General features: G+C 43.9%; 1 protein-coding gene across 1 annotated transcript; it reads right to left on the minus strand.

Moving 5' to 3' along the window:
• Positions 1-8,947: 8,947 nt before the first annotated feature.
• LOC134582596 (serine protease inhibitor A6-like) lies at positions 8,948-106,258 on the minus strand. The gene is made up of 5 exons (XM_063439265.1): positions 106,197-106,258; positions 79,301-79,936; positions 43,676-43,946; positions 18,717-18,864; positions 8,948-9,195 (listed from the first exon to the last, which is right to left on the minus strand). The coding sequence occupies exons 2-5, from the start codon at positions 79,917-79,919 to the stop codon at positions 9,004-9,006; spliced, it is 1,230 nt and encodes a 409-aa protein (XP_063295335.1). The 5' UTR covers positions 79,920-79,936; positions 106,197-106,258; the 3' UTR covers positions 8,948-9,003.
• Between the last annotated feature and the right edge of the window lie 37,921 nt (positions 106,259-144,179).

The raw sequence follows: 144,179 nt of genomic DNA on the forward strand, positions 1-144,179 counted from the left end.
ATTCTTTCTAACATAGAGACATTCTTCACATAAAAGCAGTATTAAAAGAAATGACAGACCTCGAAGTCTGAGTTTAGTCCATGAGGTATGAGAGTATTAAAATTATAAATAAATTTAATTTCTTCTATTCCGATTTTTTTGTTAAAATCACCTCCTCTCCAGTCTTTTTCTACAAGTTTGAGTGGGCAAAAAAATAGGTTATCAGCCTCCTGGTTATGGTGGGTTTTAAAGTGCTTGGATAAACTGTGTGTCTCTAGACCCTTTTTAATGTTACGTACATGTTCAGAAATTCTTATGTGCAGGCATCTTATGGTTCTGCCTACAGACCACAGGGACATTTTAACACATAGATGACTCCTTTTGAAAAACACGTAAGTTGTTCCTTAATGGTAAATTCCTTATTAATGTAATCTTTAATATCAATTAGGTGTCTTTTTTTTACTTTTGGTTGTCCTGCACGCCAGGCAGGTCCCGCAACCAAAGAAACCCTTATTATGATTTAGAAAATGTTTTGTTTTAACTGGGCCTTCACTACTTCGAACTAGGTTTTTTTTAATGTTGGTAGCGCCTCTATAAATTATACGTGGTTGAATCGGTAAAATATTTTTTAAAACTGGATCTTCTTGTAAAATATACCAGTATTTCTTGATGGCTCTATTTATTTTTTTATGGTTGCCGTTAAAATTACAAATAAAAGGAATATCTTGAGTATAAGTTTGTTGTATGGTTTTTGGTTTGTAGGTTAGTAAATCTCTCCTTGATGTGTTTTTCACTTCTTCCATAGCCATATTTAATTCAGTTTCTTCATATCCTTTTTCTTTGAACTGTTCTCTTATCCTCCCCGCTTGCGCTGTATAGTCCTCGTCATTGGTGCAGTTTCGCCTTATCCTCAAAAATTGTCCTTTTGGTGCGTTGCGTTCCATACGTGCGATAGCCGGAACCCGGAAGTAAAAGTCACAAGGAGATTAAGAAGACGCCGAACAGAGAACGAAGCCCATATACCGATTGAAAAAGACCCTGGTACGGGGCGAAACGCGTTTCGGACACTTTGGACACTTTAAGTCATATTGATATAGTAATATCATTTTTATTTTGTTCTTATCTGCACTTTATTTTTTATCAATTCTACTCCACATTGGGGAGCAATAAAGTTTTCTCCTGATAGATCTAATTCAAGTTGTGGAACCTGGATTTGCACTCAACCGGAGCAACCAAAAGGTGATCTGGGAATAGGAGAGGGACATCCTAAAAAGTCCCACAGCGCCATCCATGAGAGCCATATGTTGAAATTTGGCTGTAGGCTTGTGAGTACCTGACTCTCATCTTGATTTATACAATTGTATTGACATATTACACTATATTATTTTTTATATATTACAGATTTACTCTAGAAGTGTAATCCACCTACTACATTGTATGTATTTTATGTTCATATAAAATATTCGACTATTACACGTGCAACTCTGATTATGTGGTTTATATTTTGAAATGTCCATGTGGGTTACTCTACGTTGGAGAGACAATTAGACCAGTCAATGAGCGTATTGGAGAACACAAAAGGGATATAAGAGCAGCCCTACAGAAAGGGACATGTGAGAAACCAGTACCAAGACATTTTTTGCAACAGGGCCATAATGTCAATCAATTACGCTTTCAAGCAATTCATAGTATCAAACCCCTACGAAGAGGGGGAGATAGGCAAAAGGCACTCTTACGAAAAGAGACAAAGTGGATTAGCACTTTGGAAACTCTACACCCGGATGGTTTAAACGAGGACTATGACCTAAAACATTTTCTATAAAACTAACCCCGGGAGTTGCAGATATTTACCTAGGGAGTACTTTTACTTGTCCCCTACGACTAATTTTTTCACTTTATATTTACAGTGTATTATTTGGTCCATTTTTGGTACGTCTATCTCTGCTACCCCTTTAACAAATTACTAAGGAAGTTGGCCAATCTTTGGTCCGTAACCCGAACGACAGCGGGGTCCAACTTAAGAGAACCCATGGGCATCTTTCACACATTACACTGCTGGTGAGTATGCCTCTACTCTTCTTTTCCTCGTTATATTAGTTAAATCTTGGGAGGAGTGGGGCGGAGCCTGACTGGCTTCCTGAGTAGACGCATGATTGCTGAGCTCCTGCAGCCAAAACTGAAAAATCGCCCAAAACTCGATGTTAAAAGCTCGCACCTACATGAGCTTGCCATACCTGGCATCAGTAAGCCTCACTGAACCTCTCGATACCACTCGTCTGAGAACCGGTGTACAGCAACCCGAGATGTTTAACCGCGGCCTGTGGGCACTGGATCTGGGGAGAGACGGCCGCTTTCCCCGTCCTCTCGCTGGTGGCCCGGGAGACACGATACTCCCCCCCCCCCCCCGGACCGGTGGGGGTTATCCCGGTCCAACCATGGGAGAAAGCCCGGCCATACTGCGGACAGCCAACTGGACCACGCAGTCAGCCCGCGACAACTGAGCAAACTATAATGGCGGACGCCACGTGGATAACAAGCCACGGCACAGAGGAGCCTGATATCCTGAAGCGGATAGAGCGTACCTTTGCAGCCTTTTGGGACAAACTGGCTGACAAATTGGAACAGGAACAGCCCTGCAAGCCAAAAGTCGCCTTGCCCGACGTACCATCACCCAGCTCCCGCCATCGACAAGCTATCCTCAAGCGGCAAAGATTGGGAAAATGGCGCCAGAGACGACGACTCCCCCAGCCTGCTCGCATCCCTGCTCACAACCACAGAGCAAAAGGCGGGAACCCTCCTGAGAGACCGCCGCGACATCGGTGGGGATACAACAGCAGGCACATCACTAAGAAGGCATCAGGTGGAACCCTTCCACCAACAGCACCCACCTGCCGATCCACTGTGGGCCGGGTAAGCCTGCGGCAAGCAACATGGCAGCAGGACACTGCACACCCACAGGCAGGCATCGGGTAAAGAGTCTGAACCGTACAAATTCAATGGCCACCCACGATGATTACGGACTTTGGCATACATTCCCACAAAAACGAATGCTATACTTGTTTTCTTCCTGAGTTAGAAACTGCTAATACTGCTTACGATGCCTAAAATTATAGCCTTACCAACATATATATGCTCCACTTGTGCCTATTATGCCCTAGCTAACATGTGGACCCACTAGCGAAATGCATAGAAACCTATGACCTGGGACTTAATCCCGTGTAACTTCACCGTGTCAAATAGAGTGCTAGTCATTATTTTATGCAGGTCACGTCTATCACCCCTCTTCCTTGTAAAACGCTGATTGCTATACACTGACGAGACCTGCAGCAAACGTGATATAACAACTTGTTTATCTTTTAAAAAAAACAACATAAAAAATGAGGCATCGCGGGGGGGCGGGGCCGGACCGCCGAGCGGAGCGGTCGCAGGGAAGATCAGCTCCCGCACACAATGACCCTATAAAGCCCACTACTACCGATTAAAACTCATCCAACTTACCCATCACTGCGACCCTCGATGGATGGGGGTCACCGGACCGGGGAGAGGCTTGCCTGATGGGTTTTAGTCCCCCGGAGGGGAGTTCTCTGCCGCAACGGGCGGGAGCTCTCTGGGCGGTGAGTGGAGTGGACGGCCGCCGCTCCACTATCCTGCCACCCGGAACCTGATAGCCACGCTGCACCGGAACGGACCTGGCCCTGATCCCCCCCCCCATGGACCGGGGGGGTAATCCCGGTCCGCACCCCGTGGCCGCACTCGGAGACCTCGCGGAGACGGCCTAAATCTAAGATGGCGGAGGCCGCGTGTGACAACATCGCCTCATGGCGCCTGACACAGACCGCTGATCCCCGCAGAACAGACATGAGCACCTCACAGTGAGTAGGCAGAGCGGGGCCCCTAAGAGACACCTACCCCCAGTGGCAGATGGGAGAAGGAGGGGGGAGATGCACAGCGAAAAGCGGCACCATAGATACTGCCACCTGCGCCATGCGCAGAGTTACTTCCCCTCTGCCAGAACCGAGGGCCGGGGCCCTAAACACAACGCTGCATTCCCCCCCAATCAATCATCCCACCAAACAGCATCCCATATCCAGCAGCAGCCCAAGACCAGCAACAAGCCACGGACACGCAGCAGGATGGGGAAAGGCCCATGGAGGGAGAACAACAAGCTACAGACCAAGGGGACTATGGGCGAATATGCCTCACGTGAGCAACCTAATGTCACCTCATGATGATACAATAGAGCACTGTATAACACATGCGTACCAACCGCACGGAGCATGCCTTCACGGGGATAACATACCGGGCCCACATTTAAGGACTTCCACATGCCAAGCCGAGGCCGTATATACCGGCACCAACCATCATGGACAGGTTCAGAGACGCCAACTGCTGAGTATCCACTACAGTATCTATGCCTCCCATACCATATGGGGACCACAGAGTGCTTGAGGACTGATATTGCATGTCACTGATGACCTCTTCCTTACCCTCATGACAGCAGACATGTCTCCTCATATGTACACAGCCTGGGGGAACGCGCTCACACCAAACGCTTACACAAGGCCGTATCCATGCATACAACACAGCACTATACTCGACCACTTATTGCTATGCACACATGGGAGTACCAGTCTCTGATGGCCCGGGGTGACTGATTTCAAGCGCTGACTCACTCTATACACTTACACCAAGTTCACACAAGCGACACATACTCGACTATATATCGTGACAATATAAAAAATGTGCACAGTAACTCTATGCTATGCCTCTTAACTTAACAACCTATGTATAACAATGAGTGTATGCCGTTGGGGCACTGCAAATGTAATCGCATCTGCTTATCTCTTGCACGCCAAAATAAAGAATTAAAAAAAAAAAAAAAAAAAAAATGAGGCATCGCAATTTAGGAATGTAACTTGATTTTGTTGACTGTTGTATCTACCCTATACTGTAAATCACTCGTACATTTCCTCCAATTTCTCTTCTGTACCCCATCTTATATGCCTTTAATAAAAATAAGATTGACAAAAAAAAAAAAAAAAAAAATCTTGGGAGGAGTAAAGTACTCACCCCTGGTTATCTGTTGCAAACACTATCCTTTTGAATAAACTAATTCATAATAAACGACTAGAGTCATGTAACAATGAGAGGATATTTAATAAAAATGGATAGATTATTGAAACATTTATTATTCACCCATAAAATTTCCCTTTTTCTTGTCTTGAAACATTATTCTTCGATGGAAACATTATGATATTTTATCTTACCTCTAAGATTCTCTGTACCTCAGACTTATTAGAGATGGTAAAGGGGATAGATCCCAAATATCCCACAATACCCATCTGTATTCCCTACAGTAATTTGTAGGTTATTTCATGTACAATTGTTTTTATAAGTATTTTGTATTTTTTGGTGTTTTCCCTTAACATAGACTTTTTTGGTGTTTTGCCTCCATATAGATGTTGTTGTCAGTAATTAAACTACATTTTTCTATTTAAGATTGGGGCATATGGCAACTGCTTTCTCACATACCGTATAGGACATAGATTACATAAACCTGTACGAAAATTTTTGCCATATGGGTATCCAATACAACGCAATGGGTCACGCATGCGCACAGAAGACATGGAGGCGCATGCGCACTTTGTGGAACGAATATGCGGACTTGGGAGCTTTCCGCATGCGCACATTGGAGCAGCACGTCAATGACGTCAGGAGCGGCATGACGTCATTCGGGCGCGACCCGCGCGAACAAGCGGGCGCGACGGACTCCAAATAAATACGGATACATAACACTATTTTATTTGCACAGGGCCATCGAAGGAACAGGAAGGTTCCGAGCGTGCAGCCCGCCCAACACTTCAAGAGCCAGCACTCTTTCCATACATTTGACAAGGACGTGGAGCTTCCCTCAAAATAGGAAGGAACTATTTAGACCATATTTTGGACAGTTACAACATGGATGCTTCATTGGGAATTGGACATTTCCTCTACAGGATACATTGGTGAGATCCACCCAGAATACAATAGAGTGTGCACACTGGACTGTATATAAATTTTTTCCTTTTTTTTTTTTTTTTTTTTACCCTTTTTTCCTTTTTTTCAGTTTTTTTCTATTTTTTCCATTTTTTTTCTTCAATTTTTATGTGTACACATTGTTTCATTATGGTATATAATTCCCTGTCAACATTTTGTCAAATATTCCACATGTGGAATTTTCTCATGATACTACAGAATTGAGTCACCCACACTCACAATCACTCACTAACCCTCACTCACTCGCCAACCCACACTCAGTCACTAACACACACTCACCTCCACTCAAATCACTCAGTCACAATCACTCACTCACTAACCCTCAGTCACCAGCCAACACTCACAATCACTCAGTCACTCGCCAACCCACACTCACAATCAGTCACCCGCCCACACTCACAATCACTCACTCACCAGCCCACACCTAGTCACCTGCCCACACTCAGTCACCCGCCCACACTCACAATCACTCACTCATCAGCCCACACCTAGTCACCTGCCCACACTCAGTCACCCGCCCACACCCACAATCACTCACTCATCAGCCCACACTCAGTCACCCCCACTCACAATTACTCACTCACCTGCCCACACTCACACTCACTCACTAACCCTCAGTCACACACCCACACTCACAATCACTCACCAACCCACACACTCACTCAATCCCCAGCCCACACTTACACACTCAGTCGCTAACCCTCACTCACAGTCTCACCCTCACTTGCAGTCTCTCACACTGACAATCTCTCACACACATTCAGTCTGTCTCTCACACACTCAGTCTCTCTCTCTCACTCACACACCTTCTCACACTCAATCTAAAGTTTTAAAATAAGTGTACTTACAGTTTGAAGTCAGGAGATCTCTGCCGTCTGCCTTCAGCCTGTCAGCTCCAGCCCCCACGCTGCGGACAGGCTCAGGCCCTGGGGAGATAGCGCAGCTAAGCGGACAAGGGCACATGTAGGAGTGTGGGGATAGATGCGTAGGAGTGGTTTAGGAAGAATGTGTGGGTGGGATTATGTTCTATATGAGTTAGTGGGAGGGTGGTCTTACCTCAGTGCCACTTGGGATTCGGGCCAGCAAACAGCTTCCCGCCCTCCCCTTTAGTATAGTTAGTCACAGCTAGCCGGGGGTATGTCCTTTCCAATTAAGTTTGAGGGGTTATGTTTATGGATGGAGTGAGTTTAATAAGTTGGCAGGTCTCAACCTCCCCTGCTTCAAACGGTTAACATTAGGTTGCCTGAGGTTTCGTGCCCATCGAGCATGGATAAGGTTGGCTGATGGCGGGCATTGGAAAGATATGATTTATGACGAGGGGAGAGGTGAGAGCAAGTGGTGATTAGGAACCACTGTATGTTTAGTTATATATGTGTTATATATGTGTTGAGTTATATATGTTAATTTATGCTTATTTATGTCTAACAATTTTGGTTACAGAAAAGAAGAGATTTAATAAATAAAGTAATGGATGTGTTATGCAGTAATTTATTTATGTTATAATAAATGCTGTGGCCTGTTTCATCCATACTAAGTTGTCTGTCGATATTGGGGGGGAGGGGGTTTGAATGGGGTTAGTTTTGTATTAGGCTGCATCGAAATTCCCCACTACGTACATACATGTGCTCATGCACAGTGCTGCATAGAGCTGCCCTGTGTTCTGTTGACAGCAGATCTGAGTGGATGGGGGCGTTTTATGCCTCCATCAACTCAGAAGTCCCTCTGGTGGCAGTCTGAGTGACTGCAACTGGAGGTGTCCCTAGCTTTGAATGTAAACACTGTATTTTCTCAGAAAATACAGTGTTTACATGGGAAAGGCTGCAGGGAGCTATAGATTTCACCTGAACAACCTCATTAAGCTGAAGTTGTTCAGGTGACTATAGTGTCCCTTTAAGTTTATAATACAAATTTAAACCAAAGAGAAGCATCTCATTAAAAAAGTTTAACTATCCCAAGTTCTAGGTTATTTTCAATTTTTTATTATATTAAGAAACTTCATACACGTTTTTTATTTTATATATATATATATATATATATATATATATTGACAATAAAAAAGCAAATTAAGAAATATTATAAATTCAATAAGAGTAAAAAGTAAAAAAGTATGCACATTTTTTCAGATATAGGCCATGATACATTGAAACAAAAATAGCAAATATAAGAACAAGGCAAAAGCTTAGAGAAACCTCAGTAGCGGAGATATATTAAATACAGGATTGCAAACCATGGGAGCAAAATATTCTTTGGTGTACACTCCTTCAGTGTAAAGTGGGGAGTGTGAGTAACTTGTAAGTCACCAAAGATTTGGGTTGGTCATTTTACTTAGGGCCAGGGCTGGAAAGTCAAGGATGCAGTTAACTCAGTTATAACTTTTAATATGTTATTAAACATGTTGTGTGATGTTTGTCTTTGTTTAAATATACTGTTTTGAATATGTTCTGTCACTTCCCCTCTCTTTGCCATCTATTCTAAATAAAGCTAGAACCTGTTTAATCTATACAGTGTATAAGTATCCTTTACTTGTATGCTGTTCTGCCTCAAGCCCTTATAGTGATATTATTTCAGTACCATGGGTCATAATTTGTTTTTTTTTTTGGCACCATCTAATCTAAAGCTTCAGTTTCTAAATTTTGTTCTGTATTTTCTTCAGATTGTTCCCCACGTTGTCTGTTCCTTCGCAGAGGAACATGATTTCTGTAGTATTGACAGATAAAAGAGTGTGCATCTCCATGTTCCTCTGTTCCAGATTAATGGGAATCCAAAATCCTTGATAGGAATATTTTCAATCTGTAAACTTGTTTAAATATTTTAATAGTTTCCCAAGTAATCACTCAAACTCAAAAGTGCTATTAAACCACATATTTTAATGCAGCCAATTTACCAGCATTTCTTTTTACACATAACTTGTTACAGAATTATACAATGATTAGTGCAGTTTAGTAAAGACCCTGATAAATTTTTAAAGTTACATGTCACTTTATTTAATTAATTTCTTCTTGGATCCATAACTCTCCCCATGAACAGAATGCTGTTAGTTTTGTCATCATGGATGAACAAGAGAAATGCTCTGTTGACTTTAAATGATGCCGCCGTAGACCTAGCGTTTACTTCAATAGCTGTGGCCCCGCTTGCTTCTGTTCCAAATTCATTAACTTTTAATGCAGCCCGATGGAAAGCCTTAAAACAATGACAAGAAAAATAATCAGTTTTTATGTACCATATGTTTTGAAATATATTATGTATGTTTCATTTTCATGCTTACAAGCATCTATTAAGCATTGTTAAAGAGACACTCTGGACCCCTAGAGCACTTTAGTATGACTTAATTGAGTAATTAAACAATGTATGGCATATGAGAATCTATGAGTTATCGGGACAATTCCCCCCTAATCCAGATTTTACCACATGACAGGAGGCTTCGTATTTTGCATATCTCTCTTTACTAACTCCATACAGCACACACATAGAAAAAAGAACCAATCACAGGAGAGCTCTTTCTTTACTGCTCCATCAAGCAGACAGGTCAGAGTATTACTCTCCTCCATTACTTTATGTTTCTATTGCCTCTTTGAGGTTGTTTCTGTATTATATATTTTTATATACTTTGCTGTATGTTCTTGCTGTGCTTCTGTACTATGTGCAGCTGTGTAGATGTTAATGTTATACTTATTTCATAACCTTTAGTTGTGATTAATATCACTTGTAATTTATCAGTTTTATAGGCATTTCATCCTTTGTTTTGAGAAGTATTATATGTACTTTATATGTATTTAATAGATGTCATATGTATTTTATAACATGGATTTAATAGGTGTTAGTTTTAAATTTTATTATTGACTTGACAGGTTTTATGTGTAGTTATGGTAGATGTACTTTATACCATATGTATCATGACTTTTCTGGCGATTTTCCTGGCCTTCTATACTTGGAGCATCTGGGGACCCTCTTTTTCCGCTTTCCTCCTTCCCCCCAGGGTCTCATGGGGATTCTGGGTCTGGCTGGGGCTTAACCCTTTCCCTCCCGCGGTTCCCGTCGGCTCCCACTGGCTCCTGGGCATTAACCCCTTCTTCCGGCCTATCCGTTCGACCCCTTCCTCCTACAACCCTCAGGGGGACGGCCGGACTCACTGCCCTCGCTCTCTCAGGCTGCCCCATACAGTGCACCCGGTAATGTGCTGGATACTTTCCAACATCCACTACCTTGGTGCAGGGCAGTCTGTGGGGCGACCGAGCATGACGCGGTGGCCATCTTTGATCCTGCGTCTACCAGGGACCATGTTCCCCCTCCTTTACCCTTGGCGGCCATCTTTAATCTTGCGTCTCGCGAGATTATGAGCGGCCGTTTTTCTACTATCGCCCACCACGATTTCGGCGCTCGAGCGTAACATATACCTGGGCTGTCAGTTAGCCTTGCTGCTCTCGTGGCTCACGATTCTCTAACACAGACATTGCACCCCAGGGTCCCAAGTTCGAATGCAGGCAAAGGTAAGTATTCTAACTGGCCTATTATTTACAGATTTGAGTCATACCCATGTATAGTGGTTTGGGGTACTGGAACCTTTAAGGGATATCACCCCAAAAAAATCCCTTAAAGGGATAGTACCCTCAAATTCCTTAAAGATACCATTCTTGGACCCTTAGAGGGAACTCCTTAAAAGGATACCACTCTGGAACTACTTAAAAGGGATACCAAATCCTTAAAGGGATATCACCCTTGAATTCCTTAAAGGGATAGCACACTTGGACACGGAGTATCAAGATAGTACTGTATAAATACATATCAGTGATGGGATATTTGAAGGGATATCACCTGGATCAGTGTTAAGGAATCTACAGCAAGACTCTATGCCTGGTAATGGATGCTCAAAGGGATGACCCCTATCACTTAAGACTACCTGTCAGAACACGACGGAGCTTAGAGCTTGTGTTATATCCTATTATCCCTCAGAGGTCAGTCACTTTTGTCTCATTACTGCCATATGAGGCACTAAAGGGCTTATTACCCTGTGCCTGCCTGGGGTGCTGCCCCTATTACCGAGCTGCTTTTTGGAGGTCACCCTGTGGCCACCTCTGAGATCCTGGGTGAGGCCCAGTTATACAAATCCCAATATTGTGGTTTGCCCTGCTGGGACAATTTGACAACACTAAGTGACAGATACAGAATACCCTGCCGGGGTTATTGCACCTTACTGTCATTTATACAGACCCTGCTGGGGTCCACTGAAATTATTTACACTACAACAGATACCCTGTTGGGGTACCCCATATCACACACCCTGCTGGGGTTGTTTTGATACTTTGAGAAAATAAATTGCACACAATAAATTGCACACTACTACACCCTGCTGGGGTCTGCATGGTGCATTGCACACAATGAAACGGATTGTGCTCTCATCCAGTCTGTTTTATTTGGCCGCGTCCCACACTGGACGGGTACATACCCTGCGCACCTGAGGTGATCTCTGACTAGGTATAAGCAAATCTATTCGGCAAAAAAGGGGACAGAGTCGCAAGCTTCAGTGCAGAATATCCCCCATGGCGGTGCATTAATTATTGATAGAGCTGTAGGACACTCTCTATCAGGCTGATGGCCAGCACTGATGGGTTCATACCCTGTGCAACCGGGGTGAGCCCCCTACAGCACTGCTGCTTCTACTCCTACCCCTCTCAAGAGCGATTTCGAGGATTGAAAATCCGAACTTCGGATCTGGGACCAGCACTTACAGGTTCAGACCCGGTGCCCGACCGAAGGATGTCTTACGGCAACAGCCTCTACCTACAGCTGAAGGAATACCTCCATTGATAATGAATCATGGTACGGTACGGGTTTATGCCCTGTACCTATTCTGCGGCCTGCAGTTAAAGGCCCACAGGCCCGAGTAGGCATGCACTGCACTAAAATGCCGAACAGAGGCATGCGGTTACAACCGCTGAACAGGAGTTCCGAGCCGCCTACTTAACGATATATATTCCCCTTGAGGTGAATTTAATAATGGAAGTGGTGACTGACACTCTCTATCAGGGCGATGGCCAGCACGTAAGGGTTCATACCCTGTGCACCCGGGGTGAGCCCCCGCTATACGTGCGCTGCACGGTGCTGCTGAGCGGAGGCAATGCTATGGCAACCTCTATGTACTGGGTGAGCCCCAGTCTGTTTTATTTGTTCCGTGAACACTGCCTACTGTCATAGCAGACTGATCTGTTTGCCCTGCATCCTGTGCCTGAATACTGGTTTGTGCCTTACACAAGGGTATCCCTTACTACGATAAACCTACTTGACAACGTTATGCACTCGTGGCTTTGCAGCCTCTTGCTTAGAATGTCCATATCCGCTGACGGTCGGACAAACCCATGCCCTTCCATGCCGGTCAGAACGGCTCAGACGACTATAGTGACCAACGGAGGAGGTCTTTCAGGATTCACGACCTTACCATGGGCGATGCTGGACGCCGCCAAACATCGTCCAGGAACGGACATACAACTTGGGTATATCGACTGAAAAAACTGTTTCTGCTCTTCGCAGGAAACCCCAGTGTTGGCCTCTCCCATAGGATGCCCATAGCAGCACTCCTCCGCACTGACGGATGGTTGGCGGTACTGGGCGCCAAGATAGTCGGAACCCCAGGCACAAGGCACAAAGTTCCGAAGGGAACTTATTAGACATGCAAGGGTCCCACGGCTTTCATAAGGGCCCAAACCCCTAGGAGGTGTTATGCGATTACCTTTACAAGGGATTCTTTGGAACCGGTTGGCAACAGAGCCGGTCGTCGACCACTTTGGGACATCTGACCCGAGATCCGCTACCGCTAGCTCTATTACCCATATAGAGCGAGAGTCAACCAACGGTGCTCCAGATAAGCGGCAAAGAACACGGTACACACAGATACCATCAATATACCTCCTACTACATCCACAGGGGATTTCACCACATCTAGGTGAAAGGCACTCAATCCTGGGGAAGACCACTTTCACGTAGTCAACCAACTTGCCTTCAGGACCAACAGACACGCCAGGACGGTCTTCTTGCTTCCCGCTCGACCACCTTACCCAGTTTTCAGGGGACATCCTCTCCTTCCCGATCCAGTAGCTCGGAGCCTGGTGGGCCCTGATAAACTACCGAAAGAAGTAATGAATACAGGCGGGGAAGACGAGACACTCTCTTCCGGGAGAACCTCATTCAGATCACTCCAGGGAACTGAAAACTCGTCAACACCCACGTTCATCCGAGAACCAGCTGGAACCTCTTGTAGAAGACTATTCGCTCAGAGGATTTGTAGACTATTCCACAACTTGGGAATATTCGTACGACTCTCCGCGGCACCACCGTGACCCTGTACGTTGTATACCTAGACCTCTTGGTCCTATACTTCACAATACATGAATTGATAAAGAATTACTAGATCGGCTGCACCCTACTGCAGGTAACCACAGATTAAGCGGTCAGGTTTTACATCCACAGGGATGGACCAACTCATGTTTATCAGACAACATGTAGGCTCCTTCGATCCCCGTCTTCTTCACAGAAGATCAACCCGTCTCCCGGGGGAGACACATCTCATAGGGGCCGACTGATTTGGATATTACCACTCGTCATAGTATAAGTCGAGGCACGATGGTGATCGCGCTCAGTCCGACCTGACCTCCCTGGAGGACTTATGCTTCTCATGCTTAAAAGGTCTACAGTAATTCTCGAGCAAGCGAGGATCTTCTTCTGCTACATTAATGGCAAACAATTCCTCACGGAGCCGTAGGGTACTCACATCTTCTATCCCAGCAGGGTCGGCTACCTGGGGACCTGGACCCACTTTGGGGGTTTCTTGGCAGGTCAGCGGACGATCTCAGGCTGCCGGGGACCTCTTGGGAATCTGGGAACCCAGGGATGCGACGACCCTACCCCTACATCTGGACATTCACAGCCTGTCTGGTTCGGTCCTGCACCTTGATCCCTTATGTGAGGATGGAGACGGAACTGCAGCCCGTATCACTACCTGAGGATGCCCAAAGGACTAGGATCCTCTAGGATACCAACTACCCAATGTCATACATCTCCAGCTTATGAGTTGTGGAGGTCGTTCTCCTTTCACTCTATGGGACTGAACATCCTGCTGACAAACGGTCAGACTTGGTCTTGTATAATTTCCCGTTAGATGGTGTATACGTGGGCGCTCAACGGGGAAGACCTCCCCACAACGCCGAATACTGGGTCTCTCGGCACACCATAGGACTCTTATTTAGTTCTATACTCTTTTCTCAGCGTTAAAAATGCAATTACTAAAATATTTTTGGTTAGAAAATAGTTCCTCTGACACATCTCCAGCAAACAACTGGTGTACACATAAATCAGTCATGCAAGGCTATTTAATTAAATTAGCCCATATAATGAGGACTAAAAATGGTAAGACTTTAACAGATCTGTATATTGAGTTCTATAATCTATCTAAATTAAATAAACAGAATCCTTCTGCAGAAACAAAAACTAATTTAAATGCTTTACAAAAACAAATTAATTTAAAAGTTGAACAAAAAACTAAATTAAACATTCATAAATTAAAATTAAATAACTACTACACTGGAAATAGAGCAAATAAAAATCTGTCTAAAAGATTGCAAAAACAACATGCAAAAAATAGAGTGGAACAATTGATTGATTGTCAAAAGGTCTATTCGACACCTTCTTCAATTGGGGAGATATTTAATCAATTCTATGAAGATTTATACAATCTTAAATTGTCTCCCAATTTAAATGATATTCAAAACTATTTAGCTGATACTCTGATTCCAAAAGTCACATCTCAAGGTCTATTAACTCTAAATAAAAGCATTTCGGTGGACGAAGTTCAATTTCAAATAAATAGACTGCCTATTAATAAAACTCCGGGCCCTGACGGCTTTTCGAATTTATATTACAAACATATGCAGTCTCTATTAATAAATCCTCTAACAGAAATGTTTAATCAAATAGCCCTAAATGATTCTTTTCCAACCGAATTACTACAGGCAAATATTGTTCCAATACTGAAACACAATAAAATCAGTTCTGATCCCAGCAACTACAGACCTATAGCGTTAATTAACGTGGATATGAAGATAAAGATATATGCGGCCATTATTGCTGACAGAATTAAGACTATTATCACGACTCTTATTCATCCTGATCAGATTGGGTTTGTCCCGGGTAGGCTAGCGTCCAATAATACTAGGAGAATAATTGATATAGTAGATCTGGCCAATAGAGATTGGTTTCCCCTTCTGGCCCTGTCATTAGATGCCGAAAAAGCATTTGACAGGGTCGGGTGGAGTTATCTGAGTGAAGTCCTTACTGCTTTTGGGCTTACAGGTTGGATACACAATGCTATAATGGCTTTGTATTCCTCTCCCTCAACTGTGAGTCCTAACATTACAGCAGGGTGGTTTCCACTTAAAAATGGTATGCGCCAAGGGTGCCCTCTTTCTCCCTTGTTGTATATTTTGTCTATCGAGCCTTTGGCTATTAATATAAGGAGCAATCCACTGATTAAAGGTGTTCAAATGAATTTGCTGGATGTCAAAATATCACTCTACGCGGATGATGCGTTACTTACTCTTTCATCTCCAGAGTTTTCTTTAAAATCTTTAATGTTTGAAATTGACAGATATTCCAGTATTTCGAATTTCAAGTTAAATATAAATAAATCTACAGTAATGTTCTTGAACATGAATAATGATCAGGTAAATAGCCTATCCCACATTTACAAATTTATATGGACAGACTCAGAAATAAATTATCTAGGACTATTTATAACCGCTAAAGTGGCTGGAATAATGAAGAGGAACATTTGGATTCTTATGAGAAACATGAATCTTAAACTCAGAAAATGGAGAAATCTAGAAACTTCTTGGCAAGGCAAAATTAATATTATCAATTCATATATTTTGCCCAAATGGCTATATTTGTTCTCCATGATTCCACTTAAAGTCCCTAGACCTTGGTTAGCAATGATCCAATCAAGCATTAATAACTTTATTTGGAATAATAAAAAACCTAGAATTACTCAAAAGATTCTAACTAAAAAATTGTCTAATGGTGGTCTAAATTTTCCTAGTATTGTTTATAGCTACCATGCAAATATCATTAGGCATATATATCTTCTCCAGGATCCCAAACAGGTCTGCGAACCATGGTATATTATAGAGTCTGAAGTGGCTCATACAGACAAATTACAACACTCTATGTGGACAGTCACAAAGAACACTTTAATGAACTCGTCCTTAACTAGTTCGATGATATTATCTCAAACTCTGGAAGAGTGGTTAGAAATCAAGAAAAAATTACGCTTAAATAATGTTATACCTAAGTCATGTACACTTGATATATTGGAAATACTGATAAAAGACTTCTCGCTAAAGTATTGGGTTAATGCCGACAAACTAAAGATTGCAGATATTATGCAGGGAGACAATATTCTGTCTTTCCAGAGCATCATTGATATTCTTCATATCCCACGAAAATACATTTTTACCTATCTTCATATAAAACATTTTATCCACAAAAATGTTATTAAATCATCATCTATATTCGCCAAAAAATTTGAATTCATATTGGCTAAGCAACCTATTAAACAGATCACGTCTGTTGCTGCATCAATGTTGGAAGCTCTTAAGGAGTCTCCCAACAAACTGATCAAGACGTGGGAACAAGAACTGGAACTTTTGGATGACTTTGGATGACTGGAACTCCTCTTTAAGTCTGGTAAATAAACATATTCATTGTTTGAACTTGTCTGAATGCCACTTTAAAGTTCTTTATAGATGGCACTATACTCCTGCTAGACTAGCCAGAATGTATGATTCTTCTGATCCAACTTGTTGGAGATGTGGCAGTTATCCAGGTACTTATATACATATTTGGTGGACATGCCCGGCTGTTAAACATCTATGGTCTTGGGCCTTTAATATTTTTACATCTATGACTACAAACAGAATTATGGAGAATGCTGCCTCTGCTCTTTTACATCTTAATTTGTCACTCGAATCACAAAATGATATCTGTTTTGCCACTCATTGTTTAGTCGCTGTTAAAATTATTATTGCGAGACATTGGAAATCATCAAAGCCATTTAATAAACGACTACTGATTGATCAGGTCATGTTTCAAATATCGATGGAATATGAGCTGATCAATAATGTGATTTTTATCTCGAGAAAAAACAATGGTATTGGGACTGGTTAAAAAAATATAAGGGATTATTTGGACAATTCTCTCCTTAGATAGATTCTCTTATTTGAATCAATATTGGATATATTTGTTGATACACAAAAAGGGAAAAATTAAAGAAAGAGAAAACAGAAGTGAAGAAATATAGTTCAGCGATAAAGGAAAACAATTGATCTTGTGCTCTAAATTTGGTGTTGGGTTTTGTTTTTTGTTTTTTTTTCTCTTTTGTATGTTGTGTTTGTATGTTATATTATACGCTGGTCTATAACCGATCATGATACAAATATTTATGATGCTGTATAATGCAACAAAATGTGTAACAAGCTATGTAATTATTTATTTGTCTGCTATATAATATACGATTTCGATTTTTAGCTCCAATACATTTGTTGTATATTGAAAAAAATGCTTTAATAAAAATTAAAAAATAAATAAAAAAAATTGCAAAATACGAAGCCTCCTGTCATGTGGTAAAATTGAAGATTATGCTAGCTTTAGTGTACTAATAATCTTAATTTTAATAATGACAGGAGGCGAGTATTTCCCCCCCCCCCCCCCCCCGCTTCGCTGCCCACCCTTTCTATTCGTTTGCTTTGCAGATATCAGGTGCTAAGGTAGGTTTGCCTCTCACATTGGTGCTTATATGATATGTCCGTACTTCCATTATTATGGAATCCTCATTAGAGTTCTCATTACAATTACTCAGTTATCAGATTATAGTTACTATATTCTCCAATGGGATGTTAGGTGGTACTTTAATTGGAGTCACATGTTCGTGACTATGTCTAAACCTGTCACACATTCTCTTTTCAGTATGATTCGTCTTTGAAGATAATTGGCAGTTCACGTGAAACTATTGGAGATTTTATCCTTCGGATTTGTCTCAACCCTGAACTCTTTTTCGTTGTTCGAATAGAATTCTTTGAAAGTTTGCTCCTTCGCACATGGGAACTTGGAGTTGTTATTCGTTTTATTGTTTGCTATATATTTACTTCTGCTTGTTGTCGCTTTATGAAAGAGGAAATGATAAGGTCACATTGCCTTGTGTACATCCTGCTCTCCTGTGATTGGTTCTTTTTTCTATGTGTTTCTTTACTGCTGTATGGAGTTAGTAAAGAGAGATATGCAAAATACTCGCCTCCTGTCATTATTAAAATTAAGATTATTAGTACACTAAAGCTAGAATAATCTTCAATTGTATTTGACCTCGATAAGTATACGCTAAGTGTCTACTCCATTGTAACTTTGTTTGTATTTGTCTATATTGGTCTTTAAGAAAACCCTGTAATAAAATCATTGTGTGTGCCTTCATTCTATGTTGGTATTCTATGTGATCAGCTGAAATACCTTTTTAAATACTAAGAGCTAACGTAGTCCCACATACTTACGAGTTTAATATTTTTGCATACAATATTTTTCATATTAAACTATAATATTTTAACATTCATATTTCATACAGGAAGTATACTATTTATGATCTGTGACAAAAAAGATAAACTACTTACTTTGGAGACGTAAAGATTATCAGTACCAGAAATTCCAGACAAATTGGCTTTCGGAGTGAAAACATCTTTCATTCCCATGATTTGAAGGATCTCTTTAAGAAGGATTTCTGAGCTGAAGTCAAGCTTGGGTAAATATAGCTCCACAAGGCTTTAGAAGACAAAAGATAACATGAGCAGAAGCCTTCCTGGACCACTCAGGAATGTAGAAAAAAACAAAACACTTACTTATATAATAGTAATAATAAAAAAATAAAAAAAAAAGTAAAAGTGAATCTTACTGGCAGAAGATGTTTCGTATTAATTTTTATCAGTAAGTTATGTGGTAAGGAGTCAAATCTATTGTGTCCATGCTACCTCTTATTTCATATGCATTCTTTTTCTACTCAACAGTAATAGTGGAATTTAAACTAAGAAACTATGTAACTGTTCCATGTAGAATATACATAAAGTATACAATACATGCACTTTTTTTCTTGAGATGTCACCCTAACTTTGATAGTCACAGCTGTCTCATTTATGCACGTAAAGCATTGTTAAAAGACCTGGTGAGTGGTTATTGATATTAATTGTCTTAATTGTTTTATTGTATGTATCGGATCGACGGGCACCCCGACTGGGTACCTCAGTTGAAGGATGCTCCTAGCGCTTCCTGAGGACTCCAAGCACTGCAGCATACACCATAACATCCGTAGACTCCTCCAGAGAGAAAGGCAGGAACAAGCTCTTACAGGAGCTTAGTAGTGATTTAGCAAGGGAGTATGAATAGCATAGCAATCCCTTGTAGCAGATTTCCCCAATAAGAGACGGCACTCCAAATTGAGGGTGAGGTAGAACTCCTTTACTTGGCACCAAAGGGCCTTCTTTTATGCAGGTTTTACAGATACAGTACCGCCCACAGGGTTTTGTAAAATAACCAACAAAGCACCTAACATACAGTAAACCCACACCCATTCACTCCAACAAAATCCTCCCCTCTGCCTGTGATATAATTACTGCACACAATGGGTTAATGTAATTATCACAGAAAAATATATACTTTTTATATATACACTGTAACTTTAAAAATATACATCCATCCAAACATACATTTTCAGAACCAGCATACTTGAAATATAAACATAACCAAAATTCAGCCAAATCCGTCCAGTACTTAAAAAGTTAGGTGGAAGTCCTTTATGACCGACAGCAAGCACATTTACCTGCCCAAAACAGTTCCATAGATTTGGGCTGTGCGATCGGTCAATTTCACACTGAAAAATGACTAAGTCTCATTCGAATGCACCAACGAGGTCGTATACAGGGCCGGTGCAAGGATTTTTGCCGCCCTAGGCAAAAAATTTTTTGCTGCCCCCCCATATGTCCTGCCCACCATGTGACATCACAATGCCACGCCCATACGCTCTGCCATATGGGCCAACGCCAGTCTTCACAAAGTGTCTTGTATCTGAAAAGACAGTGTGTTTACATTAAAAAGCCTACAGGCACAGGCTATAGACACCAGAACCACTACATTATGCTGTAGTGCTTCTGGTGACTATAGTATGCATTTAATGTGAGGTAAATTAGAGATTAGTGCCACTAATAATATATTGGATTGCCTACTTACCACCAGATGAGGACAAGAGGCTGATGATGGGCTCAGTCTGGCTTCACAGGTCTGGTGTAGAAGAGGCTCTCTGGAGACTGTTTTTAACAGTGCTCACAACAATTAACGAACAGGAAGCAGCTCCATTTTTTAGGGCCCCTTACACAGCTCAAGGTCTGGGCCCCCAGGGGGCATACGCCTACAATGCCCACCCAGAAATCCACCTACATGGCCCATCCATGAGTTGGGGATTTTTTATGTGTGCAATTTGTGTAAGGGATGTAGTGTGTTTATATGGGATGTAGTGTGTGTTTGCGTGTAAGGAATGCATTGTATGTTTCTGTGTGTGTGTGTGTGTGTGTGTGTGTAAGGGGTGCAAGGTTTGTTTCTGTGTATGTAATTGAATGCAGTGTGTGTCTGTAAGGGGTGCATTAATTATGTAAGAGAACGTAAGGGATGTATTGTGTGTGAGTAGGAATGCATTGTATGTTTCTGTGTGTGTGTGTCACTTAGTGCTCTCCCTTGGCCCCCTGTCCCTCTGCAGTCCCCCCTTGGTGGTCTTCTCACTCCCCTCTCCCCCCCTTAGTGGTCCTCCCTCTCCCAAACCCCTTAGTAGACCTTCCCCTACTCCCACCACCCCCTTAGTGGTAATCTCCCCCCCCCCCCCTTAGTGGTCCTTACCCTCCTTCCCTCTCCTTAGTAGTCCTCCCTCCTTACTCCCCTTTGGTGGTCCATCCCCCCCTTACTGGTCCTCCCTCTCCCAAACACCTAGTGGACCGCACCTCCTCCTCCCTCAGTGGTCCTTACCTTCCCACCCCCGTTCCCCCTGTGTTCCTTCACCCCCCTCCCCCAGTGGTCCTGAATCACCCCTCCCCTAGTGGTCCTTACCCTCCCCTCCCCTAGTAGTCCTTACCCTCCCTTCCCCTAGTGGTCCTTCCTCCCTCCTCCCCTCCCCTAGTAGTCCTTACCCTCCCTCCCCTCCCCTAGTGGTCCTTCCTCCCCCTCCTCTAGTGGTCCTTACCCCCCCCAGTGGTTCTTATCCCCCTGGTCCTTACCCACCCCCAGTGGTCCTTATCCACCCCCCCCCTCCCCTAGTGGTCCTTATCCCCCCTCTCCCTCCCTCCCCTAGTGGTCCTTATCCTCCCTCCCCTCCGCTAGTGGTCCTTACCGCCCCCTCATGGTCCTTACCCCCCCGCCAGTGGTCCTTACCCCCTCCAGTGGTCCTTACCCACCCCAGTGGTCCTTATCCACCCCCTCCCTCCCCTAGTGGTCCTTATCCCCCTCTCCCTCCCTCCCCTAGTGGTCCTTATCCTCCCTCCCCTCCCCTAGTGGTCCTTACCCCCCCTCATGATCCTTACCCCCCCTGGTCTTTACCCACCCCAGTGGTCCTTATCCACCCCCTCCCTCCCCTAGTGGTCCTTATCCTCCCTCCCTCCCTCCCCTAGTGGTCCTTACCCCCCTCATGATCCTTACCCCCCCAGTGGTCCTTATCTCCCCTCTCCCTCCCTCCCCTACTGGTCCTTATCCCCCCTCTCCCTCCCTCCCCCTCCCTCCCCTACTGGTCCTTATCCTCCCTCCCCTAGTGGTCCTTTCCCCCCCTCATGGTCCTTACCCCCCCATGGTCCTTACCCCCCCCCAGTGGTCCTTATCCTCCCTCCCCTCCCCTAGTGGTCCTTTCCCCCCCTAGTGGTCCTTTCCCCCCCTCATGGTCCTTACCCCGCCTGGTCCTTATCCCCCCCTCCCCCCTAGTGGTCCTTATACCCCCCCCTCCCCTAGTGGTCCGTCCGTTATCCCCCCCTCCCCTAGTGGTCCGTTATTCCCCCCCCCACCCTAGTGGTCCGTTATCCCCCCCCCCTCCCCTAGTGGTCCGTTATCCCCCCTCCCCTAGTGGTCCGTTATTCCTCCCCCTCCCCCTCCCCTAGTGGTCCGTTATCCCCCCCTCCCATAGTGGTCCTTACCCTCCCCTCCTGCCCATGTAGCGTGGCCGGGCAGCGCGGAACCCGGGACAGGAACCTCTGTTTCCTGTACCCGGCCGCGAGCGGACTGACAGGAAGTGCTCACTCAGTGAGCGCTTCCCTTCAGTCCACCGGCGGCCGGGTACAGGAAACAGAGGTTCCTGTCCCGGGTTCCGCGCCGCCCGGCCACGCTACATGGAGAGACCGGCAGGAGGGAGAGCTCTGCGCTTCCCTCCTGCCGGTCACTGAAACCCGCCCGCCCTCCATGCAGCAGTGCTGCGCCGCCTGGGGCTTGTTAAAGCGCTCAGGCGGCGCAGCATGAGGAGGCGCAGCGGGGACAGGGATCCGGCGCCCCCTGATAAGTTGCGCCCCCTGGGCGGCTGCCTAGGTCGCCTTACAGGTGGCGCCGGCCCTGGTCGTATAACTGTCACGATTCGGGGAACCCAACACGCTAACACACACACACAGAAAAGGTGCAGTACCGGACCTTTGAGTGGCCGGGCTAAGCACACACAGAATAGTCAGGAGACAAGCCGAGTAAGGGGAACCAGAAGACAGAATAACGAGAAACAATAACAATAACAATAACGAGGGCAGGGAGGAACAGGAAAGGTAAGTATATAAACCATAAGGTTAATTCTGATTGGATAATTTCCAGTAAGAATTAACAATCACATGTGGGAGGTATCTAAACCTCCCACTGTGATTGAGGCACTGTGCCTTTAACGCCGGGTCAGGTGACTGACCCCGGTCTGTCATATATTGGGCGGTCTCCCAGCGTGCAGCGTCATGCATGCTGCCGCTGGGGGACGTGGAGGAAGACGCGGGCGGCATCCAAAGGCTGGAGGGATGCCGCTCGCCGAGCCCACGCGGAGGAGGGGACCGCGGACGGCTGGAGGGTGAGTACTGCGAGCGGAGTGCAGCCTCCCCTCGCAGCCGCCCGCGGGATCCCGACATTACCCCCCCCCCCGAAGACCACCCGGAGGACGGGAAGCAGAAGGCTTCAAAGGAAACCGGGCATGAAAGGAGCGGACCAAAGAGGGAGCGTGCAGATCAGAGCTAGAAACCCAAGACCGCTCCTCAGGACAGTACCCCTTCCAATCTACCAAATACTGTAGCCGGCCCCTTGAAACACGAGAGTCGAGAAGGTCAGACACCTCGTACACGTCACTAGGGACAGCGCGAGGGGAAACTGGCCGCTCGAGGGGACGAGAGAACCGGTTACACAGCAAGGGCTTCAAAAGTGAGACGTGAAACGTGTTCGGAATACGCATGGAAGGAGGCAGGTCAAGGGAGTAGGAAACGGGGTTAACCCTACGCAACACCTTGTAGGGACCAAGAAATCTGGGAGCAAACTTCATCGAGGGAACCTTGAGACGAAGGTTCCTGGAGGACAACCACACCCTATCACCCGGAACATAAGAAGGGGCCGCAACCCTACGGCGATCAGCAAACTTCTTCTGAGCAGCTGCTGAACGAGCCAGTGCAACATGGACCTGATCCCACATCTTCCACAAAGTGGCGAGGTGCTGGTCCAAGGCGGGCATTCCCTTGTCGGAGAACGCACCGGGAAGGACAGAAGGCCGAAACCCATAAGCAACCTCAAAAGGACTTAAGCCAGTAGACGAATGAGACACCGTATTCCTGGCAAATTCAGCCCACGGAAGGAGGCGAGACCAGCCGTCCTGGTGCGCATTAGTGAAGCAGCGCAAATACAATTCCACAGACTGATTAGCACGTTCGGCCGCACCATTAGATTGCGGGTGATAGTAGGAAGTGAACGACAAGGAGACCCCCATCTCAGCACAAAAGCCCCTCCAAAACCGAGAGACAAATTGAGGGCCCCTGTCAGATACGATATCCTGAGGTACCCCATGCAAGCGGAACACTTCTTTGGCAAACACCTGAGCTAGCTGAACCGCAGAAGGCAGTTTCTTAAGCGGAATAAAGTGCGCCATTTTAGAGAACCTGTCCGTCACAGTCAATATCACTGTCTGACCATCAGAAAGCGGAAGGTCTACAATTCAATCCATGGATAAGTGGGTCTATGGTTTCTTGGGTATAGATAGAGGCATCAGTAGACCCTGGGGTCTCCCATTAGGGGACTTACACTGCATACAGACCCGACAAGCCTGTACAAAATCCATTATGTCTCGTTTAAGTGTAGGCCACCGGAACTGTTGAAGGAGGCCCTTATAGGTTTTGGAAACCCCCGGATGACCAGCAGTTTTGGCGGTGTGAAATAAAGTCAACAACTTTTTTCTGTCATTTGCTTTAACGTATAGTTTACCAACCGGCGTCTCAGGGGCTGCTTGGGTTTGGTATGTCTTAATACTATCAAGGAAAGGAGATGAAACAACCAAACGGGTAGCAGCTATTATCTGAGACGCAGGTACTATAGGTTCAGGAGTCGGGTTAACAAATTCTAATGGTTCATGCTGTCGAGAGATAGCGTCTGCTTTGGCATTACGGCAACCAGGTCTATAGGTGATCACGTATTGGAAGCGTGAAAGAAATAGAGACCATCTAGCCTGTCGAGCGGATAACCTTCTAGCATCCGCTATATAGGAGAGGTTCTTATGGTCTGTTATAACCATAATTTTGCGTCTAGAACCCTCTAATAAGTACCTCCATTCCTTAAAAGCTAACACAATAGCTAAAAGTTCCCTGTTCCCAACATCGTAATTCCTTTCCGGATCAGACAACCTTTTAGAAAAATAACAACAGGGATGGAGGGGTTTGTCATACGACAACCTCTGTGACAGTACTGCTCCCACACCCGACTCAGAAGCGTCTACTTCCATAACAAAGGGAAGAGAAGGATTGGGGTGGTGCAGCACTGGAGCAGAGGCAAATGCTTTCTTGAGAGTTTCGAAGGCCTTAAGGGCTTCAGAAGTCCAAACCCTAGGGTGTAGACCTTTTTTAGTCAGCTTCGTTATAGGAGAGATAAGTGGTGAAAAGTTTTTTTATAAATTTCCTATAATAGTTGGCAAATCCTATGAAACGCTGGATAGCCTTCAGTCCTTGGGGAAATGGCCAAGACAGTATGGCTTCCAATTTAGCAGGATCCATACTGAAACCCTGTTCAGTAATTATATAACCTAGGAATTGCACAGAGGTCTGATCGAATAAACATTTTTCTAACTTACAGTAGAGTCCGTTCTGTAATAACCTTTTGAGCACCATCCTAACATGGTTATGGTGTGACTTCAAATCAGGGGAATACACAAGTATGTTGTCAAGGTACACCACGGCACAGACATGCAATAGATCCCTAAGGACAACGTTTATGAGGTCCTGAAACACAGCAGGAGCATTACACAGTCCAAAAGGCATGACCAGATATTCGTAATGCCCACTGCGTGTGTGAACGCTGTCTTCCACTCGTCATTCTCCTTTATACGGACAAGGTTATAAGCCCCCCTGAGGTCTAATTTAGTGAACAACTTAGAACCTTTAACACGATCAAACAACTCAGTCATGAGGGGGATAGGGTAGGCGTTCTTAATCGTTATATTGTTTAGACCCCTGTAGTCTATACATGGCCTCAAATCGCCCTCCTTCTTTGCCACAAAGAAGAAACCAGCACCAGCAGGGGAGGAGGACCTTCTAATAAAACCTTTACTTAGGGATTCCCGTATGTACTCCATGATCTGATTTTCTTTCTCAGAAAGAGGGTAGACCTTTCCCCTAGGAGGCATAGTACCCGGTAACAGGTTTATGGCACAGTCGTACTCACGACGTGGAGGTAGCTTATCTGCCTCCCTTTTTTCAAAAACCAAGGCAAGGTCTGCATATACAGAAGGGACAGAAACCGAAAGTGGTTTAGCCGTGGGCACGTTGAGTAAACAAACAGGACGTACATGAGCAATACAGTCTTGTTGACAAGATTCCCCCCAGGAGAGTATGTCTAAACAACCCCAGTCAAGTACAGGGTTGTGCTTAACCAACCAGGGAAAACCCAGAACGATGGAGGCAGTAGGAGAGTCAATTATTTGGATGGTTAACCTTTCCTTGTGCAAAGCACCCACAGACATAACTATTTCCTGGGTTTCATGGGTCACCAGGGGTTTCTCAAGGGGTCTACCATCTATGGCCTCAACGGCCAAGGGTGTGGCCTTTCGGATCAAAGTCAGGGCTGCGGTTTTGTCAAAGTTCTCGTCCATAAGGTTGTCTGCCGCACCTGAATCGATCAAGGCTTTGGTTGTTATAGTGGTTTTATTGACCAAAAGAGAAACCGTAATAAACGGTCTGGAGATGGACACATGAGGGGACAAAGTCATAACACCCGAGGTCGAAACCTCTCTAGGCTTTAGGTGCTGTAGTTTCCCTGTACCTTAGGGCAGGCATTACAGTGGTGCCCCCTCTTCCCACAATAATGGCATAACCCCTCCCTTCTACGGTACGCTCTATCGGCCTCAGTTAACCCCGTAGCACCTAATTGCATGGGTTCTGGGGATGGTTGCCTAGGAGTGGGTACCGCTAGTAGTGCAGTACTGGGTAGAGCAGGTAACACCCGTGTATCCAGCCGTCTTTAACTACGCCTCTCTCTAATACGGTTATCAATAAGAATCATATAGTCTATAACATCATCTAGAAGAACAGGCAATTCCCTGGATGCTATTTCATCCAGTATATAAGCGGCCAAACCCTCCTGAAAGGCTGTTACGAGGACGTCATTATTCCAAACCACTTCAGCTGCTAGAGTGCGGAATTCGATAGTGTAATCCGCTACAGATCTGTTACCCTGTCGGACCCTAAGCAGAGCTTTGCCAGCAGAAGCAACCCTGCCGGGTTGATCAAACGTACGTTTGAAAGCTGTCAGAAAATCTGCAAAGGACATAGGAGACGTATTCTCCCACATGGGGTTGGCCCATGCTAAAGCTCTCCCGGACAAATGGTTTATCAAAAGGGCAATTTTAGATCTGTCAGTGGGATAGGAACGTGGATTCATCACCAAATGGATGTCGATTTGGTTGAGGAAACCACGACACAATGCTGGGTCACCGCTGTAGCGCTGTGGCGGCGTCATGTGAACTACATGAGAAGGAACGGGTACTGGAGTGGGCAGGGGAGGGCTGGCAGCCTTAGGCCTGGGGGGCAAAACCAGTCAAGTGGCCCATTGCGTCACCAAATCAGTTCACCATCCATGCCCACCTTTTCCTGGTTTTATAACGGATATTGATGTTATGCTAATCAGTAGCTCTTTGCCATACCCGCTCCTTCATGGCTCTGACTTTCAATGTTGTCAGAGCACAGGCTGAGAATCTCTGAGCCTGTGCTCTGACTCACTAACTGAGCGCCGGAACCACGAGGGAGAGGATATGATCTGACTGCACCTACTGCTGGTGCGCACCAGTGGACCACCAGCGAATCGTATAAATTAAATATGCTGGTGTACCCAACTTGTGAGCTGTGTTGGCCGCCGGGTGCCTCTGTTGTCATGGCACCCTGCGTGACCGCACAGCTTGCCCACCCCAACGGCTGGCCCTGCTGACACACACTGACGTTACTACTTAGACATCCCTCAATATTAATACAGACATCAGAGTAAACACCAATAAACTGTGGAAACAGAGCTGATCCCTCCAAATTTATAAAGGTTTGCTTAGAGGATTTATTCAAGATTAAATCATGCCTCCTCCTCTCTCTCCCCCATGCGCTGCTCTGTAGGCTGGGAGGAAGTGAAGAGTAATCAGTCTCCCAGCACAATGCCACCTGTGGCTGCATGGGGAACAGCTGTTTAATGTAATGCTTGCAGGACGGCTAGCTGCCGCAGAACCTCTTTGTTTCCGTCTCTGCAAAGGGCTCCAGGCACTGTTTGTTGTGAGTGTGAGCCACTGTAAATTAGGGGCAGAGGGCACTTGCACTGCGGTCAAGACGGGTCTGGGCAGAAGGAGAATGCAGTGCAATCAGTGCACTCCCCTCCTGTGGGTCACCAGTACACTGGTGCACCTGCCCAGGGTCAGAGCCGGTGCAAGGATTTTTGCCGCCCTAGACAAAATATAAATTTGCCGCCCCCCCCATGTGACATCACAATGCCCCACCCATATGATCTGCCATATGAACTAACGCCAGTGCTGCACACAGTGTGTGTTTACATTAAAAAGCCTGCAGGGACCAGCTATAGACACCAGAACAACTTCATTAAGCTATAGTGTCCCTTTAATGTGAGGTAAATTATAGATTAGTGTCACTAATAATATACTAGATTGCCTACTTACAATTAGATGAGGATGATGATGGGCTGCAGTTTGGCTCCACTGGTCTGGTGTAGAACAGGATCTCTGGAGGCTGTTTGCAACTGTGGTCACAAAATTCAATGTTCTGGGAGAATTGGAAGCAGCTCCATTTTTTGGGGGCCTCTTACACAGCTCAAGGTCTGGGCCCCAGTGCCTGACGGTGAGTATGCCCATAAGGCCCACTCATAAGTCCACTTATATGTTCCACCCACCCATGAGTTGGCTCACAGGGAGTGGAGTGTGTAGGGGATGTGTTATGTGTTATTGTAGAGGATCTAATATGTGTGCTTATGGTATGTAGTGTATAGGGATACCAGTTTGTGCAGGTGATGCAGTGTGTATTTGTGTATAAGGGATGTATTATGTGTTTCTGGTTGTGTGTAAGGGATGCATTGTGTGAATCTGTGTTTGTATGCATAAGGGATGCAAGGTGTGTGTTTGTATGTGTGTGCATTGAGTGTAAGAGATGCATTGTGTTTCTGTGTGTATGTAAGAAAAACAGTGTGTGTGTTTGCATGTGTGTGTAAGGGTTTGCATTGCATGTTTCTGTGTATGTGTGCAAATGATGCATTGTCTTTGTGTGTAAGGGTTGCATTGTGTGTGTGTGTGTGTGTAATGGATGCATTGTGTGTTTCTCTGTGTGTAAGGGAAGCATGTTGTGTTTCTGTGTATGTATAGGGATGCATTGTGTGTTTCTGTGTATGTATAGGGATGCATTGTGTGTGTGTGTGTGTGTGTGCGTAGTGTGAAAGAGCTCCCTGTCTTGCCCCCTGTCCTATAGAGCTGTCCCTTATGTCCCTTAGAGCTCTCCCCTGCCCCTTAGTGGTCTCTCCTCTCCCCCACCCTCCCCTAGCGGTCTCTTCTCACACTCACCCACCCTCCCTGTGCTCTTCTCATCCCCCCCTCTACCCTCCCTGTGTTCTTCTCACTCCTCCCTCTGTGTGTTCTCCTCGCACCCCCTGTGTTCTTCTTACCCCCCTCCTCCCTGTGTTCTTCTTACTTACCCCCTTCTTCTTATTACTCCCCCCTTCTTCTTACTCCCCCCTTCTCCTTCTTACGCCCCTCTTTTTCTTATCTCCCCTCCTTCTTACTTCCCCCTTCTTCTTACTCCCCCCTTCGTCTTACTCTCCACTCTTCTTCTTCTTACTCCCCCTCTTTTTCTTACTCCCTCCTCTTCTTCTTCTTACTCCCTCCTCTTCTTCTTCTTACTCCCTCCTCTTCTTCTTCTTACTCCCCCCCCCCTTTTTCTTACCCCCCTCTTTTTCTTACCCCCCTCTTTTTCTTATCTCCCCTCCTTCTTACTCCCCCCTCCCCCTCTTCTTACTCCCCTCCCCTCTTCTTCCCCCCTCTTTTTCTTTTCTCCCCTCCTTCTTACACTCCCCCCTCCCCTCTTTTTACTCCCCCCTCCTCTTACTCCGCCCCTCCCCTTACTCCCCCCCTCTTATTATCCCCCCTCCCCTCTTCTTACTCCCCCTTCTTCTTACTCTCCCCCCTCGCCTCTTCTTACTCCCCCTCTCCCATCTTACTCCCCCCTCTTCTTACTCCCCTCTTACTCCCCGCTCCCCTCTTCTTATTCTCTCCCCTCTTCTTACTCCCCCCTTCCCTCCCCTCCTCTTACTCCCCCCTCCCCTTCTCTTACTCCCCCTCCCCTTACTCTCCCCCCTCTTCTTACTCTCCCCCCTCCCCTCTTCTTACTCTCCCCCCCTCCCCTCCCCTCTTCTTACTCCCCCCTCCCCTCTTCTTACTCTCCCCCCTCTTCTTACTCTCCCCCCTCTTCTTACTCTCCCCCCTCTTCTTACTCTCCCCCCTCTTCTCTTCTTACTCCCCCCCCTCTTCTTACTCCCCCCTCCCCTCTTCTTACTCCCCCCTCCCCTCTTCTTACTCCCCCCTTCTTACTCCCCCTACCCTCTTCTTACTCTCCCCCCTCTTCTTACTCCCCCTCCCCTCTTCTTACTCCCCCTCCCCTCTTCTTACTCTCCCCCCCTCTTCTTACTCCCCCCTCCCCTTCCCTCTTCTTACTCCCCCTCCCCTCTTCTTACTCTCCCCCCTCTTCTTACTCTCCCCCCTCTTCTTACTCTCCCCCTCTTCTCTTCTTACTCCCCCCTCCCCTCTTCTTACTCCCCCCTCCCCTCTTCTTACTCCCCCCTCCCCTCTTCTTACTCCCCCCTCCCCTCTTCTTACTCCCCCCTTCTTACTCCCCCTCCCCTCTTCTTACTCTCCCCCCTCTTCTTACTCCCCCTCCCCTCTTCTTACTCTCCCCCCCTCTTCTTACTCCCCCCTCCCCTTCCCTCTTCTTACTCTCCCCCCTCCCCTTCCCTCTTCTTACTCTCCCCCCTCCCCTCTTCTTACTCCCCCCTCCCCTCTTCTTACTCTCCCCCCCTCTTCTTACTCCCCCCTCCCCTCTTCTTACTCCCCCCTCCCCTCTTCTTACTCCCCCCTCTTCTTACTCTCCCCCCTCTTCTTACTTCCACCCCCCCACTCCCCTCTTCTTACTTCCACCCCCCCACTCCCCTCTTCTTACTTCCACCCCCCTCCCCCCTCTTCTTACTTCCACCCCCCTCCCCTCTACTTACTTCCACCCCCCCTCCCCTCTACTTACTTCCACCCCCCACTCCCCTCTTCTTACTTCCACCCCCCACCACTCCCCTCTTCTTACTTCCACCCCCCCCACTCCCCTCTTCTTACTTCCACCCCCCCACTCCCCTCTTCTTACTTCCACCCCCTCCCCTCTTCTTACTTCCACCCCCCTCCCCTCTACTTACTTCCACCCCCCCTCCCCCCTCCCCTCTTCTTACTCCCCCCTTCTTACTCCCCCTCCCCTCTTCTTACTCTCCCCCCTCTTCTTACTCCCCCTCCCCTCTTCTTACTCTCCCCCCCTCTTCTTACTCCCCCCCTCCCCTTCCCTCTTCTTACTCTCCCCCCTCCCCTCTTCTTACTCCCCCCTCCCCTCTTCTTACTTTCCCCCCCTCTTCTTACTCCCCCCTCCCCTCTTCTTACTCCCCCCTCCCCTCTTCTTACTCCCCCCTCTTCTTACTCTCCCCCCTCTTCTTACTTCCACCCCCCCACTCCCCTCTTCTTACTTCCACCCCCCCACTCCCCTCTTCTTACTTCCACCCCCCTCCCCCCCTCTTCTTACTTCCACCCCTCCCCTCTACTTACTTCCACCCCCCTCCCCTCTACTTACTTCCACCCCCCACTCCCCTCTTCTTACTTCCACCCCCCCACCACTCCCCTCTTCTTACTTCCTACCCCCCCACTCCCCTCTTCTTACTTCCACCCCCCCCCACTCCCCTCTTCTTACTTCCACCCCCTCCCCTCTTCTTACTTCCACCCCCCTCCCCTCTACTTACTTCCACCCCCCTCCCTCCCTCCCCTCTTCTTACTTCCACCCCCCCTCCCTCCCCTCTTCTTACTTCCCCCCTCCCTCCCCTCTTCTTACTTCCCCCCTCCCTCCCCTCTTCTTACTTCCCCCCTCCCTCCCCTCTTCTTACTTCCCCTCTCCCTCCCCTCTTCTTACTTCCCCTCTCCCTCCCCTCTTCTTACTTCCCCCTCCCTCCCCTCTTCTTACTTCCCCCCTCCCTCCCCTCTTCTTACTTCCCCCCTCCCTCCCCTCTTCTTACTTCCCCCCTCCCCTCTTCTTCTTACCCCCTCCCCTGTAGCGTGGCCGAGCTGCTCTCCGGTCCCGGCCGGAGTGATGGGAAGGTGCACGCTCAGTGTGCACTTCCTGTCAGTCCGGCCGGTTACAGGAAACAGAAACTCCGCGCGGAACAGGAGTTTCTGTTTCCTGTAACCGGCCGGACTGAAAGGAAGGTGCACACTGAGCGTGCACCTTCCCATCACTCCGGCCGGGACCGGAGAGCAGCTCGGCCACGCTACAGGGGAGGGGAGGGGAGAATCTGTTCTGCAGCCGCCTGAGCGCTCTTTACAGAGCGCTCAGGCGGCTGCAGCATTTAAAGGGCCGGCCCGCCGCGGCCGGTCTTAATGGGATTTAGGGCGGCCTGGGGGGCAATTGCCTCCCTGCCCCCCGGCCCAGCCCGCCCCTGGGAGTGGGAATGGGTTCGGGCACAGCAGCAACAGCCAACTGAACGGCAGGCTGCAAGTGTGCAGTACGAGCCAGTATGGTTTGCAAAGCTTGAGCAAACTGATCCATACGGTGGTCCAAGCCATCCATTCTAGCCTCCTGATTAACTAGGAGCTGTGGTATGTCAGCAGGTTCCATTATGGCCCTGTTGTAATGTCACGATTTGGGGAACCCAACACGCTAACACACACACACAGAAAAGGTGCAGTACCGGACCTTAGAGTGGCCGGGCTAAGCACACACAGAATAGTCAGGAGACAAGCCGAGTAAGGGGAACCAGAAGACAGAATAACGAGAAACAAGCCGAGGTCAAAGGGTAGGAGAAAGTCACAAAGTCAGATTAACAAGCCAGAGAGTACGTAACCAGAAACACAAGTTCAGTATCAATAGTAGTAAGCAAAGACCACAACAGGGCAGGGAGGAACAGGAAAGGTAAGTATATAAACCATAAGGTTAATTCTGATTGGATAATTTCCAATCAGAATTAACAATCACACGTGGGAGGTATCTAAGCCTCCCACTGTGATTAAGGCACTGTGCCTTTTTAATGCCGGGTCAGGTGACTGACCCCGGCCTGTCATATATTGGGCGGTCTCCCAGCGTGCAGCGTCATGCATGCTGCCGCTGGGGGACGTGGAGGAAGACGCGGGCGGCATCCGAGGCTGGAGGGATGCTGCTCGCCGAGCCCATGTGGAGGAGGGGACCGCGGACGGCTGGAGGGTGAGTACTGCGAGCGGAGTGTAGCCTCCCCTCGCAGCCGCCCGCGGGATCCCGACAATAACATTAAGTTCAACCTGCCGAATGGCCAACCGACTATCAGAGCCCCAGACCGATTGGAGGTCTGGAGTCTGGATAGTCTCGATGGGAAAGGGGAGAAACCAATGTAGCGGAACGCTGGTCTCTCACACACTATTTCCGCTGGTAGTCCAGGTGTGGCTCAGGAACAAGTATTAACCCCAGGAGAAACATCCACAGTAATAGAATAATCCAACAGCATAGCAAGCACAATCAGCAATACAATCCAATAATATCCCATCACCTTTCCCAATAACTGGACGACACACAGTATCAGGAGCAGAACTTACTTTTAATCACACAATCCCTCCTTTTAAGCAATTCTCCCATGCAAGGGAGACACCCACCATAATTATTACAATAACCAATCAGGTACAAGGTACAGCCCACACATCTCCTCCCCTCAGATATACATTTAACATAATTAAAAGGTACACAATTTTCCCCAAGTTCTAGATGTACCCCAAATACATCAGGTACTCCAGTTATGGAGGTGTAAAGTTTTGACCGACAGTAGCCGAAAACAGTTCCATGAGTTTTGGCCTTGCAGTCGGTCTCTTTTTGTGTCTAAAAAGTCCCGAACTCAATGCTATCCAGAGCTGTGTTTGCATTCGGATGAATCCCCTTGTTCGTGGGATTCAAACTACCGAACATGGTTCTGGAGGTCTCAGCGGTGTTTGCTTAGTCGAGAGTCCGATTTTAGTTTCAGACACTCGACGGCAAAACACCGCTGTTCGGGAGTTTAAGATGCCTGCCGCCACGTGTTCAGCTCCCGAAATGGCGGCCACCCAGGGACTTTAACAACGAGTTCGTGATTTTCAATGGGAAATTCAATGAAGCGAACAGGGATGTAAATTACAGTCACCCTTCACATCAGGGTGGCCTGGTTATTCTGTAATTTTACTCGTATAATAAACGAAGTGAAACTACCGAATAATCAGGTGAATGCTGCATATAATGGGAATACAGAGAGTAAGAATTACACAAAAGCATGTTAGAACACATAAGCTTGCAGGCAGCCCAATGCTTTTCAGGGCATAGGGTATGTAGGCTGAATTCTCTGTTATACTATATGTCCTTAGCTGGTTCTTAAAGGGCCAGCAGCGCCATACAAAATCCATTATGCCCAACCATTGTACTTAAAGGGCCACCTCTTTCCGGGACCATAATCACTGGGCAGGAGGCGGGCAAGCAGCCCCCTCCAAGAACACATGGCACTCTCCGTAGAAGGGGTGAGTTTGCTACATTGTACACTTTATTTAAAGTCTTATTATCTTGTGTAGTGTTAGCTTGACAACAACCTTAGTGAAGGTCAAAACATTGCTGTTCACTTGATCATCCAATAATAAACTGCTTAGTGAGTGCCTGAAGCCTCTTTCTATACTACATGTAAGGGATGTGCTAGTCTGGCTCAGCCTGGCTCAGCTCTTCATGTTAACTGATGGAACAGCAGTTTCCAACTAGAGCACAGTTTTGAGGAAGTGGAGATTCGCTTCTGTTACAATTGCCTCTGGTCTAGCAGGAGATTGGATCGCTTGGATGTCCTGGTTCCCGAAGTTAGAGAGTCGAACGATGCTTCAATCGGTAGAAACCTGTAAGTGTAGAATATCCCACTAGCTATAATAAAGCTAGGATTCCCGGATCCCTACAACACGAGTCGAGGCTGCGAGTTGAGGGTAAAATGAACTGGCTTTAATGGCACACAAGCATGGCAATTTATGCAAGTCCCCAGGTCCAGGGACAGCCCCCTATGGACCTGATGGGATACAGGTACAGTATAAAGATTCAACCAATCACAAGATATAATGAGGCAAACGGTTATACAATCTAATTATCTCCAAGTGCCCAAAAGACCATGCTTTATTGTGTCCTAGAAAACAGCATAAAAATATATAACTTTGGCATTTTAGGGAGAATATAGTTCATTCCACTATTCATTCGGTAGCTCAGATCTGGGTGCATCAAGTATACGAATTGCGCCCAGATCCCACAAACAGAACGGGAGGTTTCTGCCATAGAAAATCTTATTCGGCACTTTGGTCGTGAACCCCTGATGGCGGACTTATGGAGCGGAGGTCGGATACATAGTTGCACGGATCCCCGCTCTCAGTCTGGTTGTCCTGGTGCCCCGGCTGCTTGCATTTGAAGCAGGTGGGACGGGCGCGTTCCTGGGTGTAGTGGCTGGGTGGTCCGGTGTATCGCGTAGGTCCTGCTGGCACAGGCGTACGAAGCTCCATTCGTGGGCTGGTTCGGTACGTGTCTCTAGGTTCAGTATGGGTCACCGTTCGGGAGTTGTTGAATTTCTGTATCTGAGCGTCTCGGTGTTCATCAGCCAGTCTCGCTACTTCGTTGAGATCGTTAGGCTGCCGGTTTTTCAACCACTCTCTGTCTTTCTGCTCTAGTCCCTCATAAAAATGCTCTAACAAAAATAGTTCCGAAATTTCTGTTGCAGTGACTGCCCGACATCCGTTAATCCAATGGGTAGCAGCCCTCCGCATTCGGTGCGCCCATTCGGCATGGGTGTTATTCGGTTTCTTTTTGGTGTTGCGGAACTGCCTGCGGTAAGTGTCGGGGGTCACCGCATACCGTTTCAACAGAGTGTCCTTTACGAGCGGGTATTGGGCCACCTCCTCAGTGCTGAGAGTCCTGAAGGCCTCCATCGCTCACCCGGCTAGTTTCCCCGCCAGGATACGAGGCCATGCTGCTGTGGGGATTTGATGAAGGGCACATTGCCTCTCAAAATCGGTTAAAAAATTATCAATCCCCATCTCGTTCTCCACGAACAGCTTGAATGCTGCGAACGGGATCTTCTGTTGCTCCGCAAGTTCCGTGGAGCTGCTGTGTGCATTGGCTGTGGTCCCATGCTGAGCGGTCATCATGCTAAGCTCATGGGCTCTGGTTCTTAGGATATCCACCTCTGCCATCAATTGCTGCACCAGTTCCACGGAAGGGTTCGGCCCATATAGGGGAAGCCTTTCCCTGACAATCCTTGTCTTTTCGTCACTGGGCGTTACCGTGCGTTCTGTCATGGTGAAACTCTGGTCCAACTCGGTTAAGTCAGCAATCAATTCTCTCCTTGGCCGGTTGCTCGCGTTCCCACCTCGGCTTTCGAGTAAATCCTTTATTGTGGAGCGCTTCAGCTTATCGTAGTTGCTCTCCATCCATTCTATACCTCTCTTAGGAAATCCAGGATGATCCCGCCTCTGCCACAAATTGTTACAATTGCCTCCGGTCTAGCAGGAGACTGCATCGCTTGGATGTCCTGGTTTCGAAGTTAGTCACTGGACCACCAGGGATGGTGTCGGAGTGCCAGTCCCCCCCTCTCAAATGCATATACTCCTCCTTTAGGAGGCATGGTTCCAGGCAAAAGGTCAATAGAACAGTCATAAGACAGATGAGGTGGTAAAGTCTCTGACTGTACTAGATACTGAGGTGGAATTTCTGTAGACAAGGGAGGTGCAATAGTGCCAACACGTTGATAGTGCCAACATGTTGATAGTGCCAACACGTTGTGGAATAAGGCTCTTACAATGACCCTTGCAATCCTCTCCCCAATCTACTATTTCCCCTTTTAGTCCAATCTATGTGGGGGTTGTGTTTCTGAAGCCACGGGAAAGCAAGGATTATGGGACATGAAGGAGAAGAAATAACCTGAAAGACCATTTCCTCAGAGTGTAAGATGCCTACTAGAAAAGTGTTAGGCAAGGTTTCCTGGGTGATAAGAGGTTGAGTAAGAGGCCTCCCATCAATGGCTTTGACTGCTATAGGTCTGTCTCTATAATAATGGCAAGAGATGTTTAGCAGAGAACTCCCTATCAATGAAATTCTCTGCTGCTCCAGAGTCGATCATAGCCTCACACTGAATAGTAGTGTTATTACATTGAATGTTAAGTTTCACCAGGAAACGGTTCTTAGTCAAATTAGGGGATATATACATCACACCTAAGGTCAGTCCCCGAACGTTCCTTAGGTTCGCAGATTTTCTGGACATACAGGGCATAAAAATCCTAAGATGGCCCTTTTTGCCACAATATAGACATAAGCCCTCATTTTTTCTATACTGTCTATCTGCTTCCGTACGTTTGGCTATGCCCAACTGCATGGGTCCAGTGTCTGAAGATGGAACAGGAACAGATACGACAGGATTAGAGAAACGAGGGGCTAGAGACAGGTTAGTACGTCTTGTCCTTTGTTTATTCTTCTCTCTTTCTCTCAACCTATTATCTATGTCAATCATATAGGTGATAAATTAATTAAGATTGACAGGAAGGTCTCATTGAGTATGTTTTCAGATAGACCCTCAGAAAAAGTAGACTAGACCACTGTTGGTCCAGTCTACTTCAGAGGCTAATGTTCTAAACTTGATAGCGTAAACAGCCACAGAACGATTACCTTGCTTAATTCTCATCAAGGCTTTGGCTGCATTCTTTTCTCTTCCCATAGGTTCAAAGGTCACCTTGAACTCATCTAAAATTCCTTATAATCATGGGCGATGGAGTTACCACTCTAACATAAAGGGTTGGCCCAGGTTAATTCCTTACCTGTTAGCTGATTCATAAGGTAAGCAATCTTAGACCTATCTGATGGGAAAGAACCAGGAGAAGCTTCAAAATGGTATTCAATTTGGTTGAGGAACCCCCTACATTCTTTGGGATAACATCCAAAACAAGGAGGAGAAAGGGTTATGGAGGGAGCTTTATAAATCATAGGTACCGGTGGCGGAGTAACCGGCTGTACCTGAGGCGACTCAAGATGAGCCGTTCTTTGGAACAAGGTCTGGAATGCTTGGGCAAATTGGTCTAGCCTGTGATCCATATCCTCCACCCTACTCTCACGTGCTATCATCTGCTTACGTAGTTCTGTAGGATCCATGTCACGACTACTAGTGTGGTCCAACACAGAAAACTATATAACATCTACATAGACTATAGAATATAGACAGAATGTGAACTGGTTCTTAGAATGGCCGTGGGGGGCGGAGCCTGACCTGCAGGCAGACAAGACGGGTCTAGCTTGAGCTCCCGCTAATACCTGCGGTTTTAAGGCAATCTCACGGACCACAGTGTCCCTAACCTGCATCTGAGGTACCCAACTGAGAGGAGACACGATTCCACACAAATAGACACCTGAAGTGAGACCGAGAAACGCAGGGAACTGCAGCAGTGGTTTGTGGCCTAGTGACCACAGCGTGGGGGAGACGCGGCCGGTCCCCCCATGCTGGACACAGCAACATAAAACGGCAAAAGACCACTGAGGACCCCCCCCTTTGGACCGGCGGGGGTTATCCCGGTCCCCCACGGGGGGAACCCACAAAATCGACACAAACAAGCGACTGGAACGGCACAGACACCGCTCACTACAGATCCAAGATGGCGGAGACATACCCCGACTCTGCACAGGATTAGCAGCAACACGCGGTGGCCCAACACTGCCCTATTGACCGTATACTGAAACGCATAGACAAACACTGCACGCTTTTGGGCGCAACTCAAGGCAAAAACTGCAAATCCACCGGCCCGAATTCGTGAGGAGCGGAGCAGCGAAACAAAGCAGTAGGGGAACGGAACCCCGCCTGCCATAACTCACCCTCAAGCACCTAAACTACTTACCCCGCACCTGCCAATGCTGAATGTTCGCAGGGCTCAGCCCCTGGAGCACCGACCACGGAAGAGGCAGATCCACCGCCGCCGGCGGCAACAGACCAACAGGTACCTCATCCGGACTCGTACAAAGAGAGACTCCCTTAAGAGAACCCAAGTTTATCGTGCTGAGAAACTGGTCTCCAGGATTGTCCGGGGCAGGAGAACCCCAGCTCCCCACGCCTACCTAACTATTGTCGGGACGCAACCTTCGAAAGACACCTTGACAGTCAGCAAGAACACTGGGACTATACATACATTGGAATGGCGATTCCCAGCCCTGGGAGTGGGCTGAAGAGATACCTGCCGACCAGCACAAGCACAGACACCAAGGGACTTACTTACTTGCCCCTGCATGTATTACCGTCGGTAATGTTAACAGGGAGAACCCCAGCGGTGTAGCCATATGTTTTAAGATTGATTACTCTTGTTATCTTACCATTGTTTAACAGGCCCCACATATAGAGCAGCATCTCACGATTACTAGTTGTTTTTTTTTTTTTTTGGCGACAAGCACCCACTCTCTATTAGCCTATTAGCCTGTGATCCTGATTGTTACATGTTTAGAATAGCTGATACCAGACAAGTGTATCTTGCAGTAACCGTCTAGACAGAATACTTGACCTGTGCATATATAGAGAGGGAAAACCATAATCTCTGTCCACCAGCCACTAAAATCTCAGTTTAAAGTCCAGCACAAACAGCACCACTCATTCTGTGCCTAGTCAGTCAGTCAGTCAAGAGACACGTCTACTCATCACCCTAACCAGTCTAGCATATATTCAATTGTACAGCTTTGTCTACTCTATGATTGTACATGTCATGTTTTCTTTCTATATCACTCCACTAAACATTCCTTCATGACGTATGCATCTTCCTCACTAATATAAAAATGTGCCCGACTAACAAATGCCATAACTTGTATTGCAAATGCTTCTTATTTACCCTGATGTCACTGTTGTGGCGCACCAAGGCTATATTGTTACCGCAGTGCACACCAAAAATAAAGAATTTAAAAAAAAAAGAATGGACGTGTTAATACGTTGAAAGATAGAATGGTCAAGAAAAAGTCGAGGTCAAGGAAGTCAGAAATACACGAGATCGATAAGGAAGTCAGAAATACACGAGATCGATAAGGAAGTCAGGGATACCAGAGATAAGAGTAGTCAGGAATAGCCAAAGTCAAGATACCGGGAAGATCAAATAACAAGAACAAGGAAAAAGCACTCTCAGGAACCAGGAACTGAAACCACGACAGGGCAATGGGCTAGGGAACTTCAGGGGTTTAAATAACCGTCTTTGTGCTGTGATTGGTCAGAGCTTGGCCTCTGACCCCAGAACGTGTGTGTCCGGTGTCCAGGGGCATTCCCACGTGGTTATGGGAATGCTGCCCATTACTCACCCCTAGTGATGGCTCCTCCTCCTCTCACAGCGACTGGGTCTGTAAACGTTAGACGTCGGCTGCTGCAGCTTTGAAGTATTTAAGGGTTTTTCTGTTTAACCCTTAAAGTGCCAGATATTTATTACTCATGTAGGTGTATTACCTACATGATCACATGCTTCCCTGCAGCCAATCAGCCAATATAAGCTTGTTTTTGTCCATTTCTGTGCCCTGTTGTGGTTTCCATTGTGGTTATCCGAGAGCACGTTCCTTGTATTAATTCTTGTGACCTTGGCTTCCCTTTTGACTATCCGATCTCTGTATTCCTTGACCTTTGGCTTGGCTCCTGACTATTCTGATATCTCCATTCCTTGACTCGTGGCTTGTTCATCGTTTCCACTTTTTCTATGTCTTGTCTTTATCCCTGTCTTTTGCTTTTTCCTTTATATGTTAAATCTGGCCATTCTAAGGCCCGATAATACGTCTTAGGAATTTTCTTTATATCTACTTAAGTTCTGCGTGTTGGGCATCAGCTATGCCTGTCATGGCCGCTACCTCCTGGTCGGCGCCATTTTGTTTGCCGCTTGTGGAGGGGACAGATGCCGCAGTGGGATGACTCCCAGCTCGCTGCTGAACAGGTAAGTTCACTAACCTGTCAGCATGGTCTCTTTCCAACAGACAACCTCTGGTGCCCTCTTAAAATACTTGATTAATTTCTAACCACATGCATCAGCCACCAAGCTAACTCTCCCTTACTGCTTCTTCACAGACACACATTTCCCACTTCCAAGTTCGTATTTGAACTGTTGCTAAGACATAACCCATCTTCATTTTCTGGGCACTCCTTCAGGATCGGGGCAGCCTCTGCAGCCTACAGTACGGACACACCAGTCCATATTGTAATGGCTTACCTTAGTTGGGAGTCCAGTAGGCAGAGATTTATGCTCACCCTTGCAATTAAACATAGGCCAAGGTGGTCAGGTAAGAATTCACCTGGCCTCTGAGTCTGTGCATGGGGGCTGTGCAAGATATTGCTCCAAGTCGCAGTACCGGTAAGGACACAAGCAGGAGAATAGTCAAGGGTAAGCTAAAGTCAGAGGATGCCAGAAGTCAGGACACACGGTAAGAAAGCCAAGGTCAGAGGATGCCAGAAGTCAGGATACACAATGCGAATAAGCAAATGATCTGGATACACAAAAACAGGAGCCAGACAGCAGAGTTAATGAACTGACACTGCCCTCAGAGAGAGGCAGTGTTTTATACCTGTCTAAATAGCTAAAGTCAGAGGATGCCAGAAGTCAGCCTCAGGTGGGCTGAGATAATAGGAATAGCCAAAGGTAACGTCCAGCCCCCAGTGCTGGAGACAAGGTGAGAATAAACATAGGCTGAAACATTAACTGAATTGTGGCTCAGAAGCAAGACCAGGACACAGATGGACCACAGTTCAAATTCCCTGTTGGGATCTTCTGGGGCGACCACGTCTGGCCATCTGGATGTCACGGTGAGAGCCGTGACACATATTATTAAAAGACTGGTCAGATGGAAATCCTCTGTCTACAGCACTTATATTCTGCAACCTGAAAAAGAACTCAGGAAAGCATTTAAATGTTTAGCTTTTGTAAGTATGCAATAAAGTGTGTTTTTCTTCAATATCTTTTGCCCTCTTTATTACAGGTCTACCCATACATTTGTTTCGGCACAACACTACCAACTTTCTATCTTTCCTCTATTTCATATACTATTTATAGTTAAATCCCCTCTCATAATATTGTAAAGCGCTGCGGAATCTGTTGGCGCTATATAAATGGCAATAATAATAATATTTAAGTTCTGACCACAAAAAGACAGTCACACACACAGTCGCAGACAGACTGTCACACATACAGTCACAGGCAGACAGTCACAAACTGGCACAGGCAAACAGTCACACACGCAGGCACAGGCAGATGGCCAGACACACAGTCACAGGTAGACAATTACACACACAGTCAAAGGCAGTCACACACAGTCACATGAAGACAGTCACACACAGTAAAAGTCACAGGCAGGCAGTCACAGGCAGACAGTCACACACAGTAACAGGCAGACAGTCACAGATGCAATCACAAGCAGACAGTCACACAGTCACAGACAGTCACAGGCAGGCACTCACACACACAGTCACACATACAGTCACAGGCAGACAGTTACACATGCAGTCACAGACAGTCACAGGATGACAGTTACAGTCACACACATAGTCACACATACAGTCACAGACAGTCAAACACACACACACACACACAAAGTCACAGACAGTCCCAGGCAGACAGTTACACACACAGTCACACACACACAGTCACAGACAGACAGACACAATCACAGTTACACACACACAGCACACACTCTCTCTCACTTACTGGAGGAGTGGAGTCACTGAAGTCCCTGGTGTATAATAGTTGTTGGGGAAGCAGGGACTCTTTCCTGCTTCTTCTCTATGTGCAGCAGTAACAGACACCTTTAGCTCAGCCCCAGCTGCTGATGTAGCTCCTCCCCCAACTCTCCCCAAAGTTCTCGTGCTGTATTCCCGGCCCCTACATGTGAGCTGTGTTGGCTACCCAGCGTCCCTATTGCCATAGCGCCCTGTGTAGCCACACAGCTCACACCTCCCCAAGTAAAGGCCTGGTGGCACCCCCTTACTTAGGGGCAACCGGGGCAGACTGCCCCCCTCCTACCCACTGATACCACCACACATGATGTAAAATATTGTGATTTAAATGAATATGTGAAAATTATCAAAACACTTTTGATATACAAACTTTTGCATTTTTGTGTTCTATATTTCTAAAATGTATACTTTTCTGTGGACATTTTGTGTATCATTCATGACTGCTAATAACATTAATCTCATAAAAACAACAAATGCTGAAATGTTTTTTTTCTGACAGTTATGCACTTATAAATATATGAAGTATTTCCCAAACCAGGAAAGCATTTGAATCAACTCTTGGTCATTTGTCCCTAATTTCACAAGTTCCATTACAATTATTACAGGGAAAAAAATACATTTTTTTTTTCAGTTTCTTTATGTTTTTATATATAGCAAATAAGCAGTAAGGCTTATAAGCATTGTATAAAAAGAAAGTTCTATATGTCCTCTAAAAATGTATGTAAATTCTATATGTCCTCTAAAAATGTATGTAAATTCTAAACGTAATGTAAAACAAGAAATACGTAGCTAAATTGTAAAAATTGGTCTGGCTTCTGTCCTGATATATTTGTAATATGAAAGATGAGCTCACCTATTTTTCAGAGATTGCATCCATTTTTCCATTACTTCCAGTGAGAGAGCTTTTTCTAATTGGTGGATATTCCCCAATTTAGGCACCACAATATACAGGGAGGCTGTGTACTTGTAAGGCATTTTAATAACTTTGCAATGCAGGTCATGGTCACGGAGCACTTTGTAGAGTCCTGTTTGTTGCATTGTGGGAACTTGGAATGATATATGTTCAGTCACAAAGAATTCTTCTTCTTTAGTAAGTTTTTTATCAAAACTGTGAACCCATTCACCTAATAGAATATAGTAATCAATATCGCTGACAATGACAAGATTTATCTCAGAAACCTGTGACTGAAAAACCCTTCAGCATGCTTAACATTGTCCTAAAACACAGTAAAATTGAGAGTGGTAAAAATATACATTGCTGATAAACTTACCTATGAGAGCATAAGCTAATATGTCAAGAAAATATAGCACGTCTGAAAAAACTAGTAGCATTCGGAAGACAGGAGAATGATCCATGTTATTTATCAGCATGCCTCTGGGTTGCCAAGATTTCCAAAGTTGGTCATTTTGCAACGTATGATAAATAATATGCAGTTGCAAACCTGACATGCCATATATTTGTGAACCACATTTCCTGTGATGATCACCGCACAGATGGTGCATGCAGTTTGTTAGGCCCAGAGCAGCATGTACCTCTGCTCATAAATGTGTGTACACTGACATTGTGGCAGGCTTATGCAATGTATAATCATACACTGTATCTAAATCCCCATCATTTGTTGCCTAGGTTAGGTGTTTTTAAATAAAACGATGACCGTATTTATTCGAGTATAACGCGCACCCCTAATTTTCGATTAAAAATCGGTATAAAATTTTATACCGATTTTTTATCTAAAATTAGGGTGCTTGTTATACTCGAATAAATATTCGAGTGGGTGCTCCGATAATACCGACCGCCGGGCTCATTACAAGCCCGGCGGTCCTGGGGGGGCGGGCAGCAAGCGTTTACTCACCTCCGTGCAGCTCCTCCAGCTTCCCAGTGTAAATCTCGCGACGTCAGAGCTGGCCGCGGGTCTCCTGAGATTTACACTGGGAAGCTGGAGGAGCTGCACGGAGGTGAGTAAACGCTTGCTGCCCGCCCCCCCAGGACCGCCGGGCTTGTAATGAGCCCGGCGGTCCTGGGAGGTATATTTATTCGAGTATAACACGCACCCCTAATTTTAAATTAAAAATCGGTACAAAATTTTGCGTGTTATACTCGAATAAATACGGTACATTCTGTGAGACTTGAAATTGCTGTTTAGTGAATGAGCGAGTGCACTGGATCTTGTATGTTATATTGGAGGGGCGAAACGTTGATGTAAAGCTTTGAATTGTTTGAATAAAATTTTGAAAAAAAACAAGAGAGAGTGCTCCTGTCTTTACTTTGTTTATACTTCGCTGGAAAGCACCAGGGTATTTTTTGCTTTATTAGTTATTAGTTTTGAGGATATTGAGTCCAGCACCTGCCTGGTTTAGTACAGAATCATCTACTTCCAGTTCAAAGGTCGTTAACATAAACTATGTAAACTGAAAACAAGCTATATTTGGCCTTGTGCGGCCTACGCAAGTACTCATTTTACCTCACTTGAGTAAAGAACAGCTGTCTCCCTTGAAGCTCATGGGGCACCGCCGTGTCTGGCCCTACCGCAGCTTTTTCTGTTGTTGTTAAACAAGGGGAAGCTGAGGCTCTATTAAATGACAAGTGGCCTTGAGAGGCTCTAGCTCTGAATTGTCCAAGAGACTGAGGCCACTGAATGAAGTGGCGAGAATGTTGGCCTCTCGGTGACAAGTAAGGTTTAAATCAATAGCCATGACAGGTGAGGCCTGTAACGGCACCCCCATGCATAAAAGGGGTTAAACACCGTTTATGAGATATTCCCTTCCAGATATAGAGGCAGCTACTGTAGACACAAATCCACCGAACCGGAGAAGCATATGAATGCTCTCAAAAATTGGAATGCTGTAAACGGCCGAATAGGAAAAACCATACGAATAGGTTTCCACTCCTAGCATTCAAACTGGAACAGCATTCAATAAATCCCCCCTCACCCCCCGCACCGCCCCAAGAACGAGACAAGGCTCCGTTTTGAGGGTCAAGCAGGAACAGACAGAGCTGTGGGTTTATTGTTCTTATATACACATTAGTACCACCCACAGGGTTTTGGAAAACAACCAATAAACACGTACAATACACTCCCACACAAAATCCTCCCCTCTGCCTGTGATACAATTACCTTACACAATGGTTAATGTAATTATCACCGGCAGAGAAATACAGTTTTTCCACATTATTCCTAACTTTAAAAGTATGCATCACATTCACATAAAACTTACATTTTCAGAATCAGCATATTCCAAATACAATACAATACATACGTCAAAATCATACAAATTGGTTCAGTGGTTCAAAAGATAGATCTTAGTCCTTTGTGACCAAATGAAGCATGGATTTTCTGCCCAAAACCAGTTCCACAGAGTCTTCTATCCTGGAGATAATTGGGAAGTAATTCAATTATCTCCAAGGACAGAGGCAAAACTCCATTTAACACATGGCAGCAAAAGACAATAAAATACATAAAAATATATAACTGTGCAGCCATTGCATAAAACAGGTACATTCAACATATTCCCAGATAGCTAAGAGCTGAGCGCACATTATTACTGAATGGTGCTCAGATCACACACATACAGTTCAATTGCCATGGAGCCAAAGTCTTTCCCATAGTCTTTCATTATACGAATGGGCTCCATGGCATAGCTATCTGGAAAATATCACCACTAAAACAGGGCAAGCACCTTTCGTGTCTTTGCAGGGAAAAATCAAGCGTTTCAACATGGGGCCATAGTCTAAAGGCAGCAGGTGGGCAACCAGGCTCCTCCAATGCACAGTGGCGAGATTGGTCTCGTCACAAGGCCCTATCTAACAAGTTGGAGAGGTTGGAGCGAGACTCTAGCTTTAAGTTGGGCCAATGGGCAAATACTTCCGTGTCAAGTGACCGTGGGAGTGAGATGGGCCTCGTACGACTGAATTACAATTATACTAGAATGTGGTCTGCACCAATACCCTTTACAGCAGTTGATGTATCCCTAAGGAATGTAGGGGCATAGAAATGTAATGAATTGATAGAAAGTATGTTGGAACATACATATCCTGCCCAACTAGTGTGTGGTTGAGCTTGAGAAAGGAATATCATAGAGAGAAACCTAAATACACAATGGGAATGCGAATGGGAATATGTCCAGGATGATGTAAATGTCAATTGAAATAAGGGTACCTGTGTTGTGGTTAAGGGTTAAAACGTCAACAACAGGATAATAAGAAGGGCTAATAGAAACCTAAATAATAATGTAACTTTTGATTATGAACATAAACCTAGGCCAATCAATATAAATATGAAAGAGAGATATAAGTGCTACATCTAATTAAGAGTTCCCACTATGTCTCTTTCCACAAGAGGACCTAAAGTATGTATGAGAACAATGGGAACATCTCTAGTTTACTAGTAGGAAGCGAAATATGTGAGATCTAGTAAGTGCCTGTGACAGGAGTTGTGGATTATACGAGGCTTAGGTAACTCAGTAACAGACCGAGGAGGTCTGAATGTGTTCAAATGTGAAATGAGGGGCTCTAGGGAGTGCAGAGAGAGGGTAGTTGTGATGAACTGGACCTCGTCACGGGTTCTTGGAGGGACATACTTGCCAGCCTCTTACCTTGTGTTACCTGGAATCCCCTATGATAAATCCTGGTTAAAATCCTGGTGTGTGCCTTTTTTGTACTTCACAGCTATACTCTCTTGAAGGAGAGTTCTTCCGACTAAGTCCCTGAATCCAGGAGTTTGGTTCAGGACGGGAAGGGACGGCGAGACCCCAACTAAGCTGCGGCGGTTCGTGGGGTCTATGGTGCTTACGGTGTCCAGTGCGGTGCTTATGGTACTCAGCGCCAGCTAGGAAGCATTGATTGGTGTAAGTACCCAGTCGAGGTGCCATTACATTACATTGGTGGCAAAGGTGGGATGGCTTCCTACCCGTGGAAAACCAGCACTATTTCAGTGATGGGAGGCAAGTACTGTTGGGCAGTATGCAGCATCGACACCCAGCTTTGGCAGCGGTGACACTCCGAACCGAACCCTAGGAGAAATCTTCCCGGATTCCAACCAACGCAGATTGGACCAATTCAACCTGAGGGTGCTGTTCCTGGGAGAGCAGCCCTAAGAGGAAAGGGTAAGAGAACTAGAGCGGTTGGTCAAAATCATACCGGGCCTTACGGTGGCATGCAGACGAACTCTACCCAGGGCTACTAGCCTATCAGCTCCCCATAGGAAAGAAGGCTTTTGAGGTTCCCCTGGGCTTTGAAAACCTGGACAGTACCCACTACGGGTGCATCCGCTACAAGCAGGAAGACAGCTTAGGGCTTACATTGGTGTCTGTCCTACCTGGTTGGCATGGAGAGCGAGCTCGAACAAGACTATGCTCCAAAGTGTAACACCACCTGTCTCCGACATGATGGGGCTTATGGACCGTATACCTCCGGGTATAGCGCTTTTCTCCCTGTGAGACTCAAAGCACTTTACAAATATACAAACAAAGGCAAAAAAACCTTGCTCGGCTGACTTGCTTCAGGCTTTCTTGTTTTTTCTATTAAAGCCCCTGTGCCATCAACAACCTGATTCCTGTTCTCTCCCTCAGAATATCTGTAGGTCATGTTTGTAGTGGAGAGTTGTTTCTGCAAACTATATATCTCCCTTCAGAACCAAACACAGCCCTTGTGGGGTGTTACATGCAATCCCATACTTGCACTATAAACAGTTACATCATTACTGCATTCACACTTGTACAGGCACCCTTGCATTCATAGTTATTTAATGTATTCACTGTAGATAAATAAACACACACACAAAAATGTACACAAAACAATGAATTGTGGCAAAATGAAAAAATCCAAATTAAAAAAAGATTGTAGACTTTTTTTTCAGCTTAGCTACATACGCAAATAATAAGTGAGGCAGAAATCTCTCCCAGTCTCTGCAGGCATCAGTAAAGGTCCTCAGCATTTGCTTGAGGGTTCCATTAAAGCACTCACAGAGACCGTTAGTCTGGGGGTGGTAAAGGGAGCTCAACAGGGGCTTAATGGTGCACACTTTCCACAACTGCTGGGTGAGCACCGCAGTAAATTGGGTCCCTTGATCCAAGAGGATCTCCTTAGGGAAACCTACTCTGGTGAATATTTTAACCAGGGCATCGGCTACAGTTTCAACCTCAATATTTGACAGAGCTACTGTCTCTGGGTAACGAGTAGCATAGTCCACCACGGTAAGGATGTACTTCTTCCCGGATGGACTAGGTCTGGCTAGTGGACCCACAATGTTGATGGCTACGCGGAAAAAGGGCTCCCCAAAAATAGGCATAGACTTTAATTTAGCCTTAGGGTGGTCCTCCCGCTTCCCTACCCGTTGACAGGTGCCAAAAGACAGGTGCCAAACTTCCAAAAGAAGTTTTGAGTAATCCGATGGGATGTGCAGCATATCCCTAGATGTCCTGCTAGGGGGACATCATGCCCAATTCGCAGAATCTCCAGATGGTATTTCTTAGGTACCACCAGCTGTTGCTTTTGTGAAGGGGCCCTATCTGTTGTAGGTTCCTGGGAAATCCTATATAACCTATCCCCCACCCACTCATAGCGTTCCCCATCTGCCCCCTTTTCCTGGGTGTCTGCCTTGGCCCTATACTTCTGGAGGGTCGGATCCCCTCGGGTCTCCCTCCCAAATGCCTCAGGGGTATCCCAGCTCTAGGGTAATAGTCGGAGTAGGTGTCCTTACCTGGGTCTCTGCGACCGGTTGGCCGGTTCCTGCAGCACTGGTTTGGGCATGGGTGGTCACAGGTTGAGCTTCAGCGGTGTCCTGCGGGGCGTAGGCAAAAACTAGGGGGGCCAAATCGTTCCCCAATAGGACGTCAGCCGGTAAGTCCTTCATGATGCCCACATTCCCTTGTCCAGAACTAACTCCCCAATCCAGGTGAACGCGGACAGTGGGTAGGCGATAGATAGCTCCTCCAGCTAATCAAACTGCCACAGTGTGCCCTGTGTGTGCCTTGCTGAAGCAAGGTCAGAGTGGCTCCGGTGTCCCTTAGCCCATTGGCTGCTTTCCCAGTAACACAGACAATCCCGGACAGCTGCATGAATAAGGTCAGCCTCATGTTAAACTCCCCAGTGCTCTTCTGCTGTGTTCTCCACCTCAATGCAGTGGGCAGCAGGGGTTGAAGCACGAGGGTTCCCTCCACCCAACCTCCTCCAGGACTGAGACTGCCCTACTTGGTCACATCAGAAGCTCTGGGGCTGGTTTGTTGTGCTCTGGGTATACCGGGGTGGACCTCGGTAGGTAGTAGGTGGAGGTGGTGCCACTGGTCGGAATGCCAGTCATGGAGCTGCTTTGACCACATGGGTGTCTGTCTTACGTGCCTCTGTGTACTCGTCTGCCAGACGGGCTGCTTCAGGCAGGGTGAGAGGTCTCCCGGATCTCAGAACCCAGCGTATTGTAGAAGTGCTTGAACAAAAATAACTGCAGCACCTCTTCCCCGGATAGAGCCTGGCATCCATTTACCCAGTGGGATGCAGTGTGATGTAGGCAGCATGCCCATTCTGTGTAAGAGTCACTGGTCTGTTTTTCAGAATCCTGGAATCGCCTCCGGTAAGCCTCAGGAGTCACAGCATACCTGGCCGAAAAAGCTTCCTTCACAAGCACATAATCTTCCACATTATCATCAGGAATAGCCCGGAAGGCTTCACTTGCGCGCCCAGACAGTTTCCCTGATAAAATCGTGACTCATTCATTGGTGGGTACTCTGTGAAGGGCACATTGTTACTCGAGGTCAGCAAGATACCCATCAATTTCCCCTTCAGCATCTGGATTGGATTTTAAAATACTGTGTCTGCCCCTGTAAATTATATTGGAGCAGTTCTGCACCTTTGAAATGGCACTTCGGATACAGCCTAAGTGCCGAAGTAGTTGAAGTGGCCGCCATTCGACATACAAACACATGGCGGCGGACATTTTAATCCAGTCGAACACATTCAGCGGTGTTTGGTCGTCGAGTTCATGGAACTCAAATTGGACATGCGACGGCACGAACACCGCTGAAACGTTACCTTCTCTGAACTTCAACGCCTTGACTGGAGTCTTTAACATTGACATTTGCACGAACGGTTGCCGTTCATCTATTCGAACTGCAGTTAACATTGGAAATAGACTGGCCGCACAGCCAAATTCTCTGGAACTGTTTTGGGCATGAAATCATGCGTGCGGTCAGTCAAAAGAGACTTCCACAAAACTTGAACACCATGGCGATTTTACTATGTTCATGGGATCTGAGCGCTCAGATCCAAGCTATCTGCGGATAGGTCAAATGTGGGGGCTCAGTTCTATGGAATATACGTTATGTATTTTAATGTATTTTGTTGCAGTTGTAACTTAAATATATTTTCTGTACCTGGAGATAATTGAGTTTATTACGGTTACTTAAGCCAATTATCTCCAGGATAGAAGAGAGGGATTTTACTGTATATGTGGGAGTGTCAGACATTGTTGTATTGTTTTGATTGGTTTGTATCCTTTGTGTGCCTGTGTACCATCAGGTCCAGGGGGTGTGCCTCTTGCCTCAGGAATTGTATAAACATTGTGAGTGCTGCCTTCCATTAAGTTGCTTACCCCTTCATGAAGTCTTGGCTCATGTTTGGGGGATTGGAGAACTTCACTCTGAGGATTGCTATAATCACTATACTCCCCAGAGTAAAAGCTGTTCTTGTTCCTGTTTCCTGCTCTCTGGATTTAGGAGAGGTTCACCCACTGGAAGCTGGAGCCCGGTCTTAGGTCCAGGGTGGGTGGAGGACAGCGAAACCCCAAACCCAGCTGCGGCGGTTCATGGGGTTGGCGGTGGCTATGGTGTCAAGTGCGGTGCTGATGGTCCTTGGCCAGAACTAGGAGCATCGTTCGACGAGTCACCCAGTCGGAGTGGCAGGCATTCCGTCACAGCATCCACAACATTTTTAAAAGCTGTAAAATGCACTTTCCTTTTCTCCACCAGAACGGCTGGTATCTCTGCTGCTGCAGCACCTCTTTGTTGATTCTGGCGTCTGTCCCGAGCGTCAGCATCCACGGCAGCCATTACTTGTGCTATTATTTCGGCTGGGGGATTTGGCCCATAGTTTGATAACCTCATCTGAACAGCCCGGACGAAGAGCACCTCTTTGGTTGACCTCGCTGGTTCGACAACATTTTCGCCTTGATCCATTTCAAGCAAGTCGGCAATAATGTCCCTCTTTTTGCGGTTGCTAGCAGGTCGGCCATGGCTCCCTAGCAAATCCTTGAGGGTAGATCTCTTTAGTTGCCCATAATATGCTTCCATTCTCTTAGGTCGCCTTGTAGCTGTCCTCCTGGGGTGAAAGTACCATCCCACCGCTGCCACCAGATGTGGCGGCACCCCAGGTAAGAGAAGGGGTTAACGCCGCCAAAAGATGTTCTTTCCTCCAAGTACGAAGCCTGCTACTGTGATGGACCGTCCGCCAATCGATGCTCCTAGCACTTACCAAGGACCATCAGCGCCGCACCGGACACCGTAGCCACCGCAGACTCCACGAACCACCGTAGCTTGTTTGGGGTCTTGCCGTCTCCTTCCCACCCTGGTACTCCCTCTGGATCCAAGACCGTGTGGGAAGGACCTCTCCTCCAAGAGAGTATAGCTGGATCTCTCTCTATATAGCTGTATAGCTGAAGAGAGAGAGCTCTTGCAAGAGCTAACAGTGATATAGCTGTTATAGCTGTTCCCTACAACACGAGACGAGGCTGCGAGTTGAGGGTAAGAAGGTCTGGTTTATTGAGCACAAAGGCATTTCTTTTATACACATTTTCAGGCCAGAGGAACACACCCTGGACCTGATGGAACACAGGGACAAAAGGGACACAAGCCAATAGGAACAATAATCACAGTAACACTCCCACATACAGTCAGCAAGCCCTCCCCTCTGCCTGTAATACAATTAACTAAGACAATGGACTACCTCAATTAACTCTAAGCAGAAAAAATATAATGTTTTACAAACCCCAAAAAGTACCCCAAGATACAACATATCCCCACAAATGTCACATGAAAGCCCCGATCTGGGTGAACAATATATCCAAAAATCACCCAGATCGGTTCAGGGGTTCAGGAATTTCCTGTAAGTCTTATTTTTGCTCCACCGTGCACATGGTCCCATGCCCAAAACAGTTCCATACACTTGATGGCAAAACACTGCTGGACAATTTAAGATGGCCACATGTTTGAATCTGTTCCAGTTAAAAGTCCAAGGGGCAGAAACAGTACTTTTGAACATGGGTTATCACAGGGCCCATAGTCCTGGGGCAAGAGGCTGGCATTCAGGCCCCTCCAAAAGCCAGTGGCGAAGTGCAGTTTGTCACAGCTACCAAATAATCCCAAGCGCTAAACAGGAACCTTGAAGAAATATCCCCCCAACCTCAAGACAAGGCTCTGTGTTGTGGGTTAAGCATGAACTTGTTTAATGAGTGCCACAGGCTGGCTTTTATGTAAGTCCCCATGCAAGGGGTTTCCTGAGAACATTTTCCATGGGCATTCCCCACTGGACCTTAAGGGGTTCAGGGCATACAATTTTACAAAACCCCTCAAAATACATTTAATGTTGGGGTACCCCCTCGAATCCTATATCCCCGGGTAGCTGGGATCTGAGTGCCCAACATATGTCGAATCCCACGAAAGGAGCCGAAACGCCACCGGGGTATAAATTTGACCGACAAGGCGCCTGCCCAGGATAGTTCCATGAAGTCACAATACAAGTCACACACAATACAACTGGTCGAGGAATAGTTTGTTTCTTTTCTTTAGTTCGTGTGGTTAAAACTACCGAACAGCGCTGTGTTCGTGCGGTTGGAAATCAACCTGCTCGTGGGATGGAAGTCTCAGCAGTGTTCGTGCGATTGTGTGCCCGACAACAGTTCCAGATGCTTGACGACAAAACACCGCTGGGTAGGTTCGACTTCCAAAATGGCCGCCACCTCGTGTTCGTACATACGAACGACGACCACCCAGCCGACCGTTCTGGAGATGGAGAAGTGGCTGCGGTTAACCAGTGTCAAAGAGGTCAAAAAAGTTAACAAGCAGCACACTTCCCTGCTGGTTTGGCCAGCCATTTGGTAGTTAGCTCGTTTTAATGAATGAAACCAGGGAAATAGACGAACAACCGGGAACTGACAAACAAACAGACAGACGAAACAAGTTTTTCAGTGATAATCCAGAGACAGGGAGGTCTATCACAAGTAGGTCGGAGCAGTATTGTGTAGAGCTTTGTAAACAAGTATAAGGATATTAAATTGAGACATATATCTTACAGGAAGCCAATGTAGGCACTGACAAAGGGGGAGGCGTGGGAGGTGCGGGCAGACAGGAAGATGAGCCCCACCGCCGCATTCATTATACACTGTAACGGGGCAAGTTGGGAACACGTAAGACCACTGAGAAGCAGATTACAGTAGTCAAGGCAAGAGAGGACAGCGGCATGGATAAGCGCCTTTGTCGTATCAGGCGTTAAATACTGTCAGATGTGCGCAATATTTTTGAGATGGAAGTGGCAAGATTTGGTGATTGATTGGACATGAGGGGTGAAGGAGAGGTCAGAGTCAAAGAGAACATCTAGGCAGCGAGACTTAGAAGTAGAGCAGATGGTAGCACCATTGATTTGGAGGGACACAGACAAGGGAGTAGCAACACTTGAGGGAGGAAAGATCAGAAGTTCTGTTTTGGACATGTTCAGTTTAAGGCAATGAGCAGCCATCCAGTTGGAAATAGCAGAGAGGCAGTCAGAGACACGAGTCTAAAGGGGTGGTGAAAAATCAAGGGAGGACAGATACATTTGCGTGTCATCCGCATAGAAATTATACCGGAACCCGAAGGAGCTGATGAGTTTACCAAGGGAGGCAGTGTAGACTGAGAACAATTGGGGACCAAGGACAAACCCTTGAGGAACACCAACTAGAGGGATAGGGGAGAAGAGGAAAAACTCCAGAAAGAAACACTGAATTACTGCTGGTAGAGGTAGTAAGAACACCAGGAGAGAGCGGTATCTTGTAGACCGAGATTATTGAGGATGAGAAGAAGCTGTTGATGAAGCGGGTCAAGCAGAGAGTTGGATTAGAGAAAGTCTGTAAATATCGCAAACACAACTCTCTCAAGGATCTTGGAGACAATTGGCAGTAGCGAGATAGGGAGGTAGTTGGACAGGGAATTAGGGTCAAGGTTGGGATTTTTCAGAATCGGGGTTACGGCTGCATGTTTAAAGGGTAGAGGAAATGTGCCAGAGGGGAGGGAGAGAGGAAGAGCAAGAGAAGGAGACAAAGTGCGGATGAGATACAATGGAATAGGATCAAGGGAACAAGTGATGGGGCAGGAGGAACGGAGCAGAGCAGAAACCTCTTCTGCTGTAGCGGGTGCAAATGAGCATAGGACAGCTGAGGGGGTGTGGTTAGGGGAAAGGTTGGTAGTGGATGGAGATGGAGATGGAGAGAGATGAGAGATCTCTTCCTTATTGTAGAAATCTTCTCAGTGATGTGAGTTGCAAAGTTTGCGGTCAAGTTGGTAGGAGGAGGAGGCACGACAGGGCACAGAAGAGAGTTAAAAGCATGAAACAGTTGTTTGAGCTCGCAGGAGAGTGTGTTAATGAGTTGTGACAAACTCCCCTTTTCTTGTGAGTTTGCCATGAGTTTTTGGAGGGGCTTGGATGCCAGCCTCTTACCCAAGGACTATGGGCCCTGCAAAAAGACAGGCTAAAAAGTGACTTCCATGGGGAAATGTGCCTCTTCCCCTCCCCCTTTTTCCTGACCTAATGTTTCTCCAGCAGTGCGTGGTCCCAGGGACACTGCCAGACCAGTTGAAACTGGATGTTTTGTCCCTCTTCAATCTCCCATCAGCCCTTGCTATTGTTTAACCCCATGGCGATCCAAATGCATACGTGAGATCTGAGCGCTTTTTTTTACATATGGAGCTCTCAGATCCAAGCTATCTGGAGATATGTTGGACATATAGGTTAAACATTGTATTATAAGAGTTATGTATTTTTATGTGTTTTTTGTAACAGTTTTTGACTTAGAGATATTTCCTGTACCTGGAGATAATTAAGTTACCACATCCACTTAAGCCAATTATTTCCGGGATAGAGGAGAAGATAGACCGTCCAGACAGCCTAAATCTGTGGAACTGTTTTAGGCATGAAAGCCATGCTTGCAGTCGGTCAAATGTGACTTCCATAAAACATTTGAACCCCTGCTCTGATCTGGGTGATTTTTGGATATGTTGTTCACCCAGATCAGGGCTATTCAGGGATGTGTTATGTTTTGGGGTGTTTTCTGGACTTTGGGAAAAAAATGTGTGTTTTTCTGCCTGTGGATAATTAGGTTATTGTATTAGCTGCTTTAATTATATCCCAGGCAGAGGGGAGGGCTTGTGTGCTGTATGTGGGAGTGTCAGACATTGTTGTATTGTTTTGATTGGTTTATGTCCCTTGTGTGCCTGTGTATCATCAGGTCCAGGAGGGGTGTGCCTCTGGCCTGAGGAATTGTATAAATTGTGAATGCTGGCTTACATTAAACAGACCTGCTTGACCCCTTCTTGAAGCCTTGGCTCATGTTTGGGGGATGGGATAACTACACTCTTGGGGATTGCTATAATCACAATACACCCCTGAGTATAAGCTCTTGTAAGAGCTTGTTCCTGCTATGCTCTCTGGAGTAGGAAAGGTCTACCCACTGGAAGCTGGATCCTGGTCTTGGGTCCAGGGTGGGTGGAGGACGGCGAGACCCCGGCGCAGCTGCATCACTGGAAGTGGGGTCTGCAGTGCTTATGGTGTCTGGTGGAGTGCTTGGAGTCCTCAGCAAGCACTAGGAGCATCGATTGGCGGAGGTACTCGGTCAGAGTGCCAGCGGTCTGTCACATGAGTGTATTGTTACAAACTGCCATTTGTAACTGGCCCTTTAAATGATAAATTGCCCTGCTTCCCTGGGTTGTGGATAAGCCTATTTGCCAGCCTCCTTCCTCATGACTATGGCCCCTTGGGAGATTGTGCCCCTGAAAACTTATGGACTTTTATTGGGTGTGTATGGCCCTTTAAGAACCATCTGGGGACATATTGTGACTTTGGTGAACATTGCCCCTTTAAGACTGTGTCCCCAGACCTGTAAAATAACTTGTTCCTGGCTTTCTCCCACTTGGTTCAGTAAATGGGGCTTACTGAACCAAGTACCACACAGGCGCACCACCCAGAAGTGCAAGTGTGCAGGCAATTTACCTCCCAGGCTGGGAGCCTGCTGTAGGTAAATTGCCGACCGCTGGGTGGCCGCCATTCGACAAACGAACACGTGGCGGCGGCCATCTTTGTTCGATCGAACAAGGTCAGCGGTATGTGTAGCCAAATTCATGGAACTGAAATCGGCTACACATTTCACCGAACACCGCTGACCCTTACCTTCTCCTACACTGAACTTTCAGCTGCAGAGACTAAGTCCCGTTTTTTTCTGCATAAAATTGACTGGCCGCACAGCCCAAATCTATGGAACTGTTTTGGGCAGGAAAATGTGCTTGCGGTCAGTCATAAAGGACTTCCGTCTGACTTTTGATCTACTGAAGGGATTTGTATGATTTTTGAGAGTGTTTATGTTTAACCCCTTAAGGACCAAACTTCTGGAATAAAAGGGAAACCTTAAGGGGTTAAAGTGTGCTGAGGTCGAAGATGATTTTTGAAGATTGGATGTATATTTTTAAAGTTACAGTGCATGTATAAAAACTGTATTTTTCCTGTCTGTGATAATTATGTTAACCCATTGTGTATTATACCCATTGTGTAATTATATCAAAGGCAGAGGGGAGGATTTTGTGTGTAATTGCTGGGAGTGTTTTCTGTAATGTACGTGTGTTATTGGTTGTTTTGTAAAACAATGTGGGTGATCCTATCTAAGGGAAACCTGCATAAAAGAAAGCCCTTTGGGTGCCAATAAACAGAATGACTTGACCCTCTAACTTGCAGCCTTGACTCAGGGGACAGCTATAATCACTACAGGGATTGCTATGCTCTTCATACTCCCTTAGCCACTGAGCTCTTGTAAGAGCTCTTGTTCCTGATCCTGCTTCGCTCTACAGAAGGAAGAGGTTCACCTACTGGAACCTGGAGCCTGGTCGTAGGTCCAGGGTGGATAGCAGATGGCGAGATCCTAGCCCAGCAGCGGCAGTTCGTGGAGTCTGCAGTATTATGGTGTCTACGGTGCTGATGGTCCTTTGGTGAGTGCTAGGAGCATCCTTTATACGGTCCAACTTCCAGCCAGCCTGGAGGCAACCGTAACATGTATTGTAGTAGTTTTCTTTTGAAGAGGAAAGAGCCAGACTGTAGGAGCGCAGCATAAATTTATAGTGGAGGAAGTCAGACGCAGAGTGAGACTTTCTCCAGCAGCGTTCAGCAGTTCTGGAACATTTTTTGAGGTATTGGCTTAGTTTGGTGTGCCAGGGTTGTAATTGGGGGCACTTAGTGCGTTTTAGTGTAGGAGGTGCCGTGATGTCTAGTTGAGAGTAGAGATTGGAATTGTAGAGGGAGGTTGCAGTGTTAGTGCAGGTAATATTTGAGATGGGTGAAAGGAGGTTGGTGGAAAATTGCTGTAGGTCAAGACAATGGGGGTTTCTGCAAGACTGATGTGGCGAGGGTGGTGTACTTTGGGTATGGGTATGCGGATAATAACGGACAGCAGATAGTGGTCATATAGAGGAAATGGAACATTGGAGAGATTAGAGGTGGTACAGAGATTGGTCAAGATGCAGCCAAGAGTGTTTCCTGCTCTATGAGTTAATGAATTAGACCACTGTGTGAGTCCAACGGAAAATGTTATAGAGAGCAGACGAGAGGCATCACAGCAGTTAGGGTTGTTGATTGGGATATTGAAGTCCCCAAGAATTAGGGAAGGAGTGCTAGAGGAAAGGAAATGGGGTAGCCAGGAAGAAAAGTGTTCAATGAATAGCCTAGGATGACTGGTGGGGGGGGTGATAAATGGACGGACAGTGTACATTGAGGTGAGAAGGGTGCCTACACCACCTCCTTCTACAGTTGTTTGGTCTAGGAATGTGGGAAAATTGTAGCCCACCATAACATAAGTGTAGCGGAGAGCTGGTCTTTCACAGGTTAATTCCACTAAAGATCCCAGTAAGGCTCAGGAACAAGCAATAACATACCATAGAGTAATAATTCCAGCAAGCAAGGTAATCCACGAATATTCCCATACAGATCCCAATGACTGTACGACACACAGCATCAGGAGCAGAACTGAACTTTTAATCACACAACTTCCTTGTAAAGCATTCTCCCATTCAAGGGAGGGATTCACAATAATTAGTACAGTATCCAATCATACCTGAGTAGCTGCCCACACATCTCCTCCCCTTAGCCTGACTAATAATCCCATTATACAGGACACAAATTCCCTGGGTTTCTGGATGTACCCCTAAACATAGGGGTACCCCTTTAAATATTACATTCGGGAAATTTGTGGAAGTAATAAAAAGACCGACCGCGCTGGAGGGAACAGCCGAAATTAGTTCCATGCGTTTTGGCCCTGCGGTCAGTCACAGAAAAAGGGAATAAAATGCACGAATGACTTGGGCTATGGAGACTGGAGAGGATTCGAATGAATCCCCTTGTTCGTGTGGTTCTGTCTACCGAACGGGTAGCCGTTTGGTAGTTTGTATACGAATTGGCGGCAGTGTGGAGGTGTCAGCGGTGTTTGGTGTCCGATTTGGGTTCCAGACACTCGACGGCAAAACACCGCTGTTCTGGAGTTTAAAATGGTCGCCGCCACGTGTTCGTCTCCCGAATGGCGGCCACCCAGAGAACAAAGAACCCACTACACGAACCGCCAATTAACCATTTGCAACATTGTTGCGTACAGTAATTGGAGGCACACTTACTCCTGGGGTGGTCTGATTGTTCGGTAGTTTCACTCGCATAATAACTGGAGTGATTTTACCGAACAATCAGACGAATGCTACATACACTTCACATATACAGGTTACAATTATACGAATACATTTTCTATACGAATTTCTATGGACAGCATCAATACAATCCGCTACAATAAGGAAGCAGGAGTATCAGTATCAGAGGGGGACAGCCAGGTATCAGTGAGTTCAAGAAGTGTGAAAGAATTTGAGATGAAGAGGTTGTGTATGGCTGTTGATTTTATATTGCAGCAGATGGAGTGGGCATTGCAGAGTGCACACTGAATATTGGTAAATGGGGATAGACTGCATGGTATTGGGATGAGGTTTGTGTGGTTTCTGGTTGACTTACTGTGAGTAGAGAAGATGATAGGCCCTGGGTTGGGAAAGACATCACCAGCTGTTAGAAGGAGAGATAGAGACAGAAGGTGTGAGCATATTTTTTTATGGATGGAGTCTGGGATGAGATCGAGTTGGAGAAGGATGGAGATAATAGTGAAAAGAGTGCAGGGCATGAGATGAAAGAAGGGGCAAGTGCAGCATAGAGAGGTTAATGTGGAGGTTGTTGGGAGGTTGAGGGAAGTAGGTAAACGGAGAGGGAGAAAAGGGAAAATAAGAGGAGGACAAGATAGAGCATTACTCAGATGGGTATGCACTTCCAGAAAAAACGTGGATGTTGGTAGTAGGCCTTGGGGAGGCACAGAGAAGAGATGCAGTGATGTAGAAAGCTGCGCTAGAGTGTAAATGGCAGAGTTGAGCAAGATAAAGAGTGAGTGTTAGGGGTTAAGAGAATATAGGAATGTGCTGATTATTTGATTTGCAGCTGTTATTTCTGATTATCTTGATTTGTGGGTGAGAGTCTATCTATAAATTAAATAATGAGTGTGGGGGTGGGGTGGTGTGGGGTGGATGGGCAAATGTGCAGCATTAAATGTTGTCCAGAAGGCTACCTTGCTTATTGCAACTGGATCAGCTGAAGGTGGACTGAGTGCTGTTCTGATGTGAGGCAGGGAAGTTTAAATTCAGACTGTGGGAAAGATAGGAAAGAGCATTCCACCTTCAACTTTATTAAAGTTTGCAAGGTGAACTGGTGTTTGGACCACACACCACTCCATATGCTGTATAAACAAAATGATTTAATTCCAAAATGGCAGAGAATTGAGGAATGAGACTGCATGGGCGTGATCTACACACCAAAGCCACTTCATTAAAGGAAAACTCTAGTGCCAGGAAAAGAATCAGTTTTCCTGGCACTGCAGGTTCCCTCTCCCTCCCACCCCCCCAATCCCCAGTTGCATTCAGTCACTTACCTGAGGCAGCGACGAGGGACCTCATCGCTGCCTCCTCCTCCGCGCCGCTCCTCCTTCTGACTTTGTCGGCCGGTGGGCGAGACTGATCCCGCCCACCGGCTGAGGAGACCTAATGCGCATGCGCGGCAATGCCGCCGCGCATGCGCATTAGGTCTCCCCATAGGAAAGCATTGAAAAACGAACAAAGAATCAGCCGAACTCCTTCCACGGCTAAAACAGGCTAAATAAATACTTCCAAGTAGCAATCCCCCAAACACGAGACCAAGCTCCATCTTGAGGGTAAAACAGGAATCTGTTTAATGAGGGTATTTATGCAGGTCTCCCACCTGGTGGACACTCTCCTAGGGGACCAGATGGAAGACTGGGACACATATTGTACAGTAGCCAATCACAGTGGCCCAGGTTTAAACACTCCCCTTTACACAAGTAAATCCCTCCTCTCTATCCTGGAGATAATTGGGAAGATATCCAATTATCTACAAGGATAGAGGCAAACCGCCATCTTACATGGTATATAAAAAATACATAAAAATACATAACTATAAAAATACCGAATACATTGAATTCGTGTAACGTATCCCCAGATACCCTGGATCTGAGTGCATATTACTACCGAATAAGGCTCAGATCCAATGCACACAGTTCAATCGCCATGGAGTCAAAGTCTTTCACATGTCTTTCGGTACACGATTGACTCCGTGGGATGGCTATCTGGGTTAAGTCCATTCGTATCATCTAAACTCCCGAATGGACCGGTGTTCGTATGCCTCGACGAAAAAGGAGGGCGATCGGCAGTTTCTTTGGTGTTCGGTAGGAAAAAGTGTCCGTTTTTAGTTCCATAAGTTCTTCGTCGAACACCGCTGTTCCTTCGTGTGTTTAAAATGGCCGCCGCCTCGTGGTCGGCATACAAACGACGACCACCCTGCATACGGTTAGAATGAAGAGGTGTCTGCGGGTAACCACAACGTTCTAATTGGGGCCAAGAGGTTAACCAGCAGCACACTTCTCTTCTGGGTGGCCGTCCGTTCGGTAGTTTTGTTCGGTATTATCCTGTAATAAACGAACAGAGGCATACGGACAGGTAATTCCACGAAGGGAGATAAAACAGACGAACCAGCAATAATAGTTATACAGATGGATCTGTCACAGTAATTATTGCAGTTTATAAAAAAACTGCAATAATTACACTTGCAGGGTTAAGAGTAGTGGGAGTTGGCACCCAGACCACTCCAATGGGCAGAAGTGGTCTGGGAGCCTGGAGTGTCCCTTTAAGCTAATTTTTTTCGGTACTTAGAGTGTCCCTTGAATTTGAAGGTTAGAGAGGGCTTCATTATGTTTTGAACTCTGCCATAATATTAAGTAGGGATACCAGGTACAGAGCATTGCTCCAATTTTTAAGAAATGGCTAGCACAGGTTAAATAAATATTAGAAAGGCACATTTCTCAGTGGCTTAGTGGGAGAGTGAATCAAGAAATTAAAAATAAGAAAAAGGCATTTAAAACCTTTATATTGGACAAATCAGATGCATTCCATAAAAGATTTAAGGAAGCCAATAATGCGGGGGCGTGGCTTGACCGGGAACCAAGCTGGCTGTGCTAGCCTAGTGCTCCTCACCGATCCCCTTACCAAACGCTTACAAAAGCAATATACCCACGATTTATACCCACCTAACCTACCCCTCAAGAACCATGGACAAACGCACACCGCGAAAGCCGGCCAAAAAGCACCCAGACACAGCCGCCACGGTGCTAGACCTCCTCGCGGCCTCCCGCCCGCATCGACAAGACTCTCAAAATGGCAGTGAAGCCAGCCCGCGGCCTGGGCCTCCCCGGCAGACACTGAGTCACCCCAGCCTCGAGGCACTACTACGGAGACCGCACACATACTCACAGAGTTGGCAGCGGTGAAAAGCTTCCTGGCCCAAGAGATAGAATGCAGCTCCAGGGCGGTGATGGCAGAGATCCATGCACTGGGAGAGCGAACCTCCGAGCTAGAGCAGCGGGTAGCGACTACCACAGTGGCCCACAACACAATGGCCACCTACGTCAACTTACCTCCAGGCTGGAAAAACCGGAGGCAGCGCTAGAAGATCTGGCAAACAGTTCACGCCGCAACAATTTACGAATACGCATCCTGCCGGAACAGCACGACGAAGGCCCACTCACGGCCACAGTCCTTGCCATCCTACAGCCTCTCCTACCAGAAATACCTGACGATGGCATATTGACAGGGCACACAGAGCCCTGCGCACCCGGAGAGAAGACAACGCAAGGCCCAGAGACTTTCAAACTAAGGAAGCTGTGCTGAGGAGACGGCCCAATAAAGCATAATGATAAAGAACTCACCTTCTTTCAAGACTTGACTCCTCTCACCCTCCAACGCAGAAGAGAGTGGAAGCCCGGGCCGTCACGGACCTACTGAGGATCAACACAGTGAGATTCGCCTGGGATCATCCCTTTAAGCTGCTTGTCTTCAAAAATGGCAGACCCCACATCCTCCTCCCTTCCTCTGATCCCTGGGCATCACACCTCCAGATAACTTAGCACTGCCAACCACCACCACTCCAGCTCTACAGACCCTACCAAGATATTGGTATGCCGCCGCAGAGTAAAAACATGACCAACCGACATTCACAGCGGTCTCCACCTCCCCGACGCCCGGACACCAGATCTAACCCTGCAACAACCCACCACCTACAAAAGACTCCCACACCTCCCAGTCAGCATCCCCTAAGGGAACGGAGACCCCCCAGAGACTCACCGATCTCGGTAAGGAGAATTTCCAACGGCAAAGAGGTACACCTCCCCCCATGTTTTTCTTACATCGGGATAACCCCTACCACTCACACCACAAAATGGACATCCCCCCACTTACCCCTCTCGATACCCCACCAACAAAACTGAACGGACAACTTCCCCACACATTGCCCATCCTGTGAGCTGCAGCGGAGACAACCCCACACAGCAGACCTGGACACCAATAGACACCCGCGCCTGGTAACCGACGAGCAAGCTCACTGAAAGTGCACCACACAGAAAGGCTAACCTGTTACCCATCAGAACTGTAATGTATTCACCAGCAGGTCTTACAATGACAAGGATATGGGGTAGACACATACAGCATACACCCCGAGAGCAGACACCACTCAACACACAAGGGAATGTAGATACACCAGGGATGTTAATTACACACACGTAAGAACACCCCCAATTAATTTCCCCCATCACATTATTTGACTATTACCAAGTCAAGAGAAAACTACATAAAGCGAAAGGATACACGGAGCACTAAAGACAGGGCAGTGGTGAGTGACCAAATAGAGCCACCTATACATGGACGCCAGTAACCACGGGTGAATGGGTGAGAATCATAGGGAGCCTTTGGCTTCTGAGGCCCTGGTGAGACCGGGGAGGAGCGCCCTGTATACAGAGACAACACAGGACCAGGGAACTATAATTGAAATGACTTGTAATGTATGTACTGTTGTGATTTTTGCAACCACTCTGCACCCCCACCCAACCCACCTACCTAACCCAACCAACAGACAACCCCCTCCACCCACCAACAAAAAGGGAACAGGAAAAAAGTCGAAAGATAAAACCACAAAACAAAACAAAAAAAACACAAAACAATCACAAAAAACAACAAAAAGACAACAGAAAGGAATACTATCACACATGCAAGAGATAGGAAAATCGCCCTGCCCTCATCCACCCACCTCGAATGACCCCCATGGAAGGAACTACCATTGCCCAGTCAAAACACCTCGAAAGGGCACGCTCACCTTACAAAACTAAACAACCATGGCCTTGAAAGTGACCTCGCTCAACGTCAAGGGCCTCAACGCTCCACGCAAGCGACGCTTACTTTTTAGAGAACTAAAAAGACAAAACCCAGACATTGCATTCATCCAAGAGACACACCTGCCCCGACCTGCCCAGGTTTCCCTCCAAGACAACACATACCGCCTAGCCGCCGAGGAGAGAACCTTCCGTAAACACAACGGAGTAGCAATCCTAGTACACAGGAGATGTGAATTGGAAAACAAAAATAGCTGCTTGTGCCAGGAGCACACATATTCTAAACTCCCTACTGGGATTGTCTCTAAAACAAGTCGTTGAGGAGCCAACTCGTAAAGAGGCCATACTAGATTTAGTGTTAACAAATGGAGATTTGGTATCAGATATTGCTGTAGGTGATAGTTTACGATCCAGTAATCAGTCAGTGTGGTTTAATATAGGAACAGTGACTGAGTCACACCATAAAAAAACAAAAGTTAGACTTTAGAAAAACAGACTTTTGTAAAATTAGAATATGTGTAAAGGAGTCATTATCAGACTGGAGCAATTTAAATGGAGTCCAAGAGAAATGGGAATATTTAAAAGTTGCACTACTGAAGGCAACAGAAAATCGCATTAGGTTTGTCAGTAAAAGCAAAAAATTCAGGAAACCACTGTGGTACTCCGCAGATGTGGCCAAAATAGTAAAAAACTAAAAGTTAGCATTTAGTAATTATATAAAAAAAAAACAGAGTGAGGAAGACAGAAGGATCTATAAGATTAGGCAGAAAGAGGCTAAGCAAGTTACAAGAGCTTCCAAATCACACACAGAAGAGAAAATAGCACAGTGAGTAAAAAAGGGGGACAAAACTTTTTTTTAGATACATAAATGAGAAAAGAAAAGTAAAACAAGGATTAGTTGGATTAAAAACAAAAGGAAGGTATGTAGAAGAGGATAAAGGTCTAGCTGACTGCTTCAATGAATATTTTGGTTCGGTATTTACAGATGAAAATGAAGGAAAGGGACCTCAGTTAAGAAAAAGGATAAATGAGTAATTTATTACACGTGAGTTTACAGAGGAAGAGGTTCTATTTCAACTGTCAAAAGTAAAGACAAATAAGTCAATGGGACCTGATGGAATACACCCAAAGCTATTAAAAGAGCTTAGTGGTGTACTAGCAAAACCATTAACAGATTTATTTAACCAATCATTGTTAACAGGAGTAGTCCCAGAAGATTGGAAGTTAGCGAATGTTGTGCCCATTCACAAGAAAGGTAAAAGGGAGGAGTCGGGCAACTATAGGCCAGTAAGCCTTACTTCAGTAGTGGGGAAAGTGATGGAAACCATGTTAAAGGATAGGGTTGTTGAACATCTAAAAACACATGGATTTCAAGATCAGAGAAAATGTGGGTTTACTTCAGGGAGATCATGCCAAACTAATCTTAGTGATTTTATTGATTGGGTAACTAAAATTATAGATCAGGGGGGTGCAGTAGACATTGCTTACCTAGATTTCAGTAAGGCTTTTGACACTGTTGCACATAGAAGGCTTATCAATAAACTGCAATCTTTAAGTTTGGATTCCATTATTGTTAATTGGGTAAGGCAGTGGCTGAGTGACAGGCAACAGAGGGTTGTAGTCAATGGAGTATATTCAAAGCATGGGCTTGTCACCAGTGGGGTATCTCAGGGATCTGTACTTAGACCCATTCTCTTTAATATTTTTATTAGTGATATTGCAGAAGGTCTTGATGGTTAGGTATGTCTTTTTGTAACAGGGTTGATGTTCCAGGAGGGATAAGCCAAATGGCAAATGATTTGGGTAAACTAGAAAGATCAGAGTTGTGGCAACTGACATTTAATGTGGATAAGTGCAAGATCTTGGACGTAAAAACCCAAGGGCTGAGTACAGAATATTTGATAGAGTCCTAACCTCAACATTTGAGGAAAGGGATTTAGGGGTGATTATTTCTGATGACTTAAAGGTAGGCAGACAATGTAATAGAGCAGCAGGAAATGCTAGCAGAATGCTTGGTTATATAGGTAGAGGTATTAGCAGTAGAAAGAGGGAAGTGCTCATGCCATTGTACAGAACACTGGTGAGACCTCCTTTGAAGTATTGTACGCAGTACTGGAGACCGTATCTTCAGAAGGATATTTATACCTTAGAGAGAGTTCAGAGAAGGGCTACTAAACTGGTTCATGGATTGCAGGATAAAAAAAAACTTACCAGGAAAGGTTAAAGGATCTTAACATGTATAGCTTGGAGGAAAGACAAGATGGGGGGGGGGGGGGGGGGGTATGCTAGAAACATTCAAATAAAGGGAATCAACACAGTAAAGGAGGAGACTATATTTCAAAGAAGAAAAACTACCACAACAAGAGGACATAGTCTTAAATTAGAGGGACAAAGGTTTAAAAATAATATCAGGAAGTAATACTTTACTGAGAGGGTAGTGGATGCATGGAATAGCCTTCCAGCTGAAGTGGTAGAGGTTAACACAGTAAAGGAGTTTAAGCATGTGTGGGATAGGCATAAGGCTATCCTAACTATAAGATAAGGCCAGGGACTAATGAAAGTATTTAGAAAATTGGGCAGACTAGATGGGCCGAATGGTTCTTATCTGCCGTCACATTCTATATTCTATGTTTCTATGAGATGCCCAAAACCCCTAACCCAAGTGACCTCTGACCCAGAAGGTAGATACATCCTAGCAACAGGCCACATCCACTCACAACCCATACACCTAATCAATTTATACGCCCCCAATACTCCTACACCACAATTCTGGAACCATATGTCCGACATGATCCTCTCACTGCCCACCGGGATTTTACTACTAGGAGGCGACCTTAACGCAACCCCATCCTCAGCAGCCGACAGAAGCATGCACCCCGGGCTGGTCAGGTCCCATGGCATGGGCGCACAGGACAAACAACTCCACCACTTTATCCATAATACGGGACTCAGACACATGGAGAGCACAACACCCCAATCATAAAGACTGCACCTATTAATCACACCCCACACGACACCTATACGAGACCTCTTCCTAACCAACCATGCAGGCTTTCCGAAAACGCGAAAAAACGAAATAGGCACCATGGCATGGTCCGACCATGCGGACATTGCAATCTACCTTAGCGGTCTCCACATCCCCACCCCATGGACATGGAGACTCAACACATCCCTCCTCAAAGACCCACAGGTCATAGACAACATCCAAAAGCAAATAACCACATACTTCTAGGAAAACCTAACACCGGATGTCCCTATGACAACAAATCCGCGGCTCCTTTATCAAAATAGCGACACACAAAAAGAAACTAAAAACCCCAAAATTCACCCAACTACTCGAAGCCCTCCAAGCGGCCGAGCAGCATCATAAAACAGACCCGAATCCCCAAGCACTACAACAGCTCCACGACACGCGCATCTCCATTAGACAACTACTCATAGACGACACGGCCCGAGCCCTTACATGGACCAAAAGGACATTCTACAACAAGTCCAATAAAATGGACACCTTACTAGCCCGCACGCTACGGCCCAGAACCCAACACCCCCATATCACGACAATAAAGGCCCCAGATGGTGCATTGAAAACTTCACCGACCGATATAGCCCAAATCTTCACAACCTTTTACAAAACACTATACAACCACTCCCCCCAAGATAACACATCTAATTCTGACACATACCGGATTATCACTGAATTCCTAACCCTGCTTACTCTGACCAACCCCGTTCCATCCATGCATGCACTACTCCCTCTCCTACAGTCCTACAGCGCTATCTCAGGATACAAAGTTAACATGGAGAAATCTAGTGCACTCCCGACAAACCTCTCACAGGAAGAAATCGCCCAAATCACCTTAGACCATCACATACACATCTCTCACATACCTCGGCATCAAACTACCAGCGGACCCCACTACACTCCACAGACTAAATTACACACCAATGATTGACAAACTTGTCTCGGACATGGAAACCTGGGCAGACAAACCCATATCCTGGATCGGAAGAATACACTTGGTCAAAATGAATATCCTACCCTGAATACTATTTCTGTTCCAGGCCCTACCTACAATGGGCAATTGACCGATTTATATGGCAGAACAAGAGACACAGAGTATCTAGCAATATACTCTGCCGCTCCAAATCGAGAGGAGACCTGGGACTACCCCACTTGCACTTTTACTACTTAGCGGCCCAAATGTCGCAAATAGCCCTATGGCAGACCTCTCCAGAAACTAGAAGGTGGGTTGACCTGGAATCATTGCTCATGAAATCAGACCTCCCGCAATTCTACACTTGGACCCCGAGAGAACACAGAGCATTCCCGAGATCAACATGCCCATCCATCACCAACTCCATCCAATTATGGGACAGGTTTGCCCTTAAATACGAATTAACATCCACGTCCTCCCCCCTATATACTGCAACAGGGCCTTCATGCCAGGCATGAGACACAGGGACTTCAGGGGCCTCGAGCGAGCCGGCCCCCAGAGAATCCACCAATTATATATAGGCAAAATCATAATCTCCTTCCCAGAACTGCAATCTAGCGCAATCTAGTGCAACCTTAACCCCATTTGATTCCTTTAGATACCTCCAACTTAGAAACTACACCACCCTAACGACGGTGAAAATTGCCACAAAAACCAAACTGACCTTCTTTGAACAAATCTGCTATGCTGAACAATACCAACGAGTAGAGTTGAGCGGAAACTTGGATGTTCGGAAGGAGAAAAAATGAGAAATAAGGGCTGCACCAGAGAGACTTTATGTAAAACAATAATAACAGATAGTTCAAATAAAAAGAGTCTTATCTAAAATGCTCTTATTGGAGTCACAGAGTCTGTTGGTGCTTTGTTAGGAACAATGTCCTCGCTGTCCTCCTCCGTGTAGATCCACTCATATGCAAGAAATAGAACAAATAGAGAACCAAATAGTGCAATAAGTCCAATAATAGAATAAATAAAATATAAAAGGCTGGTATAAAACTCACATTTGCATGAGCTATAGCTAGCTCTAGTGTAAAAGGCGTACAGTGGTACAATCCCCGCTTATGGGATAAGCTTCCTCCATCAGTGGTCTGTTCAACACTCAAAATAAAAGAGACAACCAATAGTGCTCACTGGATAAAATAATGGAAATAAAATATATAAAATTATACTCACAAGAAAGGAGCAGACCAACTGCTCCTTGAAGATAGCGCTGGTGGTATGATCCTCACCTAGGATTACTTGGAGTCCAGAGTGATAAAAATGCCAGGTAAAAAAAAACAATCTAAAGTGTATCAAAAGATAAATGGCACAAGTAAAAAGTGACCAAATAATCTTTAATATATCAAAATACACAATAAAATATCCACAAACGCGTTTCACCAATACGGCTTTATCAATATGGAAGTAAAAAGTGACCAAATAATCTTTAATATATCAAAATACACAATAAAATATCCACAAACGCGTTTCGCCAATACAGCTTTATCAATATTGTCAGGATATTTATATCGGCAGACATTTTGTGCTATGATAGAAATTAAAAGTGTATGTTGCCAGAGTCACTCAGAACAGAGCAGACTCCATTTTGGATTTCAGGCTAACAAAGAGACACAACATTTCTATCCATTTTGTAACACTAACCACTTAGCCGGAGCTAAGGAATGTATTATATAAACAAACCACGTGATACAATGAGTCTAACAGAGAAGGGAGATGGAATACTCTTCTTAATGTTAGCTTTACACAAGAAAGCCAGACACCAGTGACCAGATAAGACTCAGTAATTAATTTTACTTTCTAAATTTCACAAGGCCCCATTGTAAAGCAAAAGTTGAAATTAAGTTTAAACTGTCAGTTTTAGAAATTACGACAGAAATTGCCGACACAAAGACTGAGGCAAATACTTTGAACTGACAAGTAAACTTAAAGTATGGCAGCCATATAGATAAGCCAAATTACGTCAAAATCGTCATCAGGAAAAGTGAACTGTTTCCTGGATAGGAAAGTTTAGTGAGGCGATACTGCCCTCTATGGACCCAATACCTAAATTGCTATATGCAGGGTGACCCCACCTTCAATTTCCTATTGGCTTATCAAGTAATGACGAACAGAAAGTCTGGCCCTTTAAAAATCAGGATCACAGGCTAAGTGAGGAAGGAAGCAAGGAGTCAGAGATAAGCAAGTGAGTCAGAGAAGACTCAGTTGGAATTTGGGCTTCCAGATTCGGACATGCAGAGAAATCTGTGACAGACATTCACTCTGAGGCTAACACTCAAGCAACACTCACATACTTCCATGCAATCACTCATACAACCAATCCTGGGACTACCTATTCATCTGATGAGAACATCTACTTAACTGGTAATTATGCTGGTTTTATTTAATTAATCTAAATTAATTAAAAATCTAATAGAATGATATATGACTGGATAAATCACGGTCAGATTTCAATATTTAGAAATTTTAGTTAACTAAAGAATATATATTTATAAACATTCCATTCTGCAGGTGGAATTAATGATATTATATATATTAGTGTGATATTATCACATATTAGCATACCGTTGGTTTTTATCCAGGTGTATTGATTTGCTCTAAAATAAGATAAGATATATTTTTAGGCAAATTAAAACTCTGCTTATAGAATATGGTAGATTACTCTTATTGGATGGTTTAAATGTTATCTTAATTAAAATGACATGAGAATAGGTATTTTATGCCTAGGAAGATCTAACCAGCATTGAAAGGGTTATTAGTTAACTGCTAGCCAAAGTTTTATGGCCTTTCGCTGTGCTGTGTGAAAGACTTTCTTTCTCTGTGAAGCCCCTCATAAATCTTGTCTTGACAATTGCTGTGTTAACCATTGGAATGTGTATTGCCATAGTATTGCATATTCATGTTATACTAAATATTCATTGATTATTATCACGCATGTTACATATGATTATTAAATTGTCACAATAAATTGTATCTATTTTTATAACAAATTGTGATTTTATTTATATGGAATACATTTCACTTACATGATAACGATCTTTGGGATCTAGAGAATTGAAATAGTGGGCAATTCTCAACTGTTTACTATTATTATTATCCCATAAATATCCCCACAATATGGAATAAAGCCGTATTGGCGAAACGCGTTTGTGGATATTTTATTGCGTATTTTGATATATTAAAAGATTATTTGGTCACTTTTTACTTGTGCCATTTATCTTTTGATACACTTTAGATTGTTTTTTTTACCTGGCATTTTTATCACTCTGGACTCCAAGTAATCCTAGGTGGGGATCATACCACCAGCGCTATCTTCAAGGAACAGTTGGTCTGCTCCTTCCTTATGAGTACCATTTTATATATTTTATTTCCATTATTTTAGCCAGTGAGCACTATTGGTTGTCTCTTTTTATTTTGAGTGTTGAACATACCACTGACGGAGGAAGCTTACCCAATATCCCATAAGCGGGGATTGTACCGCTGTACACCTTTTACACTAGAGCTAGCTATAGCTCATGCAAATGTGAGTTTTATACCAGCCTTTTATATTTTATTTATTCTATTATTGGACTTATTGCACTATTTGGTTCTCTATTTGTTTTATCTCTTGCATATGAGTGGATCTACACGGAGGAGGATAGCGAGGACATTGTGCCTGACAAAGCACTTATAGAAACTGTGACTCCAATAAGAGCATTTTAGATAAGACTCTTTTTACTTGGACTGTTATTATTGTTTTACATAAAGTCTCTCTGGCGCACACCTTATTTCTCATTTTTCCTTCTTCTGTTTATTTTAAGGGTGTTTGAGGGATTCCCTTATAGGGTTGCTGCCCATTTGTTATTTAGCGCTTACTCTTTTTTCTTGTTTTACCTGGATGTTCGGGTTCGCCGGGTTCAGCCGAACATCGTCAAAAAGTTGGAGTTCAGTCTCGAACTTGACCCGAACTTGACCCCGAACCCCATTGAAGTCAATGGGGACCCAAACTTTTGGGCACTAAAATGGCTCTAAAAAGTCCTGGAAAGGGCTAGAGGGCTGCAAAAGTAAGTAAAATGGGGGTAAGAGTGGGACAAGTGTCCTGCAAACAAATGTGGATAGGGAAATCACTTAAAATAACATAAAATACATAGACCTTTCTTGGTTTTTGAGGTGCTTACTCCACTGCAGCTCGTGCTTTGCATGAAGATGCCTGGTCATGCAGGTTGTGCTCAGGTTTAGCACTTTTATGCCTCGCTCCAGGCTCTGATTGCACAGCGTGCAAACCACTCGTGTCTTGTCGTCAGCACATTGTCTGAAGAACTGCCATGCCAGGGAACTCCTTGGAGCTGGCTTTGGTGTGCTCAGTCCCTGAGTGTGGTGGGCAGTAGCAGGCGTACTGTCTAGGGGACGGCCGCTCCGCTTTTGCACCCTGCTCCCTCTTATGCTGTGCTGATGCCTCTGTGCGACCACCACCTCTTCCTCCAAACTGCACACATCACTCACATGACCTTGATTCCATGTGGGGTCTAGGACCTCATCATCCTCCACATCATCTTCCACCCACTCCTCAACCCTGCCCTCCTTGCCGGTCTTGCCCCAAACTTACTTTTTAGCACCAAAAAAATTAGAATTTTTCAAAGTGTGATGTAACCACAGTATTTGACAGTTCAATTTGACTCTCAGATATGAAGTGCACGCCCCAAATTTACTTTTTAGCACCAAAGAAATGTGAAAGCCACAGCAGTTGGCACCTGTGTTTCGTCATCATCAGAGACGTGCTGCGGTGGTCCTCGCTTGTCCACATCCTGAAACATAAGTGGTTGTGCATCAGTGCACCCAATCTCTCCCACTTCTGGGGCAGGGCTAGGTGGATGACCCACGGAAACCCTGCCAGTAGAGTCATCAAAACGCATAAGAGACTGCTGAATGACTTGTGGCTCAGACTGCTTGGCTGATTTGCAAAGGGGTGCGGTGAAAGACAAATGGCCATGGGCTGCAGGTGCCAACTCTGAGCTTTCAGCAGGGGACTGGGTGGGAGACAATGTGAAGGAACTGGAGGCACTGTCAGCCACCCAATCTACTATCGCCAGTACTTGTTCTGGCCTCACCATTCGTAGAGCGGCATTCGGGCCTACCAATAACGCTGAAGGTTCTGTCGCCTACTCGCACCTGAGGAAGGTGTTTCACTTGTGCGTGTAGCTGGCACAGATCGACCACGTCCTCTGAAGTGAAGTGAAGTGCACGCTCCAAATTTACTTTTTAGCACCAAAAAAATGTAACTCACAATCTCTCAGTCACTCAATATCTCATTCACCCACACTCACTCACCCACCCACACTCACTCACTATCACTCACCCACCCACACACTTATTCACCATCATTTACTCACCCACACTCACCTACTCACTCGCCAACCCACACCCACACTCACTCTCTAAGTTTACTTACGGTTTGGATCCTCCTGCTCGTTCTTCAGCCTTTCAGCTCGAGCCGACGCTGTGTGCAGGAGATGTTCTTCCACGATGCATGAAGACGTCAAGCGTGATAAATGTGAATTAGGCATTCATGAACTCGGGAGACCCTCTGGTGGCAGTCTGATTGACTGCAACTGGAGGTGTTCCTAGCTTCTAATATAAACACTTTATTTTCTCAGAAAATACAGTGTTTACATGAAAAAGGCTGCAGGGAGCTATAGTTCTCACTTGAACAACCTCATTAAGCTGAAGGTGTTCAGGTGACTATAGTGTCCCTTTAAGGAGCTAAGTGTGGAAATGGAAGGGAATCTCTAGTTTTAATCTTTCAAGATTCTTTTCTTTCAGGAATTGTACCAGAGGATTGGAGGAAGGTAGATGGTTCAAATCCTTGCCTGAAAATTATAGACCTGTGTGCCTAACTTCTTTGGCTTGGAAAATATTTGAAAGGTTATTAATGGATAATATTCGGGAAATCATTGAGAAGAGCGTGGTTGTGGCAGACCTCTCTGCCTTTGGATTACTACTGCTTCATCTGTTTGTTCAGTATTTGCCAGTTGTTCATATGGTTCTGCTTTCATTCACCTACATACGAATGAACTACCGAATAGCAGGCCACCCAGCAAGGAAGTGTGCTGCTTGTTAACCTTTCTGCCCTCATTAACATTGTGGTTAACTGCAGACACTTCCAACTCCCGAACAGTCGGCTGGGTGGTCGTCGTTCGTATGTATGAACACATGGCGGCGGCCATCTTGGACAGACGAACGCCCAGAGGTGTTAGTCGACAAACTAATGGAACTAATTTCAGACTCCCACAAACACCGCTGAAATCACCGACCCTTCATCGTTCTGTCCAAGGTTCATACGAACGCCATGCCGTTCGGTAAAGTGACAATGCACGAACAGAGCTGCCCCAGATAGCCATCCCATGGAGCTCATTCATTTCGTCGAACGCACCCTGTACAAGACTTTAGCTCCATGGGGATTGAACTACATGTATGGGATCTGAGCGCTATTCGGTTATATTGAGCGCTCAGATCTAAGCTATCTGGGGATACGTTGAATGTGTGGTTTCTGTTTGGTATATTTGGAAATATATATTTTATGTGTTTTTGCTGTTACTGTAAAATGGAGGATATTCTCTATCCCTGGAGGTAATTGAGTTACTTCTAGCATTTAACCCAATTATCTCCAGGATAGAGAGGAGGAGTTGTACTGTGGGAGTGTTTGTATGCTGTAACTGCTTGTGATTGGTTAATGTAAAACTTGTCTCAGTTTTCCACAAGGTCCCTATATGAGTGTTGCTTGCTGGAAAACTTGCATAAAAGGCTGACATGCAGCCCCCATTAAACAGATCCTCCTTGACCCTCAATAGAGAGCCTTGTCTCGTACTTGGGGGGGGGATTATTCGTATGTTTCCTGTTCGGCGGTTAGGAGTGTTCGGTAGCTGACTTTGTATTCGGAAAAAGGAACAGCTTTGGCGGCGTTAACCCCTTCTATACCCAGGGTGCCGTAACAGTGGTTATCAGCAAAACTTAACATGGTTTTATGAAATATAGGCCATGTCAAACTAACTTAATTGCATTCTACGAAGAAGTAAAAAAAACACAGGAAAAAACACACGTGAGGAAAGCTGAACTTTATGGACACATGTCTCTTTTCAGGCTATGTAAGTAACTACATTAGAGTCTTGGAGGAGCTTACTACTGCTCTATTGGATCTTTCTGCCAAGTCTCTGGAGATCTGACACTCCTGCCTAGACTATGTAACAAGACTGAGGGTTTTGTTGGGTGATTTCCTGGGGCTAACATAATGGCCAGGATAGACAGCATAGTGGGTCATTGGCGCGTTTACCCCTGTTCTTCCTTTCTTCTACTTCTTTCCCCATCCAAATTTTTTTTCTGTCCTACCTTATTATAAGATTGAGTAACAGTTGTTATGTTTTGATATGATATTTGACAGTGGAGCTATGACTAATCCTGTTCACATTATCTGAAAATGTCTTATTTTCTTTTTCATTTCTTAATTTTTGTGGTTAAGTGTAGACTTGTATTTGTCCATTGTTCCTTTTTGTTGTAAATCTTGGAGGTGAAAAATTGAAGAAAAAATAAAGATTGTAAAAACTAAATTAAGTAGATATACTACTGGCCTCTTAACAAAAATCATTAAATCATCAGTGTACTACCACTTTTATGTGAACTTTCCCGAGTCCCACCCGTTACATAGTTTTGTACAGTTCATAGAGACTATATTTTCAATACCTCTTGTTTTCCTAGACATTCAGATAAAAAATTCATACACTTTGATTCCACAAGTAAGATTATAGTTTGCAAACTAAAATTGTAAGAGATCGAACTAGGGTGTCATGCCTTAACCACGGTATTCCCTTACTTCCTGGTTCCACGGAGCCTAGCCACACCTCTTTATGACACGGTCTGCCTATTTAATCTGACCGCACCAGCTGATCGACGCTGGATTATTGAACTACGTTCCGTACCTATGAACCGGTACAACTTCGTTGTGAAAGCCTCTGCTACCAGACCGGACTGAAAGACTCTGCAAAGTTCCCTTCACCTCTCCTCATCCACGACTAAAGCTAAAACACTCTTCATCCGCCTCTGAGGAGATCTCGGGAACCAGTGTTCTATGTGCCGGAAGCTAAGTAAAACCTATGTGATAAGCGTTGCATCTCAAAGCTGTTATTTCCTGTCTCCAAAGTCCTTCGGTAAAAACAAACCCGTTACAGCTAACTTCAACTCATACTTCATATCAGTTATCTGCATCTGTCTTGCTTCAGTTAAAGTTATGGAACAGCTATTGTAACTACTTATCACCTAAACCATTAACTCTACTAAGAGACTCTTTATTGATTCAGTGTCTGCAATTTACTATCGTTTACTTCTTAAAGCTACAGTGCCTGTAATTGTGGACTTCAGTTATCGTTTACTCCTTAAAGCTACAGTGCCTGTAATTGTGGACTTCAGTTATCGTTTACTCCTTAAAGCTACAGTATCTGTAATTGTGGACTTCAGTTATCGTTTACTCCTTAAAGCTACAGTGCCTGTAATTGTGGACTTCAGTTATCGTTTACTCCTTAAAGCTACAGTATCTGTAATTGTGGACTTCAGTTATCGTTTACTCCTTAAAGCTACATTGCTTATAATTGTGGACTTCAGTTATCGTTTATTCCTTAAGGCTACAGTGTCTGTAATTGTGGACTTCAGTTATCGTTTTCTAATTAAAGCTACAGTACCTGTGAATTGGACTAACGTCCCATTATCTTTTACCTTTTAGAATAAAAACTTCAAACTATACGAAATCTACAGTTGTGTTCCTTCATAACAAATGTTTAGACGTGACATAGGGTATATTATGTGGGTCTACTATTCATCTGAAGCCCCTAAGCTCTGTAGTCTCATAAAATAAATTTGTCATCTTGTGTTCTGCCTATATGACTGGCAGATTTTATACTGATCTTGGGTCACCTGGTTGTTTGATTTTGAGAAACATCCTAGGCATATGTATGCTGCATAACAACATTTAATTGATAGACTTATTGGCTTAAATAAATAGAATGATGTGTCTAGATATATAGTGCAACTTGGACATAGTTTACACTCTGTATTACATATATTTTATAAATGACTATACCCATTTACTAATGTCCTAATTGAAGTATATTTACTGCTAATACGCAGTCTATAGTGAGAATTGATACTGATCTGTCATCAGTGGGAGGCTTTGAATGCTAGGGCTGAGATAAAGGAGTTTTTTTAAGTCTCACCTAGCCTATGGTATTTTCCACATTAGGGGATTAAAAGACCCTGATCAGAATGGTGTTCAATACGAATGATGTTGAAGATTTTGGTGGTGTTATCCTTCACTTCCCATCCACAAAATTTAGAAGTGAACGAACTAACAGGCCATATTAATGAGCATTATTATTAGAATACTTGGTTTTAATGCAAATAAATCTTAGCAAGATAAACAACAATAGAGAGTATAGACTGGTCAAGGGTTATAGAAAGAAAGAATATTTAAAATATCATGCACAAGGAGTACAGAGAACAAGCTAGTTTGGTAAATATCAAAGTCACAGTAGACAGTCTCAAAGTACACACTGTAGAAAAACAACAACAACACAAAAGAGCCATATTACATTCAAACAGCTACTTATATTGATAGGCACAGAGGGACTAAGGTAACTGACCATGTGTTATGGGTGGTTGATAAAATAGTGGAAGGATATGTATTGTGAAAATGAAAAATAGAAGGTTACTAACAGAGTGTGTTACATTGTCTTGGATGGGCTTACTGCAACACTCAGTTTAACCCCTTAAGGACCAAACTTCTGGAATAAAAGGGAATCATGACATGTCACACATGTCATGTGTCCTTAAGGGGTTAACCGCAAAGTGGTGTAAATGTTGTCTGTCCGCTCAGCCCCTATTCTTCTAACCAAGTCCTCAGCTCCAATGCTCAGACTGGATGCCAATGATAGACTGAAAGTATCACCTGCAGCTCTCAGCTTATCACTGATCAAAAGAAAGCCAAGATTGGGAAAGGATATAGCTAATTTAAAAAAAAAAAACAGAGTTGGAATATGCCAGTTTAACCCCTTAAGGAACAAACTTCTGGAATAAAAGGGAATCATGACATGTCACACAGGTCATGTGTCCTTAAGGGGTTAAAGAGTACAGAGAACATGACATTTAATGAATTAGCAGAGTTGATTTCAAAGTACATGATACCAAGGTACATGGTACATGATCAATGTGGTAACAATGCATTTGACTTTTGTAGTGTATATTTTGTAGTTTAGCTGTCATCTAGATCAACCAAAACACCATAGTTATCTCTTCGCCTACAGTACATATACTAAAAGGTATATCCTCTTAGCCTGGGGATAAGGGAGGTCTTCCAGTTCTCTTTCATATTTTGTTACCTTAAGTGTCCCTGCTTCTCTGTGATGCATAAATAATTAATTACTTTCAATAGAGGCATATTCTTACCTTTAAAAAGAATATAATTCAACAGAACCATAACAGTTGTTGGATCAAGGTCCTTCACCAAATCCTTTATTTTGCCATCGGTTTTCTCTCTCACATAATCATTTATCTGTTTTTCTGCTATGTTTGGCTTAGTAAACATTGCATATTTTAGATCCGCTTGATAATATTGTCGTAAAGTTTCTCGAAAACTCTCCAACAGAATCATTCTTTCTTGAACAAATATTGCATTCCCAATGTCAACATGTGGAGCTTTGTTTTTTGCATTTAATACCTGGAGAATATGTAGAAACCCTTCATTTATCTTTTGGTCGTTCTCTGTTCCATTAAAGCTCAAGGTTTCAATAATCTGCTGATGAGTTGTGGATTTTGTACCTTGGGCTAACATTGCAAATGCTGTGGAAATACTTAATGGGGACAGAATGAGGTTATTTCCAGTTAGAGATCTTGGTTCCTTTGCAGTTATTTTTTGGTATAGATTTATAGCAAATTCAGCATTTGCCCTTTTGATTGTACCATATTTTTCATTCACATCATCTTTGGTTTTCTTGTCAATAGAATAATCATGGCCTGATGCAATTATGAGAGGGATCCATAAGGAGAGGAAAAGAAAAACCTTCATGTTATTCTTATGATTACCTGGAAAAGAATTTACATCTGGGTTGTTAATACTTTTTGGATTTTAAGTCAGTAGACAACCTACTAAAGCACATTTTTCTTTTGCAAGCAAGATAATTAGCCACTTAGGAACATAACTGGAGAAAAGTACTCCAAAAATGTTTTATCATTTGTTGTCTTTATTATTTGTAATATATCTCCTTCATAATGTGACCTATTTTGTTCTATGTTTTTTACTCATTTTTGACACATATTAACTATAAACATTCAAGTTAGACTATGTTTTTAAAGTAACATTCCAAGAACGATAACCACTACATATATGTAGGAGTTATGGTGCCCTTAGTGCCTCAGCACAGTAATGTGTCACTTAGAACAGTTTGACAACTTACATGGGGCCCACAGGGAAGTCTTCCAGTAGAATCCAATTAGCTCTGCTGAGCAAAGCAGGACCATGCCAGGCTGCACTTATTAGCTGAGAATTATTGGATGAGTACTCACCCAATAAGAATAGTAATTTATCATACTTGTGTAGTTCAGTGGAGACATCTGCCTTGTCCTGTAGTAAAACATATGTGGTACATGGGCCCAGGGGAACCAGTTATGTTGTCAAACCATTCCAAACTGGTTTGACAGATTACTAAGGGAAGGCAGTAGGGAACTCCTGGCATCATCAACAATACAACAGGGTGTAGTGATTATGGTGCTTGGACATTTCATTAAAGGTCATGAACCTGCTTTTATATACAATAGGGAGTATTTCTGACACAATGTTCCAATTCCTAGTAAAAGTAACAAGCATGAATCCACAAAGTGTCCAATAGTTTCAGCAGGCTCCAGCTATAGTAACAGCTGGAGTCTCTCTTGATTTAAGCTGATATAGTATAGTACAGTGATGGCGAACCTATGGCACGCGGCCACAGGTCCGCCATCACTGCAGAATAGGCGCCTGCCTGCCCAAAACGGCAGGCGCCTATTCTGCTTCCGGGTCGGGAGGCAGGGGGAGGGATCTGTGTAGCAGCTCCCCTGTCCTCCCGCGCGATGTTGTGTGGAGCGTTGCCGAGCGTTACCATGGCAACGCTCCACACAGCATCGCGCGGGAGGACAGGGGGAGCTGCTACACAGATCCCTCCCCCTGCAGTACTTACCACCACCGGACCACCAGGGATGGCTGTGTCCCCCCCCCACACTTCATTGAAGGTAAGAAGGAGGGGGGTGGGATACTAACACACCACCCCTACCCCCCCCAGAAGTACCCTTACCCCCCCCAGCAGCACCCCACCCCCCCAGCACCACCCCTACCCACCACAGCACCACCCCTACCCCCCACAGCACCATCCCTACCCCCCACAGCACCCTACCCCCCCCCAGCAGCACCGTACCCCCCCAGCACCACCCCTACCCACCACAGCACCCTACCCCCCACAGCACCACCCCTACCTCCCACAGCACCACCCCTACCCACCACAGCACCACCCCTACCCACCACAACACCCTACCCCCCACAGCACCACCCCTACCCCCCCACAGCACCACCCCTCCCCCCCACAGCACCACCCCTCCCCCCCAGCAGCACCCCCAGCCCCCAGCAGCACCCCCACCCCCCCAGCAGCACCCCAACCCCCCCAGAAGTACCCCTACCCCCCCAGAAGTACCCCTACCCCCCCACACACAGTACCCCTACCCCCCACACACAGTACCCCTACCCCCCACACACAGTACCCCTACCCCCCCACGCACAGTACCCCTACCCCCCCACACACAGTACCCCTTCCCACACACAGCACCCCTACCCCCCACACACAGCTACCCTACCCCCCACACACAGCACCCTACCCCCCACACACAGCACCCCTACCCCCCACACACAGCACCCCTACCCCCACACACAGTACCCCTTACCCCCCACAGCACAGCACCCCTCTCACACACATACAGCACCCCTACTCCACACACAGCACCCCTCTCACACACACACACAGCACCCCCCCAAACACACACAGCACCCCCCAAACACACGCACCCCCCCACACACACACGCAATTGCCGTGTTGGCACTTTAAGGAAAAAAAAGTTAGCATGTATTGCGGTTTGGGCACTCGGGCTTAAAAAGGTTCGCCATCACTGGTATAGTACCTACAATGCAGTATCAATCATATAACATAGGTACATATATCTTCTTGAAGGATAAAATTATTAGACTTCTGTACCGGGTCCAATATAGAATTTAGATGCAACCAAAAGTATGGAGGATACAGCTGTAAACCTGCAAAGAAAAACACATATGATAGTGTAACACTGTATAGAAAATATATTAAAATGTGCTGTTGGGTTACACTCACAGAATGACGGATGGTACAGTCGCCTTAGGGTGCGTCGCCTGATGGAAATGGTGGGGGGGGCTGATCTAAAACTCCTCTCTTCCCAACAATAGCTCTGTAGCATAAATTGCCGGACTCAAGGTTGGAGAGTATATCTTTATTTGTAAAAAAGTTATAAAAAAAAATAAAAAATTAAAATAAATTGGTGCTATACCAGGTCCTATGCGTTTCGTCCAAAAGGACTTCCTCAGGGACCATAAGATAGTCTGAGCAACCAAATGAGATGCAGGGTAAGGATCCTATCCTGACAACTAAGTTTTAGCTTCATTTATTTCTGTTCCTTTAAATCCAGTACCTGTTTCTCGCCTCTAGTGGCCTCTCTAGCCACCTCACTCTCACACCTGCATAGCATGAATTAAGTATGCTATAAAAGGCCACACCCATTAAACCAAGTGGCCTTTACATTGAAGTTAATGTTCTTACTGAAAGACTTGAGATCCTGGCTCCTGTTAAGCAACCTGTGATTTACCTTCATTGCTTCCAAACCTGATCTACTACCAACCCTGCTCCATACCCACCTCGATTGCTTACAACTCTGCTTTATCTTGCCTACCTGATTTTATACAAACCTGCATAACCCCTATCTGAACATTGCCGCTTACTCTTATTTACAAAGTGTTATTTTCTTACCCTGAAACCTTATTGTTTGTTATACCTGTCTTACTCTTCTACTTATACTTTGTATCTCTAGCTTTCTTATTATTTGCAAACCTGTTTTTTTTTCTATATAGAGCATATTGCCATAACGTTTATTTCACTCCCTTTCTTGATGTATCAAAATCTACCAATAAAGCCTCTTTAGTTAACTCTGACCAAAGCTTCCTATCTGACCTGAACTGTATCATGACATGCAGTCAGCAACACAAAATCCCAATGCTTTTTTTTACATTGTGATTTTGTATTGCTGATTGTACAGATCCCTGAGGTACCCCACTGATTACAAGACCTTACTTTGAATATACTCTATTTACTACAACCCTCTATTGCCTGTCACTCAGCCACTGCCTAACCCATTCAACAATATTGGAATCCAAACTCAAAGTTTGCAGTTTATTGATAAGCCTTCTATGTGAGAGTGTCAAAAGCCTTACTGAAATCTAGGTAAGATTAGTTTGGTATTATCTCCCTGAAGTAAACCCATGTTGTCTTATCTTGAAATTCATGCGATTTTAGATGTTCAATAATTCAATCCTTTAACATGGTTTTCATTACTTTCCCCACTATTGAAGAAAGGCTTACTGGCCTATAGTTGCCTGACTCCTCCATACTACCTTTCTTGTGAATTTGCACACCATTCGCTAATTTCCATTCTTTTGGAACTCATTAGCAATAATCAGTTAAATAAATCTGTTAACGGTTTTGCTAGTACACCACTAATTTATTTTATTAAGCTGTGGTGTATCCCATCAGGCCACATCAACTTATTTGTCTTTACTTTAGACAACTGAAATAGAATCACTTTCTCTGTAAACTCACATCTAACAAATGGCTCAGTCTTTTTTTTACTAATTGAGGTCCCTTTCCTTTATTTTCATCTGTAAATACTGAACAAAAATATTCCTTAAGGCAGTCAGCTATACATTTATCCTCTTCTACATACCTTCCTTTTTTGTTTTTAGTCTAGCTAATCCTTGTTTTACTTTCCTTTTCTCATTTAAGTATCGTAATGTTTTATCCACCTTTTTTTTACTGGCTGGGCTAGAGTATAAATGGTTTTAGTGGGTTCACTAGGTAATACTAATCTATGTTCTTTTTTAGTTTTTTAGGTCTGTCGATTTTGGTGCCGAGTAGTGAGAGGTCATTTAATCAAATGACTAATGCAAGGAACTCAAAGCGAATTCAAAGTGAATTTTGAATTTCAAATAGCCAAACTGGAAAAAAATTCCAAGACAGCTATGCTTCGATTTCGACTTTGTAGGCCTTAAATGTAAAAATCACTTTGAATTCCTGATATTTTTCACTTTAGTTCTTAGAGGTAAGAATTTATTTGGAGAGTGGGTGCTGTAAATAAATCATCTTAATCAAGATCTCTTCTGTGACACCAAAAGGGAAATGATGCTTAAATGTTAAATAATTCATATTAAATTAATACATTGCTGGGTTTGTGAGACCATATTATGCAATATGAAAGGACTGTCTCTTTCCCCAGTAAAATGTGGGGTCTATTAGAGCCCATAATTAACCAGGGAGTCGCAGCATATAAACGCCTCTCTTTTTTTTCCAGCAGGTAGGAGCACTGCAAAAAAAAAAAAAAAATTATGTGACGAACTACTTTGCCACTGTTTTTTGGAGAGGCCTGCTTGCCAGCCTCTTGCCCTATGACTATGTTCCCTGGGGTATATTGCCCTTTAAAAACTATTTGTGCCTATAGTATTTTGGAGCACTGTTTCTGCCCCTTTAAATGGTACTGGTACAGTTCTGCACTTTTGAAGTGGCACTTCGGATGCAGCAGAAGTGCCGAAGTAGTGTTTGGTCATCGAGTTCATGGAACTCAAATCGAATACGCGACGGCACGAACAATGCTGAACTTTTACCTTCTCCAGAACTTCTACGCCTTGACGGGAGTCAAGGAGTGTTCGACAAAACGAACGCCACATTAAAATTGCCTATTTGAACTACAGTGAATAGACCGACCGCACAGCCTAAATCTGTGGATCTAATTTGGGCAGGAAAGCCATGCTTGTGGTCGGTCAAATGTGACTTCCATCTATCTCCCGAACCACTGAACTGATTCGCATGATTTTTTAATATGTTGTTCCCATAATTATGCCGTTCAGAAAATATACGTTTTATGGTAATTGGATGTTTAATGTTAATGTTATGAAAAATGTGTAAAAAGTGTATTTTTTGCTTGGAGATAATTGAGTTGATAACTCAATTATCTCCCAAGCAGTGGGGAGGAATTTACGGTAATGAATGTGTGTTTAACTGTGTGACTGTAAACTATTGGTTGTTGAGCTTGTGTTTTCGGTGTCCAACAAGGTCCACATGGGTGGTAACCTTGAGGGAAAACTTGTATAAAAGAAACAATAAAGCCTCAGTTCATTCTGTTCTGATCTGCTTAACCCTCAATACGTAGCCTCGTCTCGTTATTGTAGGGAACTGCTATATTCACACTAGGGATTGCTATACTTTGTATACTCCCCTGAGCTCTAATCACTAAGCTCTTTTAAGAGCTGTTCCTGATACGCTCTCCTGGAGGAGAGGTCTTTCCCATACAGTCCTGGAGGACAGAGGTTGATCCAGGGTGGAAGGAAGACAGCGAGACTCCAGTTACGCTACGGCGGTTGTGGAGTCTGCGGTGGTTGTGGTGTGCGGTGCTTATGGTCCTTGGCATCACCTAGAAAGCGTCTGTCAACGGAGGTGCCCAGTCGGGGTGCCAGGTGATCCGTTACAAATGCATATCACAAAGACACAAAAAATTAAATAAAATTACATAGCAAAAAAAAACAAAAAACTAATAGACTCTACCTGGTTATATGCTTGGGTGGAGAAGAAAGAGTCCGCTTACTGGGCCTCCATTGGTAATCTAGATTGACCACATGTTAACATCTAATTATTTTTCCTCAGAAGAGAGCAGCACACTGTCTTGCTCTGCACTGTGTTTTGACAGGGTTAATTCACTAGCATTATATGGTGATATGCTTCAGTCATATAGACCCCAATCATGTATTTTTTACAGGTTTGTAAACTGCAAAGTAAATATCTCAGATAGTATAACAGACTTCTATATGCAAGTCTTTTTTTTCCCAAATAGGTTGATTTTTTAGCCATTTAGTAAATAATATTTTCTCTCTTTTTATTTAATATTATTTTACTATGCTCTTCATTTAAATGTGAGCTACACTAATGTATCTTCTTTGCACAATCTGTACATTGTTGATGGAATTTATCAATATCTAGATTTTGTAATTGATGATTTATATGGGCCTGAGTTTGAGCTGGCTTTCAGCTCAACCGAACCTCGCCAGATGGATGAAATCGAGGCCAAACGCGCAAATATAGCCTTTGAGATAACTGATCTGAATTGAAAAAAAGAAATCAAATCAGATCAGAGCAAACCAACCAGAGCATTCCTGGTCAAACTGCAAAGTGTGGGAAATCCCATGCTTTGCAAGAGCTATAATAGTGTGAGATAGCTCATAGAAGTGCTTTTTCCCACTAGCAGAGCTCATTCTGCAGCAAGTACTTCATGGGTGAATATGGATAAATTTTTTTTGTTTAAGTGCAATTTTTTTCCCCCTGCTTTTGTTTTGTTTTTTGCGATCTGACCTTTTTAAAAATGTATTTAGTCAGTTATTATGGATTTTTATTTGACATTTTTGTAGCTAAAAAGCAGAAGACTTCTGATCACACTGTCAGCCATGTTTAACTACATGAAGTATTGAAAGTGAAGTGATCTATAAAGTAAGACAGCCAGGCAGACGGAAGCCAGAACAGACCAATCATAAACTTATTGAAGCCCTGGATAGAACGAGAAGTCCTCATCACGACCAAAGAGAAACCTACTCAAGCCCCTTGTGAGCAAGGTCCTGATGTACACATTGCTGATACTCTTGCCCCCCATCAAAAACAGGAAGTCAGAGAGTTTGTATCTAGAGAAATAGGGATGTGGTTTCCCCAATACCAGAAAAAAAAACACACACACATTAAAGCATGATATCATAACAGAACCCGGGAAGAAAATCAATCTCAAGCCCTACAGGATAACCGAGGCTAGACGAAAAGCAGTAAGCGCAGAGATAAAAAAGATGCTTGAGTTGGGGGTGATTGAAGTGTTACAAAGTGAGTGGAACAACCCAATTGTGTTAGTATCGAAACTGAATGGAGAAATAAATTTTTCTGTAACAATTTCCGTAAGTGAAACGATATTTCTAAATTTGATGCCTACCTGATGCGTCGAGTAGATGAGCTAATAAAACAATTAGGTAAGGCTAGAAATCTGATCACTTTGGACCTTACCAATGGATATTGGCAGGTCCCCCTCGCAGAGAAAGCAAAAAAAAATAAAAAATTCTACCCCTTTGGGGTTATTTCAATATAAAGTACTGCCATTCAGTGCCCCAGCCACTTTCCAGCGTATGATGGATAGATTACTTCAGCCCCACAGAGAGTATGCAGCTGCCTACCTGGATGATGTGGTGATTTACAGTGCATACTGGGAATCACACTTGAAGAAGGTTCAGGCAGTTGTGGATAGTATAAGGGCTGCCGGTTTGACAGCTAACCCTGCTAAATGTTTGTTCGTTTTTTCCTGCCTGTGATAATTACATTAACCCATTGTGTACAGTAATTATGACCCTTACCTTCCCCTCCATTTAGTTTTCAGCCACAACGTCTAAGTCCCGTTCGGCAATTCAAACGCACATTCGAATGGGGCTTAGTCATTTTTCAGTGTAAAATAGTCAGTCACAAAGAACTTCAGACTAACTTTATCTACTGGAGGAATGAGTATGATTTTTAAAAGTTTTCATATTTGAAGTATGCTGAGTAAGAATATGTGGAGATTGGATGTAAAATATTTTTATGGAGATTGGATGTATCGTTTTAAAGTTACAGTACATGTGTAAAAATTATATTTTTCCTGCCTGTGATAATTACATTAACCCATTGTGTACAGTAATTATATCACAGGCAGAGGGGAGGATTTTGTGGGAATGAATGGGAGTATTTTAATGTATATTACGTGTTTTATTGGTTGTTTTACAAAACCCGGTGGGCGGTACTGTATGTGTAAAACCTGCATAAAAGAAGGCCCTTTTGTGGCTGATTAACAGAGATCTTCTTGACCCTCAACACGTAGTCTTATCTCGTGATTTGAGGGGACAGCTATACTCACACTGGGGATTGCTATGCTCTGCATACTCCCTTGAGCTTTAATCACTTAGCTCTTTTAAGAGCTGTTCCTGATATGCTCTCCTGGGTCTTTCCCCACACGGTCCTGGAGGACAGAAGCTGATCCAGGGTGGAAGGAAGATGGCGAGATTCCAGTTAAGCTACGGCGGTTGTGGAGTCTGCGGTGGTTTTGGTGTTCGGTGCTGTGCTTGTGGTTCTCGGCGCAAGCGAGGAAGCATCCATCAACGGTCGGAGTACAGGGTACTCAGTCGGAGTGCAGGGTGATCTGTTACAGTTAGGGTTAGAAGAGGCTAAATATCTAGTTTACACAATCGGGCGGGGACTCCTTAAACCGCAAGAGAGCAAGGTAGCAGCCATCTCCAGTTGGCCACATCCTGTAACTAAGAAGAAAGTCAGGGCATTCTTTGGCTTAACTGGTTATTATCGCAGGTTCATCCCTGACTTTGCTACCATTGCTACCATTTACTGAGCTTACTAAGGCAAAAGGCCCAGTTATGGTTAAGTGGAGCCCGGAAACGGAGAGTGCCTTCCAAATCTTGAAGGAAGCCTTGTGTGCTGACCCTGTTTTTGTGGCTTTGGATTTCACTAAAACATTTGTTGTACAGACCGATGCATCGGATGTGAGCCTGGGTGCTCTTCTTTCCCAGGTGCATGAAGAAGAGAACATCCTGTGATGTACCTGAGCAGGAAAATTAATTCCCATGAACAGAGGTACCCCGTTGTCGAAAAGGAATGCCTAGCAATAAAATGGGCTACGGCCCAAGATAATGCGGATGGTCTCTCCCGAGTTCACTGTTTATGGTCTAAGTGAATGGTGTGGTATGTGAGGCTGTTTTTATTCCCTCTATCTTCCTCAGAGAGGCATATGACATTTAACCCCAATATGCGTTGTATGCAACATTAATAACTGAACATTAATGTTCAGTTATGGGCCCCTGGCCCACTCCGCATTTGGAGTGTAGGGCGGGCCGGTATACAGCTGAGAGAAATAAGGTCCAGGCCAGGGTTTTGGATTGTCTCCAACCTATTGCTCAGCTGCAGGTAATCGACTGCAGAAGGGGAAATAAAACCCTCCCTGGTAAACAGGTAGAGAAGACTTTTATTTCTCTTTTGAGGGCTGGAAGCAGCAGGCTGACTGAGCACTGGAGTGCAGAGAGTTGCTAGTAAGGTTGGTGAAACCAGTATTTTGTTCAAGTTTAATTTCTGGAAAGGGAAATGTTCGTAATCGCTCACATGAGCTAGGATTTTGTTACATTATTATTTCTTTGGTGTTGATCCTGATGCTGCCTCCTGTGTGGATTTTCCAAGTAAAGTGACCGAACTTATACTAAAACAAAAGACTGTGCATGTTTTTACCCTAGGGGACCATGCTAATTGCTATACAGGATCACAACAGATATTTATTTCTCTGGCTTCTGTATTTTTTGAAAAAATTAAGTGAGAAGGTTTATCCATATCCCTAAATGTACCACATATTCTTTAAGTGTATTGTGTACATAAATTGTTCATTTGTTACAACTGTAGATTTTATTTTTGTCAACCATACTTTGTTGCTATTACAATTAAATGATATTAAACCACATTGCATCATACTTCAGAACATCAATATCCGTTATAAAACCAGTAAAGGTGGGCATGGATGGTGAGCTGATTTGATGGTGCAATGGGCCACATGACTGGATTGCCCGCCAGGCCTAAGACTGCCAGCCCTCCCCTAATTAGCATGGTTTCTGTAACGGATCGCCTGGCACCCCGACAATCACTGTATCTGAGAAGCATATGAATCCTCTCAAGCCTCTGAATGCTGTAGACAGTTGAATAGGAACCATACGAATAGGTTTGCACCCTAGCAGTCAATCTGGAACAGCATGCAATAAATCCTCCCCAATAACACTTCACTTTGAGGGTTAAACAGGAACTCCTAGATGTATTCACACACTGTCTTATAAAGGATTCTCCCATACAAGGGAGGGATTTACAATACACCAATCACACAATGGTTACATCCCACAGATTCCCTCCCCTTAGCCTGAGAGGTAATCCAATTATACATACAGTTTAAAACATTCTTTTTACCCAACTTTCATAACTCTAAAACCATACATCCAATTCACATAAAAATTACATATTCACAATAGATCCATTCAGGGGAACAACATATAAAAAAATGGCATGAATCAGACCAGGGGTTCAGAAGTTAGTAAAATATATTTTAAAAACTCCTGCCAGCATGGCTTTCCGGCCCAGACCAGTTTCAGGGTCTTCTATTCTGGAGATAATTGAGAAGTAATTCAATTATCTCCCAGGACAGAGGCAAGACTTCATTATGCACATGGTGAGCACAAAGCATTAAAATACTATAAAATACACAAAGTCACATTTTATACATAAAACACAGACATGTCACATATCCCCAGATAGCTGGGATCTAAGCGCACAAAACTACCAAATAGCGCTCAGATCCTATTCACACAGTTCAATTGCCATGGAGCCGAAGTCTTTAACTACACGAATTGGCTCCATGGCATAGCTATCTGGGTTAACACATTCACATAAAGTCGGGTCCATAGTCCAAAGGCAAGAGGCGGGCAAGCAGCCCCCTCCAAGGACACGTGGCGAGGTCGGTTTCTCCACAGTTTCCAACCGTCCTGATGTCGACTAATACATAAAAGTGGTGATTTCTCATAGAAATCTGCACTTTTACAAACTGGAGTTAAACTAGGATACTCCACACACCAAAACTGCATTTTTATTTTTTTGTAATCAATATTTTTTTTTTAAGCAGTGAAGCGTTCCATTTCCTGTTTGTGAATGAATAGGAAGCACAGACTATAATATACTTCATTGTTGGTTCAAATATGCAATGAATGCAAAGGCCCAGAAATCTGCTTTATTAAACAGTACACAAGGAAGGATATTAGAGGTGTGTATATGTATATATATACATACACACACACACACACACACCTCTATATACATATACGTGTTTTATGGAAAACCATATATGTATTACTGGTGATTTTGAATTAGAAAAATATGGATCCAGTAGTGATCCAAGTGAAGAAGCTCTTACAAGACCTAGTGTGATAGCTGCATAGCGGTTACCCCCAATAAGAGACAAGACTCTAGATTGAGGGTGAGGAAGAACTGAAGGTTTAATGGCAGATCCTAACTATAAGATAAGGCCAGGGACTAATGAAAGTAGTTAGAAAATTGGGCAGACTAGATGGGCCGAATGGTTCTTATCTGTCGTCACATTCTATGTTTCTATGTTTCTAATGGCAGATACTCTCCTTGTATGCAGTCTTCCCATGCAAGGGAGACACCCACAGACAGTTATACATTAACCAATCAAACACTGGTTACAACCCACATATTCCCTCCCCTCTGCTTGGGAGATAATTGAGTTACCTACTGTATCTACTCAATTATCTCCAAGCTGAAAAATTACACTTTTTATCAATTTTTATAACTTCCTTATTTTACATCGTATACGAATAAAACTTATTTTTAAAATCAGCATAACTTGGGGAGCAACATGTGTAAAAATCACATGAATCCATCCAGGGGTTTGGGAGATAGATAACAGTCTTTGGACCGACCGCACGCCTGTTCGTATGCCCAAAACAGTTCCACAGATTCAGGCTGTGCGGTCGGTCTATTTTTCCATTCGCATAAAGTTCAAATTGCATGAACGGATCGGTTCGTGCTTACTCTCTTTAGACGCGGCTTGTTTGTGAGTTTATTCTGGAGAAAGAGCGCTCCGTGCATGAGTTTAGCCGAACGCATGGAAGGTAGAAGTTTCAGCCGTGTTCATGGAAAAGGTAGCCGAAAATAGTTGCACGCGTTCGACGACCAAACACCGATGAGTGCATTCTACTAAACAAAATGGCCACCACCATCCATTCGTGTAAACAAACACAGACCACCCTGTATAGCGATTAACATGGAGTATTCACAGTTTTCGAGGTGTTCTTTAAGTCAGGGAGGTAAATGAGTGCCCCACTTTTGTACTGGGTGGTCAGGCGTTCGGTGGGAAATTTGTGATTTGAACGGCCTTTACTCTAGCATCCATTAAAGTCAGTTTATAAGAAAGTTTTAAACGAATGGCTTGTTCACAGGAATTACAGATCCAACGAAAGACAAAGGGGAATCTGTTACAATGTGGTGGTAAACTCTCCGGGTCTGAGGAACCCAAAGAAAGCTAAGTAGATAGCGGTTTTAATGACATGATTGGTGTGTGATTCGAAAGGGGTTGTATCCATGAGGTTTGATAATCATTTGAAGAGTCGACTATGAATAGGTTATCTAGAAGATGTTGGCATGAGTTTTTAATGCCTTTAAGTATGGTTTAATGCCTTTAAGTATGGAGTGACAGGCAACAGAGGGTTGTAGTCAATGGAGTATATTCGAAGCTTGGGCTTGTCACCAGTGGGGTACCTCAGGGATCTGTACTTGGACCCATTCTCTTTAATATTTTTATTAGTGATATTGCAGAAGGTCTTGATGGTAAGGTGTGTCTTTTTGCGGATGATACTAAGATATGTAACAGGGTTGATGTTCCAGGAGGGATAAGCCAAATGGAAAATGATTTAGGTAAACTAGAAAAATGGTCAGAGTTGTGGCAACTGACATTTAATGTGGATAAGTGCAAGATAATGCATCTTGGACGTAAAAACCCAAGGGCAGAGTACAGAATATTTGATAGAGTCCTAACCTCAACATCTGAGGAAAGGGATTTAGGGGTGATTATTTCTGATGACTTAAAGGTAGGCAGACAATGTAATAGAGCAGCAGGAAATGCTAGCAGAATGCTTGGTTGTATAGGGAGAGGTATTAGCAGTAGAAAGAGGGAAGTGCTCATGCCATTGTACAGAACACTGGTGAGACCTCACTTGGAGTACTGTACACAGTACTGGAGACCCTATCTTCAGAAGGATATTGATACCTTAGAGAGAGTTCAAAGAAGGGCTACTAAACTGGTTCATGGATTGCAGGATAAAACTTACCAGGAAAGGTTAAAGGATCTTAACATGTATAGCATGGAGGAAAGACGAGACAGGGGGGATATGATAGAAACATTTAAATACATAAAGGGAATCAACACAGTAAAGGAGGAGACTATATTTAAAAGAAGAAAAACTACCACAACAAGAGGACATAGTCTTAAATTAGAGGGACAAAGGTTTAAAAATAATATCAGGAAGTATTACTTTACTGAGAGGGTAGTGGATGCATGGAATAGCCTTCCAGCTGAAGTGGTAGAGGTTAACACAGTAAAGGAGTTTAAGCATGCGTGGGATAGGCATAAGGCTATCCTAACTATAAGATAAGGCCAGGGACTAATGAAAGTATTTAGAAAACTGGGCAGACTAGATGGGCCGAATGGTTCTTATCTGCCGTCACATTCTATGTTTCTATGTTTCTATGTTTGATTTGGTAAGAAGATAGAAAATGGTGGTTTGGCCAAAGTGTGAGTATATGGTGTTGTACCCCTGTCAGATATAATTTGATCATGTTGTATGATACTTTTAATTTAAGGTGGCAAAAAGAAGTGAAGGCTACAATAGTTTCCATTGAGTGTTTATTTACAACTTGAAAGTCCAACAAGAACATGAAAAGCCCTGTCGTATGACTTCCTAGTGTTGTCAGACAAAGCTAATTGTGAAACGAGTCTGCCATGCGTTAACAGATCTCTGAATCCAATGTCATGTTCTGCCATGACAGAGCCGGGGTAGCCACCAAGGCTGCCGTTGGTAATGCATTGTGGAATTCCTGAAATTGAGAGCAAGATAAATGATCAGCTGCTACGTTCTGAATGCCAGGAATATGCACACATACCAGGAATAAATTATAGTTGGCTGCCAGCCAAGTCAATTTCCTCAGAAAGCTCATGATGGTCAGAGATTTGGAACAACCTTTTGTAAATTATTTGCCAAATTATCTGAACAACATCTCACCACTTGACCTGACCAGGCTGTTCCCCAAGCTACTGAAGCAGCTATAATAGCGTAGAGCTCGAACAGGGCAGACGTAGTTAAAAAACCTTGCAGAGCCTAACAGCGCACAGGAGCGGACGCCATATTCTGCAGCTCCTGTGTGCCTAAATCAAATCGGCAAATATCAGCGACATCTCGCCAGCCACATCGCACCTGAAGGCGGCATACTACTCAGGGCATCGTCCGGACTCGATCGATGCCTTTCTTTCTGGCCCCGGGCAGAAAATACCGCAACCGAGGCTCTAAGGCCTACCGCGCAGACGGCCGGCCGCAAGTGTCCGCGGGTGAATACTGGGGAGACCTGGCCTTCACAAATCTGCTGCCACCCTACCTCCTGGGCAGTGAAATGGGGAGAAAGTCCCAAAGGACACCCGCAAATGCCGCTAAAACGCAGCGCGAATTGGACCAGATGTGGACGTCTCAGCCACCAGCAAGAGACTCAAGAGAATCCTCTCGAGAGAGAGACTCGACATCCCAGCATCCGGAGAGCGGGAATTCACCCCAAAGCCCACTCCAGACCACCCAAGTGACTGCCAGCACATCGGGGCCACTGGCTCCTGCCACTAAGCAGGACATACAGGAGATGCTCACAGGCCTCCAATCCAACCTCAAAGCGATGTGGAAAGCAGACCTGGCGACACTAACCACAGAGGTACAAACGGTTGCAGCACGCTCCCAAGCCACAGCAGCAGACGTACTGGCCCTGCAACAGGACTTCCAGGCACTAAGAGACAAGGTACTCCAAATACAAACAGCCCAGACTGAAACAACTAGACAAGTAAACACTCTAGACGATAGAGGCAGGAGGAAAAATATAAAGATTAGGGGAGTCCCAGAAAACATACCCCTGGAAGAACTGCCGCACTTTGTGAGACGGCTGGTGGCATCCCTGCTACTGGCTAAACAAGCTAAGTACTTTACGTTTAAAGGGGTGTATAGGATAGCTAAGTCCCCTAAAGCTCCAGCCACAGCACCAAGAGACATCATCCTCAGGTGCCAAAATGTTGCCGACAAACTAGGCCTAACTGCAGCGCTTAAGGGGAAATCCCCATATGACTTTGAAAACAGCCATATCTCCTTCTTTCAGGACTTGAGCAGGGCTACCTTAATATGGCGCAAGAGCATGCAACCCCTCACAAGGGCATTACAAGGGGAAAACCTGACATACAGGTGGGCAACCCCAAACACCCTATGGGTCACTAAGGACGGACAATCCTTCAAAGCTACGGCCCCGACAGACGCACCAGCACTGCTGACAGCGCTGGGCTTACCCGCCACTGGAACTCCAGCACCGGGAATATCTCACCCTCACCCCGGACCGGATGCCAAGTCATCTACGCCAGCGCCGAGGAGGACGCAGGGACCCACTACCTGAAGAGGCGCTGACAATCGCAGAGCCCCAAGATCATCACGCACTGTTTATTGTTACAAGCCAAGGCTGCTGGGACTTATACATTTAACTCATTTTCTTATACCAATGTTCATTTGACCGTTTAATTTTCCTCAGTTCTTTTATGTTTACGCCTGCTGACACGCTCCACTTATACAACCGCAGTAGGGCGTCAGAACCTCCACTGACCCAGAACCCAGACACATGGGTTTGGTAAACCTGGCGGGATGCACTTTAATGCACCCTCCCCTCCCCCCGTTCCCTAGGTTACAGGGATAGAAATCACCGGGGCACACACGGGTCACCACTTCCACGCCGACCTTAGAGGCAAGGGTCACACCTCCAATGGAGACCAATAACCGCACACAACCATAGCCTAAGTCGTTCGACTCATTACTTGCTCCCCACAAAGGAGACCACCGCAGTAGACACGTAGAGCGTCAGGAAGGAGCAACATCTCCATGACACACCACAAACAAATGTAGCGGGCATACCCACAGACAAGCTTCACTCGGAACTCCCAACGGAGACACACTCACTATGGGGATACACTACAAACACATAGGTCACCCCGTTATAACCACACAGCCCAACCAAACAAAATGTGCAACGTATTGAATGCCATGTTCATTGTATAACTTTGACAGTTTGACCACATGGAAGTGGCAACCACAAATGATCTGTATTATACAACATGCACCAAAAATAAAGAAAAAATAAAAAAAATAAAAAAATAAAAAAACCTTGTACATTATATACCTCCCTAGGCCAAGCCCCCACAAAGCCAGTGATCACCAAAAATAGCTGCAAAGCCTGAGGTGGCCGCTGCATCTGTGAAAATAGTAAGGGAGTCAGAGGTAAGTAAAGGGACAAACATGCTTTTCCCATTCCATCTTCTGAGAAATTCCTGCCACATGCGCAAATCTGCTGTAGCAGGTCCAGCTAGTGTAACGCGGGAACTGTCTGTCTAAAAACGGGGAAATAGATTGAGCAGTCTTGATATGAAAGCCCTGCCCTGTGGGATAATTTGCATTGCAAAGTTGAAGGAGCCTAATAAAGATTGTAGGTCTGTGCGATTACAGGATTCAGAGAGAGATATAAGTTGATGTTTGATAGGATGCGCTCAATCTTATCTCTAGGCAAACTGGCCAGCAATTTGACCGATTCTAGTGTGATACCAAGAAAATTAATCAGCATGTTGGGTCCTTCTGCCTTTTTAGGGGAGACCAGGACCCCCAGAGATTGGAATAGCTGGATCGTGGTTCTTAGGCTATTGGGTAGGAATAAGTTACTCTGAAAAAGTAATAAGAACCTTGCCACTTAATGCCGTGTAGATGCCACAAAGAAGGGTGTATTGGGAGGACCTTGAAGGCGTTAATGATGTCTGTCTTACTAAGCAATGCTCCCTTCCCTGCTGTCATAATAGTGTGAATGACATTATGAATAGAAGCATATTGCAGGGAAAATTTCTCTGAAGGAAAGAGTTCAGACTGGGTGTTGTAGAAGAGTGGGGAGCAGAGAGGTCGACAATCAATCTTTGCTTGGCTGAATTTTTTCCCAGAGACCACCCCAATTAGGGCAGCTCTACAACATATCGACTGGCATAAACTCCTTAGTGATAAAAACACTGAGGAAAAATGGAAACTATTCAAACAAATATTAGAAAGGTACATTTCTCAGTATGTACCATTGGGTAATAAATATAAAAGAAACAAATTAAAACCAATGTGGCTTAGTAGAGAAGTAAAACAAGAGATCAAAAATAAGAAAAGGGCATATAAATCGGACACATCAGAGGCATCCTATATAAGATATAAGGAAGCCAATAATACTTGCAAAAAGGCAATTGAAGTGGCTAAACTAGAAAATGAGAAATTGATAGCCAAAGAATGAAAAACCAACCCCAAATTTTTTTTCAAGTACATCAATTCTAAAAAAAAACAAAAAATGAAAGTGTAGGTACACTGAAAACAGAGATGGGTCTGTTAGTTAATGAAGACCAGGAAAAGGCAGACATTTTAAATAACTATTTTTCTTCAGTATATATTAATGAGGATCCTATGGCAAAAGATGAGCAAATGATTGCTGCAACAAACTTGCAGATAACTTGTGATTGGATAACTCGAGACAAGGTGCTACAGCTATTAAAGAAAATTAATGTAAATAAATCTCCGGGGCCTGACGGTATACACCCACTAGTACTTAAGGAGCTAAGTGGGCAAATAAGTGAACCTCTGTATTTAATTTTTCAAGATTCTTTTGTTTCAGGTAAAGTATCGGAGGATTGGAGGAAGGCAGATGTTGTTCCTATATTTAATAACTGCAGCTTACTATGATGTCTGATGCAATGTGACTGTTCCCTATCTTAGCAGTAGACTTGTCACGTTTTTTTTTACTAATTAAATGTGAATCTCAGATTTAAAGGGGCATGTTACTGCTCAAATAAAAATCATTGTTTAAAAAAATAATTGTTTAACAAGACTATGCCACATGTGATATATGCTACTCAAGTCTTACTCTTAAGGTTCAGTCATTTCTCATAAAATAAATGGCCTGTTTTTCAGCACCTAGCTCCCCTGCCTAGGATTTGCTGCCCTTTCTGCAAGGGACTTTAATTATTCCACTATACCTACACTTCAAAAGTGTATCCTAATATAATACCTGAGTGGTCTGTAGATGTGAGTCAGCTTCTAGCTATATGGACCCTTCTACCCCTCAGGGGGGCTAACTGGCCCCACATACAGCCCTGTTATTATGGGGGGTGACCACCTCCCCCCCTCCCCCGTCCATATTTCTGGGGCTCTACCCGCTACTGGACCATAATAATGGACGTATGACACCATTGTGGGCTGGGTGACCCCCTCCCTCTGGCAACATGGCTACCAATGAGTATCCTGCTGGCTCTACGGTGTCCTGTAGAATTAATGCTGAGGGTGACCCCCTCCTGCTTCCTACACTAATGCTCCGGCAATGTCCTGTTATTATCATACCGAGGAACCCCTCCTACAGTCTGCAATGCTGGACCTGCAGCGTCCAGGTATACCCGTAAAAGAGGGTACCCCTCCCACTGATTGAGCTACTGTTCTTACGGTGCCCTGCTATACGCAGATACTGAGGGTGACCCCCGCCTGTGGACTATTCTGCTGGACCTACAGGGTCCTGTTATAACCATAATGTGGGTGAACCCCCTCTCGCTTACTGCACTACTGGGTATACAGACCTCTGATGCCACACTGAGGGTGACCCCCTCTTACCTACAGCCCTGCTAGATCTGCAATGCCCAGTTATGGTTATATGAGGGTGACCCCCTCCTGCCGTCTGCACTGCTGGACCGGCAATGTCTGGTTACTTTATTATACGGCTAACCACTACTGCACTACTGTACCTACAGTGTCGGATTATGTTCAGACTGAGGGTGACCCCCTCCCCTGCTGACCTATACTGCATGGTATGCTTGTGCTTGTTGGGTGATCCCCTCTTGCACGCTGGGTGACCCCCAGCTGGTTGCACCAGGTATCACTCAGACACTGTTACCTCTGGCAGTTGTGCAATCACGACGGAAGGACAAATCTCCCGCACCCAGAAGGTCACTTGGCCTGTCCTCATGCCACCCCGCTGACCTCACTGCCAGAAGCCATCAGTACCCTACAGGGGACACTCCACCGGCCATCCTAGACGCTGTACCAAGCACCCCTGGTATGCGTTGGCTAACGGATGGATTCATCAAGAGGATCAGTCTTCATGACAGAGTCCGGAAAGGACCCCGCAATCACCTGATACAGGGTTTGCACTCTATCTGGGACTAACCACTGGATGTCAATGACACGCGGACACAGATGTTTCCTCGGGACAAACGGCGCGTTACAGCTTGGAAAGTGGAGAAGACTAAATTCCCTTTGGGAATGGACCGATATGACTTATAGGTATCGCCTAGTTGGTTTCTACCCCTGAGAACTGCGAAACGGCCCCTGTCCAAGCTGGACATCAAACTGGCAGATTTGGCATCCAATTGCTGGGTCTGCTCTCCGGAGTTACCCTCACGTACAAATTGGGCTGACATGTCTCTATTCATAGGGTTCCCCTTAACTAGCCCCAGAGGTCTCTCGGACCGTGCCCGGACTCAGGATCAAGGTTGCGGAACCTTGGACCGTTCCATGAGTGATACGCATGACCAATGAGGCCTCCATTCCGAAGTTGCCATGCTGGGCGAAGGGTGCGGTGGAGTTCCCGCCCCATCCCCACGCTACATGCTCCCAATGCACATGTTGCCTGTAGACACTTCGAGATGGAGGGCACTCATCCCCTCAGAGAGCTGCTCGGCGTGGACGATTGGTTCTCTCCCTCAACTAGACATGAGAGAAACCCGCATGGATTTCACCATCAACATGGACATATTGAATCTGACTCACTCCCAGGCAACCCAGTTTCTGGTCTTTAATAGAATATTCGGTCCAGGCTGTGCTCCGCATCCCGAGGACCAAGATGTCCGTCTTCAAGGAAAATACCAGGAATATGCTCCGCAACCTGCGGGTCACACTTAGGGGCCCAACCCGGTCGATTGACCGGTTGTTATTCGCCATCGAGGCCATACCTCCAGGATCCGGTACTATAAGCCCCTCCAACATGACGCTTTCTCGGGTCTTCGCAGGTCTTCGGCCTGGTATGACCGACTCATGTGACCTCGAACGAAGCTCATCTAAAACTTAATTGATGACCCCGACATAGGGGAGCCAGGCCTACCAAGGAGTTTCGGACCCCAACCAACTTTGGCGTGGACTCTGGAGTCCAGAGGAGGGACCTCTTCGTGCCAACTGTATGGAACTACCTGCAGGTTTGTTCAACATTCACAGCTTTCCCACGGGAAGTAGTACTGCTCGCTACCTTCCGGCGTGGACTTATCACTGGTTGCCCACTACGGACTGCAGTCGGATCTCACGTAGGATCGCTATCTATAGCGTCTGGACAAGTATTCTTCATTTGTGACAGAATGTCCGCGGGACGAGACACTCATGTGGTGGACGGCTTCACCCGAACATGGAGAGACCCCAATGATTGGTTGCCTCACCCTCCGGAGTCTTGAGTACTGGCATGATTAAATTCGGTGCGAACCACCATACGGAGTGGTTCTCTAGTTGGCTGCCGAACCCTCAACGAGGCGAGGGACGCGTTTTCCAAGCTTGGTCTCCTTCGGGGCGTACGCATCCTGTTTACCTCCAGGATACTTCGGGCCCCTTTTAGATGGAGTTTGCCATGGGAAAGCAATCTACGACTCCCTGTCTCTTAATGTCCTATGTGGTTCCACAGGGGTAACCTGCCATGACTGGTGTCTGGAAAGATGTTTGGGTGCCTATGGCGGTCCTTATTATGGCTGTCCCCATTGTCAGGCTGAGTTGCCCTCTCAGGGTAGGATCGTATGGGGCCATTCACACCCTATGTCAGCTAGTGGATGACTCATGTGTGTTTTCTCAAGATTCTGGCATTGGTAAGGATCTCTTGGTCTGCAGTCTACCAAGAGGTGTATACCTTACGGGAACCCTATCTCTCGCTATTCCTCAATTCTAGTGGTATCGTGTGTTCTGCATTTTCTTGTGGAATGACCTGATGACAAGGACTTGCCTTGCGCCAGTTTTTCCGCTTACGGTTTTCCCCAGTACATCTTGTATTTCATGGCGTTCTGACGTCATGGTATCGATGTAGTGTCTTCTTCCTTCTTGCCGTTCAGTACATTGGCTTCTGCTCCACACATATTTCATTTATATTCATCGTCTGTGTTGTACCCCTGTTCTCCGGATAGGCCACAGTTCTGACAGGTTGTACACGACCATGTAGATCCAGGATCTGGTTCTTTCGTCCGTCTACTCATGGACAGCTGTTGATTTCTGCGTACAGCCGTTTTGGACTGTTTCTGCATCTTCGCTCGCCCGTTGGATTTGGTGAATCCTCTCATTGGCTGACCTTGAGAGTTCCTCTGGGACACTTTTTGGTTCGGGTGCTGTCACCTCAACAACTTTGGAAGCCGTTGGGTCCCTTCTGCATTTTCTCTACACCGCTGCTTGGTTTAGGGAATGGCTTTTTCCATTCTCCTTTTATTTCAGTCCTCTATCTCATATTGCTTCTGGTTCTACTATTTGGGCGTTAAAATTGCAAATATGAAGCCTCCTGTCCTGCCATAAAATTAGGGATTATTCTAGCCTCGGTGAGGGAATAATCTAAATTTTATTAAAGACAGGAGGCGAATATTTCCCCCCCCCCCCCTTTTTTTTTTACGTTCCCTCCCTGGATTTGGGTCTTATTCTATTATAATTAATTGGGAATATTGTTATGTTTTGTGAATGCATGGTTTTACATAATAAAGGTTATTTCTATTATTCAGTGATGATTGTCCGTGTGCATTTTATTCATCATGTTTGTGTTGTAATTATGTTTCGTCAATGCCTTTTAGTTAAGGTACATACTAAATACTAGGTCTTCATAAGATCTGTAGACTTTGTTTATTCATCAGGTATTATGATGTGCAAGTGATATTGTATGGATATGACATCTTGCCTTGACAGTTTACTTTCACAATATTTTCCTTTTTCTTGCAGTGTAATCTGTTTTCTCTCTGGGCTTGACGATTGTTTCTTTGGATGTGTCTGCTACAAGGTGGATTCGTTGGTTTCCTTGCTCTCCTGCTCGACCTCATCAAAGAAAGAGGAAGAGCCTGCTTAGGGGTTTTATACTACTGTTGCTTTGTTCTGATTGGTTGTTTTGAAAAGTTCTGTTAACTGTTTCTTTGCTGCTGGAGGTTTCAGTAAAGAAGGTAAAGCAAATATTCGCCTCCAGTCTTTAATAAAATGTAGATTATTCCCTCACCGAGGCTAGAATAATCCCTAATTGTTATAGACAACAAATTAGGCAGCAATATGCAATGTCAATCTGCCGTTGCTAAGGCCAGTAAGGTTTTGTCATGTATAAATAGGGGCATAAATTCTTGAGATGAAAATATAATTTTGCCTCTTTATAAAATCACATCACACCTTAAATATGCTGTGCAATTTTGGGCACCTGTTCTAAAGAAAGATATCATGGCACTAGAAAAAGTGCAGAGACGAGCTACAAAATTGATAAATGTAATGGAGCATGTTATGAAGAAAGGTTACAAAATTGAAATCTCTTTAGTTTGGAAAAACGGTGCCTGAGAGGGGATATGATAACATTATACAAATATATTCGGGGCCAGTACAAACCATTTTCTGGAAATCTATTCATAAACATGGCTATACATAGGACATGAGGTCACACATTTAGGCTGCAAGAAAAGATTTAATCTAAGGCAAAGAAAAGTTTTTTTTACAGTAAGAGCAATAAGGATATGGAATTCTCTGCCTGAAGAGGTGGTTTTGTCAGAGTCCATACAGATGTATACTTGCAAAAACATAACATACAGGGATATAATTTCTAATTAGTGGGGTAATAGCTGCTTGATCCAAGGAGACATCTGACTGCTATTTTGGGGTCAAGAAGGAATTTTGTTCCTAGTTTGTTGCAAAATTGGAAGCGCTTCAGACTGGGTTTTTTTGCCTTCTTTTGGATCAACAGCAAAAACATATGTGAGGAAGACTGAACTTGATGGACCCAAGTCTCTTTTCAGCTATATAACTATGTAACTATGTCTGAAAATTAAACTGAGCCAGGGCTGCAGACACCTTCGCGGAAAATGATCTGTGGTAATCATAAAATGATGTACCACCATATTTATGCCCCAGGTCCACCAACTTATGTAAATATAGGTCAAACTCCTCTCTGCGTTGCGGATAAACTGAGCACACCAAGTCCCTATTAATCCTAAAAGTGGGGTAGTGGCCTTTCGGTGACCGGTAAAGCAAAAGACAGCATAGGAGTCAGAGGGGAGGCCCTCTCTATACCACTATGTGAGGCGACTATGTGTTGGCTGTTTGGGCGTGAGTACCACCGAATATGAGGATGGTCATTGGCCTCGCGGGACCACTAAGACTTGGCAAGAAAGCCAGAAAAATCAACTGTGGTTGAACCCTATCAGCCAGTAGACCAAGTCTCACAGTAGTAGGTAGTGCCGGATGGGGAGGGAAAAGTATAACGACCAATGGGTACACCTACCTGTAGTTTATCGGATGAATAGGGTAGGAAAGCGTACATGACTTTCAGTGATACTTCCGAGAGTAAATAGTCAATACCTACAAGTGAAAATAGGGCATTCGGCAGTAAGCATACGAACGGCTCCAAAAGAGGAAAAAAGTCATATAACTGCCAAACGCACCAGTAAAAGAACTACTATTACATATTGTTGTGAGAAACATGAGTATAGTTTGTGCGTGCAAACTAATTGCCGAACAGGTGAGTATAATCCCACGAAAGACAAGTATATGAACCGATAGAATATAGTGGGCAACTACCGAACTGTTGTTCGTATGAAGGTTTAAACAAAAGATTGTACGAAAGTATACGAACAGAGGTAAGTATGTGAGATAGAGTTGGCCCGTGATGACGCTGTGTGCCTGAGATGGGGTCAACCAACTCACTGTTACAGTAGCTTCTCGACCGTGCGTTAGTGCCCGGAGGAGAGGGGAAAAATCCCGGCGGTAGGAGAACCTTAAACCAGGAACAGCAGACACTCTGAAGGAAGGTAAGGTCTCCATAAAGAACAGAAGCAAGATGGCGGTCTGCTGCAGCCAGAAATCCAGGTATGCAAATTGCAAGACCATCAATGATAATGAGGAGGGGTCTGGCGATCTTTAAAAAGGGAAATCATGCCCCTCCCACAACTACAGGCCCAGCCTTATATGCGTGTGTGTGTGTGTGTGTATAAAATAAGCTATATAAATAATGAAAAATCACTGCAAGTATCCCCTCTCCGAAAATTACATTTTATGTAAATTGTAACTAGTAATAATACGTGGGTGTAATGGAGCTTCCTGTACCCTGGTTGGGTACCTCCGCTGACGGATGCTTCTAGTGCTTACCGAGGGCTCCAAACACTTCTCCAGACACCATAAGTACTGCAGACCCCACGAACCGCCGCAGCTTGGTTGGGGTCTTGCCATCTCCCACCCGCCCTGGACCTACGACAAGGCTCCAGGTTCCAGTGGATCAACCTCTCTTCCTCCAGAGAGAAGCAGGATCAGCTCTTACAATAGCTAGTGATTATCCAAGGGAGTATAGTGACTATAGCAATCCCTTGTTGCAGTTTCCCACAATAAGAGACAAGACTCTAGATTGAGGGTAAAATACGAACTGAAGATTTTTTGTGGCACATTGCCTATTATGCAGTTTTCCCCACAAGGTTATCACCCAGGTGGACCTTGTGGGGCACAGGGACACAGGAACAACAAGCCAATAAAACATAGTTTTACATTCAGTCACTCCCATACAGTGTACAGAATCCCTCCCCTCTGCCTGTGATGTAATTAACGAAGACAATGGACTAACTCAATTAACTCTAAGCAGAAAAAACATCCATTTTTGTCTGAAAAACACCACATATCCCCACAAATGTCACATCCACAGATAGCCCTGATCTGGGTGAACAACATATCCAAAAATCACCCAGATTAGAGCAGTAGTTCAGGAAATTCCTGGAAGTCTCTTTTGACCCACCGTGCACATGGTCCATTGCCCAAAACAATTCTATACACTCGACAACAAAACACCGCTGGCCGTTCGACAATTTAAGATGGCCACCACCATGTGTTCGAATCTGTTCCAGTTAAAAGTCCAAGGGGCAGAAACAGTACTTTTGAACATGGGTTATCACAAGGCCCATAGTCCCAGGCCCCTCCAGAAAGCAGTGGTGAGGTAATTTTCGCCACAGTGGGTAAGTTTTTTGTAATAACATTCAAGCCAAAAGACCATGTGTATAATTTACAACCTAGATCATTCAACATTATACCTTCTATGTGCTATCAGCCTGTCCAGTACACTTCAGTTTAGTCATACTTCATTGTTTAGTCAATATTCCACTCTGCAGATCATGTTCTAAAAAGTGGTGCAAAAATGTAAAAGGAGAGGAGTCACAAATGTCTGCTGGTTCGACTGGCTTCTATAGTGATTGCTCAACTTTTAGTACTTTAGACCACTGTTTAGAACAGAACAATTGGATAAATCTCCTACAATCTGAATGTTTGATATACATTATATCTAACTCTTCACATTGATAGTCAAGTAAGACTAGTAATATTTATATAATTATAAATAATGTAAAGTTTTGTTACGGTATATACTTATACAAGGTTAAATATTTATATTTGTTAGTAGTGCAACAAATTATGTACAGTCATATGGCTACATTTACAATGCAAACAATAATTCTACTTAATTGATAACAAAATTTGAATACCGTTAAATAAGGCAGTTGTCTTTCTCTGCTCTCAGGTTAGTTTGTTTTTTGTAGCCATGAGGATTTATATAATTAGTGGAGATACTTACTAATCATGCTTACCAATCAACAAATGTCATCATGACCTGACCAGACTGAACTGACCCAAGCATCCAGACAAATTCAAGGATTTTTCTTCTAATCAATAATGTTGGAAGCGCTTCAGTTTGTATTATACAAAGATAGGGACAATCAGCATAACATTTTATTACACAACCTACAAAATTCAGATCAAAGCATAAAAAAAATGTAGTTTACTGACCTGAAATCCAGTGTCTTGTGAAGCTCCTGGCACTGACTTACATGCCCCCTCCAACATCACAGGGGCCTCATGCAGTCCAATCACATTGGCCAATTTCACCAGCTCAGAACACATGCACAATATTGATCAGCTGAAAAAAGAATGATCCCACCTCCATTCCCCTCTCTCTCAATCTGACTTATGTTGTGCATCTCTGAATTTACCCCAGGAAGTGCCTACATTTCTACTTAACACTTGCCCCATTGCCCCATTAATTATCCCCTTTTATCCCATTCCCTCACACCATATCAGGATACTCTTCCCTTGCATTGCACCATACTTGTCACACGTCTTCAAATTCAGTTGTTCCCACTTCCCTTAAATATGCTACTGTAATTTTCATATCTCAGCTCCATGAGCTGACTGTTGCATCTATGTACCATCCTATTTTCTTTTTACCTCATAGCTTCTTGAACAACTTGTGTGCAACTCTGAGCATTTTTTTCTACTCAAACACTCTCCAAGATCCTTTGCAATCAAGCTTCCTCCTACCTGTATTTTACTGAAATTGCTCCAGTGACTAATGATCTAATTACAGCTAAATCCAAAGGCTACCACTCTACTAATTATTCTATTATTATTAATATCATTGGCATTTGTATACCGCCAACATATTATGTAGCACTTTTGCAATATTTTAAAAGTGAGAGATTTAAAAATAAATAAGACCATTAAAAAAATTTTACAGGAACGATAGGTTGAAGAGGACCCTGCTCAAACGAGCTTACAGTCTATAGTGGGATATAAAACACAATAGGACAGGAGATAGCATTAAAAAGGGTGGGAGTAAGGCAGAACTGTAGGAGAGAGTATAGTGCTGCCCTTTAGGTGAGAGCAAGAGACCGGTTTTAAGGCACTTCTTAAAAGATTGAAGACCAGGGTCTGGTGGCAGGCAGGCAGGCTATTCCATAGGAATAGAGCCGACTGTGAGAAGTCCTGTAAGTGTGATTTTGCTGTATCTGTCCGAGCAGCGGACAGGAGAGTCATGAGACCGAGGAGGGGCATACCTATGAATCAGTGAAGAGATGTAGGAGGGGCCACAATTGTTCAATGCTTTATAGGTATGGAATTGACTCCTATAGGATACAGGAAGCCAATGTAAGGAATGACAGAGTACTGAGGTGCGAGAGTACCAACTGGAGAGGAAAATCCGTCTAGCGGCAGCATTCATTACAGACTGTAGAGGGGCAATACGGCTTTTGGGCAGACCAATTAGGAGAGGGCTACAATAATCCATGCGAGAGAGTACTAGAGCATGGCCAATCTAGACTTCTAAGCTGACACACACTTCTTCTTCAAACCCTTCTTAGTGACACTATCCTTTCCTGGTTTTATCCTAGCTCACCCACAGCTAATAAACATGTGCTTTTCTGATAACCTCTCCTCCCCTTCTCTCAGTTGGAGTACTATGATACTTAGCCTTCTCCTGTTTTCTCTCTGTACTGCTTTTCCTAGCAAACTTGTTCCTTTGGATTCCAATACCTCCTAAATGTCGATAACACCCAGATAGCCTATTCCTCTCCCGATCTCGCTCTCACCCTTCTAGAACGTGCCACCACCCTCTGTCTCTCTTCTGTCTCCATCTCAATGGTGACTGGCAAAGTTTTAAGATGGTGGGGTGCAAGATTCCACCCACAGCATTTGAATCAAATCCTCTCTCTGGAAAAGCCATCTCCTCATGAAATATTAAACATAGAAACATAGAATGTGACGGCAGATCAAAACCATTCGGCCAATCTAGTCTACACAATTTTCTAAATACTTTCATTAGTCCCTGGCCTTATCTTATAGCTAGGATAGCCTTATGCCTATCCCACATATGCTTAAACTCCTTCACTGCGTTAACCTCTACCACTTCAGCTGGAAGGCTATTCCATGCATCCACTACCCTCTCAGTAAAGTAATACTTTCTGGTATTATTTTTAAACCTTTGTCCCTCTAATTTAAGACTATGTCCTCTTGTTGTGGTAGTTTTTCTTTTAAATATAAAAGAGGTCTCCTCCTTTACGGTGTTGATTCCATTTATGTATGTAAATGTTTCTATCAAAACCCCCTGTCTCATATTTCCTCCAAGCTATATATATTAAGATCCTTTAACCTTTCCTTGTAAGTTAAATCCTGTAATCCATGAACCAGTTTAGTAGCCCTTCTCTGAACTCTCTCTAAAGTATCAATATCCTTCTGGAGATACGGTCTCCAGTATTGCGTACAATACTCCAAGTAAGGTCTCACCAGTGTTCTGTACAATGGCATGAGCACTTCCCTCTTTCTACTGCTAATACCTCTCCCTATACAACCGAGCATTCTGCTAGCATTTTCTGCTGCTCTATTAGATTTGTCTTGTCCCTCGTGGATCATTAACCAGGTTATATATCTTGGTATCATCAACAAAAAGACATGCCTTACCATCAAGACCTTCTGCAATATCACAAATATTAAAGAGAATGGGTCCAAGTACAAATCCCTGAGGTACCCCAATGGTAACAAGACCATGCTTCGAATAAGCTCCATTAACTACAACCCTCTGTTGCCTGTCACTCAGCCAATGCATTGCCCATTCAACAATATTGGAATCCAAACTTAAAGATTGCAGTTTATTGATAAGCCTTCTATGTGAGACAATGTCAAAAGCCTTACTGAAATCTAGGTAAGCAATGTCTACTGCACCACCCTGATCTATTATTTTAGTTACCCAATCAAAAAAATCAATAAGATTAGTTTGGCATGATCTCCCTGGAGTAAACCCATTTTGTCTCTGATCTTGAAATCCATGTGATTTTAGATGTTCAACAATCCTATCCTCTAACATGGTTTCCATTACTTTCCCCACTACTGAAGCAAGTCTTACTGGCCTATAGTTGCCCGACTCCTCCTGTGATGGACCACCTAGCACCCCGACCTGCTTCCGAGTACTTCCAAGCACTACACCAGACACCAGAACCGCATTCCCCACTTCCAGCATTACAGCTTGCCTGGGGTCTCGCTGTCCTCCACCCACCCTGAATCCAAGACCAGGATCCAGTTTCCTGTGGGCAGACCACTCCTACTCCAGAGAATGTAGCAGGCTGCTCTTACAAGAGCAAGTGATTTATAACCCAGAGGAGTATAGTGATATAGCAATCCCCAGAGCAGATACAGCTGTTCCCCCCCACACATGAGATGAGACTCTGTTGAGGGTAGGCAGGGACTCTTTTAATGGTAGCCACAACCGGCCTTATATGCAGGTCCCCATGCAAGGGGCACTCCCCCTGGATCTGAGAATAAACCACAGTAGAAACAAATACATAATTACATTGGCTGTCAGATCCAGGACACTTCCATACATACGATAATCCCTCCTCTGTGCTTGGGAGATAATTGGATCAGGAACTGTACTAATCCAATTATCTCCAAGCACAGAAAAACATGCAATACAACAACACCCCCAAAAGTACCCATAAAACACATGGAAACCCCACAAAAGTCATATCTCCAGATATTCCAGATCTGGGGGACCAACATATCCAAAAATCACCAAGATCGGTTCAGTGGTTCAGAATTTCCATGGTCAACTTCGGTAGTCTTTTACAGGTTTGCCTGCAGGGCCCATAGTCTGTGGGCAGGAGGCTGGCAAGCAGGCTCCTCCAGGAGCTCGTGGCAAACTCACGTGGGAAGGGGAGTTTGTCACATCTCCCTACTACCTTTCTTGTGTACGTGCACAACATTTGCTAACTTCCAATCTTCTAGGACTGCACCGGTCAACAGTGATTAATTAAATAAATCAGTTAATGGTTTTGCTAGTAACCCACTAAGCTTTTTTAATACATTTGGGTGTATTCTATCAGGCCCCGTTGACTTATTTGTCTTTACTTCTGACAGTTGAAATAGAGCCTCTTCCTTTGTAAACTCCCATTTAACAAATTACTAATTTGTCCTTTTTCCTAACTGAGGTCCCTTTCCTTCATTTTAATCTGTAAATACTGAAAAATATTATTTGAGGCAGTCAGCTAGACTTATGGAGAGAGAACGCTGGGAGAACATCGCAGGATGCTAACAGAGACTGGTATAGATCCATTCAGGAAATGTTCTTGTCTTTATTTTTAAGATATATATATTTATATACTTATACTTCTTCTTGGATAAAATTATTCCATACATTTCATCCATATTCAGTTATAGGCAGGGGCTCTCTCTCCATCTTTAATTGACATGAAAATTGTGTTTTTAATATTACCCATGTTGGAAGCTCCCTCTGTTTCCAGAATTTTAAAATGCATTTTTTTTTGCTGCTATGAAGATAGGAGTAGCTATATATTAATTTGTTTGTGACATTTTAGGCCAATCAAGAAAAAAAATCATATGAGCGGCCGTAAGAGTCTCTAATAGATTATATGTTAATTCCCAAAAAGGTTTTAATTTCTGACAGTTCCGAAATTTGAACCTCTATTTCAAGATCACTTTTCCAATTATTTATAATACTAATAACTGGATCTATTATAGATGGATCATCCTCATCCAAAATGGTACTTTTCATCAGAGTTCTAACATTACCTCCATATTTCATTAGACACTCCAATCCTATAATTTCGCTATCTTTTTTGCATATGAAATTACACAAATAGCTTTTAATTCGAAGATAGCAAAAAACGTCCTTTGGAGGAAGATGAAATTCAAGTGCTATTTCATGGAAAGCTTTCATATGAGGACCGTTTAAGATATCTGTTAAGACATTTATACCATTCTTTTCCCATGTAGATAAATTAATTTCTTCCATATTATATTCTAAAAGGCGTATATTGCTCTTAGATCTTATACTATAATCCCATGATAAATTACGTTCTGTCTTAAATCAGGACCAAAACTTTAGAATTTGGTAAGTAAAATAATGTTTCCCACCTTTTTAACCTATCCATGCCCAATTTTTTGTTTGGGATCTATCCACAATAATAGGGAAAGATCCAGTATTTCCAACATAAATATTTCAATATCATACCAAGAGTCTTAAGATTCTGTTTTATAACATTTAAAATATGTTTAAGGATAGCAGCATCATGATATTTTTTAAAATTAGGAATTTGTAATCCACCCTTATCTATAGTTTTATCTAATATCTCTTTATTTATTCTTGGCTTTTTCCCTTTAGATATATATTCAGAAAATAGTCTCTGTATTTTATGTAAGTGCGATCTATGTAAACATGTGGGTATCACCCCAAAAAGATAGTTCCAGATTGGAAGGACATAAGATTTTGTAACATTAATTCTTCCCAGCCATGAACGGTCCAATGGCTTCCAATCATTGAGCAATCTGGTAGTCAGATTCAACATTGTCTCCCAATCAACCTTTGATTAAATTCTTTGCCTCGGAAGTAAGAATTATACCTAAATACTCAATACTATCTGTTTCCCATGTAAAGGTGAACTCTCTCTCCAATATATCTATAGTGTCCTTATCTAAATTCCAGCTCATTATAATTGATTTAGATGTATTACGCTTATAGTTTGACATATTGCCACATATTTCTAATTCTTTAAGGAGACATTTCATAGAATTTTCAGGATCTGTTAGTGTCAATATAACATTGTCGGCATAAAGGTTTAATTTTGACTCTCTGTGGTCAAATTGAATTCCCTTAATGTTTTCATTCATTCTAATATATTGAGAAAGGGGCTCCAAAGTAAAGATATAAAGCATAGGGGAGAGAGGGCAGCCCTGCCTAGTTCCATTTTGAACCTTAAACCAAGAAGAAGTAATACCAGAGTCTATTATCCTGGTTGAGGGGTTGGTGTAGAGAGCAGATATTGCTTGGAGAATCCGGCCATTAAAGCCTCTATTAATGTTTGGAACATAAAGGACCAGCTTACTCTGTCGAATGCTTTATTCGCATCGAGTGAAAGTAAGGTAGTCTTGTCAGTCCTTCTATTAGTTAAATCAATCAGATCTACTACTCTACGAATATTGTCAGAGGGATATCTACCCATTACAAAACCTGTTTGGTCAGGATGGATTAGAGATGGGATTATAGATTTTAGTCTATCTGCTATAACGTCTGAATATAGTTTTATATCTGCATTGATAAGTGAAATGGGACGGTAATTTTCAATCATGGAGGGATCTTTATTATTCTTTAATATAGGTATTATATTTGCCTGAAGTAGTCCAGCTCCAATTTCGATGCTGGTTGAGAAAGAATTAAATAATTTTGCAAGATATTTACATATATCATCTTTCATAATGTTATAGAATATTCCAGGGAATCCATCTGGACCAGTGGTTTTATTTTTTTTATTCTTTTTATCTATGCCTCTCCCCACTTATTCCGTTATTGGTTGATTTTATGTCCCTAATTTGATCCTCTGTTAGAGTAGATAAACTACATTTCTGAAAAATATTCTTGGATTTCTGAATTTGTTTTGAGAGTTTTTAAATTATACATATTCTGATAATAAGAGCCAAAGGCCTCACCTATTTCTGATGGAGAATAAATAGTTTCTCCTTTATTTGATATTTTAAAGATTCTTTGAGTGTCAGTGCTTTTTTAATTTAGTCGTCAAGATTTTATCTGCTTTATTTCATTTGAGATAATAGGTCTGATTAAGCTTTGTTAGAGCATCCTTAACGTTATCTAATAATCTTTGATTTATTTCTTCTCTAATGCTATCAATTCGAGAGGCTAATTCTTCAGAATGATTTTCCTTGTTTTTCTCCTTCTCTGCTGAAAGGGCTATATATAGATCTGCTATGGCCAAGCCTTTTTCTCGTTTTACTCTAGTTCCCATTTGAATCAGATGGCCCATAGCCACACATTTATATGTACACAATATTTTTTCAAGTGAAATATCTGGGGTCATATTTTCATCAAAAAAGAGTTTTGTTATTTCTTTCATACATTTACAATTATCATCTGACTTGAGGAGGGTCTCATTATGTCTCCACGATGTGCGGGGCCTAATCTCCTAATGCCCAATAAATGGCATTATGGTCTGACCATGTTACTTCAATATGGCCAATCTTATTAATCTTTTGTAAAGATATAGGTCCACACAGGACCATATCTATCCGGGAGTATGAATTATGTACCCTCGACCAGTGTGTGAAATCTCTTTTATATGGGTGGAAAGTGCACCTATCATCGTGGAGACCATTCCTCTTAATAAATCTATTAAGGCTTAGTGCCTGTTTAGCTACGTCTCGTGATAGTTCAGAGCAACTTGGTAGCATTTTATCTAGGCTGGGTTCCATCACCATATTAAAATCTCCCTCCCAGATTACTGGTCCTTTTCTAAGTTTATCTATTGTCTCTCTGATTTTATTCAAGGTGCTTATCTGTTCTCCAGACGCAGCATATACATTTATTAAAGTCACTATTGTTTGATTTATACTGCATATAAGGATATTATATTTTGCATCTACATAATTTTCTTGGTATAATATTTCCACATCTAGTGTACTAGCTGCTAAAATAGAAGCTCCTCTTTTTCTCCCGTCTAGTCTTGAAGCGTTTGTTAAGACTTTATAACCCTGAAATTTCATTTTGTCCAGACCTTTTATTAACCAATGCATCTCTTGGATCATACATTTATATATTTTCTCTTTCCATAATAAATTAGTAAGAAGGGATCTTTTGTTATGAGAGTTTAATCCCTAACAGAGATAGAAATGTAACCATATCTCATATAAACCCCCCACGTCTCTTTCCCCCCTCTGCCCCTAAACCATACCATCATCTACATTGATCAGAATTATCAATTTTATTTTGCCATCAACATCAAACAATAAAAAACATTTAACATAGAAAGCCACATCTCAATATACCCAAGAGATATTGACTAATGCATTGACCCTCATTTTTCTACAATGCATAGTTGATAAAAAAAAACGGTCTAACGGCCTCTAAAAGGGAAGGCTTCCACCTTGGGGGACCCAATGTGAGATTCCTAAATAATAGGGAGGTATCAATAGTTTTTTATATATATATATATATATATATATATATATTTAATTTTTAGATATAAGATATAAAATAAAATTCAGGTTAAATTCTTTACAAAAGGATCTAACAAGGATCTAACAAAGGATCAAAAATGCTTATATTTTAACCCACCTTAATTCCTTATAATAACTCCAAATGTCTCTCCCTGCTCCAGAGATAAAAAAAAATAGTCTAGTGCTGATAGAGCAAATATTATTCAAAGCCAGAATGACATGGGGGGGGGGGGGCTAGATGTAGAGGGGGGAGGGATATTTAGCTTTAAGTGAATATGTATCTCTATTATTCCTATGTCCTCCTCAAAATATTATCCCAGTGACATCTCATATAGTGATTAATATAGTGCATATATTATTATCCATTTCAAAAGTATGTACCATATATAAATTATATTTATCTTATCATAGTACAAGTTTCAGATAGATTATCCTAAAATTATCCACTCAGACTGTGACATTCCAAAATAGCTTCAGACAGTTTTAAATGTGTTATAATTCTAAATGATAATGTGGAAAAATACCGTATTATTCCAGTGATAATACACAAGTTATTTCTATCAATTTAGTGCTAACCATAGATTTACTTTTAATACTTGTTTTCAATTTATAACTTTATATAATGAAATTTATTTGAAAATAAGTGAATATTCCATAATAAAAAATGATGTGTACATTAACACTTATTATTGTAATTTGAAACCATTGAGAAGGATAGAATACCATCCTGTGTTCCCCTCTACAGTTCTTCTCTGATTAATCTGTGTATCTTACCTTCCTCTTTACTTTTTAATATCTAGCTCCTATCCCTGTGTGTCATTTTTTGTTTCTCCAGCCATTCTTTGCCATGGTGTTTGAAGACCAATCTGGTGCCATCCTTATGCACAATCATGGTCGTAGGGAATCCCCAGCTATATTTAATGCTGTTTGTTCTCATTTCCTCTGCTTATTTTCTAAAGCTCCTAGCTGATCTAGTTGAATAGGAAAGATCCTGGAGAATTTTTAGATCTTTACATTTTTCAGGTTTTTGCTTTAAATCTGTAAAGGCCATCATTATTAATGATTTGGTTCTATATGATGAGAAGGCTATTATTACATATCTAGGAAGAGATTCAGATGGTTTATATAATCTATGGAATCTTTCCATCATTCGTTGAGAAGATTTGGCTGTAATACCCAGAGATTCAAAGAATTATAGCAGGAATTGCTCTAAGTTATCTGTGGTAATAGCTTCTGATATATTTCTAATTCTTACATTGTTTCTTTGAGAACGGTCCTCTAAATCTGTTATCCTATTTTGCACGACAAAAATAAAGAATTAAAAAAAAAAAAAAATTCTCTATCTTTCCTAGTTGCGATTTTAATTTTACTCTTGTCTATAATTGTATTTTGCAATTTGCTGCCAATACCTGCTAACCCAGTTAATTTACCATATAAAACCTATACTATAGTAGTATAAGACATATGCTGCTCAACCTTCATATTCACTAGAATCAGAGCAATAGACAGATAAGCTAGGTCACAAAAAGCGTATATACACATAAGTGCTTCCTTAATGGAGAAACCACCCCATTGCAACAAAATAAAGCAAAAAAAAAAAAAAAAATATATATATATATATATATATATATATATATATACATGTAGAAAGACCATTAGGCCTGAATTTGTGGGAGGAGTAAGTCCCCTACTTAAACACCCAGCCCCTACTCACCTCTGACGTTCGAGTTCAAGTGTTCCTTGTTCTACTTCCGGTTCGCGAGTCTTCACGTTTGCATCATTTCTGGTCCGGGCGTCTCGTGTATCAGCTGCACGGCTGAATCCTCCGTGCTACCGGCGGTCCTGCTGTATCCTCAGTGCTACCAGCGGTCCGGCAGAATCCTCCGTGCTATCGGCGGTCCTGCTTCCTAATCGTGAGTCCTCTCATTCCGGTCCCCTCCACATCGCTCGGTGGTTCAGCGGGGGGCCGGAACACTAATGACAGGGAAATCTTACCGGGGACCACCCACGCTCCCCTCACGCCAGCATCTAGTCGGTCTCTTTCAAACACCCGTCTGGGGGTTCCTACACCCCCCGCCCCCCCTCACCCCCTCATGGTCTTAAAATCCGTAAAACGTTATTTGATGCTAGGGGTATATATATTTAATTCCAAACTCATGCTGTTATAAGAGGCTATGCTTTTACTGTGTGGGGAAAGGAAGGCTTGCCAGTTTTTTCCATATTGTGCATAACATATGTATTACACAAACGTTCATTCATACTTTCCAGATATTTTGTGTATCGGTTCACAGACCTAGTTTACTGGGCTGACATCGCCACCTAGTGGTTTTTTATGGTACTTACTGTTTTATTTTGTATAACATGCAGCTTCCCTGCAATTAATTACTATTTACACAATATTATACCATGCCTTAAACGTGCAAATTAATCTCAGCCCTGTTCAAAAAAAAATAAAAAATTATCGTTGATCTCCACAGATCGCACTTTGCCATATATTACAGCTAAATTGCAATAAAAAAAACTGGGGTTCTGGGGCGGAGCCTAACCGCCGAGCTGGAAGGACATGCTGAACATCAGCTCCTGCCTGAACGCGACAAAAGCAAGGGTAATTACCCCGAAAATCGGCGCACCCACCAGCCGGAGGGCATGAGACGGAGTGGGGACACCCGGGGGCATAAAATGATACCAAACTTGAGTACCCCACAGCCCGGAAACCCACAAAAAGCGCTTGAGGCCTACCAGAGACTGAGCCGGGGAGAGGCGGCCGCCCAAACCGATACCTCACAGAGACAGCTCATCGCATGGCGAGCCCAAGATGGCGGCGGGCGGCAAGAGGCACACAACAAACATACTGGCTGAAAAGGCGAACACAGAAACTAATGGAGACCCACTGGAACCGCTTGAAAAACGGCTGGACGAGCTCTTTCGTGCCTTCTGGCTGAAGATTGAACACAGAAAAGCTGAGATCACAGAGGAGAGCAGGAAAGAAGGAGCACGGAGGTTCCAGCTCTGCAAAGCTCAGCTCTCCACAGCCCGCTCAGCGCATCCAGGGAAGAAAACCCACCAAACCACGGCCCGTCCACGTCCTGGGAAACACAGTTCCCGGTCCCGCACGCCTAAACGGAAGGCTACACGGAAGACACCCTGGAGACAAGCTGCACGCCACAGGTGGGAACAACCTTGCTCTCACACCCCGCATACTACCAGCTGGGATATTACTCACGGAACCAAACGAGACCGAAGTGCTGGGAAAAGCAAAGGTGTCCTCGCAGAGGCCCTGGGCCATTGGAGTGGCATGATCTGGACTGCCCTGCTGTATCCCACTCCACGTCTGCCGATAGTGGGCGTAGGATGAAGCTTCGACTATAGTACCAGAAGGGCTCGCAGTTACGGACAGACGCTACTGAAACCATATAACTGCTAGCCTGGGACACATGCCTAACTAACACGGTACCACACCATGAAAACTAGAATAACCTCACCTGACTAATTCTTAGGCTAAGTGACCCCACCCAGGTCACCCTTCTATGAATAAGCTTGTACATATTTAGTTTGCTTTTTAGTTCGCTTCCCTTTTTGTGTTTCGTTAAGTCACACATCTATGTGTTCCCTGCCGGGCTCACAGCCCATTAGTCCACTTTTGCAAAGGGCTTTGATTAAAGTTGAATGCTACACATAAGTCGAGAGCACAATTAGCGAGGGTAAAGCAGCCTGTTAACGTGATTAAAATGCTCAGACAAGCGGCTCAGGATCACCAGGTTTAACCTTTTATTCCTCACACCACCAGTTAAATATGCATACATTCACAGCCTACTGATAAACACAGCTTGGTAAACGAAGCTTCATCTGTAGATATAGGAAGTGCATGATAGTCTCTGTTAAGCTACAGACCCTGTAATTTAATACATTTTCCAGTATGTAGCTGCCTGAAAATACACACTGTCTTAGGCTTGATAACCTACACACCGCAGTTCATGCTGGCTATAGCTGTTGATTATTGCTTATGAATATGACTACTTGTTTAAACAAAAAAAAAAGTGCATGTATACTTGACTACCCCATTGTTACATATGTCTCAATAACGCATGAGGATTGCCGTTGGGGTACCTCACATGCGTCTGTTCATCTGATACGCACTGCAAAAATAAAGAATAAAAAAAAAACAAAAAAAAATGGGGTTCTTATCCTTAAATCCAGGTTTCCATTCTACGCTAGCACCAACCGTTTCACTCATTCTATATTTCAAAACCCTGCTTCTTGTCCTTTAATCCAGGTATAGTATTTATTTTACTTTATTTTCTGTTTGAGGAAACTCAGGCAGCCAACAATTTACATTTGTCAACTCACTCTGCGCTCATACGTTACGCCCACTCAGATTTACATCTGTCTCAAACCCTTAGGTTCTACTACGATAGCATCAACAACTTGCCCGGTCTAAATTCGGAGGAAACCTTGATATTTGTACCTTATCCAGGTATAGTTTTCTTTAATCTTGAATACGTTACTTCAGTTTCCGATGAAAAGGCCGCAGACAGCCTTCATGGTTCATTTTACCACTCGTTTACCCGTCCATGCCCCCCATTAACTCATACTGCGCTCATGCAGATCTACATCTGTCTCAAACCCCTTAGGCTCTGCTACGACATCACGAACCACTGGACCTCTCTCTCATATACTTGAAGAAACAAGTCCACGGGTATAATCTCTATCAAGGTTAGTATCCTACCAGCACATAAAACGCCAATTTATCCCATAGTTGTTACGTGAACTGGCTCACAGGGTCTGAACGTCAGACCTAGCTCACCGAGGGATTTACAAATCATCTCCCAAACCTCAACACGGAGGTACGGCCCTATGCCCAAATCATAATTAATCGCCTCATTCGCCCTTCTACAGGGCCGTAGTCAGGGCCTCACTCGTCACGGCCACACGTTTGAACCTTTTAAATGTCACCGAGAGGCCAACATCCCGCCACCACATCTGTGGCAACATAATCCACTTCGCCCAAATCATAGATAGAGCCTCTCATCGCCACTTGGCATTAGCAGGGCCTCAACCGTCACTAGTCTAAGTTAAGTTTTTCGCTTCGGCAATAATCCTACAGTCCAGTTCACATAAGCAATTCCCCCCCCTCCACCCCTTGAAATAGTTTTCTCAGACGCCCCTACTAATACCAACTAATTTCATTCATTTCTAGAATGTCGCAAGACACATCTCCCATGGACGAGGTACCTGATGAGGATATTATATCAACTCCTATCAGACCAGAGTCCCCAGGAGTTTCTCTCGCCCCTTCTAACCCTACGTCTTTGAGAGCATGGACCATACCTAAAATCACGGCCGAACTTAGGCTCAGGTGCATCCCCTTTCCGGCTACAGCCCAAAAGGCGGAATTATACAGACTGTTAACCAACCAAGCCCCAGAGCCTAGGCCAGGCACAAGCTCTCAAAGACAAGCTTCTGGCGCTGGCATTGCTACCCAGGACACCCTTGCGGCAATCCTGGCCAAGCCTTCGGGATATACCGAGATGTCATCTGCTCGGTATATCCCCACAGGAGAGAGGAACTGGACCTCTATCTCCATAAAGTGGTGGATTTGGGCGCTAAGTACGGGGGCTCATCTTTCTACGATTATCACAAATCGATATCAGCGAAAGCGGCGACCCATCTGAAACAGTTTAATGTCAGAATTAACTGGTGTCAGATGGATACAGAACTATTCTGTCGCCACTTCGCTGGTCTGAGGCCCCCGTCCTGCGCCATATGCAATTCCTCAACCCACTTGGCTGATTTGTGCCCTTCTATGGCTGACCCAGCCATCCCCTCTCCCACCCCTCAATCCTCTTCCACTCCCCACCTTAAACAGGAAGGCGGACAGAGGGATAAACTGGGGAGGCCCATCTCCTTTTTGGGGAAGGCGCAGGTGTGCAACAACTTCAATGCAGGTTCCTGCAGCATCAGCGCTTGTAGATTGATGCACAACTGCTCCATCTGTTTCAGGGCACACACCAAGACCATGTGTCCGGCCAGGTTGTCCCCTAACAAATGACTAACCGATGTTAATATCGACAACCTGGCCTTTTACCTTAAAGATCATCCAAGTAAACATCTTGTGGAGTAACTAATAACAGGGTTTACCCAGGGTTTTTTCACGGGTCTCGTGGCCATCCCCCCAGGGATACTGGAATGCCCTAATCTCCTATCAGCCTGTCTAGACCCGGAGGCCACGGACCTTCTCCTCTCCACAGAAATCACTCAAGGGTTCATGATCGGCCCCTTCACCTCCTCACCGTTTTCCTCCTGGCACACTAACCCTATCGGTATAGCTGTACACAAGTATTCTAATAAAAAAACGTATGATTATCGATTTATCTGCACTCCTCTTTTGTTCCTAGCATCAACGCACTCATCCCCGCACACGAATTCTCACTACAATACGTAAAAATAGACGACGCCATACAATCCATCATGTCAACTGGCAGCAACGCTTGGCTTAGCAAAACAGACATTACCAACACTTTCAAACTACTGCCCATGCACCCATCACTTTGGCACTTGCACGGTGTTAAATGGCGAAACAGGTACTATTTTTCCACGCGTCTCACTTTCGGTTCCAGAAGCAGCCCCAAACTCTTTAATATTTTCGCGGAAACGCTATGCTGGCTGCTTCTGAACATTATTAGGTGCCACGCCGTCATTCACTACTTGGATGACTTCCTCATCATAGAACCAAGCACACGCACACCCACCGATATCCTCAGCATCTCTGCACTTTTCTCCACCCTCGGGGTACCTTTGTCTCCCACTAAAACAATTGGCCCCACCACTAAACTCACTTTCTTGGGCATAGAGCTAGATTCTGCTACCTTCCGCGCCAGCCTTCCCACTGAAAAACTCGTCCGCCTGAGAGGGGAAATAGACATGTTCCTGCGGAGCGATGTATGCACCAGGAAAGAACTTTAGTCCCTATTGGGGTCCCTGAATTTTGCGATGCGCATCGTTCCGCAGGGCAGATCTTTTGTGTCCAGGCTCTTTTGCCTGCTTCACGGGGTACCGGACGAATGCCCAATTGCGTTGGACCAGCACGCCAAAGCTGACCTACTCATGTGGGGGCAGTTTTTGCCCCATGGAACGGTATCTCCATGTTTATTCCCCCCCTCTCAGACTCCTCTCCCTGCATTTACACTGACGCTGCAGCCAACACGGGTTTTGCAGCTATATTTGCCTTGCCAGGGTTTAGAGAAACTTCAGCTCTGTTTGTGTGCAGCCGCACACACTTGGGGTCACCTCTGGTCCGGCAGGGCAGTAAAGTGTTATTCCAACAGCTCGTCAGCTTGCGATATCATCAATAAAGGGCGCTTGTCCTCTCTTACCATTATGCGGCGTATTCGCAAGCTGACCTGGTTGGCAGCAACCGTCCAGTTCCACCTAATTTCACATCCCGGGTATTCACAACATGGCTGCTGACGCTCTATCTCGATCTCAATTTCAGGTGTTTTTCCAGGCACTCCCGTCAGCCCACCATCAACCATCCAGAACACCGAATTTTCACAAGCTAATCTTGGACTAAACACACTTATGCACCACGCTAGGACACCCACGCACCAAGCACTATCACCAAACACTACAATCACCTACAGTAGGGCACTTACCATTTTCAATAAATTTACTGCTGAATTCGGATTACAAGGTGATTTCTCAACCCAAACCATGGTGGCTTTTGCCTCTTTTTGCCATTTACATTTAAAACTTTCCCACAACACCATTAAATTATACCTCACGGGGGTGCAGCACCACAGCCTCACAAATTTCCCTAACAACACCCCCTTTTTATCATCATACCCCATAAAGAAAATTTTAAAGGGGATCTCTAAAGTATCGGTTCCATCTATCACCACCAGACTACCTATAGATGGGCCTATCTTTAGATTACTAAGCAACCTCCTCGACCTCCCAACACTAACCTGGTGATCAAATCTGCAATCTATTTGGATTTTTATGGGTTCCTAAGACCTAGGGAATTTACTGTCGTTTGTCAAGGGGATACCACTCACAGCCTAAAAACCTCACAACTCACAAAAATAGACGACTATTACGTTCTCACAATCCCATCTACCAAAACAAATCAGTCCCTACACCCCACCATCATTCCTCTCTTTCCAACAGACAATGCTTGGTGTCCAGTTAAGACACTAGACATATCACGGTCAGCTTATAGAACACACCTACCAGACTCACCACTATTACAACTACAAGGACACCCACTCACCACAGCAAAATTTACCACACATGTTAGAAACTTACTGGAAAAATTGGGTTACAACCCAACTTCATTCTCCGGGCATTCCTTCCGTATAGGAGCCGCTTCAGCAGCTTCTAGTACTAACACCCCAGTCCAAATCATAAAGAGACTGGGCCGCTGGAAGTCCTCCATATACAATACGTATATTCCACGACCAGAAAGAGAACTTCGCCAAGCCTTCAGGAACTTAGTTATGTAATCAAATGCAATAAAGTGTTTTTTTTTCGAACTTCTCTTTGCCCTCTTTTATTTACAGGCCCACTCGGACGTTGGTTTCGGCACACTACAACCAACTTTTATCTCTGACATTATCCATTACATATTAAATTCCGAGCACAAGTAGAAAGGCCATTAGGCCTGAATTTGTGGGAGGAGTAAGTCCCCTACTTAAACACCCAGCCCCGACTCACCTCTGACGTTCGAGTTCAAGTGTTCCCCACCCACTGACACCCCTAGTACATACAATTCTCCTTGGTGGGCCCTCTTTTATTTACAGGCCCACTCGGACGTTGGTTTCGGCACACCACAGCCAACTTTTATCTCTGACATTATCCATTACATATTAAATTCCGAGCACAAATATATGTATATGTATATATATATTTTAGTTAAATAATTTCAAAGTTCAATGTGTTTGTTCTTTGATCTTGCAAAAGATTCCCTTTCCTCCCAGGTAACACGCGGATTCCAGAAGTGCAGAGAAAGCTACATTTCTTTGATTGTTTAGTCAAATATGCCTACATAAAGCTAGGCTTGCCACATGAAGGTATATATTTATCCACTCTTTTAACTTCTCAGTAATGATGGTTTATAGAAAAAAAATGCATAAAAGTTGTAATGTAGGGACTCGGAGAAGCGACCTGAAGCAGTTACCGGGCTGCGGCCTACCACCTGGTGCAGGCGCGGGAGAGGCGGCCGACCTCCCTGCCAGCAACTCCGTGAGAAAACGCTGCGACACTAAAGACCCCGTTCACCCCCCCCCGCCGGTGAGGGATATCCCGGCACAATTAACCAAGCGACTAACTAATCGGAACTGATCCATACAAGCTGCACTGCAGCACAGTCATGGCCAAAATGGCGCCTGCCGTACCGACAACGCATGTCTTGCTGGACAACTATGAAGAGCGGCTGGACGCATTATTCCAGGATCTCTGGCGGAAACTGTGGCGCAGAAGGGCACCAGCTGAGGGGACAACTGCTAAGAAGTGGCACTCACCCTCTAAAGGCATGAAACCCGATCAGCCCCCAAACCACAGAAGCCAGGAAGGAAGAGCCACAGACTACTCGAAGTCACCCACTGCTCAAAACGGCCCCCCGAGAAAGAGTGATCGCAGTATGGGAAAATCAGGAGGCTTGCACCCAAAGGGACCGGCTAAACCCATCAAGCGACCGCGAGTCAAGCGCAGACCCCCACACGCAACTTACAGCAGGGTTACAGGGGCCTCTAGGCACCTCAACACATGGAGTACCAAGCTATGACACCCCGCAGGCGCAAACGGACTATCCACAGGCCTCAGCCATCTACGGCCTGGTCGACTCCCACCCTGGCGGGAAAACTCACATAACATCACTTCTGGAGACGCCATCTTACCGACAGTGGGAGTGGGCTGAGAGACTCTAGAGGAACTGAAGCGAACTGTCTGGTACCTGCTTATATACTTATAATTGGGCAGCCCGGCACAGTTAATTTCGACAGTATTTTACCGTTATTGTATATATTTTCAGCCTCACGGTCACTCTTAAGTCACACACCCTAGCTGACGGCATAAGTAACTCTGCCTCAACATTTAAACATCAGGGTTTATAAGCCTGAATGCCCTCGGCCCCACAGTTGCTGACTGGAGCTGCTTATCGCACACCATGTAAACCCTCAGACAAACCAAGCTCCTCACGCAGTGTGCATCATCTACATAGTAACCTTAGCATGTAGTTATTATATAATATAAAATGTGCATTTCTTATATCTTAGCTAATCTTATAAGGCCTGATCTCTCCCTATATTCCTTAGCAACCACAGGGAGATCCAGCTTTTGAGTATAAGCAAGGGTTCTAATGTGTTTGTTTATTTCCCTAAAAAGCCACGCATATGACACTACTCTACTCTAACTAAACTACTAATCTCATAAAAGCGACTGTATAAGCGCCCTAACTAAACTACTAATCTCAGAAAAGCGACTGTATAAGCGCCCTAACTAAACTACTAATCTCAGAAAAGCGACTGTATAAGCGCCCTAACTAAACTACTAATCTCAGAAAAGCGACTGTATAAGCGCCCTAACTAAACTACTAATCTCAGAAAAGCGACTGTATAAGCGCCCTAACTAAACTACTAATCTCAGAAAAGCGACTGTATAAGCGCCCTAACTAAACTACTAATCTCAGAAAAGCGACTGTATAAGCGCCCTAACTAAACTACTAATCTCAGAAAAGCGACTGTATAAGCGCCCTAACTAAACTACTAATCTCAGAAAAGCGACTGTATAAGTGCCCTAACTAAACTACTAATCTCAGAAAAGCGACTGTATAAGCGCCCTAACTAAACTACTAATCTCAGAAAAGCGACTGTATAAGCGCCCTAACTAAACTACTAATCTCAGAAAAGCGACTGTATAAGCGCCCTAACTAAACTACTAATCTCAGAAAAGCGACTGTATAAGCGCCCTAACTAAACTACTAATCTCAGAAAAGCGACTGTATAAGCGCCCTAACTAAACTACTAATCTCAGAAAAGCGACTGTATAAGCGCCCTAACTAAACTACTAATCTCAGAAAACCGACTGTATAAGCACCCTAACTAAATTACTAATCTCAGAAAAGCGACTGTATAAGCGCCCTAACTAAACTACTAATCTCAGAAAAGCGACTGTGTAAGCGCCCTAACTAAACTACTAATCTCAGAAAAGTGACTGTATAAGCGCCCTAACTAAACTACTAATCTCAGAAAAGCGACTGTATAAGCACCCTAACTAAACTACTAATCTCAGAAAAGTGACTGTATAAGCGCCCTAACTAAACTACTAATCTCAGAAAAGCGACTGTATAAGCGCCCTAACTAAACTACTAAGCTTAGAAAAGCGACTGTATAAGCGCCCTAACTAAACTACTAATCTCAGAAAAGCAACGGTATAAGCGCCCTAACTAAACTACTAATCTCAGAAAAGCAACGGTATAAGCGCCCTAACTAAACTACTAATCTCAGAAAAGCGGCTGTATAAGCGCCCTAACTAAACTACTAATCTCAGAAAAGCGACTGTATAAGCGCCCTAACTAAACTACTAATCTCAGAAAAGTGACTGTATAAGCGCCCTAACTAAACTACTAATCTCAGAAAAGCGACTGTATAAGTGCCCTAACTAAACTACTAATCTCAGAAAAGCGACTGTATAAGCGCCCTAACTAAACTACTAATCTCAGAAAAGCGACTGTATAAGCGCCCTAACTAAACTACTAATCTCAGAAAAGCGACTGTATAAGTGCCCTAACTAAACTACTAATCTCAGAAAAGCGACTGTATAAGCGCCCTAACTAAACTACTAATCTCAGAAAAGTGACTGTATAAGCGCCCTAACTAAACTACTAATCTCAGAAAAGCGACTGTATAAGCGCCCTAACAAAACTACTAAGCTTAGAAAAGCGACTGTATAAGCGCCCTAACTAAACTACTAATCTCAGAAAAGCGACTGTATAAGCGCCCTAACTAAACTACTAATCTCAGAAAAGCGACTGTATAAGCGCCCTAACTAAACTACTAATCTCAGAAAAGCGACTGTATAAGCGCCCTAACTAAACTACTAATCTCAGAAAAGCGACTGTATAAGCGCCCTAACTAAACTAAGCGATTGTATAAGCGCCCTAACTAAACTACTAATCTCAGAAAAGCGACTGTATAAGCGCCCTAACTAAACTACTAAGCTTAGAAAAGTGACTGTATAAGCGCCCTAACTAAACTACTAATCTCTGAAAAGCGACTGTATAAGCGCCCTAACTAAACTACTAATCTCAGAAAAGCGACTGTATAAGTGCCCTAACTAAACTACTAATTTCAGAAAAGCGACTGTATAAGCACCCTAACTAAACTACTAAGCTTAGAAAAGCGACTGTATAAGCGACCTAACTAAACTACTAAGCTCAGAAAAGCGACTGTATAAGCGCCCTAACTAAACTACTAATCTCAGACAAGCGACTGTATAAGCGCCCTAACTAAACTACTAATCTCAGAAAAGCGACTGTATAAGTGCCCTAACTAAACTACTAATTTCAGAAAAGCGACTGTATAAGCACCCTAACTAAACTACTAATCTCAGACAAGCGACTGTATAAGCGCCCTAACTAAACTACTAAGCTCAGAAAAGCGACTGTACACATGACAGTGACACAGAAAACATCTTGATAATTAAGAGATGACACTCTACATAATCACTATCTATAAGCCACTGTTACTAATCGACAAATTAATTCCTTACGACAAATATAGTTACCCAGCTTGTGCCTAGCTTGTATTAATAACCAAAAATTGTGCATATAACCTGAATGCTGTAAAGCAGTTAACGAATATGTGTTTTTTGTCTTTTTTGAACTGTTTGCAAATGCTGCTGTGGCATTGTTGACATATGAATGTTATTTCATGCACAGCAAAAATAAAGAATTAAAAAAAAAAAAAAGTTGTAATGTAGTGTATCAAGGAGAGATTCAAACGTATCTGTAGATGTTCAATACATATTCTTCTGGTATTCCATATTGAAACCTATCTTTACTTTAACCAATAAAGGGTGTGAGTTTCCATAAAAAATGGACCACAGGCTGAATGTATCAGCATTCAATATTCTTTGTAGATATTTATAGAGATCTCTTAAGCAATTGCAAGATTATATTCTTATATAAGAGAGACTCTCCTCTTCCCCCATATGACTCCTCCTTTTTTCATGGCTCGCTGGCAGAACCTGAAACAGATATTGCTTGAACAAGGAGCACAACCACAAAAGTATATGGAAAAAAAGTTTATTACATGGGTCAAAATAATAGGCTCTCAAACAGTATCAATGCATAAAAAAGACAATAAATGTCCAGTAAAGAGTACAATGCAATATCTATAAGTTCTTAAGTTGCATATAAGCAAATTGTTTAATAAAGTCCCCCAAACTGATGATTTTAGTATTATATAGTGGGACAAATGGTCCTAGAAAGGTTCCCTAAAGCCTGGAAGAAATGGTCACAAGAAGTAGCCATAGAGGGTAAGTGGAAAATATGGTCTTAAACTTGGAGTATTACAAAAAGAAACACACATTGTATTAACATGCAGGAACTTCAATTCAAGAGAATGTTTAGATAGCATATTGTTCCACAAATAAGTTTAACCAGTTAATGCCCAAGGTGTGGAGACGGCACTGGAAAAAATTTACATATGTGGTGGGAGTGCAAATTTATTAACCCCTTAAGGACGGCGGGCGTGCTATGCTGTCCTTAGGGACCTGGCTCTAAATGCCGGGGGGCGGCATAGCACGTCCCCGCTATCCTTTGTACTTACCTGGACGCCGGTGAACCCCGCCGGCGATTGCAGTGTGGGGTCTTACCAGGGAGCCCAGGGAGTCCCCCTCCTTCCTCTTCGGCCCCCCTAGGCCATGTGATCACGAGGTCCTCGCAAGGACCTCATGATCACATGGACGGCATAGCCGTCCAAGGCACTGCCAGCAGGGGGAGTGGTCTGTAATGCTGCCTGAAAAAAAAAAAAAGTTCTAAACAGTGTAAAATAACATTATATATACTTAGATCATATATATATTTTATATATATGATCTAAATAAATATATATACACACACATACACAGAAATACACATACACTGTCTAAGTGTATTTTAATATATATATATATATATATATATATATATATATATATATATATGATATATATATTAATATGAAAATACACATAGAATGATATTGATTAAATATATATAATTATCATTTTATATATAATATAAAATAAATATGTAAATACATAAAAAAATAAAATTAAACAATTAAAAAAAATTCAACATATATACACCCTGTTCCAAATTATTATGCAAATTATATTTTTCTAATTTACCTAAATAATTGATGTAAATAGCAGTCAGCAGAATTCTCATATTATAAACTATTAAGAGTACAATTTACATTTTATTGAACAAACCTCCTAATGATAATAGTATTTTTTAAAACATAAACTTACAATGCACTGTTCCAAATTATTACGCACAGCAAGTTTTGAAACACTTTATAGGTTGTAAAGAACTGAAAATTGTCGTTTGTTGTGTTTGCAGCATATTTACTGAAATCAAAAGTTATTTCAATCAAACTTAAAACAACATTTTAACTTTTTAAACATTTTGACAGGTCACGTTACATTTTAACATAGGATAGCAGCTTCACAAGTCTTGTATCCATTGAACTTGTGAGTTTTTGGACAGTTTCTGCTTGAATTTGTTTGCAAGATGTCAGAATAGCCTCCCAGTGTCTGGATGTAAACAGCCTCCCACCCTCATAGATCTTTTGCTTGAGGATGCTCCAAAGGTTCTCAGTAGGATTGAGGTCAGGGGAGGATGGAGGCCACACCATGAATTTATCTCCTTTTATCCCCATAGCAGCCATTGATGCAGAGGTATTCTTTGCAGCATGAGATGGTGCATTGTCATGCATGAAGATGATTTTATTACGGAAAGCATAGTTCTTCCTTCTGTACCAGGGAAGAAAGTGGTCAGTCAGAAACTCCACATACTTTGCAGAAGTCATCTTTACACCTTCGGGACCCTAAAGGGGCCGATCAGCTCTCTTTCTATGATTCCGGGCCAAAATATGACTCCACCACCGCCTTGCTGACGTCGCAGTCTTGTTGGAACTGGGTGGCCATCCACCAACCATCCACTACTCCATCCATCTGGACCATCCAGGGTTGCACGGCACTCATCAGTAAACGGGACTGTTTGAAAATTAGTCTTCATGTATTTTTCTGCCCAATGCAGCCGTTTCTGCTTGTGAGCATTGGTTAGTGGTGGCCAAATAGAATGTTTATGCACAGTTGCAAGACTCTGGAGGACTCTACACCTTGATGTCCGTGGGACTCCAGAGGCACCAGCAGCTTCAAATATCTGTTTGCTGCTATGTAATGGTATTTTAGCAGCTGCTTTCTTGATCCGATGCATGGATCTGGCAGAAATCTTCCTCAATGTGCCTTTGTTGTAGAATTATTAGACCCCTTATAACATATAATCCTTACTGGGCCCCTTTAATACTATATTCTCATGTTCAGCTCTCAGGCCTCATAGTTTAAGCTTTACAAGATTCCTTTGTTCGTAGAAACAGCATGTCAGCAGAAAATGCTAGAATCTTCTGATTAAATGAAACACTGTAGCAGATAGTCTTGATAGAATGTATAATTGGTAAAGAGGCCTTGAGATGCTAACCTTGAAAGACTAAGGTACCAGCTACTCCTTATGGATAGCTGCCAAAGCCCCCCTCCCATCGAGTGAACTCCTCATGCTAGCAAGATGGCGCTGAAATCTGGAGGAGAACTTTATGACGACAGTAATGACATAAGATGGCAAGCCCAGTAGGGAGGGCATTTGACTAACCACTTTGCACTTGAGCCAATTGACAATGTTTTCTTGCTCTTATCTTGATTTTTACAATGATGTCATTTTACCTTTAAAAGGGCCTGCAAGCCCGCTTTTTAACAGATGCCAATAAATTTCCTGAAGTTCTTTCATCTAATCTGAACTCTGTGTCAGTGTGAATTTACTTCTGCGTATACGCAATTTAAACATCTCTAATTTGGACAGGAACAGATAGTCATTCAAACTCCTTTGTTTGCTTAAAAGATTCCCTTATCAGCTGGCGCCCAACTGTGCGGCCTGGGTTATGCCCTGCTAGGGCAGCCGTCCGAGAAAGACGTGGGGCAGATGAATCCTGGGGGAAGGAAGGAGATTGATCACCTCTGAATACACGGTTGAGTCTGCAGCACCCCGGTATGTTCCAGCCCCTGTGATTGACCTGCCCCAGAGTCTGTGACTGGCTCCCAAGAGGTCATCAAAGTCAGGTAATATCTTGCCCAGAGACCCCACACCTTACTTGTTGATATTTACTTTTACCTGCACATACTATCTGTTGCCTGGGTGTGCTCTTATTGATTTGTCCTTATCTTAGTGCCCGAGTAGTTTTATTTGTTTATTTGCCTGTTTACCCCTTTTAGGTACCACATGGCTGTGGTAGTAAGGAAAAAGGGGGGTGGATCTGTGGAAGTTTTCCTGGGGATCTTCTATTTGCCTGTTTTCCTCTTTTAGGTGCAGAGTAGCTACGGCAGTAAGGAAAAAGAGGGGGGGAATCTGTGGAGGGGTGTAGACTCACTGCCTCCTGGGGGTTTCCCATAAGTGTCACTTTGACTGCTAGCCTCATTGGACATCACTTTACTCTGCTTGTTGTGTGCAGAGAGGTGGAACACTGCAGCCTCGAGCGCTGATGCTGGGTGTTCCAGTTTAACTTTTGTGGCAGGTGGATTCAGGCTGGTATTGCTGTCTCCATCACCACGTGGTAGTGGTACTTGCGGGAGGGTCTGCAGGTGTACTACGGGATTGAGTTAGGTGGCTTTTGCCACACGTGTAAGGAAAGGGATTTTTGTTAACCCTGTCTGAACTTATTTGAACTGTGATGCATGCACTGTATTTTACTTGAAATGTTGTCTTAATTGTCTGTCACACAGATTCCTATGTCTACTTTTATCTTACTCTCTGTACTATTTACACTTTCCCCTCCTGTTTCTCTTTCTCTGATGAGAGAAGTGATTGGTCACACACTTCTTGCCACGCTCCAATCCGCGGCTACCTTGGGTAGGCGGAATCAGTGACTAGTCTACGTTTTGGGAAGACGTACGTTGGAATTTATTCTTGCGTAGCAGTCAAGCATTGTAGACATTCCCTTCCATTTATATATATCTCTCTCTCTCTCTGTATCTGGGACGCCTTATATAGAGGGTATGGGACAGAAATTAGGAAAACCCAGTAAGGGGTGATTCGCATGTGATTTGGTAGAGGATAGAGAAGGGGAAGAGATGGTTAAGAAGGTTGATAAGATTGCTAAAGTGTGTGGAATTGCCGTACCTCCGTGCGGTAGGTTGCAGCCAGAGAGCTGGTGTAAGTTACTGACAGAAAAGAAAAGCAAGCTGTTAGACCATGATTTGATCCGTACAGCGGTGGCGTACAGCGGTAGCCTGGTACCGAGTAGTGAAGGCTATCCAGCAAGAGGTTGATCATAAAGGTGTAAAACTGTTTGTGTACTATAAAAACTTTGTTGCAGGGAGAATCTCCCAGCCAGCGCCCAGTTATGGCGCACACGAAGTGACCATTCCCAGCATCACTTCAGCAATGATTGAGAAGCAACTGACCATAGCTCCCGCTCCTAGTCCCCTCTCTGCCACTGCCCCCGTTTACCCAGTCCTGAATGCTGATGGATCCATATTTTCCCCACCATCAGTCCCGCAACTCCCATCATCCTCATCCAACCCTTCACCCCGTCCATCTCCCTCCAGCCCCTTCACCCAGTTCTGTCTTGTTACTGTACGGCAGTGACATGGTTAAATCTCATGCCTGCAGTCTCTCTCTCTCTCCCTCCCTCTCTCCCCTCTCCCTATCTCTTCCCCTCCCTCTCTTGCTTTCTGGTCTCCGTATGGAGATTTAGGGGGGAGAATGTGTTCCGTAGAGTTATTCAGAAGACTACTGATAAGAGTTAGCAATGGAATTTTTGCTAGAAAATATTCTAATTGTGTATTTTGTTATTTACATAGAAGTTGATAGGATGGTTAAGTAGTGATGTGTCGTATAAGAGGTTTCTAGGGTTTGTATATTGTTATTGTTGTTGCCATTTATATGACGCCAACAGGTTCCGTAGCGCTTTATATATATATTTTGTGTTTTGTGATAAGGCAGTGAGGATCGTGGGGGAGACTAGCTCACAAGAATGCATTCCACCTTTCTGAGGCTGTATTTCCTTTCGCGGTGCAAAGTATTTTCTCCAAGACTGGTGTATAAGATAGGTAGTCGGGGATGTAGCTCAGTGTTGATTACGAAGGTTAGGAATGAATCTGATGCAAGAATAGAGAATTATTTGGACGAGTTAAATGTAAAGGCAAGTGTGATTTGTTGCAATAAAAAATAAGTACACCCCAGGGTGTATTCTTTAAAAAAATGGTATGTGTTTGTGGGGTAGTTTGAATAACAAACCAGCTAAACTACTTCAAAATGGAACATGGACACATCATAAAACTTCAAAGTTGAGCAACATATGAAATATGTTACAGCCATAGCACACATAAGGTTTGCAAAATATACTGTGCAAACTCACTTTGTGTGTCAAAAAGGCAGAAAAACTGCTTATCACCACTACACTTGGTACAAGCTAGTGGAAAAATGATACCACACTAAGGTTCAACATATGCCTTTTGAAATACCCTGGGATGTCTTCTTTAAGAAATGGTATGCCTTTACGGTGTAGTTGGAATATGTAGCCTACTTAAGTGCTCAAAAGTGGGTCACGGAAGCATCAAAACCCTCCATGAAATTTCACACTTAAAAACCTGAACTTGTCACATCTCTTTTACAGCACTGTAACTTCACAAAATAGTGTCTAAGTCCAGGGGCGGCTCTAGACTTTGCGAGGCCTTAGATGAAACCCAAACATGAAGCCCCCCACTAACACCATTAGCTAAAAAAAAACAAAAAGGGGGTTGACTTGTGTGTGCATAAGGAGTTGTACATATGTTGAAAGACGAGCTTGCAGCTTTGGATTCAGAGATGTAATCTCTGTATTCATCTTCAGAGGCTTGCATTGTCATAGCTCCCTATGCCGCTGCATTGTGAGCACTTTGACTTTAGTTATGGCATAATTAGCTAATCATTTATACACGATTGCTGGTTATGGTTGTATACCCTGGCAGTCGTGTATACATAAGTGCCAGTGTGAAGGGGTTATTTGAAAAATGAACATTTTGGTTGGGCCTTTAAAAAATCATTTCCAAATAATAAAGTTACAGCTAAGACATGGTGAATGTGGCATGTTTGCGAGGTTAGGGGGTGACAGGTGGTAGTGTCAGGGAGGGAGGGTGTGACAGGGGGTAGAGTGAGGGAAGGAGGGGGTGGCATGGGGTAGAGTGAGGGAAGGAGAGGGAGACAATGTCAGGGAGGGGGTGACAGGGGGCAGTGTCAGGGAGGTAAAGGGTGACAGGGGGCTGAGTGATGAGGTAACAGGGGGCTGATGGGGGTGACGTGATAGGAGTCATGAGAGAGTGATAGGACCATGTGATAGGAGCCTAGGAGGGTGACGTGATAGGAGTCTTGTCTTAGTGAGAGGGTGACATGGGGCAACAGGGGACTTAGTGAGGGGGTAACAGGGACAGAGTGAGGGAAGTAGGTGATGACAGGGGGCTCAGTGAGGGATGGAGGGGGTGACAGGGGGCTGAGTGAGGGGGTGACAGTGAGGGAAGGAGGGGGTGACAGGGTCTCAGTTAGGGGGGTGACAGGGGACAGAGTGAGGGAAGGACAGGGGGCAGAGTGAGGGAAAGAGGGGGTGACAGTGCGAGGGAAGAAGGGGATGACAGGGGGCAGAGTGAGGTAAGGAGGGGGTTACAGGGGGCTGAGGGAGGGGGTGACAGGTGGCAGTGTCAGGGAGGTGGTGACAGGTGGCAGTGTCAGGGAGGGAGAGGGTGACAGGTGGCAGAGATATAGAAGAGGGGTGACAGGTGGCAGAGTGAGGGGGTGACAAGGGCCAGAGTGAGGAGGTGACAGGGGGCAGTGTCAGGAAGTGAGGGTGTGACAGGAGCCAGAGTGAGGGTGTGACAGGGAGCTTAATAAGGGGGTGACAAGGGGGCTTAGTAAGGGGGTGACAAGAGTGAGGGGGGTGACAAGTGTCAGGGAGGGAGGGGTAATGGTAATACCTTTTAATAGTAATACCTCATTTCCTGGTGGTCCGGTGGGCTTCCTATCCGGTCTGCAGCTCCGCCCGATGTGAGCTGCAGACCACGTAATTGGAGAAACTTCAGTCTACAGCTCACATCCGACAGGAATAACACACACCAGCTTTACGAAATACACATTAAAAAAACCTTGTTATATGTGTATATGTCAAAATAGAAAAAAAAAAGATTTTACTCCAATATTTATCAGAGATTGACGATGAAATGGCTACGTAAAAAGTGTAAAAATAACCTTAGGTAAATAGCCTTTTCTGTGGCAATTTTGTTTTCTGTGATGGCTACTAAATCTACAAGACAAACACACCAACTTCTAAAATTGTTTCACATTGAAATTTTATTTTAGTCCTTGTATTTTTTGTCCTGTAACTTTCAAATTAAGCTGAAATCCTATACATTATGTAGTCTATAAAGCAAGACACATAAATTAATTTATATTGAATTACTTTTTGGAAGCTGGACATATTATGCACACGCTATTATTGCCAAAACTGAAAAAAAAAAAAAAAGTGAGTTTTTCCTCACACTTTTTTGGCATTTTTTTTAAGAATTTATCTATGTATATGTGACATCAAATTAAAGCCCTTTTTGCCCTCTAAAAACAGTATATAATATGTGTTGGTGCAATAAATGACAGAAATGCAAATTGCGTTTGAACGCAAAAAGCAAAAAATGCGAAAATGGCTTGTGTCCTTAAGGGTAAGACAAGCTTTTGAAGCTGTGTCCTTAATGGGTTAATCATTAAATTAATGTGAATACAGTGATAGAATAAACAAAAAATAATTTAACCCATTAATACCTTTGGGGAGTACTATGCCGCCCTGCAAAAAGCAGGCTTAAATGCCGTTAGAGTGGTATAGTATGCCCTAATGGATTTATCTCCTCATTCCCTCCAGACTTGCCTGGCTGGTGATCTATGTCTGGGGGTACTGCCTAACAATCCAGGCAGTCCCCCTGCTGGCAGTCCGGGCCTTGTGATCGCAAGGATCTTGCAATGGCAGTCTATTGAGCTGCCTGCAGGGGAACTGCTTGGATTGTCAGGCAGTCCGCAAATTGTAAAAAAACAAAAAAAGTTAAAAGAAAGCATTCAAACAATATAAAATACATATATTATATTTGTATGATATATTATAAATTCATGAAAACATATATGATTAAGGGGCGTACCTAAAGCATTTGGCACCCGGGGCGGATCCTAAATTTGGCACCCCCCCCCAACTTTAAAACGCAAGGTTAAAAAACTGCAAACTGTTTTTTATGTATTTAGCACTGAGCAGTACTTGTGTGTTTGAATGTAAGCATGTTTTTGTATGGAGTATGTAAGTGAATGTAGGTGTGTGTTTGTATATAGTGTTGGAATTTGAATGCAGGCATGCATCTGTGTGTAGTGTGTTTTTCTAATACAGTGGTGTGTTTATATATAATGGTGGTGTTCTAATACTTAGGTGTGTTTATAGTGTTGAGGTTTGAATACAGGGATGTAGTTGTGCGTAAGATGCTGAGATGTATGCACATACAAACACATATACACACACACAGATAAACTTGCAGATATATAGACATACAGATGCACACTGACATGAAGATATACAGACACACAGCTACACACACATATGCATATACACAGACAAATAGGTCAACACATGCAGATACATAGACACACAGTCACAGGGCCGGCCTTAAACGCCCTGTGCGAAAAATCATTCTTTGCAGTGCCACCCCCCCCCCCACACACACAGGTACAGACAGACAGTCACATACATACAGCCACACAGTCTCTCTCTCTCTCACATACACACACACACACACAGACACAGAGGCAGACAGTCACACAGACAGATAGTCAAACACACACACACACACACAGAGGCAGACAGCCACACTCACAGGTACTCACACACACAGAGGCAGACAGTCACACACACACACACACACAGACAGCCACACACACACACACAGTCACACATACAGACAGACACACACACACACACACACAAAGGCAGACAGTCACACACACAGGCAGACAGACAGTCAAACACACAGGTACTCACACACACACAGAGGCAGACAGTTGCACATACTCACACACACACTCACAAACAGGCAGTCATACATGGTTACCTCTGTCCTTTATGGTCTGGGAGGAGTGAAGGCAGTACAGGCAGCTCCCGGGGTCTGGTTGTTGGGGAAGCAGGTACTCCTTCCTGCTTCCCATGCAGCCATCATTTTAGCTCTGCCCCCGCCATCAATTTAAAGGACCACTCTAGGCACCCAGACCACTTCAGCTTAATGAAGTGGTCTGGGTGCCAGGTCCAGCTAGCTTTTACCCTTTTTTTTATAAACATAGCAGTTTCAGAGAAACTGCTATGTTTATTCTGAGGGTTAAGCCAGCCTCCAGAGCCTCTAGTGGCTGTCTCACTGACAGCCGCTAGAGGCGCTTGCGTGCTTCTGACTGTGAAAATCACAGTGAGAGCACGCAAGCGTCCATAGGAAAGCATTATGAATGCTTTCCTATGCGACCGGCTGAATGCGAGCGCGGCTCCAGCCGCGCATGCGCATTCAGCCGATGACGTCACAAGGAAGAAGAGGAGGAGGAGTAGAGCTCCCCGCCCGGCGCTGGAGAAAGAGGTAAGTTTAACCCCTTCCTTCCCCTAGAGCCCGGCGGGAGTGGGTCCCTGAGGGTGGGGGCACCCTCAGGGCACTCTAGTGCCAGGAAAACGAGTATGTTTTCCTGGCACTAGAGTGGTCCTTTAACTCTGCCCCTGCCGCAAGGTAAGCTCTGATCGGCTCAACCGGACAGTTTGCTGTCTCCCGGGAGCTCGGGGCTGGCATGTTGCTGGCAGAGTGGATGGATTACTGGGAGGGGCTGGGGATGACCCAGCAGTCATGGTCCATGTTGGTACCAATGACAAACTAAGAGGAAGATGGAAGGTCCTAAAGAATGATTTCAGGAAATTAGGTAGCAAACTTAAGAAAAGGACCTCCAAGGTGGTATTCTCTGAGATATTACCTGTGCCACGCGCTACAGTGGAAAGGCAGTGGGAGATTAGAGAGGTCAATGCATGGCTTAAAGGGACACTCTAGGCACCCAGACCACTTCATCTCATTTGAGTGGTCTGGGTGCCTTGACCCTCTACCCTTAACCAAGTTTGTCAAAACACTGTGGTTTTTGCTAAACCGCAGTGTTTTGATTAAATTGAAATTCCCACCTCCAGCTGCCTTCTCTTCTCTAGCCGCTAGATGGTGCTTCCGCATCTATAGGAGAGGAAAGGTGAGTTACGACGTGCGACGCCCCCACGCACTGTTTGAGGACGTCGCACATCACGTGGGTCTAATGCAGGGAGCTCCGACGTGAGCGCGCCTGCATTAGACAGCTGAGAGTTGTGAACGCGCTAGAGCGCGTTCACAGCTTACACAGACTCCTCGGAGGCCATTTGTGGCTGAAGAAATGAAGATTTGAATGAAGAAGTTCTTCTGGGGTCACTGATTCGTTTGTCACCTGGAGAGGACCTATCTCAAGCATCATTTTACAGTAAGTCCATTTTTATTATCATAATTAACTTCCATTAAATAGTTTTAAAATGTAATTATTATATTATTGCTCTGATTTCACAATAAATCCATTATTTTATTAATAATATTAATAATATTATTTAGTAAATTTATTGCAGTTATTCTTAATAATTAACATCATTATTCTTATGTGTTGTACATTCAAATTTATTATGATAATGTAGATTAATGTATTTAATTTTTCAAATGTTTATAGCGTATTTAAAAAATAACTATTATTATGTATGTTTACTGACATAAAACCTTTGTTTACTGTCATGTATTGAATGGTCATATAATATTTAATTAAATATATCTTAAGTCATGCTCTGTTAGTTTATACAATATAAAAACTGAATACTTATTTATGTATTGTTTTTCAGAAGATTGATCAGAAGATTGCAAAATTCTGCAATACTCCATATTTGGTGAGTGCATTACTAACATCAAATTTATTTTAAAGTCCTAACTATCAAAAAATTGAATTTGTTTCTTGTGGTTCTGATATTTTGATATTCATTTATGTTTTTTCTCGTTTCTGTAGTTGTGCATGCTCCCCCCCCCCCCCCCCCCCCCCCAACCTCCAGTGCTCAAGGGTGCTCAGGAGCATAGCTTGCCGGTGTCTTGTGCAGCAGGCTACCGCTGGCTCCTCTCCTGTGCGTGCCCTTAGGTATTGTCCAAAAATGTCACTGCTGCAACAAATCCATAGCTGGATTTGAAGTATCAGCCACTCTGTTTCTCAGTGCTTGAAAACTGCTGCCCAGGAATCTCAGAAGTCCAGCGCAGCCTTTTCCAGGACAACTGTCACTACTGGCTATGTGTTAATATTTTTAATATTCCTTAATAATTCTCATGTGTTAGAGCAGAAATAATATTAACATTGTTAACAAATACCATTGCAAGATATTTCAACATTAACAATGTATCCATATTGATAAACACCCTCCCTCTGGCACTCAGAATAGGTAAACTTAGCAACCTCAATAAGCATCCAGTGTGGACTCCTGGCGAGGATCACTTATGTGCTCCAGTGGACCCGTGAAACCGTGCGGGCCACACCAACATTACCTCATGGGTAATTAACTCAACAGTGATATGCTGGTATATTTCCTGTGCACTTCAATTGTTCCTTGAATATTGAGATTGTGTATCTGTGTTGATCAAGGCACCCTTCATGTGTAAAATATTTGACTTATATTTCTCAAGAAATAAATAAGAAATCTAGAAATAAAACTTTGGTAATGCAAAATCAATTTTTTCCTTAGTCGTTTTTGGAAAAGCTAATTATTAATAATAATTTTAAATGTGGCATGCCTTTAATTAATATATACATTTGGAATATCTACTATTCAGAACAGATCTAATTTTTATTTATTTCTTTCACAGTGTATCTTTCTCCTGTGTCTGACTTTTCATATTTGATACGTGTGCTTTGAACCACGGTAGGTAAAAATATAAAGATTTCTTTTTTGTAATTTACATAGATATGCTTTGAACTTACAATATAGTTTTTGAAAAACAACATTAGATTCTGAACACTATATTGCACTCTGGTACCAAAACCAGTGGTGTCTTATGTTTTTCAGCTGCCCGAGGCATGCCCAAACCCTTCAACTCAACCACACACAAAAAAAACATTCAAATTGTGCCATCGTGAAACACACACGCTCTCAATGATGCTTGCACATACATACATTCCCACACAGATAGATTGAGAACACATCTCAATGCATGCACACTAATTCACTCACATTTACATATACACTCACATTCAATGACAGACACACATAAACACTCAATGTAGACACACATGCATATTCACTGACATGCATACATACACTCGCTGGCAGACACAAACATTCACCTCCAGACACACACTAACATTGACTGTCACGGATACGCACACTGACACACGCATACATAAACACAATCAAAGAAAAAAACATATTCACCCTCATTTACAGACACACAGTCACAATGAAAATACATATTCAATCACAGTCAGCGACTCACACACTTTGCAACCCCTTTTTGATCAGGCCGTTTTCCTATTACCCTAACATTGTGACCAGGGCTATTTTCTAATCTAGTTTTTTGATTATTTTGATGTAATTTCCTTCTCACTCATTGACTGTAGTCACACATATCATATACTTTATTTCTCGCCCTCATAAGTAATTTATAAAGATAGATATTTTCCCATGATTTCACCTAATTTATAATTAAAATAATTTACACATATGATGCAGTAATGTAAAAAGAAATGACATTGACTAACTATCAACAACAAAATCTGTTACAAAACTATAAACTTGCCACAAACACAAGTGCCAAGACTTTTTAGAATTGTTTCCACAATTTATAAATGCACAATAGTAGTATTTCCTTACCTCATGTGGAAGATTACAGGGCTATAAGCACATGTAGCACTTTTATATGTCCAAAAATAAATATATGAAAAGTATAAAAAGTCACATTGTAACACCGACATCTGTCATCAACCCAAAACAACAGCTTCACAAGTATATATGTTAAACATAATGACAACTGAAGATCTGAACCATGTGTTATAATGAATAATTTCATGCAGGCATTATACCAACAATCTACATCAAATTAAACCATATAAATAAAAATTGGTGATCATATAAGTCACATAGCTTTTCAAAGTATCAATGTACGTAGAAGTTTTAGGGTTACTGCCCAAAAACAGCCCTATGTGTTCTGCATCATCACCTGAGCACAAGGATAACATACATGTATAGGTGTGTTGGGGTGTCAGGGTGCTAAAAAATATTATTTGGAGTATGCACATTCCACTGTTCCTTATTTTGATTTTACACTGTTAGTCATCATGCACCCGTGTCCCATTTGGGACATTTCCAAAGTTGGACCATATCATTTCAGACCATCAAACAATATATTTGTGAATAGAAGACACACGAGGACAAGCATGTCAAAGTTGCGTCACAAAAGGACCGTCTTTGTGTACTGACAAGCCACAAGTACATGCTGCTGTTATAGCAGAGTAGGCACCTGCTTACCCAACAGTGCCTACTCTGCTATAATTTACCTGCCTGCAGAGGCGGAGAATGTGGATGCAGCGGGTCAGCTCAGTGTTTTTGATCCTATTAATTTAATTAAATTTAGAATATATCATGCATATATATTGCATCTATGATTTCAGCATAAGTACACTTAGAATTAAATCATTTAAATGCATTATATATGTATAATATATATTGAAATGATTTCCTTCTTTTAGAATACATCACACATATATAAAATAGACACTCCACACTACTCAACAGAGTTTACTTTCTATGACCTGGTCTTATAACAAATTGATCATTAATTGATGAGTAAAGGAAATTCCTTTCTCTGGTGCATTTGTCTATGTTCGGGTCCACGTCACCAAACATAGACGTATGCACCAGAGCAGGGAATGCATCAGATTGATGTTTTGTCATTTTACCAACAACATATATTTTAGGGATTACATGTTATCGTGCCTATGTCTATGTTGGTTGACATTTCACCATAGATTGTAGGGATGTAAGCAGTATATACATTATCTTTTGTCTATGTTATCACTGTGGTGCGTGTGAGACAGCTGTGCTGGAATCAGTGGCGTACACATGACCAATGGGGCCCCGGCGCGAAAATTGATCTGTGGGCCCCCCCCCCGCACGCTTACTCTGCGCAGGCCGGGGCCGCAACACATGGCGGCAGGCACCTGGTCGCAGGGGTTGCAGGGCTGCAACCACGGTATGTACACCAGTGCATGCAGATGCACACACACTTAAAGGACCACTACAGACACCCAGATCACATCAGCTCAATTAAGTGGTCTGGGTGTCAGGTCCCTCTAGTTTTAATCCTGCAGTTGAAAGCATAGCAGTTTCAGAGGAACTGCTATGTTTCACTGAGGGTTAATCCAGCCTCTAGTGGCTGTCTCACTGACAGCCGCTAGAGGAGCTTCCGCGATTCCAAGACACTGAACGTCCATAGGAAAGCATTGAGTAATGCTTTCCTATGGGCGGTTTGAATGCGCGCACGGCTCTTGACGTGCATGCGCATTCGGAGCTGAGCGGCGGAGGGATCCCCAGCGCCAAGGGAGTCCGGCGCTGGAGAAAGGTAAGTGCTGAAGACACACACACACACTCTCACAAACAGATGCATACACACTAGCTAACAGACACACACATTTACTGACAGAGACACACTCACTTACAAAACATACACTCTCACTGACAAACACACACTCACTAACAGACATCAAACAGGCTCAAACACAGTAACACAAACACACTCAGTAACAGACACACACAGTAACACACTCACTGACACTCCGTAACAGACACACACAGTAACACACTCACTGACACTCACTAGCAGACACACACTCAACAGACATACTCAGACACTCACACTAACACACACACTAACACTCACAGTAACACTAACACACACAGTAACACACACAGTAAGACACACACTAACACACACAGTAACAGTCACAGTAACACTAACACACACACACACAAACACACACTAACACATTTTTTTTTTAATTTAATCCCCACAGCCTCCTTACCTTTTGGAGTGCTGAGGGGATTCCCTGGGGTCCAGTGGTGCTGCTGGGCTCCTGGGGGAGCGGTCACCCGGCGGGCAGTCAGTCAGGCTGGCCGGTGCACGAGGGAGTACTCTCCCCTGAGTGCTTCCTCTTCATCTCCCTTGCGCCCCGCGTAATGATACCGGCGCCGGAAGATGAAGTGGAAATCTGACTTTGGAAATACAAAGGCAGAGCGTAAGGACATCCAGCAGCAGTTATTGTAACAAATATTCTTTTAAACCCATGTTGTGGTTCTAATGGATGTATTGTAGTCACCCGCTGGAGCCATACTTCGTGCTGAAATTAAGACATTGTCTTCTTACGTGAAATGCAAAGTAAAAATAGGAATTACGAAGGCCAATAAGGACACGACAAGCGGACCAATTAGGTGGCCTGAAGTGTTGGTGGCAAATTCTGTTATTCACAAAAAAATTACATTATTTGTGGAAAATTGTGCGTTTTCAATTACACAGACGACAGTGAACTTTAGGAATTGAAATTCAATTTAATATTTTATGGGTTTGGTATTTAGAATTTTAATTAAATCATAAAATTAACTAAAGTCCACCTTCTTATCTTTAATTAGATCAAAAATGGCAAGATGCCTTGTCATGGGCTGCAGAAACAGTCATGAAGGAACAAAAACAAATTGCACATTCTTTAGTTTCCCAAGGAGTCCTGAGAGAATAAAAGAATGGCTTTTAGCAAGTGGAGACGAATTTGAAGATATTGAAGCTGCCATTACACTAATAATTGAAAAGAAAGATAAATGTACTTTCCGGATTTGTTCTGACCATTTTGAGCCTGAAATGGTTTACAGCGGTGAAGTAAAGCGTCGGAAATTAAAGTTAATGGCCAAACCAACTATTTTCAAAAAACCAAAAACACTTCGCATACTTCATGATGGTGACAAAAACAATGAAATATCAAAATGTGGAATTGCATCACATGTTGATGAACAAAGTGGCGCAGAAGAAAAGACAATGGTCATGGACCATGACTACACGGAAGGATTCAAATACAGTTTGCCTTTGAAAAAACAATATTATAATAGTCAAACAAACACATCCGAAGTGCCAATGTGTAGCAAAGGTACTGGAACTTTGAAACACCATGGTAAAAAAAACATAGGAATCCAAACAGATATACAAATTGATACGAAAACTGTTTCAACATCCAGTTGGGATTTAATAAAAAAGTGCAATGCATGGACATGGACTGTTCCTCAAGAACAATTGGATACAATTGACAAAATATCAAACAAAATTGAGGTTGAAAAGCCATATGACATCACTGAATACGGTCCCAAAGAAATTATGAATAATGCTGGAATGGATAAATTTATGTCTCCAACCAGATCCAAAGATGATACTTTGTCTGGAATACAGGATACTCCATTATCAGAAATTTCAACTATATCAATAGCGTCTCTCATAGATTCTACATTGACGCCATTGGACAAAAATGATCCAGATTTCATTCCTGAAGATGAATATACAGACAATAGCGATCAATCT

Source organism: Pelobates fuscus, chromosome 13 (assembly GCF_036172605.1).
Source record: "Pelobates fuscus isolate aPelFus1 chromosome 13, aPelFus1.pri, whole genome shotgun sequence".
Lineage (NCBI taxonomy): Eukaryota > Metazoa > Chordata > Amphibia > Anura > Pelobatidae > Pelobates > Pelobates fuscus.

Excerpts from the sequence above, each read along its gene's own strand:
- LOC134582596 (XM_063439265.1), bottom strand. The coding sequence starts at position 79,919 with ATGAAGGTTTTTCTTTTCCTCTCCTTATGGATCCCTCTCATAATTGCA. Across the intron at positions 43,947-79,300 it reads GAATTATATTCTTTTTAAAG|GTGAATGGGTTCACAGTTTT; the intron begins GTAAGAATATGC and ends ATATTCTATTAG. Across the intron at positions 9,196-18,716 it reads ATAATCTTTACGTCTCCAAA|GCTTTCCATCGGGCTGCATT; the intron begins GTAAGTAGTTTA and ends CATTGTTTTAAG.